We start from the raw sequence: 144,179 nt of genomic DNA on the forward strand, positions 1-144,179 counted from the left end.
ACAGCTGCAAAACCTGTTTTCCCAGCACGGAGACCTTGAGTTCTATAAGATAAAGCCATAAATATGTTTGTTTGAGTCTTCTATCAAAAGTTACAGCTATTTCTATGAAGTTGTACAAAAACGCTTTCTTTCGCCAAGACAGTGCGTTTCTCACTGTTACATGCATTTTGAATGGGGAACTCAACCGAAACAAAGTATAGGTTTTCATTATGTGAATAACTTGGAAATCTTAGCTCAAACAGCTGCAAAACCTGTTTGCCCAGCACGGAGACCTTGAGTTCTATAAGATAAAGCCATAAACATGTGTATCCGAGTCTTCTATCAAAAGTTACAGCTATTTCTATGAAGTTGTACAAAAACGCTTTCTTTCGCCAAGACAGTGCGTTTCTCACTGTTACATGCATTTGAATGGGGAACTCGACCGAAACAAAGTATAAGTTTTCATTATGTGAATAACTTGGAAATCTTAGCTCAAACAGCTGCAAAACCTGTTTTCCCAGCACGGGAACTTTGAGTTCTATAAGATAAAGCCATAAACATGTGTATCCGAGTCTTCTATCAAAAGTTACAGCTATTCATATGAAGTTGTACAAAAACGCTTTCTTTCGCCAAGACAGTGCGTTTCTCACTGTTACATGCATTTGAATGGGGAACTCGACCGAAACAAAGTATAAGTTTTCATTATGTGAATAACTTGGAAATCTTAGCTCAAACAGCTGCAAAACCTGTTTTCCCAGCACGGAGACCTTGAGTTCTATAAGATAAAGCCATAAACATGTTTGTTTGAGTCTTCTATCAAAAGTTACAGCTATTTCTATGAAGTTGTACAAAAACGCTTTCTTTCGCCAAGACAGTGCGTTTCTCACTGTTACATGCATTTTGAATGGGGAACTCGACCGAAACAAAGTATAGGTTTTCATTATGTGAATAACTTGGAAATCTTAGCTCAAACAGCTGCAAAACCTGTTTGCCCAGCACGGAGACCTTGAGTTCTATAAGATAAAGCCATAAACATGTGTATCCGAGTCTTCTATCAAAAGTTACAGCTATTTCTATGAAGTTGTACAAAAACGCTTTCTTTCGCCAAGACAGTGCGTTTCTCACTGTTACATGCATTTGAATGGGGAACTCGACCGAAACAAAGTATAAGTTTTCATTATGTGAATAACTTGGAAATCTTAGCTCAAACAGCTGCAAAACCTGTTTGCCCAGCACGGAGACCTTGAGTTCTATAAGATAAAGCCATAAACATGTGTATCCAAGTCTTCTATCAAAAGTTACAGCTATTTATATGAAGTTGTACAAAAACGCTTTCTTTCGCCAAGACAGTGCGTTTCTCACTGTTACATGCATTTGAATGGGGAACTCGACCGAAACAAAGTATAGGTTTTCATTATGTGAATAACTTGGAAATCTTAGCTCAAACAGCTGCAAAACCTGTTTGCCCAGCACGGAGACCTTGAGTTCTATAAGATAAAGCCATAAACATGTGTATCCTAGTCTTCTATCAAAAGTTACAGCTATTCATATGAAGTTGTACAAAAACGCTTTCTTTCGCCAAGACAGTGCGTTTCTCACTGTTACATGCATTTGAATGGGGAACTCGACCGAAACAAAGTATAAGTTTTCATTATGTGAATAACTTGGAAATCTTAGCTCAAACAGCTGCAAAACCTGTTTGCCCAGCACGGAGACCTTGAGTTCTATAAGATAAAGCCATAAACATGTGTATCCGAGTCTTCTATCAAAAGTTACAGCTATTTCTATGAAGTTGTACAAAAACGCTTTCTTTCGCCAAGACAGTGCGTTTCTCACTGTTACATGCATTTGAATGGGGAACTCGACCGAAACAAAGTATAAGTTTTCATTATGTGAATAACTTGGAAATCTTAGCTCAAACAGCTGCAAAACCTGTTTGCCCAGCACGGAGACCTTGAGTTCTATAAGATAAAGCCATAAACATGTGTATCCGAGTCTTCTATCAAAAGTTACAGCTATTCATATGAAGTTGTACAAAAACGCTTTCTTTCGCCATGACAGTGCGTTTCTCACTGTTACATGCATTTGAATGGGGAACTCGACCGAAACAAAGTATAGGTTTTCATTATGTGAATAACTTGGAAATCTTAGCTCAAACAGCTGCAAAACCTGTTTGCCCAGCACGGAGACCTTGAGTTCTATAAGATAAAGCCATAAACATGTGTATCCTAGTCTTCTATCAAAAGTTACAGCTATTCATATGAAGTTGTACAAAAACGCTTTCTTTCGCCAAGACAGTGCGTTTCTCACTGTTACATGCATTTGAATGGGGAACTCGACCGAAACAAAGTATAAGTTTTCATTATGTGAATAACTTGGAAATCTTAGCTCAAACAGCTGCAAAACCTGTTTGCCCAGCACGGAGACCTTGAGTTCTATAAGATAAAGCCATAAACATGTGTATCCGAGTCTTCTATCAAAAGTTACAGCTATTTCTATGAAGTTGTACAAAAACGCTTTCTTTCGCCAAGACAGTGCGTTTCTCACTGTTACATGCATTTGAATGGGGAACTCGACCGAAACAAAGTATAAGTTTTCATTATGTGAATAACTTGGAAATCTTAGCTCAAACAGCTGCAAAACCTGTTTGCCCAGCACGGAGACCTTGAGTTCTATAAGATAAAGCCATAAACATGTGTATCCGAGTCTTCTATCAAAAGTTACAGCTATTCATATGAAGTTGTACAAAAACGCTTTCTTTCGCCAAGACAGTGCGTTTCTCACTGTTACATGCATTTGAATGGGGAACTCGACCGAAACAAAGTATAGGTTTTCATTATGTGAATAACTTGGAAATCTTAGCTCAAACAGCTGCAAAACCTGTTTGCCCAGCACGGAGACCTTGAGTTCTATAAGATAAAGCCATAAACATGTGTATCCGAGTCTTCTATCAAAAGTTACAGCTATTTCTATGAAGTTGTACAAAAACGCTTTCTTTCGCCAAGACAGTGCGTTTCTCACTGTTACATGCATTTGAATGGGGAACTCGACCGAAACAAAGTATAGGTTTTCATTATGTGAATAACTTGGAAATCTTAGCTCAAACAGCTGCAAAACCTGTTTGCCCAGCACGGAGACCTTGAGTTCTATAAGATAAAGCCATAAACATGTGTATCCGAGTCTTCTATCAAAAGTTACAGCTATTTCTATGAAGTTGTACAAAAACGCTTTCTTTCGCCAAGACAGTGCGTTTCTCACTGTTACATGCATTTGAATGGGGAACTCGACCGAAACAAAGTATAAGTTTTCATTATGTGAATAACTTGGAAATCTTAGCTCAAACAGCTGCAAAACCTGTTTGCCCAGCACGGAGACCTTGAGTTCTATAAGATAAAGCCATAAACATGTTTGTTTGAGTCTTCTATCAAAAGTTACAGCTATTTATATGAAGTTGTACAAAAACGCTTTCTTTCGCCAAGACAGTGCGTTTCTCACTGTTACATGCATTTGAATGGGGAACTCGACCGAAACAAAGTATAGGTTTTCATTATGTGAATAACTTGGAAATCTTAGCTCAAACAGCTGCAAAACCTGTTTGCCCAGCACGGAGACCTTGAGTTCTATAAGATAAAGCCATAAACATGTGTATCCGAGTCTTCTATCAAAAGTTACAGCTATTTCTATGAAGTTGTACAAAAACGCTTTCTTTCGCCAAGACAGTGCGTTTCTCACTGTTACATGCATTTTGAATGGGGAACTCGACCGAAACAAAGTATAGGTTTTCATTATGTGAATAACTTGGAAATCTTAGCTCAAACAGCTGCAAAACCTGTTTGCCCAGCACGGAGACCTTGAGTTCTATAAGATAAAGCCATAAACATGTTTGTTTGAGTCTTCTATCAAAAGTTACAGCTATTTATATGAAGTTGTACAAAAACGCTTTCTTTCGCCAAGACAGTGCGTTTCTCACTGTTACATGCATTTGAATGGGGAACTCGACCGAAACAAAGTATAGGTTTTCATTATGTGAATAACTTGGAAATCTTAGCTCAAACAGCTGCAAAACCTGTTTGCCCAGCACGGAGACCTTGAGTTCTATAAGATAAAGCCATAAACATGTGTATCCGAGTCTTCTATCAAAAGTTACAGCTATTTCTATGAAGTTGTACAAAAACGCTTTCTTTCGCCAAGACAGTGCGTTTCTCACTGTTACATGCATTTTGAATGGGGAACTCGACCGAAACAAAGTATAGGTTTTCATTATGTGAATAACTTGGAAATCTTAGCTCAAACAGCTGCAAAACCTGTTTGCCCAGCACGGAGACCTTGAGTTCTATAAGATAAAGCCATAAACATGTTTGTTTGAGTCTTCTATCAAAAGTTACAGCTATTTCTATGAAGTTGTACAAAAACGCTTTCTTTCGCCAAGACAGTGCGTTTCTCACTGTTACATGCATTTTGAATGGGGAACTCGACCGAAACAAAGTATAGGTTTTCATTATGTGAATAACTTGGAAATCTTAGCTCAAACAGCTGCAAAACCTGTTTTCCCAGCACGGGAACTTTGAGTTCTATAAGATAAAGCCATAAACATGTGTATCCGAGTCTTCTATCAAAAGTTACAGCTATTCATATGAAGTTGTACAAAAACGCTTTCTTTCGCCAAGACAGTGCGTTTCTCACTGTTACATGCATTTGAATGGGGAACTCGACCGAAACAAAGTATAAGTTTTCATTATGTGAATAACTTGGAAATCTTAGCTCAAACAGCTGCAAAACCTGTTTGCCCAGTACGGAGACCTTGAGTTCTATAAGATAAAGCCATAAACGTGTATCCGAGTCTTCTATCAAAAGTTACAGCTATTTCTATGAAGTTGTACAAAAACGCTTTCTTTCGCCAAGACAGTGCGTTTCTCACTGTTACATGCATTTGAATGGGGAACTCGACCGAAACAAAGTATAAGTTTTCATTATGTGAATAACTTGGAAATCTTAGCTCAAACAGCTGCAAAACCTGTTTGCCCAGCACGGAGACCTTGAGTTCTATAAGATAAAGCCATAAACATGTTTGTTTGAGTCTTCTATCAAAAGTTACAGCTATTTATATGAAGTTGTACAAAAACGCTTTCTTTCGCCAAGACAGTGCGTTTCTCACTGTTACATGCATTTGAATGGGGAACTCGACCGAAACAAAGTATAGGTTTTCATTATGTGAATAACTTGGAAATCTTAGCTCAAACAGCTGCAAAACCTGTTTGCCCAGCACGGAGACCTTGAGTTCTATAAGATAAAGCCATAAACATGTGTATCCGAGTCTTCTATCAAAAGTTACAGCTATTTCTATGAAGTTGTACAAAAACGCTTTCTTTCGCCAAGACAGTGCGTTTCTCACTGTTACATGCATTTTGAATGGGGAACTCGACCGAAACAAAGTATAGGTTTTCATTATGTGAATAACTTGGAAATCTTAGCTCAAACAGCTGCAAAACCTGTTTGCCCAGCACGGAGACCTTGAGTTCTATAAGATAAAGCCATAAACATGTTTGTTTGAGTCTTCTATCAAAAGTTACAGCTATTTATATGAAGTTGTACAAAAACGCTTTCTTTCGCCAAGACAGTGCGTTTCTCACTGTTACATGCATTTGAATGGGGAACTCGACCGAAACAAAGTATAGGTTTTCATTATGTGAATAACTTGGAAATCTTAGCTCAAACAGCTGCAAAACCTGTTTGCCCAGCACGGAGACCTTGAGTTCTATAAGATAAAGCCATAAACATGTGTATCCGAGTCTTCTATCAAAAGTTACAGCTATTTCTATGAAGTTGTACAAAAACGCTTTCTTTCGCCAAGACAGTGCGTTTCTCACTGTTACATGCATTTTGAATGGGGAACTCGACCGAAACAAAGTATAGGTTTTCATTATGTGAATAACTTGGAAATCTTAGCTCAAACAGCTGCAAAACCTGTTTGCCCAGCACGGAGACCTTGAGTTCTATAAGATAAAGCCATAAACATGTGTATCCGAGTCTTCTATCAAAAGTTACAGCTATTTCTATGAAGTTGTACAAAAACGCTTTCTTTCGCCAAGACAGTGCGTTTCTCACTGTTACATGCATTTGAATGGGGAACTCGACCGAAACAAAGTATAAGTTTTCATTATGTGAATAACTTGGAAATCTTAGCTCAAACAGCTGCAAAACCTGTTTTCCCAGCACGGGAACTTTGAGTTCTATAAGATAAAGCCATAAACATGTGTATCCGAGTCTTCTATCAAAAGTTACAGCTATTCATATGAAGTTGTACAAAAACGCTTTCTTTCGCCAAGACAGTGCGTTTCTCACTGTTACATGCATTTGAATGGGGAACTCGACCGAAACAAAGTATAAGTTTTCATTATGTGAATAACTTGGAAATCTTAGCTCAAACAGCTGCAAAACCTGTTTTCCCAGCACGGAGACCTTGAGTTCTATAAGATAAAGCCATAAACATGTTTGTTTGAGTCTTCTATCAAAAGTTACAGCTATTTCTATGAAGTTGTACAAAAACGCTTTCTTTCGCCAAGACAGTGCGTTTCTCACTGTTACATGCATTTTGAATGGGGAACTCGACCGAAACAAAGTATAGGTTTTCATTATGTGAATAACTTGGAAATCTTAGCTCAAACAGCTGCAAAACCTGTTTGCCCAGCACGGAGACCTTGAGTTCTATAAGATAAAGCCATAAACATGTGTATCCGAGTCTTCTATCAAAAGTTACAGCTATTTCTATGAAGTTGTACAAAAACGCTTTCTTTCGCCAAGACAGTGCGTTTCTCACTGTTACATGCATTTGAATGGGGAACTCGACCGAAACAAAGTATAAGTTTTCATTATGTGAATAACTTGGAAATCTTAGCTCAAACAGCTGCAAAACCTGTTTGCCCAGCACGGAGACCTTGAGTTCTATAAGATAAAGCCATAAACATGTGTATCCAAGTCTTCTATCAAAAGTTACAGCTATTTATATGAAGTTGTACAAAAACGCTTTCTTTCGCCAAGACAGTGCGTTTCTCACTGTTACATGCATTTGAATGGGGAACTCGACCGAAACAAAGTATAGGTTTTCATTATGTGAATAACTTGGAAATCTTAGCTCAAACAGCTGCAAAACCTGTTTGCCCAGCACGGAGACCTTGAGTTCTATAAGATAAAGCCATAAACATGTGTATCCTAGTCTTCTATCAAAAGTTACAGCTATTCATATGAAGTTGTACAAAAACGCTTTCTTTCGCCAAGACAGTGCGTTTCTCACTGTTACATGCATTTGAATGGGGAACTCGACCGAAACAAAGTATAAGTTTTCATTATGTGAATAACTTGGAAATCTTAGCTCAAACAGCTGCAAAACCTGTTTGCCCAGCACGGAGACCTTGAGTTCTATAAGATAAAGCCATAAACATGTGTATCCGAGTCTTCTATCAAAAGTTACAGCTATTTCTATGAAGTTGTACAAAAACGCTTTCTTTCGCCAAGACAGTGCGTTTCTCACTGTTACATGCATTTGAATGGGGAACTCGACCGAAACAAAGTATAAGTTTTCATTATGTGAATAACTTGGAAATCTTAGCTCAAACAGCTGCAAAACCTGTTTGCCCAGCACGGAGACCTTGAGTTCTATAAGATAAAGCCATAAACATGTGTATCCGAGTCTTCTATCAAAAGTTACAGCTATTCATATGAAGTTGTACAAAAACGCTTTCTTTCGCCATGACAGTGCGTTTCTCACTGTTACATGCATTTGAATGGGGAACTCGACCGAAACAAAGTATAGGTTTTCATTATGTGAATAACTTGGAAATCTTAGCTCAAACAGCTGCAAAACCTGTTTGCCCAGCACGGAGACCTTGAGTTCTATAAGATAAAGCCATAAACATGTGTATCCTAGTCTTCTATCAAAAGTTACAGCTATTCATATGAAGTTGTACAAAAACGCTTTCTTTCGCCAAGACAGTGCGTTTCTCACTGTTACATGCATTTGAATGGGGAACTCGACCGAAACAAAGTATAAGTTTTCATTATGTGAATAACTTGGAAATCTTAGCTCAAACAGCTGCAAAACCTGTTTGCCCAGCACGGAGACCTTGAGTTCTATAAGATAAAGCCATAAACATGTGTATCCGAGTCTTCTATCAAAAGTTACAGCTATTTCTATGAAGTTGTACAAAAACGCTTTCTTTCGCCAAGACAGTGCGTTTCTCACTGTTACATGCATTTGAATGGGGAACTCGACCGAAACAAAGTATAAGTTTTCATTATGTGAATAACTTGGAAATCTTAGCTCAAACAGCTGCAAAACCTGTTTGCCCAGCACGGAGACCTTGAGTTCTATAAGATAAAGCCATAAACATGTGTATCCGAGTCTTCTATCAAAAGTTACAGCTATTCATATGAAGTTGTACAAAAACGCTTTCTTTCGCCAAGACAGTGCGTTTCTCACTGTTACATGCATTTGAATGGGGAACTCGACCGAAACAAAGTATAGGTTTTCATTATGTGAATAACTTGGAAATCTTAGCTCAAACAGCTGCAAAACCTGTTTGCCCAGCACGGAGACCTTGAGTTCTATAAGATAAAGCCATAAACATGTGTATCCGAGTCTTCTATCAAAAGTTACAGCTATTTCTATGAAGTTGTACAAAAACGCTTTCTTTCGCCAAGACAGTGCGTTTCTCACTGTTACATGCATTTGAATGGGGAACTCGACCGAAACAAAGTATAGGTTTTCATTATGTGAATAACTTGGAAATCTTAGCTCAAACAGCTGCAAAACCTGTTTGCCCAGCACGGAGACCTTGAGTTCTATAAGATAAAGCCATAAACATGTGTATCCGAGTCTTCTATCAAAAGTTACAGCTATTTCTATGAAGTTGTACAAAAACGCTTTCTTTCGCCAAGACAGTGCGTTTCTCACTGTTACATGCATTTGAATGGGGAACTCGACCGAAACAAAGTATAAGTTTTCATTATGTGAATAACTTGGAAATCTTAGCTCAAACAGCTGCAAAACCTGTTTGCCCAGCACGGAGACCTTGAGTTCTATAAGATAAAGCCATAAACATGTTTGTTTGAGTCTTCTATCAAAAGTTACAGCTATTTATATGAAGTTGTACAAAAACGCTTTCTTTCGCCAAGACAGTGCGTTTCTCACTGTTACATGCATTTGAATGGGGAACTCGACCGAAACAAAGTATAGGTTTTCATTATGTGAATAACTTGGAAATCTTAGCTCAAACAGCTGCAAAACCTGTTTGCCCAGCACGGAGACCTTGAGTTCTATAAGATAAAGCCATAAACATGTGTATCCGAGTCTTCTATCAAAAGTTACAGCTATTTCTATGAAGTTGTACAAAAACGCTTTCTTTCGCCAAGACAGTGCGTTTCTCACTGTTACATGCATTTTGAATGGGGAACTCGACCGAAACAAAGTATAGGTTTTCATTATGTGAATAACTTGGAAATCTTAGCTCAAACAGCTGCAAAACCTGTTTGCCCAGCACGGAGACCTTGAGTTCTATAAGATAAAGCCATAAACATGTTTGTTTGAGTCTTCTATCAAAAGTTACAGCTATTTATATGAAGTTGTACAAAAACGCTTTCTTTCGCCAAGACAGTGCGTTTCTCACTGTTACATGCATTTGAATGGGGAACTCGACCGAAACAAAGTATAGGTTTTCATTATGTGAATAACTTGGAAATCTTAGCTCAAACAGCTGCAAAACCTGTTTGCCCAGCACGGAGACCTTGAGTTCTATAAGATAAAGCCATAAACATGTGTATCCGAGTCTTCTATCAAAAGTTACAGCTATTTCTATGAAGTTGTACAAAAACGCTTTCTTTCGCCAAGACAGTGCGTTTCTCACTGTTACATGCATTTTGAATGGGGAACTCGACCGAAACAAAGTATAGGTTTTCATTATGTGAATAACTTGGAAATCTTAGCTCAAACAGCTGCAAAACCTGTTTGCCCAGCACGGAGACCTTGAGTTCTATAAGATAAAGCCATAAACATGTTTGTTTGAGTCTTCTATCAAAAGTTACAGCTATTTCTATGAAGTTGTACAAAAACGCTTTCTTTCGCCAAGACAGTGCGTTTCTCACTGTTACATGCATTTTGAATGGGGAACTCGACCGAAACAAAGTATAGGTTTTCATTATGTGAATAACTTGGAAATCTTAGCTCAAACAGCTGCAAAACCTGTTTTCCCAGCACGGGAACTTTGAGTTCTATAAGATAAAGCCATAAACATGTGTATCCGAGTCTTCTATCAAAAGTTACAGCTATTCATATGAAGTTGTACAAAAACGCTTTCTTTCGCCAAGACAGTGCGTTTCTCACTGTTACATGCATTTGAATGGGGAACTCGACCGAAACAAAGTATAAGTTTTCATTATGTGAATAACTTGGAAATCTTAGCTCAAACAGCTGCAAAACCTGTTTGCCCAGTACGGAGACCTTGAGTTCTATAAGATAAAGCCATAAACGTGTATCCGAGTCTTCTATCAAAAGTTACAGCTATTTCTATGAAGTTGTACAAAAACGCTTTCTTTCGCCAAGACAGTGCGTTTCTCACTGTTACATGCATTTGAATGGGGAACTCGACCGAAACAAAGTATAGGTTTTCATTATGTGAATAACTTGGAAATCTTAGCTCAAACAGCTGCAAAACCTGTTTGCCCAGCACGGAGACCTTGAGTTCTATAAGATAAAGCCATAAACATGTGTATCCGAGTCTTCTATCAAAAGTTACAGCTATTTCTATGAAGTTGTACAAAAACGCTTTCTTTCGCCAAGACAGTGCGTTTCTCACTGTTACATGCATTTTGAATGGGGAACTCGACCGAAACAAAGTATAGGTTTTCATTATGTGAATAACTTGGAAATCTTAGCTCAAACAGCTGCAAAACCTGTTTGCCCAGCACGGAGACCTTGAGTTCTATAAGATAAAGCCATAAACATGTTTGTTTGAGTCTTCTATCAAAAGTTACAGCTATTTATATGAAGTTGTACAAAAACGCTTTCTTTCGCCAAGACAGTGCGTTTCTCACTGTTACATGCATTTGAATGGGGAACTCGACCGAAACAAAGTATAGGTTTTCATTATGTGAATAACTTGGAAATCTTAGCTCAAACAGCTGCAAAACCTGTTTGCCCAGCACGGAGACCTTGAGTTCTATAAGATAAAGCCATAAACATGTGTATCCGAGTCTTCTATCAAAAGTTACAGCTATTTCTATGAAGTTGTACAAAAACGCTTTCTTTCGCCAAGACAGTGCGTTTCTCACTGTTACATGCATTTTGAATGGGGAACTCGACCGAAACAAAGTATAGGTTTTCATTATGTGAATAACTTGGAAATCTTAGCTCAAACAGCTGCAAAACCTGTTTGCCCAGCACGGAGACCTTGAGTTCTATAAGATAAAGCCATAAACATGTGTATCCGAGTCTTCTATCAAAAGTTACAGCTATTTCTATGAAGTTGTACAAAAACGCTTTCTTTCGCCAAGACAGTGCGTTTCTCACTGTTACATGCATTTGAATGGGGAACTCGACCGAAACAAAGTATAAGTTTTCATTATGTGAATAACTTGGAAATCTTAGCTCAAACAGCTGCAAAACCTGTTTTCCCAGCACGGGAACTTTGAGTTCTATAAGATAAAGCCATAAACATGTGTATCCGAGTCTTCTATCAAAAGTTACAGCTATTTCTATGAAGTTGTACAAAAACGCTTTCTTTCGCCAAGACAGTGCGTTTCTCACTGTTACATGCATTTGAATGGGGAACTCGACCGAAACAAAGTATAGGTTTTCATTATGTGAATAACTTGGAAATCTTAGCTCAAACAGCTGCAAAACCTGTTTGCCCAGCACGGAGACCTTGAGTTCTATAAGATAAAGCCATAAACATGTGTATCCGAGTCTTCTATCAAAAGTTACAGCTATTTCTATGAAGTTGTACAAAAACGCTTTCTTTCGCCAAGACAGTGCGTTTCTCACTGTTACATGCATTTTGAATGGGGAACTCGACCGAAACAAAGTATAGGTTTTCATTATGTGAATAACTTGGAAATCTTAGCTCAAACAGCTGCAAAACCTGTTTGCCCAGCACGGAGACCTTGAGTTCTATAAGATAAAGCCATAAACATGTTTGTTTGAGTCTTCTATCAAAAGTTACAGCTATTTATATGAAGTTGTACAAAAACGCTTTCTTTCGCCAAGACAGTGCGTTTCTCACTGTTACATGCATTTGAATGGGGAACTCGACCGAAACAAAGTATAGGTTTTCATTATGTGAATAACTTGGAAATCTTAGCTCAAACAGCTGCAAAACCTGTTTGCCCAGCACGGAGACCTTGAGTTCTATAAGATAAAGCCATAAACATGTGTATCCGAGTCTTCTATCAAAAGTTACAGCTATTTCTATGAAGTTGTACAAAAACGCTTTCTTTCGCCAAGACAGTGCGTTTCTCACTGTTACATGCATTTTGAATGGGGAACTCGACCGAAACAAAGTATAGGTTTTCATTATGTGAATAACTTGGAAATCTTAGCTCAAACAGCTGCAAAACCTGTTTGCCCAGCACGGAGACCTTGAGTTCTATAAGATAAAGCCATAAACATGTGTATCCGAGTCTTCTATCAAAAGTTACAGCTATTTCTATGAAGTTGTACAAAAACGCTTTCTTTCGCCAAGACAGTGCGTTTCTCACTGTTACATGCATTTTGAATGGGGAACTCGACCGAAACAAAGTATAGGTTTTCATTATGTGAATAACTTGGAAATCTTAGCTCAAACAGCTGCAAAACCTGTTTGCCCAGCACGGAGACCTTGAGTTCTATAAGATAAAGCCATAAACATGTGTATCCGAGTCTTCTATCAAAAGTTACAGCTATTTCTATGAAGTTGTACAAAAACGCTTTCTTTCGCCAAGACAGTGCGTTTCTCACTGTTACATGCATTTTGAATGGGGAACTCGACCGAAACAAAGTATAGGTTTTCATTATGTGAATAACTTGGAAATCTTAGCTCAAACAGCTGCAAAACCTGTTTGCCCAGCACGGAGACCTTGAGTTCTATAAGATAAAGCCATAAACATGTTTGTTTGAGTCTTCTATCAAAAGTTACAGCTATTTCTATGAAGTTGTACAAAAACGCTTTCTTTCGCCAAGACAGTGCGTTTCTCACTGTTACATGCATTTTGAATGGGGAACTCGACCGAAACAAAGTATAGGTTTTCATTATGTGAATAACTTGGAAATCTTAGCTCAAACAGCTGCAAAACCTGTTTGCCCAGCACGGAGACCTTGAGTTCTATAAGATAAAGCCATAAACATGTTTGTTTGAGTCTTCTATCAAAAGTTACAGCTATTTATATGAAGTTGTACAAAAACGCTTTCTTTCGCCAAGACAGTGCGTTTCTCACTGTTACATGCATTTGAATGGGGAACTCGACCGAAACAAAGTATAGGTTTTCATTATGTGAATAACTTGGAAATCTTAGCTCAAACAGCTGCAAAACCTGTTTGCCCAGCACGGAGACCTTGAGTTCTATAAGATAAAGCCATAAACATGTGTATCCGAGTCTTCTATCAAAAGTTACAGCTATTTCTATGAAGTTGTACAAAAACGCTTTCTTTCGCCAAGACAGTGCGTTTCTCACTGTTACATGCATTTTGAATGGGGAACTCGACCGAAACAAAGTATAGGTTTTCATTATGTGAATAACTTGGAAATCTTAGCTCAAACAGCTGCAAAACCTGTTTGCCCAGCACGGAGACCTTGAGTTCTATAAGATAAAGCCATAAACATGTTTGTTTGAGTCTTCTATCAAAAGTTACAGCTATTTCTATGAAGTTGTACAAAAACGCTTTCTTTCGCCAAGACAGTGCGTTTCTCACTGTTACATGCATTTTGAATGGGGAACTCGACCGAAACAAAGTATAGGTTTTCATTATGTGAATAACTTGGAAATCTTAGCTCAAACAGCTGCAAAACCTGTTTTCCCAGCACGGAGACCTTGAGTTCTATAAGATAAAGCCATAAACATGTGTATCCGAGTCTTCTATCAAAAGTTACAGCTATTTCTATGAAGTTGTACAAAAACGCTTTCTTTCGCCAAGACAGTGCGTTTCTCACTGTTACATGCATTTGAATGGGGAACTCGACCGAAACAAAGTATAAGTTTTCATTATGTGAATAACTTGGAAATCTTAGCTCAAACAGCTGCAAAACCTGTTTGCCCAGCACGGAGACCTTGAGTTCTATAAGATAAAGCCATAAACATGTTTGTTTGAGTCTTCTATCAAAAGTTACAGCTATTTATATGAAGTTGTACAAAAACGCTTTCTTTCGCCAAGACAGTGCGTTTCTCACTGTTACATGCATTTGAATGGGGAACTCGACCGAAACAAAGTATAGGTTTTCATTATGTGAATAACTTGGAAATCTTAGCTCAAACAGCTGCAAAACCTGTTTGCCCAGCACGGAGACCTTGAGTTCTATAAGATAAAGCCATAAACATGTGTATCCGAGTCTTCTATCAAAAGTTACAGCTATTTCTATGAAGTTGTACAAAAACGCTTTCTTTCGCCAAGACAGTGCGTTTCTCACTGTTACATGCATTTTGAATGGGGAACTCGACCGAAACAAAGTATAGGTTTTCATTATGTGAATAACTTGGAAATCTTAGCTCAAACAGCTGCAAAACCTGTTTGCCCAGCACGGAGACCTTGAGTTCTATAAGATAAAGCCATAAACATGTTTGTTTGAGTCTTCTATCAAAAGTTACAGCTATTTATATGAAGTTGTACAAAAACGCTTTCTTTCGCCAAGACAGTGCGTTTCTCACTGTTACATGCATTTGAATGGGGAACTCGACCGAAACAAAGTATAGGTTTTCATTATGTGAATAACTTGGAAATCTTAGCTCAAACAGCTGCAAAACCTGTTTGCCCAGCACGGAGACCTTGAGTTCTATAAGATAAAGCCATAAACATGTGTATCCGAGTCTTCTATCAAAAGTTACAGCTATTTCTATGAAGTTGTACAAAAACGCTTTCTTTCGCCAAGACAGTGCGTTTCTCACTGTTACATGCATTTTGAATGGGGAACTCGACCGAAACAAAGTATAGGTTTTCATTATGTGAATAACTTGGAAATCTTAGCTCAAACAGCTGCAAAACCTGTTTGCCCAGCACGGAGACCTTGAGTTCTATAAGATAAAGCCATAAACATGTGTATCCGAGTCTTCTATCAAAAGTTACAGCTATTTCTATGAAGTTGTACAAAAACGCTTTCTTTCGCCAAGACAGTGCGTTTCTCACTGTTACATGCATTTTGAATGGGGAACTCGACCGAAACAAAGTATAGGTTTTCATTATGTGAATAACTTGGAAATCTTAGCTCAAACAGCTGCAAAACCTGTTTGCCCAGCACGGAGACCTTGAGTTCTATAAGATAAAGCCATAAACATGTGTATCCGAGTCTTCTATCAAAAGTTACAGCTATTTCTATGAAGTTGTACAAAAACGCTTTCTTTCGCCAAGACAGTGCGTTTCTCACTGTTACATGCATTTGAATGGGGAACTCGACCGAAACAAAGTATAAGTTTTCATTATGTGAATAACTTGGAAATCTTAGCTCAAACAGCTGCAAAACCTGTTTTCCCAGCACGGGAACTTTGAGTTCTATAAGATAAAGCCATAAACATGTGTATCCGAGTCTTCTATCAAAAGTTACAGCTATTTCTATGAAGTTGTACAAAAACGCTTTCTTTCGCCAAGACAGTGCGTTTCTCACTGTTACATGCATTTTGAATGGGGAACTCGACCGAAACAAAGTATAGGTTTTCATTATGTGAATAACTTGGAAATCTTAGCTCAAACAGCTGCAAAACCTGTTTGCCCAGCACGGAGACCTTGAGTTCTATAAGATAAAGCCATAAACATGTGTATCCGAGTCTTCTATCAAAAGTTACAGCTATTTCTATGAAGTTGTACAAAAACGCTTTCTTTCGCCAAGACAGTGCGTTTCTCACTGTTACATGCATTTTGAATGGGGAACTCGACCGAAACAAAGTATAGGTTTTCATTATGTGAATAACTTGGAAATCTTAGCTCAAACAGCTGCAAAACCTGTTTGCCCAGCACGGAGACCTTGAGTTCTATAAGATAAAGCCATAAACATGTGTATCCGAGTCTTCTATCAAAAGTTACAGCTATTTCTATGAAGTTGTACAAAAACGCTTTCTTTCGCCAAGACAGTGCGTTTCTCACTGTTACATGCATTTGAATGGGGAACTCGACCGAAACAAAGTATAAGTTTTCATTATGTGAATAACTTGGAAATCTTAGCTCAAACAGCTGCAAAACCTGTTTTCCCAGCACGGGAACTTTGAGTTCTATAAGATAAAGCCATAAACATGTGTATCCGAGTCTTCTATCAAAAGTTACAGCTATTTCTATGAAGTTGTACAAAAACGCTTTCTTTCGCCAAGACAGTGCGTTTCTCACTGTTACATGCATTTGAATGGGGAACTCGACCGAAACAAAGTATAGGTTTTCATTATGTGAATAACTTGGAAATCTTAGCTCAAACAGCTGCAAAACCTGTTTGCCCAGCACGGAGACCTTGAGTTCTATAAGATAAAGCCATAAACATGTGTATCCGAGTCTTCTATCAAAAGTTACAGCTATTTCTATGAAGTTGTACAAAAACGCTTTCTTTCGCCAAGACAGTGCGTTTCTCACTGTTACATGCATTTTGAATGGGGAACTCGACCGAAACAAAGTATAGGTTTTCATTATGTGAATAACTTGGAAATCTTAGCTCAAACAGCTGCAAAACCTGTTTGCCCAGCACGGAGACCTTGAGTTCTATAAGATAAAGCCATAAACATGTTTGTTTGAGTCTTCTATCAAAAGTTACAGCTATTTATATGAAGTTGTACAAAAACGCTTTCTTTCGCCAAGACAGTGCGTTTCTCACTGTTACATGCATTTGAATGGGGAACTCGACCGAAACAAAGTATAGGTTTTCATTATGTGAATAACTTGGAAATCTTAGCTCAAACAGCTGCAAAACCTGTTTGCCCAGCACGGAGACCTTGAGTTCTATAAGATAAAGCCATAAACATGTGTATCCGAGTCTTCTATCAAAAGTTACAGCTATTTCTATGAAGTTGTACAAAAACGCTTTCTTTCGCCAAGACAGTGCGTTTCTCACTGTTACATGCATTTTGAATGGGGAACTCGACCGAAACAAAGTATAGGTTTTCATTATGTGAATAACTTGGAAATCTTAGCTCAAACAGCTGCAAAACCTGTTTGCCCAGCACGGAGACCTTGAGTTCTATAAGATAAAGCCATAAACATGTGTATCCGAGTCTTCTATCAAAAGTTACAGCTATTTCTATGAAGTTGTACAAAAACGCTTTCTTTCGCCAAGACAGTGCGTTTCTCACTGTTACATGCATTTGAATGGGGAACTCGACCGAAACAAAGTATAAGTTTTCATTATGTGAATAACTTGGAAATCTTAGCTCAAACAGCTGCAAAACCTGTTTTCCCAGCACGGGAACTTTGAGTTCTATAAGATAAAGCCATAAACATGTGTATCCGAGTCTTCTATCAAAAGTTACAGCTATTTCTATGAAGTTGTACAAAAACGCTTTCTTTCGCCAAGACAGTGCGTTTCTCACTGTTACATGCATTTGAATGGGGAACTCGACCGAAACAAAGTATAGGTTTTCATTATGTGAATAACTTGGAAATCTTAGCTCAAACAGCTGCAAAACCTGTTTGCCCAGCACGGAGACCTTGAGTTCTATAAGATAAAGCCATAAACATGTGTATCCGAGTCTTCTATCAAAAGTTACAGCTATTTCTATGAAGTTGTACAAAAACGCTTTCTTTCGCCAAGACAGTGCGTTTCTCACTGTTACATGCATTTTGAATGGGGAACTCGACCGAAACAAAGTATAGGTTTTCATTATGTGAATAACTTGGAAATCTTAGCTCAAACAGCTGCAAAACCTGTTTGCCCAGCACGGAGACCTTGAGTTCTATAAGATAAAGCCATAAACATGTTTGTTTGAGTCTTCTATCAAAAGTTACAGCTATTTCTATGAAGTTGTACAAAAACGCTTTCTTTCGCCAAGACAGTGCGTTTCTCACTGTTACATGCATTTGAATGGGGAACTCGACCGAAACAAAGTATAGGTTTTCATTATGTGAATAACTTGGAAATCTTAGCTCAAACAGCTGCAAAACCTGTTTGCCCAGCACGGAGACCTTGAGTTCTATAAGATAAAGCCATAAACATGTGTATCCGAGTCTTCTATCAAAAGTTACAGCTATTTCTATGAAGTTGTACAAAAACGCTTTCTTTCGCCAAGACAGTGCGTTTCTCACTGTTACATGCATTTTGAATGGGGAACTCGACCGAAACAAAGTATAGGTTTTCATTATGTGAATAACTTGGAAATCTTAGCTCAAACAGCTGCAAAACCTGTTTGCCCAGCACGGAGACCTTGAGTTCTATAAGATAAAGCCATAAACATGTGTATCCGAGTCTTCTATCAAAAGTTACAGCTATTTCTATGAAGTTGTACAAAAACGCTTTCTTTCGCCAAGACAGTGCGTTTCTCACTGTTACATGCATTTGAATGGGGAACTCGACCGAAACAAAGTATAGGTTTTCATTATGTGAATAACTTGGAAATCTTAGCTCAAACAGCTGCAAAACCTGTTTGCCCAGCACGGAGACCTTGAGTTCTATAAGATAAAGCCATAAACATGTGTATCCGAGTCTTCTATCAAAAGTTACAGCTATTTCTATGAAGTTGTACAAAAACGCTTTCTTTCGCCAAGACAGTGCGTTTCTCACTGTTACATGCATTTTGAATGGGGAACTCGACCGAAACAAAGTATAGGTTTTCATTATGTGAATAACTTGGAAATCTTAGCTCAAACAGCTGCAAAACCTGTTTGCCCAGCACGGAGACCTTGAGTTCTATAAGATAAAGCCATAAACATGTGTATCCGAGTCTTCTATCAAAAGTTACAGCTATTTCTATGAAGTTGTACAAAAACGCTTTCTTTCGCCAAGACAGTGCGTTTCTCACTGTTACATGCATTTGAATGGGGAACTCGACCGAAACAAAGTATAAGTTTTCATTATGTGAATAACTTGGAAATCTTAGCTCAAACAGCTGCAAAACCTGTTTTCCCAGCACGGGAACTTTGAGTTCTATAAGATAAAGCCATAAACATGTGTATCCGAGTCTTCTATCAAAAGTTACAGCTATTTCTATGAAGTTGTACAAAAACGCTTTCTTTCGCCAAGACAGTGCGTTTCTCACTGTTACATGCATTTGAATGGGGAACTCGACCGAAACAAAGTATAGGTTTTCATTATGTGAATAACTTGGAAATCTTAGCTCAAACAGCTGCAAAACCTGTTTGCCCAGCACGGAGACCTTGAGTTCTATAAGATAAAGCCATAAACATGTTTGTTTGAGTCTTCTATCAAAAGTTACAGCTATTTATATGAAGTTGTACAAAAACGCTTTCTTTCGCCAAGACAGTGCGTTTCTCACTGTTACATGCATTTGAATGGGGAACTCGACCGAAACAAAGTATAGGTTTTCATTATGTGAATAACTTGGAAATCTTAGCTCAAACAGCTGCAAAACCTGTTTGCCCAGCACGGAGACCTTGAGTTCTATAAGATAAAGCCATAAACATGTGTATCCGAGTCTTCTATCAAAAGTTACAGCTATTTCTATGAAGTTGTACAAAAACGCTTTCTTTCGCCAAGACAGTGCGTTTCTCACTGTTACATGCATTTTGAATGGGGAACTCGACCGAAACAAAGTATAGGTTTTCATTATGTGAATAACTTGGAAATCTTAGCTCAAACAGCTGCAAAACCTGTTTGCCCAGCACGGAGACCTTGAGTTCTATAAGATAAAGCCATAAACATGTTTGTTTGAGTCTTCTATCAAAAGTTACAGCTATTTATATGAAGTTGTACAAAAACGCTTTCTTTCGCCAAGACAGTGCGTTTCTCACTGTTACATGCATTTGAATGGGGAACTCGACCGAAACAAAGTATAGGTTTTCATTATGTGAATAACTTGGAAATCTTAGCTCAAACAGCTGCAAAACCTGTTTGCCCAGCACGGAGACCTTGAGTTCTATAAGATAAAGCCATAAACATGTGTATCCGAGTCTTCTATCAAAAGTTACAGCTATTTCTATGAAGTTGTACAAAAACGCTTTCTTTCGCCAAGACAGTGCGTTTCTCACTGTTACATGCATTTTGAATGGGGAACTCGACCGAAACAAAGTATAGGTTTTCATTATGTGAATAACTTGGAAATCTTAGCTCAAACAGCTGCAAAACCTGTTTGCCCAGCACGGAGACCTTGAGTTCTATAAGATAAAGCCATAAACATGTGTATCTGAGTCTTCTATCAAAAGTTACAGCTATTTCTATGAAGTTGTACAAAAACGCTTTCTTTCGCCAAGACAGTGCGTTTCTCACTGTTACATGCATTTTGAATGGGGAACTCGACCGAAACAAAGTATAGGTTTTCATTATGTGAATAACTTGGAAATCTTAGCTCAAACAGCTGCAAAACCTGTTTGCCCAGCACGGAGACCTTGAGTTCTATAAGATAAAGCCATAAACATGTGTATCCGAGTCTTCTATCAAAAGTTACAGCTATTTCTATGAAGTTGTACAAAAACGCTTTCTTTCGCCAAGACAGTGCGTTTCTCACTGTTACATGCATTTGAATGGGGAACTCGACCGAAACAAAGTATAAGTTTTCATTATGTGAATAACTTGGAAATCTTAGCTCAAACAGCTGCAAAACCTGTTTTCCCGGCACGGGAACTTTGAGTTCTATAAGATAAAGCCATAAACATGTGTATCCGAGTCTTCTATCAAAAGTTACAGCTATTCATATGAAGTTGTACAAAAACGCTTTCTTTCGCCAAGACAGTGCGTTTCTCACTGTTACATGCATTTGAATGGGGAACTCGACCGAAACAAAGTATAAGTTTTCATTATGTGAATAACTTGGAAATCTTAGCTCAAACAGCTGCAAAACCTGTTTTCCCAGCACGGAGACCTTGAGTTCTATAAGATAAAGCCATAAACATGTTTGTTTGAGTCTTCTATCAAAAGTTACAGCTATTTCTATGAAGTTGTACAAAAACGCTTTCTTTCGCCAAGACAGTGCGTTTCTCACTGTTACATGCATTTTGAATGGGGAACTCGACCGAAACAAAGTATAGGTTTTCATTATGTGAATAACTTGGAAATCTTAGCTCAAACAGCTGCAAAACCTGTTTGCCCAGCACGGAGACCTTGAGTTCTATAAGATAAAGCCATAAACATGTGTATCCGAGTCTTCTATCAAAAGTTACAGCTATTTCTATGAAGTTGTACAAAAACGCTTTCTTTCGCCAAGACAGTGCGTTTCTCACTGTTACATGCATTTGAATGGGGAACTCGACCGAAACAAAGTATAAGTTTTCATTATGTGAATAACTTGGAAATCTTAGCTCAAACAGCTGCAAAACCTGTTTGCCCAGCACGGAGACCTTGAGTTCTATAAGATAAAGCCATAAACATGTGTATCCGAGTCTTCTATCAAAAGTTACAGCTATTTCTATGAAGTTGTACAAAAACGCTTTCTTTCGCCAAGACAGTGCGTTTCTCACTGTTACATGCATTTGAATGGGGAACTCGACCGAAACAAAGTATAGGTTTTCATTATGTGAATAACTTGGAAATCTTAGCTCAAACAGCTGCAAAACCTGTTTGCCCAGCACGGAGACCTTGAGTTCTATAAGATAAAGCCATAAACATGTGTATCCGAGTCTTCTATCAAAAGTTACAGCTATTTCTATGAAGTTGTACAAAAACGCTTTCTTTCGCCAAGACAGTGCGTTTCTCACTGTTACATGCATTTGAATGGGGAACTCGACCGAAACAAAGTATAAGTTTTCATTATGTGAATAACTTGGAAATCTTAGCTCAAACAGCTGCAAAACCTGTTTTCCCAGCACGGGAACCTTGAGTTCTATAAGATAAAGCCATAAACATGTGTATCCGAGTCTTCTATCAAAAGTTACAGCTATTTCTATGAAGTTGTACAAAAACGCTTTCTTTCGCCAAGACAGTGCGTTTCTCACTGTTACATGCATTTGAATGGGGAACTCGACCGAAACAAAGTATAAGTTTTCATTATGTGAATAACTTGGAAATCTTAGCTCAAACAGCTGCAAAACCTGTTTGCCCAGCACGGAGACCTTGAGTTCTATAAGATAAAGCCATAAACATGTGTATCCGAGTCTTCTATCAAAAGTTACAGCTATTCATATGAAGTTGTACAAAAACGCTTTCTTTCGCCAAGACAGTGCGTTTCTCACTGTTACATGCATTTGAATGGGGAACTCGACCGAAACAAAGTATAAGTTTTCATTATGTGAATAACTTGGAAATCTTAGCTCAAACAGCTGCAAAACCTGTTTGCCCAGTACGGAGACCTTGAGTTCTATAAGATAAAGCCATAAACATGTGTATCCGAGTCTTCTATCAAAAGTTACAGCTATTTCTATGAAGTTGTACAAAAACGCTTTCTTTCGCCAAGACAGTGCGTTTCTCACTGTTACATGCATTTGAATGGGGAACTCGACCGAAACAAAGTATAAGTTTTCATTATGTGAATAACTTGGAAATCTTAGCTCAAACAGCTGCAAAACCTGTTTGCCCAGCACGGAGACCTTGAGTTCTATAAGATAAAGCCATAAACATGTTTGTTTGAGTCTTCTATCAAAAGTTACAGCTATTTATATGAAGTTGTACAAAAACGCTTTCTTTCGCCAAGACAGTGCGTTTCTCACTGTTACATGCATTTGAATGGGGAACTCGACCGAAACAAAGTATAGGTTTTCATTATGTGAATAACTTGGAAATCTTAGCTCAAACAGCTGCAAAACCTGTTTGCCCAGCACGGAGACCTTGAGTTCTATAAGATAAAGCCATAAACATGTGTATCCGAGTCTTCTATCAAAAGTTACAGCTATTTCTATGAAGTTGTACAAAAACGCTTTCTTTCGCCAAGACAGTGCGTTTCTCACTGTTACATGCATTTTGAATGGGGAACTCGACCGAAACAAAGTATAGGTTTTCATTATGTGAATAACTTGGAAATCTTAGCTCAAACAGCTGCAAAACCTGTTTGCCCAGCACGGAGACCTTGAGTTCTATAAGATAAAGCCATAAACATGTGTATCCGAGTCTTCTATCAAAAGTTACAGCTATTTCTATGAAGTTGTACAAAAACGCTTTCTTTCGCCAAGACAGTGCGTTTCTCACTGTTACATGCATTTTGAATGGGGAACTCGACCGAAACAAAGTATAGGTTTTCATTATGTGAATAACTTGGAAATCTTAGCTCAAACAGCTGCAAAACCTGTTTGCCCAGCACGGAGACCTTGAGTTCTATAAGATAAAGCCATAAACATGTGTATCCGAGTCTTCTATCAAAAGTTACAGCTATTTCTATGAAGTTGTACAAAAACGCTTTCTTTCGCCAAGACAGTGCGTTTCTCACTGTTACATGCATTTTGAATGGGGAACTCGACCGAAACAAAGTATAGGTTTTCATTATGTGAATAACTTGGAAATCTTAGCTCAAACAGCTGCAAAACCTGTTTGCCCAGCACGGAGACCTTGAGTTCTATAAGATAAAGCCATAAACATGTGTATCCGAGTCTTCTATCAAAAGTTACAGCTATTCATATGAAGTTGTACAAAAACGCTTTCTTTCGCCAAGACAGTGCGTTTCTCACTGTTACATGCATTTGAATGGGGAACTCGACCGAAACAAAGTATAGGTTTTCATTATGTGAATAACTTGGAAATCTTAGCTCAAACAGCTGCAAAACCTGTTTGCCCAGCACGGAGACCTTGAGTTCTATAAGATAAAGCCATAAACATGTGTATCCGAGTCTTCTATCAAAAGTTACAGCTATTTCTATGAAGTTGTACAAAAACGCTTTCTTTCGCCAAGACAGTGCGTTTCTCACTGTTACATGCATTTTGAATGGGGAACTCGACCGAAACAAAGTATAGGTTTTCATTATGTGAATAACTTGGAAATCTTAGCTCAAACAGCTGCAAAACCTGTTTTCCCAGCACGGAGACCTTGAGTTCTATAAGATAAAGCCATAAACATGTTTGTTTGAGTCTTCTATCAAAAGTTACAGCTATTTATATGAAGTTGTACAAAAACGCTTTCTTTCGCCAAGACAGTGCGTTTCTCACTGTTACATGCATTTGAATGGGGAACTCGACCGAAACAAAGTATAGGTTTTCATTATGTGAATAACTTGGAAATCTTAGCTCAAACAGCTGCAAAACCTGTTTGCCCAGCACGGAGACCTTGAGTTCTATAAGATAAAGCCATAAACATGTGTATCCGAGACTTCTATCAAAAGTTACAGCTATTTCTATGAAGTTGTACAAAAACGCTTTCTTTCGCCAAGACAGTGCGTTTCTCACTGTTACATGCATTTGAATGGGGAACTCGACCGAAACAAAGTATAAGTTTTCATTATGTGAATAACTTGGAAATCTTAGCTCAAACAGCTGCAAAACCTGTTTGCCCAGCACGGAGACCTTGAGTTCTATAAGATAAAGCCATAAACATGTTTGTTTGAGTCTTCTATCAAAAGTTACAGCTATTTATATGAAGTTGTACAAAAACGCTTTCTTTCGCCAAGACAGTGCGTTTCTCACTGTTACATGCATTTGAATGGGGAACTCGACCGAAACAAAGTATAGGTTTTCATTATGTGAATAACTTGGAAATCTTAGCTCAAACAGCTGCAAAACCTGTTTGCCCAGCACGGAGACCTTGAGTTCTATAAGATAAAGCCATAAACATGTGTATCCGAGTCTTCTATCAAAAGTTACAGCTATTTCTATGAAGTTGTACAAAAACGCTTTCTTTCGCCAAGACAGTGCGTTTCTCACTGTTACATGCATTTTGAATGGGGAACTCGACCGAAACAAAGTATAGGTTTTCATTATGTGAATAACTTGGAAATCTTAGCTCAAACAGCTGCAAAACCTGTTTGCCCAGCACGGAGACCTTGAGTTCTATAAGATAAAGCCATAAACATGTTTGTTTGAGTCTTCTATCAAAAGTTACAGCTATTTATATGAAGTTGTACAAAAACGCTTTCTTTCGCCAAGACAGTGCGTTTCTCACTGTTACATGCATTTGAATGGGGAACTCGACCGAAACAAAGTATAGGTTTTCATTATGTGAATAACTTGGAAATCTTAGCTCAAACAGCTGCAAAACCTGTTTGCCCAGCACGGAGACCTTGAGTTCTATAAGATAAAGCCATAAACATGTGTATCCGAGTCTTCTATCAAAAGTTACAGCTATTTCTATGAAGTTGTACAAAAACGCTTTCTTTCGCCAAGACAGTGCGTTTCTCACTGTTACATGCATTTGAATGGGGAACTCGACCGAAACAAAGTATAGGTTTTCATTATGTGAATAACTTGGAAATCTTAGCTCAAACAGCTGCAAAACCTGTTTGCCCAGCACGGAGACCTTGAGTTCTATAAGATAAAGCCATAAACATGTGTATCCGAGTCTTCTATCAAAAGTTACAGCTATTTCTATGAAGTTGTACAAAAACGCTTTCTTTCGCCAAGACAGTGCGTTTCTCACTGTTACATGCATTTGAATGGGGAACTCGACCGAAACAAAGTATAAGTTTTCATTATGTGAATAACTTGGAAATCTTAGCTCAAACAGCTGCAAAACCTGTTTTCCCAGCACGGGAACCTTGAGTTCTATAAGATAAAGCCATAAACATGTGTATCCGAGTCTTCTATCAAAAGTTACAGCTATTTCTATGAAGTTGTACAAAAACGCTTTCTTTCGCCAAGACAGTGCGTTTCTCACTGTTACATGCATTTGAATGGGGAACTCGACCGAAACAAAGTATAAGTTTTCATTATGTGAATAACTTGGAAATCTTAGCTCAAACAGCTGCAAAACCTGTTTGCCCAGCACGGAGACCTTGAGTTCTATAAGATAAAGCCATAAACATGTGTATCCGAGTCTTCTATCAAAAGTTACAGCTATTCATATGAAGTTGTACAAAAACGCTTTCTTTCGCCAAGACAGTGCGTTTCTCACTGTTACATGCATTTGAATGGGGAACTCGACCGAAACAAAGTATAAGTTTTCATTATGTGAATAACTTGGAAATCTTAGCTCAAACAGCTGCAAAACCTGTTTGCCCAGTACGGAGACCTTGAGTTCTATAAGATAAAGCCATAAACATGTGTATCCGAGTCTTCTATCAAAAGTTACAGCTATTTCTATGAAGTTGTACAAAAACGCTTTCTTTCGCCAAGACAGTGCGTTTCTCACTGTTACATGCATTTGAATGGGGAACTCGACCGAAACAAAGTATAAGTTTTCATTATGTGAATAACTTGGAAATCTTAGCTCAAACAGCTGCAAAACCTGTTTGCCCAGCACGGAGACCTTGAGTTCTATAAGATAAAGCCATAAACATGTTTGTTTGAGTCTTCTATCAAAAGTTACAGCTATTTATATGAAGTTGTACAAAAACGCTTTCTTTCGCCAAGACAGTGCGTTTCTCACTGTTACATGCATTTGAATGGGGAACTCGACCGAAACAAAGTATAGGTTTTCATTATGTGAATAACTTGGAAATCTTAGCTCAAACAGCTGCAAAACCTGTTTGCCCAGCACGGAGACCTTGAGTTCTATAAGATAAAGCCATAAACATGTGTATCCGAGTCTTCTATCAAAAGTTACAGCTATTTCTATGAAGTTGTACAAAAACGCTTTCTTTCGCCAAGACAGTGCGTTTCTCACTGTTACATGCATTTTGAATGGGGAACTCGACCGAAACAAAGTATAGGTTTTCATTATGTGAATAACTTGGAAATCTTAGCTCAAACAGCTGCAAAACCTGTTTGCCCAGCACGGAGACCTTGAGTTCTATAAGATAAAGCCATAAACATGTTTGTTTGAGTCTTCTATCAAAAGTTACAGCTATTTATATGAAGTTGTACAAAAACGCTTTCTTTCGCCAAGACAGTGCGTTTCTCACTGTTACATGCATTTGAATGGGGAACTCGACCGAAACAAAGTATAGGTTTTCATTATGTGAATAACTTGGAAATCTTAGCTCAAACAGCTGCAAAACCTGTTTGCCCAGCACGGAGACCTTGAGTTCTATAAGATAAAGCCATAAACATGTGTATCCGAGTCTTCTATCAAAAGTTACAGCTATTTCTATGAAGTTGTACAAAAACGCTTTCTTTCGCCAAGACAGTGCGTTTCTCACTGTTACATGCATTTTGAATGGGGAACTCGACCGAAACAAAGTATAGGTTTTCATTATGTGAATAACTTGGAAATCTTAGCTCAAACAGCTGCAAAACCTGTTTGCCCAGCACGGAGACCTTGAGTTCTATAAGATAAAGCCATAAACATGTTTGTTTGAGTCTTCTATCAAAAGTTACAGCTATTTCTATGAAGTTGTACAAAAACGCTTTCTTTCGCCAAGACAGTGCGTTTCTCACTGTTACATGCATTTTGAATGGGGAACTCGACCGAAACAAAGTATAGGTTTTCATTATGTGAATAACTTGGAAATCTTAGCTCAAACAGCTGCAAAACCTGTTTGCCCAGCACGGAGACCTTGAGTTCTATAAGATAAAGCCATAAACATGTGTATCCGAGTCTTCTATCAAAAGTTACAGCTATTTCTATGAAGTTGTACAAAAACGCTTTCTTTCGCCAAGACAGTGCGTTTCTCACTGTTACATGCATTTGAATGGGGAACTCGACCGAAACAAAGTATAAGTTTTCATTATGTGAATAACTTGGAAATCTTAGCTCAAACAGCTGCAAAACCTGTTTTCCCAGCACGGGAACTTTGAGTTCTATAAGATAAAGCCATAAACATGTGTATCCGAGTCTTCTATCAAAAGTTACAGCTATTCATATGAAGTTGTACAAAAACGCTTTCTTTCGCCAAGACAGTGCGTTTCTCACTGTTACATGCATTTGAATGGGGAACTCGACCGAAACAAAGTATAAGTTTTCATTATGTGAATAACTTGGAAATCTTAGCTCAAACAGCTGCAAAACCTGTTTGCCCAGTACGGAGACCTTGAGTTCTATAAGATAAAGCCATAAACATGTGTATCCGAGTCTTCTATCAAAAGTTACAGCTATTTCTATGAAGTTGTACAAAAACGCTTTCTTTCGCCAAGACAGTGCGTTTCTCACTGTTACATGCATTTGAATGGGGAACTCGACCGAAACAAAGTATAAGTTTTCATTATGTGAATAACTTGGAAATCTTAGCTCAAACAGCTGCAAAACCTGTTTGCCCAGCACGGAGACCTTGAGTTCTATAAGATAAAGCCATAAACATGTTTGTTTGAGTCTTCTATCAAAAGTTACAGCTATTTATATGAAGTTGTACAAAAACGCTTTCTTTCGCCAAGACAGTGCGTTTCTCACTGTTACATGCATTTGAATGGGGAACTCGACCGAAACAAAGTATAGGTTTTCATTATGTGAATAACTTGGAAATCTTAGCTCAAACAGCTGCAAAACCTGTTTGCCCAGCACGGAGACCTTGAGTTCTATAAGATAAAGCCATAAACATGTGTATCCGAGTCTTCTATCAAAAGTTACAGCTATTTCTATGAAGTTGTACAAAAACGCTTTCTTTCGCCAAGACAGTGCGTTTCTCACTGTTACATGCATTTTGAATGGGGAACTCGACCGAAACAAAGTATAGGTTTTCATTATGTGAATAACTTGGAAATCTTAGCTCAAACAGCTGCAAAACCTGTTTGCCCAGCACGGAGACCTTGAGTTCTATAAGATAAAGCCATAAACATGTTTGTTTGAGTCTTCTATCAAAAGTTACAGCTATTTATATGAAGTTGTACAAAAACGCTTTCTTTCGCCAAGACAGTGCGTTTCTCACTGTTACATGCATTTTGAATGGGGAACTCGACCGAAACAAAGTATAGGTTTTCATTATGTGAATAACTTGGAAATCTTAGCTCAAACAGCTGCAAAACCTGTTTGCCCAGCACGGAGACCTTGAGTTCTATAAGATAAAGCCATAAACATGTTTGTTTGAGTCTTCTATCAAAAGTTACAGCTATTTATATGAAGTTGTACAAAAACGCTTTCTTTCGCCAAGACAGTGCGTTTCTCACTGTTACATGCATTTGAATGGGGAACTCGACCGAAACAAAGTATAGGTTTTCATTATGTGAATAACTTGGAAATCTTAGCTCAAACAGCTGCAAAACCTGTTTGCCCAGCACGGAGACCTTGAGTTCTATAAGATAAAGCCATAAACATGTGTATCCGAGTCTTCTATCAAAAGTTACAGCTATTTCTATGAAGTTGTACAAAAACGCTTTCTTTCGCCAAGACAGTGCGTTTCTCACTGTTACATGCATTTTGAATGGGGAACTCGACCGAAACAAAGTATAGGTTTTCATTATGTGAATAACTTGGAAATCTTAGCTCAAACAGCTGCAAAACCTGTTTGCCCAGCACGGAGACCTTGAGTTCTATAAGATAAAGCCATAAACATGTTTGTTTGAGTCTTCTATCAAAAGTTACAGCTATTTCTATGAAGTTGTACAAAAACGCTTTCTTTCGCCAAGACAGTGCGTTTCTCACTGTTACATGCATTTTGAATGGGGAACTCGACCGAAACAAAGTATAGGTTTTCATTATGTGAATAACTTGGAAATCTTAGCTCAAACAGCTGCAAAACCTGTTTGCCCAGCACGGAGACCTTGAGTTCTATAAGATAAAGCCATAAACATGTGTATCCGAGTCTTCTATCAAAAGTTACAGCTATTTCTATGAAGTTGTACAAAAACGCTTTCTTTCGCCAAGACAGTGCGTTTCTCACTGTTACATGCATTTGAATGGGGAACTCGACCGAAACAAAGTATAAGTTTTCATTATGTGAATAACTTGGAAATCTTAGCTCAAACAGCTGCAAAACCTGTTTTCCCAGCACGGGAACTTTGAGTTCTATAAGATAAAGCCATAAACATGTGTATCCGAGTCTTCTATCAAAAGTTACAGCTATTCATATGAAGTTGTACAAAAACGCTTTCTTTCGCCAAGACAGTGCGTTTCTCACTGTTACATGCATTTGAATGGGGAACTCGACCGAAACAAAGTATAAGTTTTCATTATGTGAATAACTTGGAAATCTTAGCTCAAACAGCTGCAAAACCTGTTTGCCCAGCACGGAGACCTTGAGTTCTATAAGATAAAGCCATAAACATGTGTATCCGAGTCTTCTATCAAAAGTTACAGCTATTTCTATGAAGTTGTACAAAAACGCTTTCTTTCGCCAAGACAGTGCGTTTCTCACTGTTACATGCATTTGAATGGGGAACTCGACCGAAACAAAGTATAAGTTTTCATTATGTGAATAACTTGGAAATCTTAGCTCAAACAGCTGCAAAACCTGTTTGCCCAGCACGGAGACCTTGAGTTCTATAAGATAAAGCCATAAACATGTTTGTTTGAGTCTTCTATCAAAAGTTACAGCTATTTCTATGAAGTTGTACAAAAACGCTTTCTTTCGCCAAGACAGTGCGTTTCTCACTGTTACATGCATTTGAATGGGGAACTCGACCGAAACAAAGTATAGGTTTTCATTATGTGAATAACTTGGAAATCTTAGCTCAAACAGCTGCAAAACCTGTTTGCCCAGCACGGAGACCTTGAGTTCTATAAGATAAAGCCATAAACATGTGTATCCGAGTCTTCTATCAAAAGTTACAGCTATTTCTATGAAGTTGTACAAAAACGCTTTCTTTCGCCAAGACAGTGCGTTTCTCACTGTTACATGCATTTTGAATGGGGAACTCGACCGAAACAAAGTATAGGTTTTCATTATGTGAATAACTTGGAAATCTTAGCTCAAACAGCTGCAAAACCTGTTTGCCCAGCACGGAGACCTTGAGTTCTATAAGATAAAGCCATAAACATGTTTGTTTGAGTCTTCTATCAAAAGTTACAGCTATTTATATGAAGTTGTACAAAAACGCTTTCTTTCGCCAAGACAGTGCGTTTCTCACTGTTACATGCATTTTGAATGGGGAACTCGACCGAAACAAAGTATAGGTTTTCATTATGTGAATAACTTGGAAATCTTAGCTCAAACAGCTGCAAAACCTGTTTGCCCAGCACGGAGACCTTGAGTTCTATAAGATAAAGCCATAAACATGTGTATCCGAGTCTTCTATCAAAAGTTACAGCTATTTCTATGAAGTTGTACAAAAACGCTTTCTTTCGCCAAGACAGTGCGTTTCTCACTGTTACATGCATTTGAATGGGGAACTCGACCGAAACAAAGTATAAGTTTTCATTATGTGAATAACTTGGAAATCTTAGCTCAAACAGCTGCAAAACCTGTTTTCCCAGCACGGGAACTTTGAGTTCTATAAGATAAAGCCATAAACATGTGTATCCGAGTCTTCTATCAAAAGTTACAGCTATTTCTATGAAGTTGTACAAAAACGCTTTCTTTCGCCAAGACAGTGCGTTTCTCACTGTTACATGCATTTGAATGGGGAACTCGACCGAAACAAAGTATAGGTTTTCATTATGTGAATAACTTGGAAATCTTAGCTCAAACAGCTGCAAAACCTGTTTGCCCAGCACGGAGACCTTGAGTTCTATAAGATAAAGCCATAAACATGTGTATCCGAGTCTTCTATCAAAAGTTACAGCTATTTCTATGAAGTTGTACAAAAACGCTTTCTTTCGCCAAGACAGTGCGTTTCTCACTGTTACATGCATTTTGAATGGGGAACTCGACCGAAACAAAGTATAGGTTTTCATTATGTGAATAACTTGGAAATCTTAGCTCAAACAGCTGCAAAACCTGTTTGCCCAGCACGGAGACCTTGAGTTCTATAAGATAAAGCCATAAACATGTTTGTTTGAGTCTTCTATCAAAAGTTACAGCTATTTATATGAAGTTGTACAAAAACGCTTTCTTTCGCCAAGACAGTGCGTTTCTCACTGTTACATGCATTTGAATGGGGAACTCGACCGAAACAAAGTATAGGTTTTCATTATGTGAATAACTTGGAAATCTTAGCTCAAACAGCTGCAAAACCTGTTTGCCCAGCACGGAGACCTTGAGTTCTATAAGATAAAGCCATAAACATGTTTGTTTGAGTCTTCTATCAAAAGTTACAGCTATTTCTATGAAGTTGTACAAAAACGCTTTCTTTCGCCAAGACAGTGCGTTTCTCACTGTTACATGCATTTTGAATGGGGAACTCGACCGAAACAAAGTATAGGTTTTCATTATGTGAATAACTTGGAAATCTTAGCTCAAACAGCTGCAAAACCTGTTTGCCCAGCACGGAGACCTTGAGTTCTATAAGATAAAGCCATAAACATGTTTGTTTGAGTCTTCTATCAAAAGTTACAGCTATTTATATGAAGTTGTACAAAAACGCTTTCTTTCGCCAAGACAGTGCGTTTCTCACTGTTACATGCATTTGAATGGGGAACTCGACCGAAACAAAGTATAGGTTTTCATTATGTGAATAACTTGGAAATCTTAGCTCAAACAGCTGCAAAACCTGTTTGCCCAGCACGGAGACCTTGAGTTCTATAAGATAAAGCCATAAACATGTGTATCCGAGTCTTCTATCAAAAGTTACAGCTATTTATATGAAGTTGTACAAAAACGCTTTCTTTCGCCAAGACAGTGCGTTTCTCACTGTTACATGCATTTGAATGGGGAACTCGACCGAAACAAAGTATAGGTTTTCATTATGTGAATAACTTGGAAATCTTAGCTCAAACAGCTGCAAAACCTGTTTGCCCAGCACGGAGACCTTGAGTTCTATAAGATAAAGCCATAAACATGTGTATCCGAGTCTTCTATCAAAAGTTACAGCTATTTCTATGAAGTTGTACAAAAACGCTTTCTTTCGCCAAGACAGTGCGTTTCTCACTGTTACATGCATTTGAATGGGGAACTCGACCGAAACAAAGTATAGGTTTTCATTATGTGAATAACTTGGAAATCTTAGCTCAAACAGCTGCAAAACCTGTTTGCCCAGCACGGAGACCTTGAGTTCTATAAGATAAAGCCATAAACGTGTATCCGAGTCTTCTATCAAAAGTTACAGCTATTTCTATGAAGTTGTACAAAAACGCTTTCTTTCGCCAAGACAGTGCGTTTCTCACTGTTACATGCATTTGAATGGGGAACTCGACCGAAACAAAGTATAAGTTTTCATTATGTGAATAACTTGGAAATCTTAGCTCAAACAGCTGCAAAACCTGTTTTCCCAGCACGGGAACCTTGAGTTCTATAAGATAAAGCCATAAACATGTGTATCCGAGTCTTCTATCAAAAGTTACAGCTATTTCTATGAAGTTGTACAAAAACGCTTTCTTTCGCCAAGACAGTGCGTTTCTCACTGTTACATGCATTTGAATGGGGAACTCGACCGAAACAAAGTATAAGTTTTCATTATGTGAATAACTTGGAAATCTTAGCTCAAACAGCTGCAAAACCTGTTTTCCCAGCACGGGAACTTTGAGTTCTATAAGATAAAGCCATAAACATGTGTATCCGAGTCTTCTATCAAAAGTTACAGCTATTCATATGAAGTTGTACAAAAACGCTTTCTTTCGCCAAGACAGTGCGTTTCTCACTGTTACATGCATTTGAATGGGGAACTCGACCGAAACAAAGTATAGGTTTTCATTATGTGAATAACTTGGAAATCTTAGCTCAAACAGCTGCAAAACCTGTTTGCCCAGCACGGAGACCTTGAGTTCTATAAGATAAAGCCATAAACATGTGTATCCGAGTCTTCTATCAAAAGTTACAGCTATTTCTATGAAGTTGTACAAAAACGCTTTCTTTCGCCAAGACAGTGCGTTTCTCACTGTTACATGCATTTGAATGGGGAACTCGACCGAAACAAAGTATAGGTTTTCATTATGTGAATAACTTGGAAATCTTAGCTCAAACAGCTGCAAAACCTGTTTGCCCAGCACGGAGACCTTGAGTTCTATAAGATAAAGCCATAAACATGTGTATCCGAGTCTTCTATCAAAAGTTACAGCTATTTCTATGAAGTTGTACAAAAACGCTTTCTTTCGCCAAGACAGTGCGTTTCTCACTGTTACATGCATTTTGAATGGGGAACTCGACCGAAACAAAGTATAGGTTTTCATTATGTGAATAACTTGGAAATCTTAGCTCAAACAGCTGCAAAACCTGTTTGCCCAGCACGGAGACCTTGAGTTCTATAAGATAAAGCCATAAACATGTGTATCCGAGTCTTCTATCAAAAGTTACAGCTATTTCTATGAAGTTGTACAAAAACGCTTTCTTTCGCCAAGACAGTGCGTTTCTCACTGTTACATGCATTTTGAATGGGGAACTCGACCGAAACAAAGTATAGGTTTTCATTATGTGAATAACTTGGAAATCTTAGCTCAAACAGCTGCAAAACCTGTTTGCCCAGCACGGAGACCTTGAGTTCTATAAGATAAAGCCATAAACATGTGTATCCGAGTCTTCTATCAAAAGTTACAGCTATTTCTATGAAGTTGTACAAAAACGCTTTCTTTCGCCAAGACAGTGCGTTTCTCACTGTTACATGCATTTGAATGGGGAACTCGACCGAAACAAAGTATAAGTTTTCATTATGTGAATAACTTGGAAATCTTAGCTCAAACAGCTGCAAAACCTGTTTTCCCAGCACGGGAACTTTGAGTTCTATAAGATAAAGCCATAAACATGTGTATCCGAGTCTTCTATCAAAAGTTACAGCTATTTATATGAAGTTGTACAAAAACGCTTTCTTTCGCCAAGACAGTGCGTTTCTCACTGTTACATGCATTTGAATGGGGAACTCGACCGAAACAAAGTATAGGTTTTCATTATGTGAATAACTTGGAAATCTTAGCTCAAACAGCTGCAAAACCTGTTTGCCCAGCACGGAGACCTTGAGTTCTATAAGATAAAGCCATAAACATGTGTATCCGAGTCTTCTATCAAAAGTTACAGCTATTTCTATGAAGTTGTACAAAAACGCTTTCTTTCGCCAAGACAGTGCGTTTCTCACTGTTACATGCATTTGAATGGGGAACTCGACCGAAACAAAGTATAGGTTTTCATTATGTGAATAACTTGGAAATCTTAGCTCAAACAGCTGCAAAACCTGTTTGCCCAGCACGGAGACCTTGAGTTCTATAAGATAAAGCCATAAACATGTGTATCCGAGTCTTCTATCAAAAGTTACAGCTATTTCTATGAAGTTGTACAAAAACGCTTTCTTTCGCCAAGACAGTGCGTTTCTCACTGTTACATGCATTTGAATGGGGAACTCGACCGAAACAAAGTATAGGTTTTCATTATGTGAATAACTTGGAAATCTTAGCTCAAACAGCTGCAAAACCTGTTTGCCCAGCACGGAGACCTTGAGTTCTATAAGATAAAGCCATAAACATGTGTATCCGAGTCTTCTATCAAAAGTTACAGCTATTTCTATGAAGTTGTACAAAAACGCTTTCTTTCGCCAAGACAGTGCGTTTCTCACTGTTACATGCATTTGAATGGGGAACTCGACCGAAACAAAGTATAAGTTTTCATTATGTGAATAACTTGGAAATCTTAGCTCAAACAGCTGCAAAACCTGTTTTCCCAGCACGGGAACCTTGAGTTCTATAAGATAAAGCCATAAACATGTGTATCCGAGTCTTCTATCAAAAGTTACAGCTATTTCTATGAAGTTGTACAAAAACGCTTTCTTTCGCCAAGACAGTGCGTTTCTCACTGTTACATGCATTTGAATGGGGAACTCGACCGAAACAAAGTATAAGTTTTCATTATGTGAATAACTTGGAAATCTTAGCTCAAACAGCTGCAAAACCTGTTTTCCCAGCACGGGAACTTTGAGTTCTATAAGATAAAGCCATAAACATGTGTATCCGAGTCTTCTATCAAAAGTTACAGCTATTCATATGAAGTTGTACAAAAACGCTTTCTTTCGCCAAGACAGTGCGTTTCTCACTGTTACATGCATTTGAATGGGGAACTCGACCGAAACAAAGTATAGGTTTTCATTATGTGAATAACTTGGAAATCTTAGCTCAAACAGCTGCAAAACCTGTTTGCCCAGCACGGAGACCTTGAGTTCTATAAGATAAAGCCATAAACATGTGTATCCGAGTCTTCTATCAAAAGTTACAGCTATTTCTATGAAGTTGTACAAAAACGCTTTCTTTCGCCAAGACAGTGCGTTTCTCACTGTTACATGCATTTGAATGGGGAACTCGACCGAAACAAAGTATAGGTTTTCATTATGTGAATAACTTGGAAATCTTAGCTCAAACAGCTGCAAAACCTGTTTGCCCAGCACGGAGACCTTGAGTTCTATAAGATAAAGCCATAAACATGTGTATCCGAGTCTTCTATCAAAAGTTACAGCTATTTATATGAAGTTGTACAAAAACGCTTTCTTTCGCCAAGACAGTGCGTTTCTCACTGTTACATGCATTTGAATGGGGAACTCGACCGAAACAAAGTATAGGTTTTCATTATGTGAATAACTTGGAAATCTTAGCTCAAACAGCTGCAAAACCTGTTTGCCCAGCACGGAGACCTTGAGTTCTATAAGATAAAGCCATAAACATGTGTATCCGAGTCTTCTATCAAAAGTTACAGCTATTTCTATGAAGTTGTACAAAAACGCTTTCTTTCGCCAAGACAGTGCGTTTCTCACTGTTACATGCATTTTGAATGGGGAACTCGACCGAAACAAAGTATAGGTTTTCATTATGTGAATAACTTGGAAATCTTAGCTCAAACAGCTGCAAAACCTGTTTGCCCAGCACGGAGACCTTGAGTTCTATAAGATAAAGCCATAAACATGTGTATCCGAGTCTTCTATCAAAAGTTACAGCTATTTCTATGAAGTTGTACAAAAACGCTTTCTTTCGCCAAGACAGTGCGTTTCTCACTGTTACATGCATTTGAATGGGGAACTCGACCGAAACAAAGTATAGGTTTTCATTATGTGAATAACTTGGAAATCTTAGCTCAAACAGCTGCAAAACCTGTTTTCCCAGCACGGGAACTTTGAGTTCTATAAGATAAAGCCATAAACATGTGTATCCGAGTCTTCTATCAAAAGTTACAGCTATTTATATGAAGTTGTACAAAAACGCTTTCTTTCGCCAAGACAGTGCGTTTCTCACTGTTACATGCATTTGAATGGGGAACTCGACCGAAACAAAGTATAGGTTTTCATTATGTGAATAACTTGGAAATCTTAGCTCAAACAGCTGCAAAACCTGTTTGCCCAGCACGGAGACCTTGAGTTCTATAAGATAAAGCCATAAACATGTGTATCCGAGTCTTCTATCAAAAGTTACAGCTATTTCTATGAAGTTGTACAAAAACGCTTTCTTTCGCCAAGACAGTGCGTTTCTCACTGTTACATGCATTTTGAATGGGGAACTCGACCGAAACAAAGTATAGGTTTTCATTATGTGAATAACTTGGAAATCTTAGCTCAAACAGCTGCAAAACCTGTTTGCCCAGCACGGAGACCTTGAGTTCTATAAGATAAAGCCATAAACATGTGTATCCGAGTCTTCTATCAAAAGTTACAGCTATTTCTATGAAGTTGTACAAAAACGCTTTCTTTCGCCAAGACAGTGCGTTTCTCACTGTTACATGCATTTTGAATGGGGAACTCGACCGAAACAAAGTATAGGTTTTCATTATGTGAATAACTTGGAAATCTTAGCTCAAACAGCTGCAAAACCTGTTTGCCCAGCACGGAGACCTTGAGTTCTATAAGATAAAGCCATAAACATGTGTATCCGAGTCTTCTATCAAAAGTTACAGCTATTTCTATGAAGTTGTACAAAAACGCTTTCTTTCGCCAAGACAGTGCGTTTCTCACTGTTACATGCATTTGAATGGGGAACTCGACCGAAACAAAGTATAAGTTTTCATTATGTGAATAACTTGGAAATCTTAGCTCAAACAGCTGCAAAACCTGTTTGCCCAGCACGGAGACCTTGAGTTCTATAAGATAAAGCCATAAACATGTGTATCCGAGTCTTCTATCAAAAGTTACAGCTATTTCTATGAAGTTGTACAAAAACGCTTTCTTTCGCCAAGACAGTGCGTTTCTCACTGTTACATGCATTTGAATGGGGAACTCGACCGAAACAAAGTATAAGTTTTCATTATGTGAATAACTTGGAAATCTTAGCTCAAACAGCTGCAAAACCTGTTTTCCCAGCACGGGAACTTTGAGTTCTATAAGATAAAGCCATAAACATGTGTATCCGAGTCTTCTATCAAAAGTTACAGCTATTTCTATGAAGTTGTACAAAAACGCTTTCTTTCGCCAAGACAGTGCGTTTCTCACTGTTACATGCATTTGAATGGGGAACTCGACCGAAACAAAGTATAGGTTTTCATTATGTGAATAACTTGGAAATCTTAGCTCAAACAGCTGCAAAACCTGTTTGCCCAGCACGGAGACCTTGAGTTCTATAAGATAAAGCCATAAACATGTGTATCCGAGTCTTCTATCAAAAGTTACAGCTATTTCTATGAAGTTGTACAAAAACGCTTTCTTTCGCCAAGACAGTGCGTTTCTCACTGTTACATGCATTTTGAATGGGGAACTCGACCGAAACAAAGTATAGGTTTTCATTATGTGAATAACTTGGAAATCTTAGCTCAAACAGCTGCAAAACCTGTTTGCCCAGCACGGAGACCTTGAGTTCTATAAGATAAAGCCATAAACATGTTTGTTTGAGTCTTCTATCAAAAGTTACAGCTATTTATATGAAGTTGTACAAAAACGCTTTCTTTCGCCAAGACAGTGCGTTTCTCACTGTTACATGCATTTGAATGGGGAACTCGACCGAAACAAAGTATAGGTTTTCATTATGTGAATAACTTGGAAATCTTAGCTCAAACAGCTGCAAAACCTGTTTGCCCAGCACGGAGACCTTGAGTTCTATAAGATAAAGCCATAAACATGTGTATCCGAGTCTTCTATCAAAAGTTACAGCTATTTCTATGAAGTTGTACAAAAACGCTTTCTTTCGCCAAGACAGTGCGTTTCTCACTGTTACATGCATTTTGAATGGGGAACTCGACCGAAACAAAGTATAGGTTTTCATTATGTGAATAACTTGGAAATCTTAGCTCAAACAGCTGCAAAACCTGTTTGCCCAGTACGGAGACCTTGAGTTCTATAAGATAAAGCCATAAACATGTGTATCCGAGTCTTCTATCAAAAGTTACAGCTATTTCTATGAAGTTGTACAAAAACGCTTTCTTTCGCCAAGACAGTGCGTTTCTCACTGTTACATGCATTTGAATGGGGAACTCGACCGAAACAAAGTATAGGTTTTCATTATGTGAATAACTTGGAAATCTTAGCTCAAACAGCTGCAAAACCTGTTTGCCCAGCACGGAGACCTTGAGTTCTATAAGATAAAGCCATAAACATGTTTGTTTGAGTCTTCTATCAAAAGTTACAGCTATTTATATGAAGTTGTACAAAAACGCTTTCTTTCGCCAAGACAGTGCGTTTCTCACTGTTACATGCATTTGAATGGGGAACTCGACCGAAACAAAGTATAGGTTTTCATTATGTGAATAACTTGGAAATCTTAGCTCAAACAGCTGCAAAACCTGTTTGCCCAGCACGGAGACCTTGAGTTCTATAAGATAAAGCCATAAACATGTGTATCCGAGTCTTCTATCAAAAGTTACAGCTATTTCTATGAAGTTGTACAAAAACGCTTTCTTTCGCCAAGACAGTGCGTTTCTCACTGTTACATGCATTTTGAATGGGGAACTCGACCGAAACAAAGTATAGGTTTTCATTATGTGAATAACTTGGAAATCTTAGCTCAAACAGCTGCAAAACCTGTTTGCCCAGCACGGAGACCTTGAGTTCTATAAGATAAAGCCATAAACATGTGTATCCGAGTCTTCTATCAAAAGTTACAGCTATTTCTATGAAGTTGTACAAAAACGCTTTCTTCCGCCAAGACAGTGCGTTTCTCACTGTTACATGCATTTTGAATGGGGAACTCGACCGAAACAAAGTATAGGTTTTCATTATGTGAATAACTTGGAAATCTTAGCTCAAACAGCTGCAAAACCTGTTTGCCCAGCACGGAGACCTTGAGTTCTATAAGATAAAGCCATAAACATGTGTATCCGAGTCTTCTATCAAAAGTTACAGCTATTTCTATGAAGTTGTACAAAAACGCTTTCTTTCGCCAAGACAGTGCGTTTCTCACTGTTACATGCATTTGAATGGGGAACTCGACCGAAACAAAGTATAGGTTTTCATTATGTGAATAACTTGGAAATCTTAGCTCAAACAGCTGCAAAACCTGTTTGCCCAGCACGGAGACCTTGAGTTCTATAAGATAAAGCCATAAACATGTGTATCCGAGTCTTCTATCAAAAGTTACAGCTATTTCTATGAAGTTGTACAAAAACGCTTTCTTTCGCCAAGACAGTGCGTTTCTCACTGTTACATGCATTTTGAATGGGGAACTCGACCGAAACAAAGTATAGGTTTTCATTATGTGAATAACTTGGAAATCTTAGCTCAAACAGCTGCAAAACCTGTTTGCCCAGCACGGAGACCTTGAGTTCTATAAGATAAAGCCATAAACATGTTTGTTTGAGTCTTCTATCAAAAGTTACAGCTATTTATATGAAGTTGTACAAAAACGCTTTCTTTCGCCAAGACAGTGCGTTTCTCACTGTTACATGCATTTGAATGGGGAACTCGACCGAAACAAAGTATAGGTTTTCATTATGTGAATAACTTGGAAATCTTAGCTCAAACAGCTGCAAAACCTGTTTGCCCAGCACGGAGACCTTGAGTTCTATAAGATAAAGCCATAAACATGTGTATCCGAGTCTTCTATCAAAAGTTACAGCTATTTCTATGAAGTTGTACAAAAACGCTTTCTTTCGCCAAGACAGTGCGTTTCTCACTGTTACATGCATTTTGAATGGGGAACTCGACCGAAACAAAGTATAGGTTTTCATTATGTGAATAACTTGGAAATCTTAGCTCAAACAGCTGCAAAACCTGTTTGCCCAGCACGGAGACCTTGAGTTCTATAAGATAAAGCCATAAACATGTTTGTTTGAGTCTTCTATCAAAAGTTACAGCTATTTCTATGAAGTTGTACAAAAACGCTTTCTTTCGCCAAGACAGTGCGTTTCTCACTGTTACATGCATTTTGAATGGGGAACTCGACCGAAACAAAGTATAGGTTTTCATTATGTGAATAACTTGGAAATCTTAGCTCAAACAGCTGCAAAACCTGTTTTCCCAGCACGGAGACCTTGAGTTCTATAAGATAAAGCCATAAACATGTGTATCCGAGTCTTCTATCAAAAGTTACAGCTATTTCTATGAAGTTGTACAAAAACGCTTTCTTTCGCCAAGACAGTGCGTTTCTCACTGTTACATGCATTTGAATGGGGAACTCGACCGAAACAAAGTATAAGTTTTCATTATGTGAATAACTTGGAAATCTTAGCTCAAACAGCTGCAAAACCTGTTTGCCCAGCACGGAGACCTTGAGTTCTATAAGATAAAGCCATAAACATGTTTGTTTGAGTCTTCTATCAAAAGTTACAGCTATTTATATGAAGTTGTACAAAAACGCTTTCTTTCGCCAAGACAGTGCGTTTCTCACTGTTACATGCATTTGAATGGGGAACTCGACCGAAACAAAGTATAGGTTTTCATTATGTGAATAACTTGGAAATCTTAGCTCAAACAGCTGCAAAACCTGTTTGCCCAGCACGGAGACCTTGAGTTCTATAAGATAAAGCCATAAACATGTGTATCCGAGTCTTCTATCAAAAGTTACAGCTATTTATATGAAGTTGTACAAAAACGCTTTCTTTCGCCAAGACAGTGCGTTTCTCACTGTTACATGCATTTTGAATGGGGAACTCGACCGAAACAAAGTATAGGTTTTCATTATGTGAATAACTTGGAAATCTTAGCTCAAACAGCTGCAAAACCTGTTTGCCCAGCACGGAGACCTTGAGTTCTATAAGATAAAGCCATAAACATGTTTGTTTGAGTCTTCTATCAAAAGTTACAGCTATTTATATGAAGTTGTACAAAAACGCTTTCTTTCGCCAAGACAGTGCGTTTCTCACTGTTACATGCATTTGAATGGGGAACTCGACCGAAACAAAGTATAGGTTTTCATTATGTGAATAACTTGGAAATCTTAGCTCAAACAGCTGCAAAACCTGTTTGCCCAGCACGGAGACCTTGAGTTCTATAAGATAAAGCCATAAACATGTGTATCCGAGTCTTCTATCAAAAGTTACAGCTATTTCTATGAAGTTGTACAAAAACGCTTTCTTTCGCCAAGACAGTGCGTTTCTCACTGTTACATGCATTTTGAATGGGGAACTCGACCGAAACAAAGTATAGGTTTTCATTATGTGAATAACTTGGAAATCTTAGCTCAAACAGCTGCAAAACCTGTTTGCCCAGCACGGAGACCTTGAGTTCTATAAGATAAAGCCATAAACATGTGTATCCGAGTCTTCTATCAAAAGTTACAGCTATTTCTATGAAGTTGTACAAAAACGCTTTCTTTCGCCAAGACAGTGCGTTTCTCACTGTTACATGCATTTTGAATGGGGAACTCGACCGAAACAAAGTATAGCTTTTCATTATGTGAATAACTTGGAAATCTTAGCTCAAACAGCTGCAAAACCTGTTTGCCCAGCACGGAGACCTTGAGTTCTATAAGATAAAGCCATAAACATGTGTATCCGAGTCTTCTATCAAAAGTTACAGCTATTTCTATGAAGTTGTACAAAAACGCTTTCTTTCGCCAAGACAGTGCGTTTCTCACTGTTACATGCATTTGAATGGGGAACTCGACCGAAACAAAGTATAAGTTTTCATTATGTGAATAACTTGGAAATCTTAGCTCAAACAGCTGCAAAACCTGTTTTCCCGGCACGGGAACTTTGAGTTCTATAAGATAAAGCCATAAACATGTGTATCCGAGTCTTCTATCAAAAGTTACAGCTATTCATATGAAGTTGTACAAAAACGCTTTCTTTCGCCAAGACAGTGCGTTTCTCACTGTTACATGCATTTGAATGGGGAACTCGACCGAAACAAAGTATAGGTTTTCATTATGTGAATAACTTGGAAATCTTAGCTCAAACAGCTGCAAAACCTGTTTGCCCAGCACGGAGACCTTGAGTTCTATAAGATAAAGCCATAAACATGTTTGTTTGAGTCTTCTATCAAAAGTTACAGCTATTTCTATGAAGTTGTACAAAAACGCTTTCTTTCGCCAAGACAGTGCGTTTCTCACTGTTACATGCATTTGAATGGGGAACTCGACCGAAACAAAGTATAAGTTTTCATTATGTGAATAACTTGGAAATCTTAGCTCAAACAGCTGCAAAACCTGTTTTCCCAGCACGGGAACTTTGAGTTCTATAAGATAAAGCCATAAACATGTGTATCCGAGTCTTCTATCAAAAGTTACAGCTATTCATATGAAGTTGTACAAAAACGCTTTCTTTCGCCAAGACAGTGCGTTTCTCACTGTTACATGCATTTGAATGGGGAACTCGACCGAAACAAAGTATAAGTTTTCATTATGTGAATAACTTGGAAATCTTAGCTCAAACAGCTGCAAAACCTGTTTGCCCAGTACGGAGACCTTGAGTTCTATAAGATAAAGCCATAAACATGTGTATCCGAGTCTTCTATCAAAAGTTACAGCTATTTCTATGAAGTTGTACAAAAACGCTTTCTTTCGCCAAGACAGTGCGTTTCTCACTGTTACATGCATTTGAATGGGGAACTCGACCGAAACAAAGTATAGGTTTTCATTATGTGAATAACTTGGAAATCTTAGCTCAAACAGCTGCAAAACCTGTTTGCCCAGCACGGAGACCTTGAGTTCTATAAGATAAAGCCATAAACATGTTTGTTTGAGTCTTCTATCAAAAGTTACAGCTATTTATATGAAGTTGTACAAAAACGCTTTCTTTCGCCAAGACAGTGCGTTTCTCACTGTTACATGCATTTGAATGGGGAACTCGACCGAAACAAAGTATAGGTTTTCATTATGTGAATAACTTGGAAATCTTAGCTCAAACAGCTGCAAAACCTGTTTGCCCAGCACGGAGACCTTGAGTTCTATAAGATAAAGCCATAAACATGTGTATCCGAGTCTTCTATCAAAAGTTACAGCTATTTCTATGAAGTTGTACAAAAACGCTTTCTTTCGCCAAGACAGTGCGTTTCTCACTGTTACATGCATTTTGAATGGGGAACTCGACCGAAACAAAGTATAGGTTTTCATTATGTGAATAACTTGGAAATCTTAGCTCAAACAGCTGCAAAACCTGTTTGCCCAGCACGGAGACCTTGAGTTCTATAAGATAAAGCCATAAACATGTGTATCCGAGTCTTCTATCAAAAGTTACAGCTATTTCTATGAAGTTGTACAAAAACGCTTTCTTTCGCCAAGACAGTGCGTTTCTCACTGTTACATGCATTTTGAATGGGGAACTCGACCGAAACAAAGTATAGGTTTTCATTATGTGAATAACTTGGAAATCTTAGCTCAAACAGCTGCAAAACCTGTTTGCCCAGCACGGAGACCTTGAGTTCTATAAGATAAAGCCATAAACATGTGTATCCGAGTCTTCTATCAAAAGTTACAGCTATTTCTATGAAGTTGTACAAAAACGCTTTCTTTCGCCAAGACAGTGCGTTTCTCACTGTTACATGCATTTGAATGGGGAACTCGACCGAAACAAAGTATAGGTTTTCATTATGTGAATAACTTGGAAATCTTAGCTCAAACAGCTGCAAAACCTGTTTGCCCAGCACGGAGACCTTGAGTTCTATAAGATAAAGCCATAAACATGTGTATCCGAGTCTTCTATCAAAAGTTACAGCTATTTCTATGAAGTTGTACAAAAACGCTTTCTTTCGCCAAGACAGTGCGTTTCTCACTGTTACATGCATTTTGAATGGGGAACTCGACCGAAACAAAGTATAGGTTTTCATTATGTGAATAACTTGGAAATCTTAGCTCAAACAGCTGCAAAACCTGTTTGCCCAGCACGGAGACCTTGAGTTCTATAAGATAAAGCCATAAACATGTTTGTTTGAGTCTTCTATCAAAAGTTACAGCTATTTATATGAAGTTGTACAAAAACGCTTTCTTTCGCCAAGACAGTGCGTTTCTCACTGTTACATGCATTTGAATGGGGAACTCGACCGAAACAAAGTATAGGTTTTCATTATGTGAATAACTTGGAAATCTTAGCTCAAACAGCTGCAAAACCTGTTTGCCCAGCACGGAGACCTTGAGTTCTATAAGATAAAGCCATAAACATGTGTATCCGAGTCTTCTATCAAAAGTTACAGCTATTTCTATGAAGTTGTACAAAAACGCTTTCTTTCGCCAAGACAGTGCGTTTCTCACTGTTACATGCATTTTGAATGGGGAACTCGACCGAAACAAAGTATAGGTTTTCATTATGTGAATAACTTGGAAATCTTAGCTCAAACAGCTGCAAAACCTGTTTGCCCAGCACGGAGACCTTGAGTTCTATAAGATAAAGCCATAAACATGTTTGTTTGAGTCTTCTATCAAAAGTTACAGCTATTTCTATGAAGTTGTACAAAAACGCTTTCTTTCGCCAAGACAGTGCGTTTCTCACTGTTACATGCATTTTGAATGGGGAACTCGACCGAAACAAAGTATAGGTTTTCATTATGTGAATAACTTGGAAATCTTAGCTCAAACAGCTGCAAAACCTGTTTTCCCAGCACGGAGACCTTGAGTTCTATAAGATAAAGCCATAAACATGTGTATCCGAGTCTTCTATCAAAAGTTACAGCTATTTCTATGAAGTTGTACAAAAACGCTTTCTTTCGCCAAGACAGTGCGTTTCTCACTGTTACATGCATTTTGAATGGGGAACTCGACCGAAACAAAGTATAGGTTTTCATTATGTGAATAACTTGGAAATCTTAGCTCAAACAGCTGCAAAACCTGTTTGCCCAGCACGGAGACCTTGAGTTCTATAAGATAAAGCCATAAACATGTGTATCCGAGTCTTCTATCAAAAGTTACAGCTATTTCTATGAAGTTGTACAAAAACGCTTTCTTTCGCCAAGACAGTGCGTTTCTCACTGTTACATGCATTTGAATGGGGAACTCGACCGAAACAAAGTATAAGTTTTCATTATGTGAATAACTTGGAAATCTTAGCTCAAACAGCTGCAAAACCTGTTTGCCCAGCACGGAGACCTTGAGTTCTATAAGATAAAGCCATAAACATGTGTATCCGAGTCTTCTATCAAAAGTTACAGCTATTTCTATGAAGTTGTACAAAAACGCTTTCTTTCGCCAAGACAGTGCGTTTCTCACTGTTACATGCATTTGAATGGGGAACTCGACCGAAACAAAGTATAGGTTTTCATTATGTGAATAACTTGGAAATCTTAGCTCAAACAGCTGCAAAACCTGTTTGCCCAGCACGGAGACCTTGAGTTCTATAAGATAAAGCCATAAACATGTGTATCCGAGTCTTCTATCAAAAGTTACAGCTATTTCTATGAAGTTGTACAAAAACGCTTTCTTTCGCCAAGACAGTGCGTTTCTCACTGTTACATGCATTTTGAATGGGGAACTCGACCGAAACAAAGTATAGGTTTTCATTATGTGAATAACTTGGAAATCTTAGCTCAAACAGCTGCAAAACCTGTTTGCCCAGCACGGAGACCTTGAGTTCTATAAGATAAAGCCATAAACATGTTTGTTTGAGTCTTCTATCAAAAGTTACAGCTATTTATATGAAGTTGTACAAAAACGCTTTCTTTCGCCAAGACAGTGCGTTTCTCACTGTTACATGCATTTGAATGGGGAACTCGACCGAAACAAAGTATAGGTTTTCATTATGTGAATAACTTGGAAATCTTAGCTCAAACAGCTGCAAAACCTGTTTGCCCAGCACGGAGACCTTGAGTTCTATAAGATAAAGCCATAAACATGTGTATCCGAGTCTTCTATCAAAAGTTACAGCTATTTCTATGAAGTTGTACAAAAACGCTTTCTTTCGCCAAGACAGTGCGTTTCTCACTGTTACATGCATTTTGAATGGGGAACTCGACCGAAACAAAGTATAGGTTTTCATTATGTGAATAACTTGGAAATCTTAGCTCAAACAGCTGCAAAACCTGTTTGCCCAGCACGGAGACCTTGAGTTCTATAAGATAAAGCCATAAACATGTGTATCCGAGTCTTCTATCAAAAGTTACAGCTATTTCTATGAAGTTGTACAAAAACGCTTTCTTTCGCCAAGACAGTGCGTTTCTCACTGTTACATGCATTTGAATGGGGAACTCGACCGAAACAAAGTATAAGTTTTCATTATGTGAATAACTTGGAAATCTTAGCTCAAACAGCTGCAAAACCTGTTTTCCCAGCACGGAGACCTTGAGTTCTATAAGATAAAGCCATAAACATGTTTGTTTGAGTCTTCTATCAAAAGTTACAGCTATTTCTATGAAGTTGTACAAAAACGCTTTCTTTCGCCAAGACAGTGCGTTTCTCACTGTTACATGCATTTTGAATGGGGAACTCGACCGAAACAAAGTATAGGTTTTCATTATGTGAATAACTTGGAAATCTTAGCTCAAACAGCTGCAAAACCTGTTTGCCCAGCACGGAGACCTTGAGTTCTATAAGATAAAGCCATAAACATGTGTATCCGAGTCTTCTATCAAAAGTTACAGCTATTTCTATGAAGTTGTACAAAAACGCTTTCTTTCGCCAAGACAGTGCGTTTCTCACTGTTACATGCATTTGAATGGGGAACTCGACCGAAACAAAGTATAAGTTTTCATTATGTGAATAACTTGGAAATCTTAGCTCAAACAGCTGCAAAACCTGTTTGCCCAGCACGGAGACCTTGAGTTCTATAAGATAAAGCCATAAACATGTGTATCCGAGTCTTCTATCAAAAGTTACAGCTATTTCTATGAAGTTGTACAAAAACGCTTTCTTTCGCCAAGACAGTGCGTTTCTCACTGTTACATGCATTTGAATGGGGAACTCGACCGAAACAAAGTATAGGTTTTCATTATGTGAATAACTTGGAAATCTTAGCTCAAACAGCTGCAAAACCTGTTTGCCCAGCACGGAGACCTTGAGTTCTATAAGATAAAGCCATAAACATGTGTATCCGAGTCTTCTATCAAAAGTTACAGCTATTTCTATGAAGTTGTACAAAAACGCTTTCTTTCGCCAAGACAGTGCGTTTCTCACTGTTACATGCATTTGAATGGGGAACTCGACCGAAACAAAGTATAAGTTTTCATTATGTGAATAACTTGGAAATCTTAGCTCAAACAGCTGCAAAACCTGTTTTCCCAGCACGGGAACCTTGAGTTCTATAAGATAAAGCCATAAACATGTGTATCCGAGTCTTCTATCAAAAGTTACAGCTATTTCTATGAAGTTGTACAAAAACGCTTTCTTTCGCCAAGACAGTGCGTTTCTCACTGTTACATGCATTTGAATGGGGAACTCGACCGAAACAAAGTATAAGTTTTCATTATGTGAATAACTTGGAAATCTTAGCTCAAACAGCTGCAAAACCTGTTTTCCCAGCACGGAGACCTTGAGTTCTATAAGATAAAGCCATAAACATGTTTGTTTGAGTCTTCTATCAAAAGTTACAGCTATTTCTATGAAGTTGTACAAAAACGCTTTCTTTCGCCAAGACAGTGCGTTTCTCACTGTTACATGCATTTTGAATGGGGAACTCGACCGAAACAAAGTATAGGTTTTCATTATGTGAATAACTTGGAAATCTTAGCTCAAACAGCTGCAAAACCTGTTTGCCCAGCACGGAGACCTTGAGTTCTATAAGATAAAGCCATAAACATGTGTATCCGAGTCTTCTATCAAAAGTTACAGCTATTTCTATGAAGTTGTACAAAAACGCTTTCTTTCGCCAAGACAGTGCGTTTCTCACTGTTACATGCATTTTGAATGGGGAACTCGACCGAAACAAAGTATAGGTTTTCATTATGTGAATAACTTGGAAATCTTAGCTCAAACAGCTGCAAAACCTGTTTTCCCAGCACGGAGACCTTGAGTTCTATAAGATAAAGCCATAAACATGTTTGTTTGAGTCTTCTATCAAAAGTTACAGCTATTTCTATGAAGTTGTACAAAAACGCTTTCTTTCGCCAAGACAGTGCGTTTCTCACTGTTACATGCATTTGAATGGGGAACTCGACCGAAACAAAGTATAGGTTTTCATTATGTGAATAACTTGGAAATCTTAGCTCAAACAGCTGCAAAACCTGTTTGCTCAGCACGGAGACCTTGAGTTCTATAAGATAAAGCCATAAACATGTGTATCCGAGTCTTCTATCAAAAGTTACAGCTATTTCTATGAAGTTGTACAAAAACGCTTTCTTTCGCCAAGACAGTGCGTTTCTCACTGTTACATGCATTTGAATGGGGAACTCGACCGAAACAAAGTATAAGTTTTCATTATGTGAATAACTTGGAAATCTTAGCTCAAACAGCTGCAAAACCTGTTTGCCCAGCACGGAGACCTTGAGTTCTATAAGATGAAGCCATAAACATGTTTGTTTGAGTCTTCTATCAAAAGTTACAGCTATTTCTATGAAGTTGTACAAAAACGCTTTCTTTCGCCAAGACAGTGCGTTTCTCACTGTTACATGCATTTTGAATGGGGAACTCGACCGAAACAAAGTATAGGTTTTCATTATGTGAATAACTTGGAAATCTTAGCTCAAACAGCTGCAAAACCTGTTTGCCCAGCACGGAGACCTTGAGTTCTATAAGATAAAGCCATAAACATGTGTATCCGAGTCTTCTATCAAAAGTTACAGCTATTTCTATGAAGTTGTACAAAAACGCTTTCTTTCGCCAAGACAGTGCGTTTCTCACTGTTACATGCATTTTGAATGGGGAACTCGACCGAAACAAAGTATAGGTTTTCATTATGTGAATAACTTGGAAATCTTAGCTCAAACAGCTGCAAAACCTGTTTTCCCAGCACGGAGACCTTGAGTTCTATAAGATAAAGCCATAAACATGTTTGTTTGAGTCTTCTATCAAAAGTTACAGCTATTTCTATGAAGTTGTACAAAAACGCTTTCTTTCGCCAAGACAGTGCGTTTCTCACTGTTACATGCATTTGAATGGGGAACTCGACCGAAACAAAGTATAGGTTTTCATTATGTGAATAACTTGGAAATCTTAGCTCAAACAGCTGCAAAACCTGTTTGCCCAGCACGGAGACCTTGAGTTCTATAAGATAAAGCCATAAACATGTGTATCCGAGTCTTCTATCAAAAGTTACAGCTATTTCTATGAAGTTGTACAAAAACGCTTTCTTTCGCCAAGACAGTGCGTTTCTCACTGTTACATGCATTTGAATGGGGAACTCGACCGAAACAAAGTATAAGTTTTCATTATGTGAATAACTTGGAAATCTTAGCTCAAACAGCTGCAAAACCTGTTTGCCCAGCACGGAGACCTTGAGTTCTATAAGATGAAGCCATAAACATGTTTGTTTGAGTCTTCTATCAAAAGTTACAGCTATTTCTATGAAGTTGTACAAAAACGCTTTCTTTCGCCAAGACAGTGCGTTTCTCACTGTTACATGCATTTTGAATGGGGAACTCGACCGAAACAAAGTATAGGTTTTCATTATGTGAATAACTTGGAAATCTTAGCTCAAACAGCTGCAAAACCTGTTTTCCCAGCACGGAGACCTTGAGTTCTATAAGATAAAGCCATAAACATGTTTGTTTGAGTCTTCTATCAAAAGTTACAGCTATTTCTATGAAGTTGTACAAAAACGCTTTCTTTCGCCAAGACAGTGCGTTTCTCACTGTTACATGCATTTTGAATGGGGAACTCGACCGAAACAAAGTATAGGTTTTCATTATGTGAATAACTTGGAAATCTTAGCTCAAACAGCTGCAAAACCTGTTTTCCCAGCACGGAGACCTTGAGTTCTATAAGATAAAGCCATAAACATGTTTGTTTGAGTCTTCTATCAAAAGTTACAGCTATTTCTATGAAGTTGTACAAAAACGCTTTCTTTCGCCAAGACAGTGCGTTTCTCACTGTTACATGCATTTGAATGGGGAACTCGACCGAAACAAAGTATAGGTTTTCATTATGTGAATAACTTGGAAATCTTAGCTCAAACAGCTGCAAAACCTGTTTTCCCAGCACGGAGACCTTGAGTTCTATAAGATAAAGCCATAAACATGTGTATCCGAGTCTTCTATCAAAAGTTACAGCTATTCATATGAAGTTGTACAAAAACGCTTTCTTTCGCCAAGACAGTGCGTTTCTCACTGTTACATGCATTTGAATGGGGAACTCGACCGAAACAAAGTATAAGTTTTCATTATGTGAATAACTTGGAAATCTTAGCTCAAACAGCTGCAAAACCTGTTTGCCCAGCACGGAGACCTTGAGTTCTATAAGATAAAGCCATAAACATGTGTATCCGAGTCTTCTATCAAAAGTTACAGCTATTTCTATGAAGTTGTACAAAAACGCTTTCTTTCGCCAAGACAGTGCGTTTCTCACTGTTACATGCATTTGAATGGGGAACTCGACCGAAACAAAGTATAGGTTTTCATTATGTGAATAACTTGGAAATCTTAGCTCAAACAGCTGCAAAACCTGTTTTCCCAGCACGGAGACCTTGAGTTCTATAAGATAAAGCCATAAACATGTTTGTTTGAGTCTTCTATCAAAAGTTACAGCTATTTCTATGAAGTTGTACAAAAACGCTTTCTTTCGCCAAGACAGTGCGTTTCTCACTGTTACATGCATTTGAATGGGGAACTCGACCGAAACAAAGTATAGGTTTTCATTATGTGAATAACTTGGAAATCTTAGCTCAAACAGCTGCAAAACCTGTTTGCCCAGCACGGAGACCTTGAGTTCTATAAGATAAAGCCATAAACATGTGTATCCGAGTCTTCTATCAAAAGTTACAGCTATTTCTATGAAGTTGTACAAAAACGCTTTCTTTCGCCAAGACAGTGCGTTTCTCACTGTTACATGCATTTGAATGGGGAACTCGACCGAAACAAAGTATAAGTTTTCATTATGTGAATAACTTGGAAATCTTAGCTCAAACAGCTGCAAAACCTGTTTGCCCAGCACGGAGACCTTGAGTTCTATAAGATAAAGCCATAAACATGTTTGTTTGAGTCTTCTATCAAAAGTTACAGCTATTTCTATGAAGTTGTACAAAAACGCTTTCTTTCGCCAAGACAGTGCGTTTCTCACTGTTACATGCATTTTGAATGGGGAACTCGACCGAAACAAAGTATAGGTTTTCATTATGTGAATAACTTGGAAATCTTAGCTCAAACAGCTGCAAAACCTGTTTTCCCAGCACAGAGACCTTGAGTTCTATAAGATAAAGCCATAAACATGTTTGTTTGAGTCTTCTATCAAAAGTTACAGCTATTTCTATGAAGTTGTACAAAAACGCTTTCTTTCGCCAAGACAGTGCGTTTCTCACTGTTACATGCATTTTGAATGGGGAACTCGACCGAAACAAAGTATAGGTTTTCATTATGTGAATAACTTGGAAATCTTAGCTCAAACAGCTGCAAAACCTGTTTGCCCAGCACGGAGATCTTGAGTTCTATAAGATAAAGCCATAAACATGTGTATCCGAGTCTTCTATCAAAAGTTACAGCTATTTCTATGAAGTTGTACAAAAACGCTTTCTTTCGCCAAGACAGTGCGTTTCTCACTGTTACATGCATTTGAATGGGGAACTCGACCGAAACAAAGTATAAGTTTTCATTATGTGAATAACTTGGAAATCTTAGCTCAAACAGCTGCAAAACCTGTTTTCCCAGCACGGGAACTTTGAGTTCTATAAGATAAAGCCATAAACATGTGTATCCGAGTCTTCTATCAAAAGTTACAGCTATTCATATGAAGTTGTACAAAAACGCTTTCTTTCGCCAAGACAGTGCGTTTCTCACTGTTACATGCATTTGAATGGGGAACTCGACCGAAACAAAGTATAAGTTTTCATTATGTGAATAACTTGGAAATCTTAGCTCAAACAGCTGCAAAACCTGTTTGCCCAGCACGGAGACCTTGAGTTCTATAAGATAAAGCCATAAACATGTGTATCCGAGTCTTCTATCAAAAGTTACAGCTATTTCTATGAAGTTGTACAAAAACGCTTTCTTTCGCCAAGACAGTGCGTTTCTCACTGTTACATGCATTTGAATGGGGAACTCGACCGAAACAAAGTATAAGTTTTCATTATGTGAATAACTTGGAAATCTTAGCTCAAACAGCTGCAAAACCTGTTTGCCCAGCACGGAGACCTTGAGTTCTATAAGATAAAGCCATAAACATGTGTATCCGAGTCTTCTATCAAAAGTTACAGCTATTTCTATGAAGTTGTACAAAAACGCTTTCTTTCGCCAAGACAGTGCGTTTCTCACTGTTACATGCATTTGAATGGGGAACTCGACCGAAACAAAGTATAAGTTTTCATTATGTGAATAACTTGGAAATCTTAGCTCAAACAGCTGCAAAACCTGTTTTCCCAGCACGGAGACCTTGAGTTCTATAAGATAAAGCCATAAACATGTTTGTTTGAGTCTTCTATCAAAAGTTACAGCTATTTCTATGAAGTTGTACAAAAACGCTTTCTTTCGCCAAGACAGTGCGTTTCTCACTGTTACATGCATTTGAATGGGGAACTCGACCGAAACAAAGTATAGGTTTTCATTATGTGAATAACTTGGAAATCTTAGCTCAAACAGCTGCAAAACCTGTTTGCCCAGCACGGAGACCTTGAGTTCTATAAGATAAAGCCATAAACATGTGTATCCTAGTCTTCTATCAAAAGTTACAGCTATTCATATGAAGTTGTACAAAAACGCTTTCTTTCGCCAAGACAGTGCGTTTCTCACTGTTACATGCATTTGAATGGGGAACTCGACCGAAACAAAGTATAAGTTTTCATTATGTGAATAACTTGGAAATCTTAGCTCAAACAGCTGCAAAACCTGTTTGCCCAGCACGGAGACCTTGAGTTCTATAAGATAAAGCCATAAACATGTGTATCCGAGTCTTCTATCAAAAGTTACAGCTATTTCTATGAAGTTGTACAAAAACGCTTTCTTTCGCCAAGACAGTGCGTTTCTCACTGTTACATGCATTTGAATGGGGAACTCGACCGAAACAAAGTATAAGTTTTCATTATGTGAATAACTTGGAAATCTTAGCTCAAACAGCTGCAAAACCTGTTTTCCCAGCACGGAGACCTTGAGTTCTATAAGATAAAGCCATAAACATGTTTGTTTGAGTCTTCTATCAAAAGTTACAGCTATTTCTATGAAGTTGTACAAAAACGCTTTCTTTCGCCAAGACAGTGCGTTTCTCACTGTTACATGCATTTGAATGGGGAACTCGACCGAAACAAAGTATAGGTTTTCATTATGTGAATAACTTGGAAATCTTAGCTCAAACAGCTGCAAAACCTGTTTGCCCAGCACGGAGACCTTGAGTTCTATAAGATAAAGCCATAAACATGTGTATCCTAGTCTTCTATCAAAAGTTACAGCTATTCATATGAAGTTGTACAAAAACGCTTTCTTTCGCCAAGACAGTGCGTTTCTCACTGTTACATGCATTTGAATGGGGAACTCGACCGAAACAAAGTATAGGTTTTCATTATGTGAATAACTTGGAAATCTTAGCTCAAACAGCTGCAAAACCTGTTTGCCCAGCACGGAGAGCTTGAGTTCTATAAGATAAAGCCATAAACATGTGTATCCTAGTCTTCTATCAAAAGTTACAGCTATTCATATGAAGTTGTACAAAAACGCTTTCTTTCGCCAAGACAGTGCGTTTCTCACTGTTACATGCATTTGAATGGGGAACTCGACCGAAACAAAGTATAGGTTTTCATTATGTGAATAACTTGGAAATCTTAGCTCAAACAGCTGCAAAACCTGTTTGCCCAGCACGGAGACCTTGAGTTCTATAAGATAAAGCCATAAACATGTGTATCCGAGTCTTCTATCAAAAGTTACAGCTATTTCTATGAAGTTGTACAAAAACGCTTTCTTTCGCCAAGACAGTGCGTTTCTCACTGTTACATGCATTTGAATGGGGAACTCGACCGAAACAAAGTATAAGTTTTCATTATGTGAATAACTTGGAAATCTTAGCTCAAACAGCTGCAAAACCTGTTTGCCCAGCACGGAGACCTTGAGTTCTATAAGATAAAGCCATAAACATGTGTATCCGAGTCTTCTATCAAAAGTTACAGCTATTTCTATGAAGTTGTACAAAAACGCTTTCTTTCGCCAAGACAGTGCGTTTCTCACTGTTACATGCATTTGAATGGGGAACTCGACCGAAACAAAGTATAAGTTTTCATTATGTGAATAACTTGGAAATCTTAGCTCAAACAGCTGCAAAACCTGTTTGCCCAGCACGGAGACCTTGAGTTCTATAAGATAAAGCCATAAACATGTGTATCCGAGTCTTCTATCAAAAGTTACAGCTATTCATATGAAGTTGTACAAAAACGCTTTCTTTCGCCAAGACAGTGCGTTTCTCACTGTTACATGCATTTGAATGGGGAACTCGACCGAAACAAAGTATAGGTTTTCATTATGTGAATAACTTGGAAATCTTAGCTCAAACAGCTGCAAAACCTGTTTGCCCAGCACGGAGACCTTGAGTTCTATAAGATAAAGCCATAAACATGTGTATCCGAGTCTTCTATCAAAAGTTACAGCTATTTCTATGAAGTTGTACAAAAACGCTTTCTTTCGCCAAGACAGTGCGTTTCTCACTGTTACATGCATTTTGAATGGGGAACTCGACCGAAACAAAGTATAGGTTTTCATTATGTGAATAACTTGGAAATCTTAGCTCAAACAGCTGCAAAACCTGTTTTCCCAGCACGGAGACCTTGAGTTCTATAAGATAAAGCCATAAACATGTTTGTTTGAGTCTTCTATCAAAAGTTACAGCTATTTATATGAAGTTGTACAAAAACGCTTTCTTTCGCCAAGACAGTGCGTTTCTCACTGTTACATGCATTTGAATGGGGAACTCGACCGAAACAAAGTATAGGTTTTCATTATGTGAATAACTTGGAAATCTTAGCTCAAACAGCTGCAAAACCTGTTTGCCCAGCACGGAGACCTTGAGTTCTATAAGATAAAGCCATAAACATGTGTATCCGAGTCTTCTATCAAAAGTTACAGCTATTTCTATGAAGTTGTACAAAAACGCTTTCTTTCGCCAAGACAGTGCGTTTCTCACTGTTACATGCATTTGAATGGGGAACTCGACCGAAACAAAGTATAAGTTTTCATTATGTGAATAACTTGGAAATCTTAGCTCAAACAGCTGCAAAACCTGTTTGCCCAGCACGGAGACCTTGAGTTCTATAAGATAAAGCCATAAACATGTTTGTTTGAGTCTTCTATCAAAAGTTACAGCTATTTATATGAAGTTGTACAAAAACGCTTTCTTTCGCCAAGACAGTGCGTTTCTCACTGTTACATGCATTTGAATGGGGAACTCGACCGAAACAAAGTATAGGTTTTCATTATGTGAATAACTTGGAAATCTTAGCTCAAACAGCTGCAAAACCTGTTTGCCCAGCACGGAGACCTTGAGTTCTATAAGATAAAGCCATAAACATGTGTATCCGAGTCTTCTATCAAAAGTTACAGCTATTTCTATGAAGTTGTACAAAAACGCTTTCTTTCGCCAAGACAGTGCGTTTCTCACTGTTACATGCATTTTGAATGGGGAACTCGACCGAAACAAAGTATAAGTTTTCATTATGTGAATAACTTGGAAATCTTAGCTCAAACAGCTGCAAAACCTGTTTGCCCAGCACGGAGACCTTGAGTTCTATAAGATAAAGCCATAAACATGTTTGTTTGAGTCTTCTATCAAAAGTTACAGCTATTTCTATGAAGTTGTACAAAAACGCTTTCTTTCGCCAAGACAGTGCGTTTCTCACTGTTACATGCATTTTGAATGGGGAACTCGACCGAAACAAAGTATAGGTTTTCATTATGTGAATAACTTGGAAATCTTAGCTCAAACAGCTGCAAAACCTGTTTGCCCAGCACGGAGACCTTGAGTTCTATAAGATAAAGCCATAAACATGTGTATCCGAGTCTTCTATCAAAAGTTACAGCTATTTCTATGAAGTTGTACAAAAACGCTTTCTTTCGCCAAGACAGTGCGTTTCTCACTGTTACATGCATTTGAATGGGGAACTCGACCGAAACAAAGTATAAGTTTTCATTATGTGAATAACTTGGAAATCTTAGCTCAAACAGCTGCAAAACCTGTTTGCCCAGCACGGAGACCTTGAGTTCTATAAGATAAAGCCATAAACATGTGTATCCGAGTCTTCTATCAAAAGTTACAGCTATTTCTATGAAGTTGTACAAAAACGCTTTCTTTCGCCAAGACAGTGCGTTTCTCACTGTTACATGCATTTGAATGGGGAACTCGACCGAAACAAAGTATAGGTTTTCATTATGTGAATAACTTGGAAATCTTAGCTCAAACAGCTGCAAAACCTGTTTGCCCAGCACGGAGACCTTGAGTTCTATAAGATAAAGCCATAAACATGTGTATCCGAGTCTTCTATCAAAAGTTACAGCTATTTCTATGAAGTTGTACAAAAACGCTTTCTTTCGCCAAGACAGTGCGTTTCTCACTGTTACATGCATTTTGAATGGGGAACTCGACCGAAACAAAGTATAGGTTTTCATTATGTGAATAACTTGGAAATCTTAGCTCAAACAGCTGCAAAACCTGTTTGCCCAGCACGGAGACCTTGAGTTCTATAAGATAAAGCCATAAACATGTTTGTTTGAGTCTTCTATCAAAAGTTACAGCTATTTATATGAAGTTGTACAAAAACGCTTTCTTTCGCCAAGACAGTGCGTTTCTCACTGTTACATGCATTTGAATGGGGAACTCGACCGAAACAAAGTATAGGTTTTCATTATGTGAATAACTTGGAAATCTTAGCTCAAACAGCTGCAAAACCTGTTTGCCCAGCACGGAGACCTTGAGTTCTATAAGATAAAGCCATAAACATGTGTATCCGAGTCTTCTATCAAAAGTTACAGCTATTTCTATGAAGTTGTACAAAAACGCTTTCTTTCGCCAAGACAGTGCGTTTCTCACTGTTACATGCATTTTGAATGGGGAACTCGACCGAAACAAAGTATAGGTTTTCATTATGTGAATAACTTGGAAATCTTAGCTCAAACAGCTGCAAAACCTGTTTGCCCAGCACGGAGACCTTGAGTTCTATAAGATAAAGCCATAAACATGTGTATCCGAGTCTTCTATCAAAAGTTACAGCTATTTCTATGAAGTTGTACAAAAACGCTTTCTTTCGCCAAGACAGTGCGTTTCTCACTGTTACATGCATTTGAATGGGGAACTCGACCGAAACAAAGTATAAGTTTTCATTATGTGAATAACTTGGAAATCTTAGCTCAAACAGCTGCAAAACCTGTTTTCCCAGCACGGAGACCTTGAGTTCTATAAGATAAAGCCATAAACATGTTTGTTTGAGTCTTCTATCAAAAGTTACAGCTATTTCTATGAAGTTGTACAAAAACGCTTTCTTTCGCCAAGACAGTGCGTTTCTCACTGTTACATGCATTTTGAATGGGGAACTCGACCGAAACAAAGTATAGGTTTTCATTATGTGAATAACTTGGAAATCTTAGCTCAAACAGCTGCAAAACCTGTTTGCCCAGCACGGAGACCTTGAGTTCTATAAGATAAAGCCATAAACATGTGTATCCGAGTCTTCTATCAAAAGTTACAGCTATTTCTATGAAGTTGTACAAAAACGCTTTCTTTCGCCAAGACAGTGCGTTTCTCACTGTTACATGCATTTGAATGGGGAACTCGACCGAAACAAAGTATAAGTTTTCATTATGTGAATAACTTGGAAATCTTAGCTCAAACAGCTGCAAAACCTGTTTGCCCAGCACGGAGACCTTGAGTTCTATAAGATAAAGCCATAAACATGTGTATCCGAGTCTTCTATCAAAAGTTACAGCTATTTCTATGAAGTTGTACAAAAACGCTTTCTTTCGCCAAGACAGTGCGTTTCTCACTGTTACATGCATTTGAATGGGGAACTCGACCGAAACAAAGTATAGGTTTTCATTATGTGAATAACTTGGAAATCTTAGCTCAAACAGCTGCAAAACCTGTTTGCCCAGCACGGAGACCTTGAGTTCTATAAGATAAAGCCATAAACATGTGTATCCGAGTCTTCTATCAAAAGTTACAGCTATTTCTATGAAGTTGTACAAAAACGCTTTCTTTCGCCAAGACAGTGCGTTTCTCACTGTTACATGCATTTGAATGGGGAACTCGACCGAAACAAAGTATAAGTTTTCATTATGTGAATAACTTGGAAATCTTAGCTCAAACAGCTGCAAAACCTGTTTTCCCAGCACGGGAACCTTGAGTTCTATAAGATAAAGCCATAAACATGTGTATCCGAGTCTTCTATCAAAAGTTACAGCTATTTCTATGAAGTTGTACAAAAACGCTTTCTTTCGCCAAGACAGTGCGTTTCTCACTGTTACATGCATTTGAATGGGGAACTCGACCGAAACAAAGTATAAGTTTTCATTATGTGAATAACTTGGAAATCTTAGCTCAAACAGCTGCAAAACCTGTTTTCCCAGCACGGAGACCTTGAGTTCTATAAGATAAAGCCATAAACATGTTTGTTTGAGTCTTCTATCAAAAGTTACAGCTATTTCTATGAAGTTGTACAAAAACGCTTTCTTTCGCCAAGACAGTGCGTTTCTCACTGTTACATGCATTTTGAATGGGGAACTCGACCGAAACAAAGTATAGGTTTTCATTATGTGAATAACTTGGAAATCTTAGCTCAAACAGCTGCAAAACCTGTTTGCCCAGCACGGAGACCTTGAGTTCTATAAGATAAAGCCATAAACATGTGTATCCGAGTCTTCTATCAAAAGTTACAGCTATTTCTATGAAGTTGTACAAAAACGCTTTCTTTCGCCAAGACAGTGCGTTTCTCACTGTTACATGCATTTTGAATGGGGAACTCGACCGAAACAAAGTATAGGTTTTCATTATGTGAATAACTTGGAAATCTTAGCTCAAACAGCTGCAAAACCTGTTTTCCCAGCACGGAGACCTTGAGTTCTATAAGATAAAGCCATAAACATGTTTGTTTGAGTCTTCTATCAAAAGTTACAGCTATTTCTATGAAGTTGTACAAAAACGCTTTCTTTCGCCAAGACAGTGCGTTTCTCACTGTTACATGCATTTGAATGGGGAACTCGACCGAAACAAAGTATAGGTTTTCATTATGTGAATAACTTGGAAATCTTAGCTCAAACAGCTGCAAAACCTGTTTGCTCAGCACGGAGACCTTGAGTTCTATAAGATAAAGCCATAAACATGTGTATCCGAGTCTTCTATCAAAAGTTACAGCTATTTCTATGAAGTTGTACAAAAACGCTTTCTTTCGCCAAGACAGTGCGTTTCTCACTGTTACATGCATTTGAATGGGGAACTCGACCGAAACAAAGTATAAGTTTTCATTATGTGAATAACTTGGAAATCTTAGCTCAAACAGCTGCAAAACCTGTTTGCCCAGCACGGAGACCTTGAGTTCTATAAGATGAAGCCATAAACATGTTTGTTTGAGTCTTCTATCAAAAGTTACAGCTATTTCTATGAAGTTGTACAAAAACGCTTTCTTTCGCCAAGACAGTGCGTTTCTCACTGTTACATGCATTTTGAATGGGGAACTCGACCGAAACAAAGTATAGGTTTTCATTATGTGAATAACTTGGAAATCTTAGCTCAAACAGCTGCAAAACCTGTTTTCCCAGCACGGAGACCTTGAGTTCTATAAGATAAAGCCATAAACATGTTTGTTTGAGTCTTCTATCAAAAGTTACAGCTATTTCTATGAAGTTGTACAAAAACGCTTTCTTTCGCCAAGACAGTGCGTTTCTCACTGTTACATGCATTTTGAATGGGGAACTCGACCGAAACAAAGTATAGGTTTTCATTATGTGAATAACTTGGAAATCTTAGCTCAAACAGCTGCAAAACCTGTTTGCCCAGCACGGAGACCTTGAGTTCTATAAGATAAAGCCATAAACATGTGTATCCGAGTCTTCTATCAAAAGTTACAGCTATTTCTATGAAGTTGTACAAAAACGCTTTCTTTCGCCAAGACAGTGCGTTTCTCACTGTTACATGCATTTTGAATGGGGAACTCGACCGAAACAAAGTATAGGTTTTCATTATGTGAATAACTTGGAAATCTTAGCTCAAACAGCTGCAAAACCTGTTTTCCCAGCACGGAGACCTTGAGTTCTATAAGATAAAGCCATAAACATGTTTGTTTGAGTCTTCTATCAAAAGTTACAGCTATTTCTATGAAGTTGTACAAAAACGCTTTCTTTCGCCAAGACAGTGCGTTTCTCACTGTTACATGCATTTGAATGGGGAACTCGACCGAAACAAAGTATAGGTTTTCATTATGTGAATAACTTGGAAATCTTAGCTCAAACAGCTGCAAAACCTGTTTGCCCAGCACGGAGACCTTGAGTTCTATAAGATAAAGCCATAAACATGTGTATCCGAGTCTTCTATCAAAAGTTACAGCTATTTCTATGAAGTTGTACAAAAACGCTTTCTTTCGCCAAGACAGTGCGTTTCTCACTGTTACATGCATTTGAATGGGGAACTCGACCGAAACAAAGTATAAGTTTTCATTATGTGAATAACTTGGAAATCTTAGCTCAAACAGCTGCAAAACCTGTTTGCCCAGCACGGAGACCTTGAGTTCTATAAGATGAAGCCATAAACATGTTTGTTTGAGTCTTCTATCAAAAGTTACAGCTATTTCTATGAAGTTGTACAAAAACGCTTTCTTTCGCCAAGACAGTGCGTTTCTCACTGTTACATGCATTTTGAATGGGGAACTCGACCGAAACAAAGTATAGGTTTTCATTATGTGAATAACTTGGAAATCTTAGCTCAAACAGCTGCAAAACCTGTTTTCCCAGCACGGAGACCTTGAGTTCTATAAGATAAAGCCATAAACATGTTTGTTTGAGTCTTCTATCAAAAGTTACAGCTATTTCTATGAAGTTGTACAAAAACGCTTTCTTTCGCCAAGACAGTGCGTTTCTCACTGTTACATGCATTTTGAATGGGGAACTCGACCGAAACAAAGTATAGGTTTTCATTATGTGAATAACTTGGAAATCTTAGCTCAAACAGCTGCAAAACCTGTTTTCCCAGCACGGAGACCTTGAGTTCTATAAGATAAAGCCATAAACATGTTTGTTTGAGTCTTCTATCAAAAGTTACAGCTATTTCTATGAAGTTGTACAAAAACGCTTTCTTTCGCCAAGACAGTGCGTTTCTCACTGTTACATGCATTTGAATGGGGAACTCGACCGAAACAAAGTATAGGTTTTCATTATGTGAATAACTTGGAAATCTTAGCTCAAACAGCTGCAAAACCTGTTTTCCCAGCACGGAGACCTTGAGTTCTATAAGATAAAGCCATAAACATGTGTATCCGAGTCTTCTATCAAAAGTTACAGCTATTCATATGAAGTTGTACAAAAATGCTTTCTTTCGCCAAGACAGTGCGTTTCTCACTGTTACATGCATTTGAATGGGGAACTCGACCGAAACAAAGTATAAGTTTTCATTATGTGAATAACTTGGAAATCTTAGCTCAAACAGCTGCAAAACCTGTTTGCCCAGCACGGAGACCTTGAGTTCTATAAGATAAAGCCATAAACATGTGTATCCGAGTCTTCTATCAAAAGTTACAGCTATTTCTATGAAGTTGTACAAAAACGCTTTCTTTCGCCAAGACAGTGCGTTTCTCACTGTTACATGCATTTGAATGGGGAACTCGACCGAAACAAAGTATAGGTTTTCATTATGTGAATAACTTGGAAATCTTAGCTCAAACAGCTGCAAAACCTGTTTTCCCAGCACGGAGACCTTGAGTTCTATAAGATAAAGCCATAAACATGTTTGTTTGAGTCTTCTATCAAAAGTTACAGCTATTTCTATGAAGTTGTACAAAAACGCTTTCTTTCGCCAAGACAGTGCGTTTCTCACTGTTACATGCATTTGAATGGGGAACTCGACCGAAACAAAGTATAGGTTTTCATTATGTGAATAACTTGGAAATCTTAGCTCAAACAGCTGCAAAACCTGTTTGCCCAGCACGGAGACCTTGAGTTCTATAAGATAAAGCCATAAACATGTGTATCCGAGTCTTCTATCAAAAGTTACAGCTATTTCTATGAAGTTGTACAAAAACGCTTTCTTTCGCCAAGACAGTGCGTTTCTCACTGTTACATGCATTTGAATGGGGAACTCGACCGAAACAAAGTATAAGTTTTCATTATGTGAATAACTTGGAAATCTTAGCTCAAACAGCTGCAAAACCTGTTTGCCCAGCACGGAGACCTTGAGTTCTATAAGATAAAGCCATAAACATGTTTGTTTGAGTCTTCTATCAAAAGTTACAGCTATTTCTATGAAGTTGTACAAAAACGCTTTCTTTCGCCAAGACAGTGCGTTTCTCACTGTTACATGCATTTTGAATGGGGAACTCGACCGAAACAAAGTATAGGTTTTCATTATGTGAATAACTTGGAAATCTTAGCTCAAACAGCTGCAAAACCTGTTTTCCCAGCACAGAGACCTTGAGTTCTATAAGATAAAGCCATAAACATGTTTGTTTGAGTCTTCTATCAAAAGTTACAGCTATTTCTATGAAGTTGTACAAAAACGCTTTCTTTCGCCAAGACAGTGCGTTTCTCACTGTTACATGCATTTTGAATGGGGAACTCGACCGAAACAAAGTATAGGTTTTCATTATGTGAATAACTTGGAAATCTTAGCTCAAACAGCTGCAAAACCTGTTTGCCCAGCACGGAGATCTTGAGTTCTATAAGATAAAGCCATAAACATGTGTATCCGAGTCTTCTATCAAAAGTTACAGCTATTTCTATGAAGTTGTACAAAAACGCTTTCTTTCGCCAAGACAGTGCGTTTCTCACTGTTACATGCATTTGAATGGGGAACTCGACCGAAACAAAGTATAAGTTTTCATTATGTGAATAACTTGGAAATCTTAGCTCAAACAGCTGCAAAACCTGTTTTCCCAGCACGGGAACTTTGAGTTCTATAAGATAAAGCCATAAACATGTGTATCCGAGTCTTCTATCAAAAGTTACAGCTATTCATATGAAGTTGTACAAAAACGCTTTCTTTCGCCAAGACAGTGCGTTTCTCACTGTTACATGCATTTGAATGGGGAACTCGACCGAAACAAAGTATAAGTTTTCATTATGTGAATAACTTGGAAATCTTAGCTCAAACAGCTGCAAAACCTGTTTGCCCAGCACGGAGACCTTGAGTTCTATAAGATAAAGCCATAAACATGTGTATCCGAGTCTTCTATCAAAAGTTACAGCTATTTCTATGAAGTTGTACAAAAACGCTTTCTTTCGCCAAGACAGTGCGTTTCTCACTGTTACATGCATTTGAATGGGGAACTCGACCGAAACAAAGTATAAGTTTTCATTATGTGAATAACTTGGAAATCTTAGCTCAAACAGCTGCAAAACCTGTTTGCCCAGCACGGAGACCTTGAGTTCTATAAGATAAAGCCATAAACATGTGTATCCGAGTCTTCTATCAAAAGTTACAGCTATTTCTATGAAGTTGTACAAAAACGCTTTCTTTCGCCAAGACAGTGCGTTTCTCACTGTTACATGCATTTGAATGGGGAACTCGACCGAAACAAAGTATAAGTTTTCATTATGTGAATAACTTGGAAATCTTAGCTCAAACAGCTGCAAAACCTGTTTTCCCAGCACGGAGACCTTGAGTTCTATAAGATAAAGCCATAAACATGTTTGTTTGAGTCTTCTATCAAAAGTTACAGCTATTTCTATGAAGTTGTACAAAAACGCTTTCTTTCGCCAAGACAGTGCGTTTCTCACTGTTACATGCATTTGAATGGGGAACTCGACCGAAACAAAGTATAGGTTTTCATTATGTGAATAACTTGGAAATCTTAGCTCAAACAGCTGCAAAACCTGTTTGCCCAGCACGGAGACCTTGAGTTCTATAAGATAAAGCCATAAACATGTGTATCCTAGTCTTCTATCAAAAGTTACAGCTATTCATATGAAGTTGTACAAAAACGCTTTCTTTCGCCAAGACAGTGCGTTTCTCACTGTTACATGCATTTGAATGGGGAACTCGACCGAAACAAAGTATAAGTTTTCATTATGTGAATAACTTGGAAATCTTAGCTCAAACAGCTGCAAAACCTGTTTGCCCAGCACGGAGACCTTGAGTTCTATAAGATAAAGCCATAAACATGTGTATCCGAGTCTTCTATCAAAAGTTACAGCTATTTCTATGAAGTTGTACAAAAACGCTTTCTTTCGCCAAGACAGTGCGTTTCTCACTGTTACATGCATTTGAATGGGGAACTCGACCGAAACAAAGTATAAGTTTTCATTATGTGAATAACTTGGAAATCTTAGCTCAAACAGCTGCAAAACCTGTTTTCCCAGCACGGAGACCTTGAGTTCTATAAGATAAAGCCATAAACATGTTTGTTTGAGTCTTCTATCAAAAGTTACAGCTATTTCTATGAAGTTGTACAAAAACGCTTTCTTTCGCCAAGACAGTGCGTTTCTCACTGTTACATGCATTTGAATGGGGAACTCGACCGAAACAAAGTATAGGTTTTCATTATGTGAATAACTTGGAAATCTTAGCTCAAACAGCTGCAAAACCTGTTTGCCCAGCACGGAGACCTTGAGTTCTATAAGATAAAGCCATAAACATGTGTATCCTAGTCTTCTATCAAAAGTTACAGCTATTCATATGAAGTTGTACAAAAACGCTTTCTTTCGCCAAGACAGTGCGTTTCTCACTGTTACATGCATTTGAATGGGGAACTCGACCGAAACAAAGTATAGGTTTTCATTATGTGAATAACTTGGAAATCTTAGCTCAAACAGCTGCAAAACCTGTTTGCCCAGCACGGAGAGCTTGAGTTCTATAAGATAAAGCCATAAACATGTGTATCCTAGTCTTCTATCAAAAGTTACAGCTATTCATATGAAGTTGTACAAAAACGCTTTCTTTCGCCAAGACAGTGCGTTTCTCACTGTTACATGCATTTGAATGGGGAACTCGACCGAAACAAAGTATAGGTTTTCATTATGTGAATAACTTGGAAATCTTAGCTCAAACAGCTGCAAAACCTGTTTGCCCAGCACGGAGACCTTGAGTTCTATAAGATAAAGCCATAAACATGTGTATCCGAGTCTTCTATCAAAAGTTACAGCTATTTCTATGAAGTTGTACAAAAACGCTTTCTTTCGCCAAGACAGTGCGTTTCTCACTGTTACATGCATTTGAATGGGGAACTCGACCGAAACAAAGTATAAGTTTTCATTATGTGAATAACTTGGAAATCTTAGCTCAAACAGCTGCAAAACCTGTTTGCCCAGCACGGAGACCTTGAGTTCTATAAGATAAAGCCATAAACATGTGTATCCGAGTCTTCTATCAAAAGTTACAGCTATTTCTATGAAGTTGTACAAAAACGCTTTCTTTCGCCAAGACAGTGCGTTTCTCACTGTTACATGCATTTGAATGGGGAACTCGACCGAAACAAAGTATAAGTTTTCATTATGTGAATAACTTGGAAATCTTAGCTCAAACAGCTGCAAAACCTGTTTGCCCAGCACGGAGACCTTGAGTTCTATAAGATAAAGCCATAAACATGTGTATCCGAGTCTTCTATCAAAAGTTACAGCTATTCATATGAAGTTGTACAAAAACGCTTTCTTTCGCCAAGACAGTGCGTTTCTCACTGTTACATGCATTTGAATGGGGAACTCGACCGAAACAAAGTATAGGTTTTCATTATGTGAATAACTTGGAAATCTTAGCTCAAACAGCTGCAAAACCTGTTTGCCCAGCACGGAGACCTTGAGTTCTATAAGATAAAGCCATAAACATGTGTATCCGAGTCTTCTATCAAAAGTTACAGCTATTTCTATGAAGTTGTACAAAAACGCTTTCTTTCGCCAAGACAGTGCGTTTCTCACTGTTACATGCATTTTGAATGGGGAACTCGACCGAAACAAAGTATAGGTTTTCATTATGTGAATAACTTGGAAATCTTAGCTCAAACAGCTGCAAAACCTGTTTTCCCAGCACGGAGACCTTGAGTTCTATAAGATAAAGCCATAAACATGTTTGTTTGAGTCTTCTATCAAAAGTTACAGCTATTTATATGAAGTTGTACAAAAACGCTTTCTTTCGCCAAGACAGTGCGTTTCTCACTGTTACATGCATTTGAATGGGGAACTCGACCGAAACAAAGTATAGGTTTTCATTATGTGAATAACTTGGAAATCTTAGCTCAAACAGCTGCAAAACCTGTTTGCCCAGCACGGAGACCTTGAGTTCTATAAGATAAAGCCATAAACATGTGTATCCGAGTCTTCTATCAAAAGTTACAGCTATTTCTATGAAGTTGTACAAAAACGCTTTCTTTCGCCAAGACAGTGCGTTTCTCACTGTTACATGCATTTGAATGGGGAACTCGACCGAAACAAAGTATAAGTTTTCATTATGTGAATAACTTGGAAATCTTAGCTCAAACAGCTGCAAAACCTGTTTGCCCAGCACGGAGACCTTGAGTTCTATAAGATAAAGCCATAAACATGTTTGTTTGAGTCTTCTATCAAAAGTTACAGCTATTTATATGAAGTTGTACAAAAACGCTTTCTTTCGCCAAGACAGTGCGTTTCTCACTGTTACATGCATTTGAATGGGGAACTCGACCGAAACAAAGTATAGGTTTTCATTATGTGAATAACTTGGAAATCTTAGCTCAAACAGCTGCAAAACCTGTTTGCCCAGCACGGAGACCTTGAGTTCTATAAGATAAAGCCATAAACATGTGTATCCGAGTCTTCTATCAAAAGTTACAGCTATTTCTATGAAGTTGTACAAAAACGCTTTCTTTCGCCAAGACAGTGCGTTTCTCACTGTTACATGCATTTTGAATGGGGAACTCGACCGAAACAAAGTATAAGTTTTCATTATGTGAATAACTTGGAAATCTTAGCTCAAACAGCTGCAAAACCTGTTTGCCCAGCACGGAGACCTTGAGTTCTATAAGATAAAGCCATAAACATGTTTGTTTGAGTCTTCTATCAAAAGTTACAGCTATTTCTATGAAGTTGTACAAAAACGCTTTCTTTCGCCAAGACAGTGCGTTTCTCACTGTTACATGCATTTTGAATGGGGAACTCGACCGAAACAAAGTATAGGTTTTCATTATGTGAATAACTTGGAAATCTTAGCTCAAACAGCTGCAAAACCTGTTTGCCCAGCACGGAGACCTTGAGTTCTATAAGATAAAGCCATAAACATGTGTATCCGAGTCTTCTATCAAAAGTTACAGCTATTTCTATGAAGTTGTACAAAAACGCTTTCTTTCGCCAAGACAGTGCGTTTCTCACTGTTACATGCATTTGAATGGGGAACTCGACCGAAACAAAGTATAAGTTTTCATTATGTGAATAACTTGGAAATCTTAGCTCAAACAGCTGCAAAACCTGTTTGCCCAGCACGGAGACCTTGAGTTCTATAAGATAAAGCCATAAACATGTGTATCCGAGTCTTCTATCAAAAGTTACAGCTATTTCTATGAAGTTGTACAAAAACGCTTTCTTTCGCCAAGACAGTGCGTTTCTCACTGTTACATGCATTTGAATGGGGAACTCGACCGAAACAAAGTATAGGTTTTCATTATGTGAATAACTTGGAAATCTTAGCTCAAACAGCTGCAAAACCTGTTTGCCCAGCACGGAGACCTTGAGTTCTATAAGATAAAGCCATAAACATGTGTATCCGAGTCTTCTATCAAAAGTTACAGCTATTTCTATGAAGTTGTACAAAAACGCTTTCTTTCGCCAAGACAGTGCGTTTCTCACTGTTACATGCATTTTGAATGGGGAACTCGACCGAAACAAAGTATAGGTTTTCATTATGTGAATAACTTGGAAATCTTAGCTCAAACAGCTGCAAAACCTGTTTGCCCAGCACGGAGACCTTGAGTTCTATAAGATAAAGCCATAAACATGTTTGTTTGAGTCTTCTATCAAAAGTTACAGCTATTTATATGAAGTTGTACAAAAACGCTTTCTTTCGCCAAGACAGTGCGTTTCTCACTGTTACATGCATTTGAATGGGGAACTCGACCGAAACAAAGTATAGGTTTTCATTATGTGAATAACTTGGAAATCTTAGCTCAAACAGCTGCAAAACCTGTTTGCCCAGCACGGAGACCTTGAGTTCTATAAGATAAAGCCATAAACATGTGTATCCGAGTCTTCTATCAAAAGTTACAGCTATTTCTATGAAGTTGTACAAAAACGCTTTCTTTCGCCAAGACAGTGCGTTTCTCACTGTTACATGCATTTTGAATGGGGAACTCGACCGAAACAAAGTATAGGTTTTCATTATGTGAATAACTTGGAAATCTTAGCTCAAACAGCTGCAAAACCTGTTTGCCCAGCACGGAGACCTTGAGTTCTATAAGATAAAGCCATAAACATGTGTATCCGAGTCTTCTATCAAAAGTTACAGCTATTTCTATGAAGTTGTACAAAAACGCTTTCTTTCGCCAAGACAGTGCGTTTCTCACTGTTACATGCATTTGAATGGGGAACTCGACCGAAACAAAGTATAAGTTTTCATTATGTGAATAACTTGGAAATCTTAGCTCAAACAGCTGCAAAACCTGTTTTCCCAGCACGGAGACCTTGAGTTCTATAAGATAAAGCCATAAACATGTTTGTTTGAGTCTTCTATCAAAAGTTACAGCTATTTCTATGAAGTTGTACAAAAACGCTTTCTTTCGCCAAGACAGTGCGTTTCTCACTGTTACATGCATTTTGAATGGGGAACTCGACCGAAACAAAGTATAGGTTTTCATTATGTGAATAACTTGGAAATCTTAGCTCAAACAGCTGCAAAACCTGTTTGCCCAGCACGGAGACCTTGAGTTCTATAAGATAAAGCCATAAACATGTGTATCCGAGTCTTCTATCAAAAGTTACAGCTATTTCTATGAAGTTGTACAAAAACGCTTTCTTTCGCCAAGACAGTGCGTTTCTCACTGTTACATGCATTTGAATGGGGAACTCGACCGAAACAAAGTATAAGTTTTCATTATGTGAATAACTTGGAAATCTTAGCTCAAACAGCTGCAAAACCTGTTTGCCCAGCACGGAGACCTTGAGTTCTATAAGATAAAGCCATAAACATGTGTATCCGAGTCTTCTATCAAAAGTTACAGCTATTTCTATGAAGTTGTACAAAAACGCTTTCTTTCGCCAAGACAGTGCGTTTCTCACTGTTACATGCATTTGAATGGGGAACTCGACCGAAACAAAGTATAGGTTTTCATTATGTGAATAACTTGGAAATCTTAGCTCAAACAGCTGCAAAACCTGTTTGCCCAGCACGGAGACCTTGAGTTCTATAAGATAAAGCCATAAACATGTGTATCCGAGTCTTCTATCAAAAGTTACAGCTATTTCTATGAAGTTGTACAAAAACGCTTTCTTTCGCCAAGACAGTGCGTTTCTCACTGTTACATGCATTTGAATGGGGAACTCGACCGAAACAAAGTATAAGTTTTCATTATGTGAATAACTTGGAAATCTTAGCTCAAACAGCTGCAAAACCTGTTTTCCCAGCACGGGAACCTTGAGTTCTATAAGATAAAGCCATAAACATGTGTATCCGAGTCTTCTATCAAAAGTTACAGCTATTTCTATGAAGTTGTACAAAAACGCTTTCTTTCGCCAAGACAGTGCGTTTCTCACTGTTACATGCATTTGAATGGGGAACTCGACCGAAACAAAGTATAAGTTTTCATTATGTGAATAACTTGGAAATCTTAGCTCAAACAGCTGCAAAACCTGTTTTCCCAGCACGGAGACCTTGAGTTCTATAAGATAAAGCCATAAACATGTTTGTTTGAGTCTTCTATCAAAAGTTACAGCTATTTCTATGAAGTTGTACAAAAACGCTTTCTTTCGCCAAGACAGTGCGTTTCTCACTGTTACATGCATTTTGAATGGGGAACTCGACCGAAACAAAGTATAGGTTTTCATTATGTGAATAACTTGGAAATCTTAGCTCAAACAGCTGCAAAACCTGTTTGCCCAGCACGGAGACCTTGAGTTCTATAAGATAAAGCCATAAACATGTGTATCCGAGTCTTCTATCAAAAGTTACAGCTATTTCTATGAAGTTGTACAAAAACGCTTTCTTTCGCCAAGACAGTGCGTTTCTCACTGTTACATGCATTTTGAATGGGGAACTCGACCGAAACAAAGTATAGGTTTTCATTATGTGAATAACTTGGAAATCTTAGCTCAAACAGCTGCAAAACCTGTTTTCCCAGCACGGAGACCTTGAGTTCTATAAGATAAAGCCATAAACATGTTTGTTTGAGTCTTCTATCAAAAGTTACAGCTATTTCTATGAAGTTGTACAAAAACGCTTTCTTTCGCCAAGACAGTGCGTTTCTCACTGTTACATGCATTTGAATGGGGAACTCGACCGAAACAAAGTATAGGTTTTCATTATGTGAATAACTTGGAAATCTTAGCTCAAACAGCTGCAAAACCTGTTTGCTCAGCACGGAGACCTTGAGTTCTATAAGATAAAGCCATAAACATGTGTATCCGAGTCTTCTATCAAAAGTTACAGCTATTTCTATGAAGTTGTACAAAAACGCTTTCTTTCGCCAAGACAGTGCGTTTCTCACTGTTACATGCATTTGAATGGGGAACTCGACCGAAACAAAGTATAAGTTTTCATTATGTGAATAACTTGGAAATCTTAGCTCAAACAGCTGCAAAACCTGTTTGCCCAGCACGGAGACCTTGAGTTCTATAAGATGAAGCCATAAACATGTTTGTTTGAGTCTTCTATCAAAAGTTACAGCTATTTCTATGAAGTTGTACAAAAACGCTTTCTTTCGCCAAGACAGTGCGTTTCTCACTGTTACATGCATTTTGAATGGGGAACTCGACCGAAACAAAGTATAGGTTTTCATTATGTGAATAACTTGGAAATCTTAGCTCAAACAGCTGCAAAACCTGTTTGCCCAGCACGGAGACCTTGAGTTCTATAAGATAAAGCCATAAACATGTGTATCCGAGTCTTCTATCAAAAGTTACAGCTATTTCTATGAAGTTGTACAAAAACGCTTTCTTTCGCCAAGACAGTGCGTTTCTCACTGTTACATGCATTTGAATGGGGAACTCGACCGAAACAAAGTATAAGTTTTCATTATGTGAATAACTTGGAAATCTTAGCTCAAACAGCTGCAAAACCTGTTTTCCCAGCACGGAGACCTTGAGTTCTATAAGATAAAGCCATAAACATGTTTGTTTGAGTCTTCTATCAAAAGTTACAGCTATTTCTATGAAGTTGTACAAAAACGCTTTCTTTCGCCAAGACAGTGCGTTTCTCACTGTTACATGCATTTTGAATGGGGAACTCGACCGAAACAAAGTATAGGTTTTCATTATGTGAATAACTTGGAAATCTTAGCTCAAACAGCTGCAAAACCTGTTTGCCCAGCACGGAGACCTTGAGTTCTATAAGATAAAGCCATAAACATGTGTATCCGAGTCTTCTATCAAAAGTTACAGCTATTTCTATGAAGTTGTACAAAAACGCTTTCTTTCGCCAAGACAGTGCGTTTCTCACTGTTACATGCATTTGAATGGGGAACTCGACCGAAACAAAGTATAAGTTTTCATTATGTGAATAACTTGGAAATCTTAGCTCAAACAGCTGCAAAACCTGTTTGCCCAGCACGGAGACCTTGAGTTCTATAAGATAAAGCCATAAACATGTGTATCCGAGTCTTCTATCAAAAGTTACAGCTATTTCTATGAAGTTGTACAAAAACGCTTTCTTTCGCCAAGACAGTGCGTTTCTCACTGTTACATGCATTTGAATGGGGAACTCGACCGAAACAAAGTATAGGTTTTCATTATGTGAATAACTTGGAAATCTTAGCTCAAACAGCTGCAAAACCTGTTTGCCCAGCACGGAGACCTTGAGTTCTATAAGATAAAGCCATAAACATGTGTATCCGAGTCTTCTATCAAAAGTTACAGCTATTTCTATGAAGTTGTACAAAAACGCTTTCTTTCGCCAAGACAGTGCGTTTCTCACTGTTACATGCATTTGAATGGGGAACTCGACCGAAACAAAGTATAAGTTTTCATTATGTGAATAACTTGGAAATCTTAGCTCAAACAGCTGCAAAACCTGTTTTCCCAGCACGGAGACCTTGAGTTCTATAAGATAAAGCCATAAACATGTTTGTTTGAGTCTTCTATCAAAAGTTACAGCTATTTCTATGAAGTTGTACAAAAACGCTTTCTTTCGCCAAGACAGTGCGTTTCTCACTGTTACATGCATTTTGAATGGGGAACTCGACCGAAACAAAGTATAGGTTTTCATTATGTGAATAACTTGGAAATCTTAGCTCAAACAGCTGCAAAACCTGTTTTCCCAGCACGGAGACCTTGAGTTCTATAAGATAAAGCCATAAACATGTTTGTTTGAGTCTTCTATCAAAAGTTACAGCTATTTCTATGAAGTTGTACAAAAACGCTTTCTTTCGCCAAGACAGTGCGTTTCTCACTGTTACATGCATTTGAATGGGGAACTCGACCGAAACAAAGTATAGGTTTTCATTATGTGAATAACTTGGAAATCTTAGCTCAAACAGCTGCAAAACCTGTTTGCTCAGCACGGAGACCTTGAGTTCTATAAGATAAAGCCATAAACATGTGTATCCGAGTCTTCTATCAAAAGTTACAGCTATTTCTATGAAGTTGTACAAAAACGCTTTCTTTCGCCAAGACAGTGCGTTTCTCACTGTTACATGCATTTGAATGGGGAACTCGACCGAAACAAAGTATAAGTTTTCATTATGTGAATAACTTGGAAATCTTAGCTCAAACAGCTGCAAAACCTGTTTGCCCAGCACGGAGACCTTGAGTTCTATAAGATGAAGCCATAAACATGTTTGTTTGAGTCTTCTATCAAAAGTTACAGCTATTTCTATGAAGTTGTACAAAAACGCTTTCTTTCGCCAAGACAGTGCGTTTCTCACTGTTACATGCATTTTGAATGGGGAACTCGACCGAAACAAAGTATAGGTTTTCATTATGTGAATAACTTGGAAATCTTAGCTCAAACAGCTGCAAAACCTGTTTTCCCAGCACGGAGACCTTGAGTTCTATAAGATAAAGCCATAAACATGTTTGTTTGAGTCTTCTATCAAAAGTTACAGCTATTTCTATGAAGTTGTACAAAAACGCTTTCTTTCGCCAAGACAGTGCGTTTCTCACTGTTACATGCATTTTGAATGGGGAACTCGACCGAAACAAAGTATAGGTTTTCATTATGTGAATAACTTGGAAATCTTAGCTCAAACAGCTGCAAAACCTGTTTGCCCAGCACGGAGACCTTGAGTTCTATAAGATAAAGCCATAAACATGTGTATCCGAGTCTTCTATCAAAAGTTACAGCTATTTCTATGAAGTTGTACAAAAACGCTTTCTTTCGCCAAGACAGTGCGTTTCTCACTGTTACATGCATTTTGAATGGGGAACTCGACCGAAACAAAGTATAGGTTTTCATTATGTGAATAACTTGGAAATCTTAGCTCAAACAGCTGCAAAACCTGTTTTCCCAGCACGGAGACCTTGAGTTCTATAAGATAAAGCCATAAACATGTTTGTTTGAGTCTTCTATCAAAAGTTACAGCTATTTCTATGAAGTTGTACAAAAACGCTTTCTTTCGCCAAGACAGTGCGTTTCTCACTGTTACATGCATTTGAATGGGGAACTCGACCGAAACAAAGTATAGGTTTTCATTATGTGAATAACTTGGAAATCTTAGCTCAAACAGCTGCAAAACCTGTTTGCCCAGCACGGAGACCTTGAGTTCTATAAGATAAAGCCATAAACATGTGTATCCGAGTCTTCTATCAAAAGTTACAGCTATTTCTATGAAGTTGTACAAAAACGCTTTCTTTCGCCAAGACAGTGCGTTTCTCACTGTTACATGCATTTGAATGGGGAACTCGACCGAAACAAAGTATAAGTTTTCATTATGTGAATAACTTGGAAATCTTAGCTCAAACAGCTGCAAAACCTGTTTGCCCAGCACGGAGACCTTGAGTTCTATAAGATGAAGCCATAAACATGTTTGTTTGAGTCTTCTATCAAAAGTTACAGCTATTTCTATGAAGTTGTACAAAAACGCTTTCTTTCGCCAAGACAGTGCGTTTCTCACTGTTACATGCATTTTGAATGGGGAACTCGACCGAAACAAAGTATAGGTTTTCATTATGTGAATAACTTGGAAATCTTAGCTCAAACAGCTGCAAAACCTGTTTTCCCAGCACGGAGACCTTGAGTTCTATAAGATAAAGCCATAAACATGTTTGTTTGAGTCTTCTATCAAAAGTTACAGCTATTTCTATGAAGTTGTACAAAAACGCTTTCTTTCGCCAAGACAGTGCGTTTCTCACTGTTACATGCATTTTGAATGGGGAACTCGACCGAAACAAAGTATAGGTTTTCATTATGTGAATAACTTGGAAATCTTAGCTCAAACAGCTGCAAAACCTGTTTTCCCAGCACGGAGACCTTGAGTTCTATAAGATAAAGCCATAAACATGTTTGTTTGAGTCTTCTATCAAAAGTTACAGCTATTTCTATGAAGTTGTACAAAAACGCTTTCTTTCGCCAAGACAGTGCGTTTCTCACTGTTACATGCATTTGAATGGGGAACTCGACCGAAACAAAGTATAGGTTTTCATTATGTGAATAACTTGGAAATCTTAGCTCAAACAGCTGCAAAACCTGTTTTCCCAGCACGGAGACCTTGAGTTCTATAAGATAAAGCCATAAACATGTGTATCCGAGTCTTCTATCAAAAGTTACAGCTATTCATATGAAGTTGTACAAAAACGCTTTCTTTCGCCAAGACAGTGCGTTTCTCACTGTTACATGCATTTGAATGGGGAACTCGACCGAAACAAAGTATAAGTTTTCATTATGTGAATAACTTGGAAATCTTAGCTCAAACAGCTGCAAAACCTGTTTGCCCAGCACGGAGACCTTGAGTTCTATAAGATAAAGCCATAAACATGTGTATCCGAGTCTTCTATCAAAAGTTACAGCTATTTCTATGAAGTTGTACAAAAACGCTTTCTTTCGCCAAGACAGTGCGTTTCTCACTGTTACATGCATTTGAATGGGGAACTCGACCGAAACAAAGTATAGGTTTTCATTATGTGAATAACTTGGAAATCTTAGCTCAAACAGCTGCAAAACCTGTTTTCCCAGCACGGAGACCTTGAGTTCTATAAGATAAAGCCATAAACATGTTTGTTTGAGTCTTCTATCAAAAGTTACAGCTATTTCTATGAAGTTGTACAAAAACGCTTTCTTTCGCCAAGACAGTGCGTTTCTCACTGTTACATGCATTTGAATGGGGAACTCGACCGAAACAAAGTATAGGTTTTCATTATGTGAATAACTTGGAAATCTTAGCTCAAACAGCTGCAAAACCTGTTTGCCCAGCACGGAGACCTTGAGTTCTATAAGATAAAGCCATAAACATGTGTATCCGAGTCTTCTATCAAAAGTTACAGCTATTTCTATGAAGTTGTACAAAAACGCTTTCTTTCGCCAAGACAGTGCGTTTCTCACTGTTACATGCATTTGAATGGGGAACTCGACCGAAACAAAGTATAAGTTTTCATTATGTGAATAACTTGGAAATCTTAGCTCAAACAGCTGCAAAACCTGTTTGCCCAGCACGGAGACCTTGAGTTCTATAAGATAAAGCCATAAACATGTTTGTTTGAGTCTTCTATCAAAAGTTACAGCTATTTCTATGAAGTTGTACAAAAACGCTTTCTTTCGCCAAGACAGTGCGTTTCTCACTGTTACATGCATTTTGAATGGGGAACTCGACCGAAACAAAGTATAGGTTTTCATTATGTGAATAACTTGGAAATCTTAGCTCAAACAGCTGCAAAACCTGTTTTCCCAGCACGGAGACCTTGAGTTCTATAAGATAAAGCCATAAACATGTTTGTTTGAGTCTTCTATCAAAAGTTACAGCTATTTCTATGAAGTTGTACAAAAACGCTTTCTTTCGCCAAGACAGTGCGTTTCTCACTGTTACATGCATTTTGAATGGGGAACTCGACCGAAACAAAGTATAGGTTTTCATTATGTGAATAACTTGGAAATCTTAGCTCAAACAGCTGCAAAACCTGTTTGCCCAGCACGGAGATCTTGAGTTCTATAAGATAAAGCCATAAACATGTGTATCCGAGTCTTCTATCAAAAGTTACAGCTATTTCTATGAAGTTGTACAAAAACGCTTTCTTTCGCCAAGACAGTGCGTTTCTCACTGTTACATGCATTTGAATGGGGAACTCGACCGAAACAAAGTATAAGTTTTCATTATGTGAATAACTTGGAAATCTTAGCTCAAACAGCTGCAAAACCTGTTTTCCCAGCACGGGAACTTTGAGTTCTATAAGATAAAGCCATAAACATGTGTATCCGAGTCTTCTATCAAAAGTTACAGCTATTCATATGAAGTTGTACAAAAACGCTTTCTTTCGCCAAGACAGTGCGTTTCTCACTGTTACATGCATTTGAATGGGGAACTCGACCGAAACAAAGTATAAGTTTTCATTATGTGAATAACTTGGAAATCTTAGCTCAAACAGCTGCAAAACCTGTTTGCCCAGCACGGAGACCTTGAGTTCTATAAGATAAAGCCATAAACATGTGTATCCGAGTCTTCTATCAAAAGTTACAGCTATTTCTATGAAGTTGTACAAAAACGCTTTCTTTCGCCAAGACAGTGCGTTTCTCACTGTTACATGCATTTGAATGGGGAACTCGACCGAAACAAAGTATAAGTTTTCATTATGTGAATAACTTGGAAATCTTAGCTCAAACAGCTGCAAAACCTGTTTGCCCAGCACGGAGACCTTGAGTTCTATAAGATAAAGCCATAAACATGTGTATCCGAGTCTTCTATCAAAAGTTACAGCTATTTCTATGAAGTTGTACAAAAACGCTTTCTTTCGCCAAGACAGTGCGTTTCTCACTGTTACATGCATTTGAATGGGGAACTCGACCGAAACAAAGTATAAGTTTTCATTATGTGAATAACTTGGAAATCTTAGCTCAAACAGCTGCAAAACCTGTTTGCCCAGCACGGAGACCTTGAGTTCTATAAGATAAAGCCATAAACATGTGTATCCGAGTCTTCTATCAAAAGTTACAGTTATTTCTATGAAGTTGTACAAAAACGCTTTCTTTCGCCAAGACAGTGCGTTTCTCACTGTTACATGCATTTGAATGGGGAACTCGACCGAAACAAAGTATAAGTTTTCATTATGTGAATAACTTGGAAATCTTAGCTCAAACAGCTGCAAAACCTGTTTTCCCAGCACGGAGACCTTGAGTTCTATAAGATAAAGCCATAAACATGTTTGTTTGAGTCTTCTATCAAAAGTTACAGCTATTTCTATGAAGTTGTACAAAAACGCTTTCTTTCGCCAAGACAGTGCGTTTCTCACTGTTACATGCATTTGAATGGGGAACTCGACCGAAACAAAGTATAGGTTTTCATTATGTGAATAACTTGGAAATCTTAGCTCAAACAGCTGCAAAACCTGTTTGCCCAGCACGGAGACCTTGAGTTCTATAAGATAAAGCCATAAACATGTGTATCCTAGTCTTCTATCAAAAGTTACAGCTATTCATATGAAGTTGTACAAAAACGCTTTCTTTCGCCAAGACAGTGCGTTTCTCACTGTTACATGCATTTGAATGGGGAACTCGACCGAAACAAAGTATAGGTTTTCATTATGTGAATAACTTGGAAATCTTAGCTCAAACAGCTGCAAAACCTGTTTGCCCAGCACGGAGAGCTTGAGTTCTATAAGATAAAGCCATAAACATGTGTATCCTAGTCTTCTATCAAAAGTTACAGCTATTCATATGAAGTTGTACAAAAACGCTTTCTTTCGCCAAGACAGTGCGTTTCTCACTGTTACATGCATTTGAATGGGGAACTCGACCGAAACAAAGTATAGGTTTTCATTATGTGAATAACTTGGAAATCTTAGCTCAAACAGCTGCAAAACCTGTTTGCCCAGCACGGAGACCTTGAGTTCTATAAGATAAAGCCATAAACATGTGTATCCGAGTCTTCTATCAAAAGTTACAGCTATTTCTATGAAGTTGTACAAAAACGCTTTCTTTCGCCAAGACAGTGCGTTTCTCACTGTTACATGCATTTGAATGGGGAACTCGACCGAAACAAAGTATAAGTTTTCATTATGTGAATAACTTGGAAATCTTAGCTCAAACAGCTGCAAAACCTGTTTGCCCAGCACGGAGACCTTGAGTTCTATAAGATAAAGCCATAAACATGTGTATCCGAGTCTTCTATCAAAAGTTACAGCTATTTCTATGAAGTTGTACAAAAACGCTTTCTTTCGCCAAGACAGTGCGTTTCTCACTGTTACATGCATTTGAATGGGGAACTCGACCGAAACAAAGTATAAGTTTTCATTATGTGAATAACTTGGAAATCTTAGCTCAAACAGCTGCAAAACCTGTTTGCCCAGCACGGAGACCTTGAGTTCTATAAGATAAAGCCATAAACATGTGTATCCGAGTCTTCTATCAAAAGTTACAGCTATTCATATGAAGTTGTACAAAAACGCTTTCTTTCGCCAAGACAGTGCGTTTCTCACTGTTACATGCATTTGAATGGGGAACTCGACCGAAACAAAGTATAGGTTTTCATTATGTGAATAACTTGGAAATCTTAGCTCAAACAGCTGCAAAACCTGTTTGCCCAGCACGGAGACCTTGAGTTCTATAAGATAAAGCCATAAACATGTGTATCCGAGTCTTCTATCAAAAGTTACAGCTATTTCTATGAAGTTGTACAAAAACGCTTTCTTTCGCCAAGACAGTGCGTTTCTCACTGTTACATGCATTTTGAATGGGGAACTCGACCGAAACAAAGTATAGGTTTTCATTATGTGAATAACTTGGAAATCTTAGCTCAAACAGCTGCAAAACCTGTTTTCCCAGCACGGAGACCTTGAGTTCTATAAGATAAAGCCATAAACATGTTTGTTTGAGTCTTCTATCAAAAGTTACAGCTATTTATATGAAGTTGTACAAAAACGCTTTCTTTCGCCAAGACAGTGCGTTTCTCACTGTTACATGCATTTGAATGGGGAACTCGACCGAAACAAAGTATAGGTTTTCATTATGTGAATAACTTGGAAATCTTAGCTCAAACAGCTGCAAAACCTGTTTTCCCAGCACGGAGACCTTGAGTTCTATAAGATAAAGCCATAAACATGTTTGTTTGAGTCTTCTATCAAAAGTTACAGCTATTTCTATGAAGTTGTACAAAAACGCTTTCTTTCGCCAAGACAGTGCGTTTCTCACTGTTACATGCATTTGAATGGGGAACTCGACCGAAACAAAGTATAGGTTTTCATTATGTGAATAACTTGGAAATCTTAGCTCAAACAGCTGCAAAACCTGTTTTCCCAGCACGGAGACCTTGAGTTCTATAAGATAAAGCCATAAACATGTGTATCCGAGTCTTCTATCAAAAGTTACAGCTATTCATATGAAGTTGTACAAAAACGCTTTCTTTCGCCAAGACAGTGCGTTTCTCACTGTTACATGCATTTGAATGGGGAACTCGACCGAAACAAAGTATAAGTTTTCATTATGTGAATAACTTGGAAATCTTAGCTCAAACAGCTGCAAAACCTGTTTGCCCAGCACGGAGACCTTGAGTTCTATAAGATAAAGCCATAAACATGTGTATCCGAGTCTTCTATCAAAAGTTACAGCTATTTCTATGAAGTTGTACAAAAACGCTTTCTTTCGCCAAGACAGTGCGTTTCTCACTGTTACATGCATTTGAATGGGGAACTCGACCGAAACAAAGTATAGGTTTTCATTATGTGAATAACTTGGAAATCTTAGCTCAAACAGCTGCAAAACCTGTTTTCCCAGCACGGAGACCTTGAGTTCTATAAGATAAAGCCATAAACATGTTTGTTTGAGTCTTCTATCAAAAGTTACAGCTATTTCTATGAAGTTGTACAAAAACGCTTTCTTTCGCCAAGACAGTGCGTTTCTCACTGTTACATGCATTTGAATGGGGAACTCGACCGAAACAAAGTATAGGTTTTCATTATGTGAATAACTTGGAAATCTTAGCTCAAACAGCTGCAAAACCTGTTTGCCCAGCACGGAGACCTTGAGTTCTATAAGATAAAGCCATAAACATGTGTATCCGAGTCTTCTATCAAAAGTTACAGCTATTTCTATGAAGTTGTACAAAAACGCTTTCTTTCGCCAAGACAGTGCGTTTCTCACTGTTACATGCATTTGAATGGGGAACTCGACCGAAACAAAGTATAAGTTTTCATTATGTGAATAACTTGGAAATCTTAGCTCAAACAGCTGCAAAACCTGTTTGCCCAGCACGGAGACCTTGAGTTCTATAAGATAAAGCCATAAACATGTTTGTTTGAGTCTTCTATCAAAAGTTACAGCTATTTCTATGAAGTTGTACAAAAACGCTTTCTTTCGCCAAGACAGTGCGTTTCTCACTGTTACATGCATTTTGAATGGGGAACTCGACCGAAACAAAGTATAGGTTTTCATTATGTGAATAACTTGGAAATCTTAGCTCAAACAGCTGCAAAACCTGTTTTCCCAGCACGGAGACCTTGAGTTCTATAAGATAAAGCCATAAACATGTTTGTTTGAGTCTTCTATCAAAAGTTACAGCTATTTCTATGAAGTTGTACAAAAACGCTTTCTTTCGCCAAGACAGTGCGTTTCTCACTGTTACATGCATTTTGAATGGGGAACTCGACCGAAACAAAGTATAGGTTTTCATTATGTGAATAACTTGGAAATCTTAGCTCAAACAGCTGCAAAACCTGTTTGCCCAGCACGGAGATCTTGAGTTCTATAAGATAAAGCCATAAACATGTGTATCCGAGTCTTCTATCAAAAGTTACAGCTATTTCTATGAAGTTGTACAAAAACGCTTTCTTTCGCCAAGACAGTGCGTTTCTCACTGTTACATGCATTTGAATGGGGAACTCGACCGAAACAAAGTATAAGTTTTCATTATGTGAATAACTTGGAAATCTTAGCTCAAACAGCTGCAAAACCTGTTTTCCCAGCACGGGAACTTTGAGTTCTATAAGATAAAGCCATAAACATGTGTATCCGAGTCTTCTATCAAAAGTTACAGCTATTCATATGAAGTTGTACAAAAACGCTTTCTTTCGCCAAGACAGTGCGTTTCTCACTGTTACATGCATTTGAATGGGGAACTCGACCGAAACAAAGTATAAGTTTTCATTATGTGAATAACTTGGAAATCTTAGCTCAAACAGCTGCAAAACCTGTTTGCCCAGCACGGAGACCTTGAGTTCTATAAGATAAAGCCATAAACATGTGTATCCGAGTCTTCTATCAAAAGTTACAGCTATTTCTATGAAGTTGTACAAAAACGCTTTCTTTCGCCAAGACAGTGCGTTTCTCACTGTTACATGCATTTGAATGGGGAACTCGACCGAAACAAAGTATAAGTTTTCATTATGTGAATAACTTGGAAATCTTAGCTCAAACAGCTGCAAAACCTGTTTGCCCAGCACGGAGACCTTGAGTTCTATAAGATAAAGCCATAAACATGTGTATCCGAGTCTTCTATCAAAAGTTACAGCTATTTCTATGAAGTTGTACAAAAACGCTTTCTTTCGCCAAGACAGTGCGTTTCTCACTGTTACATGCATTTGAATGGGGAACTCGACCGAAACAAAGTATAAGTTTTCATTATGTGAATAACTTGGAAATCTTAGCTCAAACAGCTGCAAAACCTGTTTGCCCAGCACGGAGACCTTGAGTTCTATAAGATAAAGCCATAAACATGTGTATCCGAGTCTTCTATCAAAAGTTACAGCTATTTCTATGAAGTTGTACAAAAACGCTTTCTTTCGCCAAGACAGTGCGTTTCTCACTGTTACATGCATTTGAATGGGGAACTCGACCGAAACAAAGTATAAGTTTTCATTATGTGAATAACTTGGAAATCTTAGCTCAAACAGCTGCAAAACCTGTTTTCCCAGCACGGAGACCTTGAGTTCTATAAGATAAAGCCATAAACATGTTTGTTTGAGTCTTCTATCAAAAGTTACAGCTATTTCTATGAAGTTGTACAAAAACGCTTTCTTTCGCCAAGACAGTGCGTTTCTCACTGTTACATGCATTTGAATGGGGAACTCGACCGAAACAAAGTATAGGTTTTCATTATGTGAATAACTTGGAAATCTTAGCTCAAACAGCTGCAAAACCTGTTTGCCCAGCACGGAGACCTTGAGTTCTATAAGATAAAGCCATAAACATGTGTATCCTAGTCTTCTATCAAAAGTTACAGCTATTCATATGAAGTTGTACAAAAACGCTTTCTTTCGCCAAGACAGTGCGTTTCTCACTGTTACATGCATTTGAATGGGGAACTCGACCGAAACAAAGTATAGGTTTTCATTATGTGAATAACTTGGAAATCTTAGCTCAAACAGCTGCAAAACCTGTTTGCCCAGCACGGAGAGCTTGAGTTCTATAAGATAAAGCCATAAACATGTGTATCCTAGTCTTCTATCAAAAGTTACAGCTATTCATATGAAGTTGTACAAAAACGCTTTCTTTCGCCAAGACAGTGCGTTTCTCACTGTTACATGCATTTGAATGGGGAACTCGACCGAAACAAAGTATAGGTTTTCATTATGTGAATAACTTGGAAATCTTAGCTCAAACAGCTGCAAAACCTGTTTGCCCAGCACGGAGACCTTGAGTTCTATAAGATAAAGCCATAAACATGTGTATCCGAGTCTTCTATCAAAAGTTACAGCTATTTCTATGAAGTTGTACAAAAACGCTTTCTTTCGCCAAGACAGTGCGTTTCTCACTGTTACATGCATTTGAATGGGGAACTCGACCGAAACAAAGTATAAGTTTTCATTATGTGAATAACTTGGAAATCTTAGCTCAAACAGCTGCAAAACCTGTTTGCCCAGCACGGAGACCTTGAGTTCTATAAGATAAAGCCATAAACATGTGTATCCGAGTCTTCTATCAAAAGTTACAGCTATTTCTATGAAGTTGTACAAAAACGCTTTCTTTCGCCAAGACAGTGCGTTTCTCACTGTTACATGCATTTGAATGGGGAACTCGACCGAAACAAAGTATAAGTTTTCATTATGTGAATAACTTGGAAATCTTAGCTCAAACAGCTGCAAAACCTGTTTGCCCAGCACGGAGACCTTGAGTTCTATAAGATAAAGCCATAAACATGTGTATCCGAGTCTTCTATCAAAAGTTACAGCTATTCATATGAAGTTGTACAAAAACGCTTTCTTTCGCCAAGACAGTGCGTTTCTCACTGTTACATGCATTTGAATGGGGAACTCGACCGAAACAAAGTATAGGTTTTCATTATGTGAATAACTTGGAAATCTTAGCTCAAACAGCTGCAAAACCTGTTTGCCCAGCACGGAGACCTTGAGTTCTATAAGATAAAGCCATAAACATGTGTATCCGAGTCTTCTATCAAAAGTTACAGCTATTTCTATGAAGTTGTACAAAAACGCTTTCTTTCGCCAAGACAGTGCGTTTCTCACTGTTACATGCATTTTGAATGGGGAACTCGACCGAAACAAAGTATAGGTTTTCATTATGTGAATAACTTGGAAATCTTAGCTCAAACAGCTGCAAAACCTGTTTTCCCAGCACGGAGACCTTGAGTTCTATAAGATAAAGCCATAAACATGTTTGTTTGAGTCTTCTATCAAAAGTTACAGCTATTTATATGAAGTTGTACAAAAACGCTTTCTTTCGCCAAGACAGTGCGTTTCTCACTGTTACATGCATTTGAATGGGGAACTCGACCGAAACAAAGTATAGGTTTTCATTATGTGAATAACTTGGAAATCTTAGCTCAAACAGCTGCAAAACCTGTTTGCCCAGCACGGAGACCTTGAGTTCTATAAGATAAAGCCATAAACATGTGTATCCGAGTCTTCTATCAAAAGTTACAGCTATTTCTATGAAGTTGTACAAAAACGCTTTCTTTCGCCAAGACAGTGCGTTTCTCACTGTTACATGCATTTGAATGGGGAACTCGACCGAAACAAAGTATAAGTTTTCATTATGTGAATAACTTGGAAATCTTAGCTCAAACAGCTGCAAAACCTGTTTGCCCAGCACGGAGACCTTGAGTTCTATAAGATAAAGCCATAAACATGTTTGTTTGAGTCTTCTATCAAAAGTTACAGCTATTTATATGAAGTTGTACAAAAACGCTTTCTTTCGCCAAGACAGTGCGTTTCTCACTGTTACATGCATTTGAATGGGGAACTCGACCGAAACAAAGTATAGGTTTTCATTATGTGAATAACTTGGAAATCTTAGCTCAAACAGCTGCAAAACCTGTTTGCCCAGCACGGAGACCTTGAGTTCTATAAGATAAAGCCATAAACATGTGTATCCGAGTCTTCTATCAAAAGTTACAGCTATTTCTATGAAGTTGTACAAAAACGCTTTCTTTCGCCAAGACAGTGCGTTTCTCACTGTTACATGCATTTTGAATGGGGAACTCGACCGAAACAAAGTATAAGTTTTCATTATGTGAATAACTTGGAAATCTTAGCTCAAACAGCTGCAAAACCTGTTTGCCCAGCACGGAGACCTTGAGTTCTATAAGATAAAGCCATAAACATGTTTGTTTGAGTCTTCTATCAAAAGTTACAGCTATTTATATGAAGTTGTACAAAAACGCTTTCTTTCGCCAAGACAGTGCGTTTCTCACTGTTACATGCATTTGAATGGGGAACTCGACCGAAACAAAGTATAGGTTTTCATTATGTGAATAACTTGGAAATCTTAGCTCAAACAGCTGCAAAACCTGTTTGCCCAGCACGGAGACCTTGAGTTCTATAAGATAAAGCCATAAACATGTGTATCCGAGTCTTCTATCAAAAGTTACAGCTATTTCTATGAAGTTGTACAAAAACGCTTTCTTTCGCCAAGACAGTGCGTTTCTCACTGTTACATGCATTTGAATGGGGAACTCGACCGAAACAAAGTATAAGTTTTCATTATGTGAATAACTTGGAAATCTTAGCTCAAACAGCTGCAAAACCTGTTTTCCCAGCACGGAGACCTTGAGTTCTATAAGATAAAGCCATAAACATGTTTGTTTGAGTCTTCTATCAAAAGTTACAGCTATTTCTATGAAGTTGTACAAAAACGCTTTCTTTCGCCAAGACAGTGCGTTTCTCACTGTTACATGCATTTTGAATGGGGAACTCGACCGAAACAAAGTATAGGTTTTCATTATGTGAATAACTTGGAAATCTTAGCTCAAACAGCTGCAAAACCTGTTTGCCCAGCACGGAGACCTTGAGTTCTATAAGATAAAGCCATAAACATGTGTATCCGAGTCTTCTATCAAAAGTTACAGCTATTTCTATGAAGTTGTACAAAAACGCTTTCTTTCGCCAAGACAGTGCGTTTCTCACTGTTACATGCATTTGAATGGGGAACTCGACCGAAACAAAGTATAAGTTTTCATTATGTGAATAACTTGGAAATCTTAGCTCAAACAGCTGCAAAACCTGTTTGCCCAGCACGGAGACCTTGAGTTCTATAAGATAAAGCCATAAACATGTGTATCCGAGTCTTCTATCAAAAGTTACAGCTATTTCTATGAAGTTGTACAAAAACGCTTTCTTTCGCCAAGACAGTGCGTTTCTCACTGTTACATGCATTTGAATGGGGAACTCGACCGAAACAAAGTATAGGTTTTCATTATGTGAATAACTTGGAAATCTTAGCTCAAACAGCTGCAAAACCTGTTTGCCCAGCACGGAGACCTTGAGTTCTATAAGATAAAGCCATAAACATGTGTATCCGAGTCTTCTATCAAAAGTTACAGCTATTTCTATGAAGTTGTACAAAAACGCTTTCTTTCGCCAAGACAGTGCGTTTCTCACTGTTACATGCATTTGAATGGGGAACTCGACCGAAACAAAGTATAAGTTTTCATTATGTGAATAACTTGGAAATCTTAGCTCAAACAGCTGCAAAACCTGTTTTCCCAGCACGGGAACCTTGAGTTCTATAAGATAAAGCCATAAACATGTGTATCCGAGTCTTCTATCAAAAGTTACAGCTATTTCTATGAAGTTGTACAAAAACGCTTTCTTTCGCCAAGACAGTGCGTTTCTCACTGTTACATGCATTTTGAATGGGGAACTCGACCGAAACAAAGTATAGGTTTTCATTATGTGAATAACTTGGAAATCTTAGCTCAAACAGCTGCAAAACCTGTTTTCCCAGCACGGAGACCTTGAGTTCTATAAGATAAAGCCATAAACATGTTTGTTTGAGTCTTCTATCAAAAGTTACAGCTATTTCTATGAAGTTGTACAAAAACGCTTTCTTTCGCCAAGACAGTGCGTTTCTCACTGTTACATGCATTTGAATGGGGAACTCGACCGAAACAAAGTATAGGTTTTCATTATGTGAATAACTTGGAAATCTTAGCTCAAACAGCTGCAAAACCTGTTTGCCCAGCACGGAGACCTTGAGTTCTATAAGATAAAGCCATAAACATGTGTATCCGAGTCTTCTATCAAAAGTTACAGCTATTTCTATGAAGTTGTACAAAAACGCTTTCTTTCGCCAAGACAGTGCGTTTCTCACTGTTACATGCATTTGAATGGGGAACTCGACCGAAACAAAGTATAGGTTTTCATTATGTGAATAACTTGGAAATCTTAGCTCAAACAGCTGCAAAACCTGTTTTCCCAGCACGGAGACCTTGAGTTCTATAAGATAAAGCCATAAACATGTTTGTTTGAGTCTTCTATCAAAAGTTACAGCTATTTCTATGAAGTTGTACAAAAACGCTTTCTTTCGCCAAGACAGTGCGTTTCTCACTGTTACATGCATTTGAATGGGGAACTCGACCGAAACAAAGTATAGGTTTTCATTATGTGAATAACTTGGAAATCTTAGCTCAAACAGCTGCAAAACCTGTTTGCCCAGCACGGAGACCTTGAGTTCTATAAGATAAAGCCATAAACATGTGTATCCGAGTCTTCTATCAAAAGTTACAGCTATTTCTATGAAGTTGTACAAAAACGCTTTCTTTCGCCAAGACAGTGCGTTTCTCACTGTTACATGCATTTGAATGGGGAACTCGACCGAAACAAAGTATAAGTTTTCATTATGTGAATAACTTGGAAATCTTAGCTCAAACAGCTGCAAAACCTGTTTGCCCAGCACGGAGACCTTGAGTTCTATAAGATGAAGCCATAAACATGTTTGTTTGAGTCTTCTATCAAAAGTTACAGCTATTTCTATGAAGTTGTACAAAAACGCTTTCTTTCGCCAAGACAGTGCGTTTCTCACTGTTACATGCATTTTGAATGGGGAACTCGACCGAAACAAAGTATAGGTTTTCATTATGTGAATAACTTGGAAATCTTAGCTCAAACAGCTGCAAAACCTGTTTTCCCAGCACGGAGACCTTGAGTTCTATAAGATAAAGCCATAAACATGTTTGTTTGAGTCTTCTATCAAAAGTTACAGCTATTTCTATGAAGTTGTACAAAAACGCTTTCTTTCGCCAAGACAGTGCGTTTCTCACTGTTACATGCATTTTGAATGGGGAACTCGACCGAAACAAAGTATAGGTTTTCATTATGTGAATAACTTGGAAATCTTAGCTCAAACAGCTGCAAAACCTGTTTTCCCAGCACGGAGACCTTGAGTTCTATAAGATAAAGCCATAAACATGTTTGTTTGAGTCTTCTATCAAAAGTTACAGCTATTTCTATGAAGTTGTACAAAAACGCTTTCTTTCGCCAAGACAGTGCGTTTCTCACTGTTACATGCATTTTGAATGGGGAACTCGACCGAAACAAAGTATAGGTTTTCATTATGTGAATAACTTGGAAATCTTAGCTCAAACAGCTGCAAAACCTGTTTGCCCAGCACGGAGACCTTGAGTTCTATAAGATAAAGCCATAAACATGTGTATCCGAGTCTTCTATCAAAAGTTACAGCTATTTCTATGAAGTTGTACAAAAACGCTTTCTTTCGCCAAGACAGTGCGTTTCTCACTGTTACATGCATTTGAATGGGGAACTCGACCGAAACAAAGTATAAGTTTTCATTATGTGAATAACTTGGAAATCTTAGCTCAAACAGCTGCAAAACCTGTTTTCCCAGCACGGGAACTTTGAGTTCTATAAGATAAAGCCATAAACATGTGTATCCGAGTCTTCTATCAAAAGTTACAGCTATTCATATGAAGTTGTACAAAAACGCTTTCTTTCGCCAAGACAGTGCGTTTCTCACTGTTACATGCATTTGAATGGGGAACTCGACCGAAACAAAGTATAAGTTTTCATTATGTGAATAACTTGGAAATCTTAGCTCAAACAGCTGCAAAACCTGTTTGCCCAGTACGGAGACCTTGAGTTCTATAAGATAAAGCCATAAACATGTGTATCCGAGTCTTCTATCAAAAGTTACAGCTATTTCTATGAAGTTGTACAAAAACGCTTTCTTTCGCCAAGACAGTGCGTTTCTCACTGTTACATGCATTTGAATGGGGAACTCGACCGAAACAAAGTATAAGTTTTCATTATGTGAATAACTTGGAAATCTTAGCTCAAACAGCTGCAAAACCTGTTTGCCCAGCACGGAGACCTTGAGTTCTATAAGATAAAGCCATAAACATGTTTGTTTGAGTCTTCTATCAAAAGTTACAGCTATTTATATGAAGTTGTACAAAAACGCTTTCTTTCGCCAAGACAGTGCGTTTCTCACTGTTACATGCATTTGAATGGGGAACTCGACCGAAACAAAGTATAGGTTTTCATTATGTGAATAACTTGGAAATCTTAGCTCAAACAGCTGCAAAACCTGTTTTCCCAGCACGGAGACCTTGAGTTCTATAAGATAAAGCCATAAACATGTGTATCCGAGTCTTCTATCAAAAGTTACAGCTATTTCTATGAAGTTGTACAAAAACGCTTTCTTTCGCCAAGACAGTGCGTTTCTCACTGTTACATGCATTTTGAATGGGGAACTCGACCGAAACAAAGTATAGGTTTTCATTATGTGAATAACTTGGAAATCTTAGCTCAAACAGCTGCAAAACCTGTTTTCCCAGCACGGAGACCTTGAGTTCTATAAGATAAAGCCATAAACATGTTTGTTTGAGTCTTCTATCAAAAGTTACAGCTATTTCTATGAAGTTGTACAAAAACGCTTTCTTTCGCCAAGACAGTGCGTTTCTCACTGTTACATGCATTTGAATGGGGAACTCGACCGAAACAAAGTATAGGTTTTCATTATGTGAATAACTTGGAAATCTTAGCTCAAACAGCTGCAAAACCTGTTTGCTCAGCACGGAGACCTTGAGTTCTATAAGATAAAGCCATAAACATGTGTATCCGAGTCTTCTATCAAAAGTTACAGCTATTTCTATGAAGTTGTACAAAAACGCTTTCTTTCGCCAAGACAGTGCGTTTCTCACTGTTACATGCATTTGAATGGGGAACTCGACCGAAACAAAGTATAAGTTTTCATTATGTGAATAACTTGGAAATCTTAGCTCAAACAGCTGCAAAACCTGTTTGCCCAGCACGGAGACCTTGAGTTCTATAAGATGAAGCCATAAACATGTTTGTTTGAGTCTTCTATCAAAAGTTACAGCTATTTCTATGAAGTTGTACAAAAACGCTTTCTTTCGCCAAGACAGTGCGTTTCTCACTGTTACATGCATTTTGAATGGGGAACTCGACCGAAACAAAGTATAGGTTTTCATTATGTGAATAACTTGGAAATCTTAGCTCAAACAGCTGCAAAACCTGTTTTCCCAGCACGGAGACCTTGAGTTCTATAAGATAAAGCCATAAACATGTTTGTTTGAGTCTTCTATCAAAAGTTACAGCTATTTCTATGAAGTTGTACAAAAACGCTTTCTTTCGCCAAGACAGTGCGTTTCTCACTGTTACATGCATTTTGAATGGGGAACTCGACCGAAACAAAGTATAAGTTTTCATTATGTGAATAACTTGGAAATCTTAGCTCAAACAGCTGCAAAACCTGTTTTCCCAGCACGGAGACCTTGAGTTCTATAAGATAAAGCCATAAACATGTTTGTTTGAGTCTTCTATCAAAAGTTACAGCTATTTCTATGAAGTTGTACAAAAACGCTTTCTTTCGCCAAGACAGTGCGTTTCTCACTGTTACATGCATTTTGAATGGGGAACTCGACCGAAACAAAGTATAGGTTTTCATTATGTGAATAACTTGGAAATCTTAGCTCAAACAGCTGCAAAACCTGTTTGCCCAGCACGGAGACCTTGAGTTCTATAAGATAAAGCCATAAACATGTGTATCCGAGTCTTCTATCAAAAGTTACAGCTATTTCTATGAAGTTGTACAAAAACGCTTTCTTTCGCCAAGACAGTGCGTTTCTCACTGTTACATGCATTTTGAATGGGGAACTCGACCGAAACAAAGTATAGGTTTTCATTATGTGAATAACTTGGAAATCTTAGCTCAAACAGCTGCAAAACCTGTTTTCCCAGCACGGAGACCTTGAGTTCTATAAGATAAAGCCATAAACATGTTTGTTTGAGTCTTCTATCAAAAGTTACAGCTATTTCTATGAAGTTGTACAAAAACGCTTTCTTTCGCCAAGACAGTGCGTTTCTCACTGTTACATGCATTTGAATGGGGAACTCGACCGAAACAAAGTATAGGTTTTCATTATGTGAATAACTTGGAAATCTTAGCTCAAACAGCTGCAAAACCTGTTTGCCCAGCACGGAGACCTTGAGTTCTATAAGATAAAGCCATAAACATGTGTATCCGAGTCTTCTATCAAAAGTTACAGCTATTTCTATGAAGTTGTACAAAAACGCTTTCTTTCGCCAAGACAGTGCGTTTCTCACTGTTACATGCATTTGAATGGGGAACTCGACCGAAACAAAGTATAAGTTTTCATTATGTGAATAACTTGGAAATCTTAGCTCAAACAGCTGCAAAACCTGTTTGCCCAGCACGGAGACCTTGAGTTCTATAAGATGAAGCCATAAACATGTTTGTTTGAGTCTTCTATCAAAAGTTACAGCTATTTCTATGAAGTTGTACAAAAACGCTTTCTTTCGCCAAGACAGTGCGTTTCTCACTGTTACATGCATTTTGAATGGGGAACTCGACCGAAACAAAGTATAGGTTTTCATTATGTGAATAACTTGGAAATCTTAGCTCAAACAGCTGCAAAACCTGTTTTCCCAGCACGGAGACCTTGAGTTCTATAAGATAAAGCCATAAACATGTTTGTTTGAGTCTTCTATCAAAAGTTACAGCTATTTCTATGAAGTTGTACAAAAACGCTTTCTTTCGCCAAGACAGTGCGTTTCTCACTGTTACATGCATTTTGAATGGGGAACTCGACCGAAACAAAGTATAGGTTTTCATTATGTGAATAACTTGGAAATCTTAGCTCAAACAGCTGCAAAACCTGTTTTCCCAGCACGGAGACCTTGAGTTCTATAAGATAAAGCCATAAACATGTTTGTTTGAGTCTTCTATCAAAAGTTACAGCTATTTCTATGAAGTTGTACAAAAACGCTTTCTTTCGCCAAGACAGTGCGTTTCTCACTGTTACATGCATTTGAATGGGGAACTCGACCGAAACAAAGTATAGGTTTTCATTATGTGAATAACTTGGAAATCTTAGCTCAAACAGCTGCAAAACCTGTTTTCCCAGCACGGAGACCTTGAGTTCTATAAGATAAAGCCATAAACATGTGTATCCGAGTCTTCTATCAAAAGTTACAGCTATTCATATGAAGTTGTACAAAAACGCTTTCTTTCGCCAAGACAGTGCGTTTCTCACTGTTACATGCATTTGAATGGGGAACTCGACCGAAACAAAGTATAAGTTTTCATTATGTGAATAACTTGGAAATCTTAGCTCAAACAGCTGCAAAACCTGTTTGCCCAGCACGGAGACCTTGAGTTCTATAAGATAAAGCCATAAACATGTGTATCCGAGTCTTCTATCAAAAGTTACAGCTATTTCTATGAAGTTGTACAAAAACGCTTTCTTTCGCCAAGACAGTGCGTTTCTCACTGTTACATGCATTTGAATGGGGAACTCGACCGAAACAAAGTATAGGTTTTCATTATGTGAATAACTTGGAAATCTTAGCTCAAACAGCTGCAAAACCTGTTTTCCCAGCACGGAGACCTTGAGTTCTATAAGATAAAGCCATAAACATGTTTGTTTGAGTCTTCTATCAAAAGTTACAGCTATTTCTATGAAGTTGTACAAAAACGCTTTCTTTCGCCAAGACAGTGCGTTTCTCACTGTTACATGCATTTGAATGGGGAACTCGACCGAAACAAAGTATAGGTTTTCATTATGTGAATAACTTGGAAATCTTAGCTCAAACAGCTGCAAAACCTGTTTGCCCAGCACGGAGACCTTGAGTTCTATAAGATAAAGCCATAAACATGTGTATCCGAGTCTTCTATCAAAAGTTACAGCTATTTCTATGAAGTTGTACAAAAACGCTTTCTTTCGCCAAGACAGTGCGTTTCTCACTGTTACATGCATTTGAATGGGGAACTCGACCGAAACAAAGTATAAGTTTTCATTATGTGAATAACTTGGAAATCTTAGCTCAAACAGCTGCAAAACCTGTTTGCCCAGCACGGAGACCTTGAGTTCTATAAGATAAAGCCATAAACATGTTTGTTTGAGTCTTCTATCAAAAGTTACAGCTATTTCTATGAAGTTGTACAAAAACGCTTTCTTTCGCCAAGACAGTGCGTTTCTCACTGTTACATGCATTTTGAATGGGGAACTCGACCGAAACAAAGTATAGGTTTTCATTATGTGAATAACTTGGAAATCTTAGCTCAAACAGCTGCAAAACCTGTTTTCCCAGCACGGAGACCTTGAGTTCTATAAGATAAAGCCATAAACATGTTTGTTTGAGTCTTCTATCAAAAGTTACAGCTATTTCTATGAAGTTGTACAAAAACGCTTTCTTTCGCCAAGACAGTGCGTTTCTCACTGTTACATGCATTTTGAATGGGGAACTCGACCGAAACAAAGTATAGGTTTTCATTATGTGAATAACTTGGAAATCTTAGCTCAAACAGCTGCAAAACCTGTTTGCCCAGCACGGAGATCTTGAGTTCTATAAGATAAAGCCATAAACATGTGTATCCGAGTCTTCTATCAAAAGTTACAGCTATTTCTATGAAGTTGTACAAAAACGCTTTCTTTCGCCAAGACAGTGCGTTTCTCACTGTTACATGCATTTGAATGGGGAACTCGACCGAAACAAAGTATAAGTTTTCATTATGTGAATAACTTGGAAATCTTAGCTCAAACAGCTGCAAAACCTGTTTTCCCAGCACGGGAACTTTGAGTTCTATAAGATAAAGCCATAAACATGTGTATCCGAGTCTTCTATCAAAAGTTACAGCTATTCATATGAAGTTGTACAAAAACGCTTTCTTTCGCCAAGACAGTGCGTTTCTCACTGTTACATGCATTTGAATGGGGAACTCGACCGAAACAAAGTATAAGTTTTCATTATGTGAATAACTTGGAAATCTTAGCTCAAACAGCTGCAAAACCTGTTTGCCCAGCACGGAGACCTTGAGTTCTATAAGATAAAGCCATAAACATGTGTATCCGAGTCTTCTATCAAAAGTTACAGCTATTTCTATGAAGTTGTACAAAAACGCTTTCTTTCGCCAAGACAGTGCGTTTCTCACTGTTACATGCATTTGAATGGGGAACTCGACCGAAACAAAGTATAAGTTTTCATTATGTGAATAACTTGGAAATCTTAGCTCAAACAGCTGCAAAACCTGTTTGCCCAGCACGGAGACCTTGAGTTCTATAAGATAAAGCCATAAACATGTGTATCCGAGTCTTCTATCAAAAGTTACAGCTATTTCTATGAAGTTGTACAAAAACGCTTTCTTTCGCCAAGACAGTGCGTTTCTCACTGTTACATGCATTTGAATGGGGAACTCGACCGAAACAAAGTATAAGTTTTCATTATGTGAATAACTTGGAAATCTTAGCTCAAACAGCTGCAAAACCTGTTTGCCCAGCACGGAGACCTTGAGTTCTATAAGATAAAGCCATAAACATGTGTATCCGAGTCTTCTATCAAAAGTTACAGCTATTTCTATGAAGTTGTACAAAAACGCTTTCTTTCGCCAAGACAGTGCGTTTCTCACTGTTACATGCATTTGAATGGGGAACTCGACCGAAACAAAGTATAAGTTTTCATTATGTGAATAACTTGGAAATCTTAGCTCAAACAGCTGCAAAACCTGTTTTCCCAGCACGGAGACCTTGAGTTCTATAAGATAAAGCCATAAACATGTTTGTTTGAGTCTTCTATCAAAAGTTACAGCTATTTCTATGAAGTTGTACAAAAACGCTTTCTTTCGCCAAGACAGTGCGTTTCTCACTGTTACATGCATTTGAATGGGGAACTCGACCGAAACAAAGTATAGGTTTTCATTATGTGAATAACTTGGAAATCTTAGCTCAAACAGCTGCAAAACCTGTTTGCCCAGCACGGAGACCTTGAGTTCTATAAGATAAAGCCATAAACATGTGTATCCTAGTCTTCTATCAAAAGTTACAGCTATTCATATGAAGTTGTACAAAAACGCTTTCTTTCGCCAAGACAGTGCGTTTCTCACTGTTACATGCATTTGAATGGGGAACTCGACCGAAACAAAGTATAGGTTTTCATTATGTGAATAACTTGGAAATCTTAGCTCAAACAGCTGCAAAACCTGTTTGCCCAGCACGGAGAGCTTGAGTTCTATAAGATAAAGCCATAAACATGTGTATCCTAGTCTTCTATCAAAAGTTACAGCTATTCATATGAAGTTGTACAAAAACGCTTTCTTTCGCCAAGACAGTGCGTTTCTCACTGTTACATGCATTTGAATGGGGAACTCGACCGAAACAAAGTATAGGTTTTCATTATGTGAATAACTTGGAAATCTTAGCTCAAACAGCTGCAAAACCTGTTTGCCCAGCACGGAGACCTTGAGTTCTATAAGATAAAGCCATAAACATGTGTATCCGAGTCTTCTATCAAAAGTTACAGCTATTTCTATGAAGTTGTACAAAAACGCTTTCTTTCGCCAAGACAGTGCGTTTCTCACTGTTACATGCATTTGAATGGGGAACTCGACCGAAACAAAGTATAAGTTTTCATTATGTGAATAACTTGGAAATCTTAGCTCAAACAGCTGCAAAACCTGTTTGCCCAGCACGGAGACCTTGAGTTCTATAAGATAAAGCCATAAACATGTGTATCCGAGTCTTCTATCAAAAGTTACAGCTATTTCTATGAAGTTGTACAAAAACGCTTTCTTTCGCCAAGACAGTGCGTTTCTCACTGTTACATGCATTTGAATGGGGAACTCGACCGAAACAAAGTATAAGTTTTCATTATGTGAATAACTTGGAAATCTTAGCTCAAACAGCTGCAAAACCTGTTTGCCCAGCACGGAGACCTTGAGTTCTATAAGATAAAGCCATAAACATGTGTATCCGAGTCTTCTATCAAAAGTTACAGCTATTCATATGAAGTTGTACAAAAACGCTTTCTTTCGCCAAGACAGTGCGTTTCTCACTGTTACATGCATTTGAATGGGGAACTCGACCGAAACAAAGTATAGGTTTTCATTATGTGAATAACTTGGAAATCTTAGCTCAAACAGCTGCAAAACCTGTTTGCCCAGCACGGAGACCTTGAGTTCTATAAGATAAAGCCATAAACATGTGTATCCGAGTCTTCTATCAAAAGTTACAGCTATTTCTATGAAGTTGTACAAAAACGCTTTCTTTCGCCAAGACAGTGCGTTTCTCACTGTTACATGCATTTTGAATGGGGAACTCGACCGAAACAAAGTATAGGTTTTCATTATGTGAATAACTTGGAAATCTTAGCTCAAACAGCTGCAAAACCTGTTTTCCCAGCACGGAGACCTTGAGTTCTATAAGATAAAGCCATAAACATGTTTGTTTGAGTCTTCTATCAAAAGTTACAGCTATTTATATGAAGTTGTACAAAAACGCTTTCTTTCGCCAAGACAGTGCGTTTCTCACTGTTACATGCATTTGAATGGGAAACTCGACCGAAACAAAGTATAGGTTTTCATTATGTGAATAACTTGGAAATCTTAGCTCAAACAGCTGCAAAACCTGTTTGCCCAGCACGGAGACCTTGAGTTCTATAAGATAAAGCCATAAACATGTGTATCCGAGTCTTCTATCAAAAGTTACAGCTATTTCTATGAAGTTGTACAAAAACGCTTTCTTTCGCCAAGACAGTGCGTTTCTCACTGTTACATGCATTTGAATGGGGAACTCGACCGAAACAAAGTATAAGTTTTCATTATGTGAATAACTTGGAAATCTTAGCTCAAACAGCTGCAAAACCTGTTTGCCCAGCACGGAGACCTTGAGTTCTATAAGATAAAGCCATAAACATGTTTGTTTGAGTCTTCTATCAAAAGTTACAGCTATTTATATGAAGTTGTACAAAAACGCTTTCTTTCGCCAAGACAGTGCGTTTCTCACTGTTACATGCATTTGAATGGGGAACTCGACCGAAACAAAGTATAGGTTTTCATTATGTGAATAACTTGGAAATCTTAGCTCAAACAGCTGCAAAACCTGTTTGCCCAGCACGGAGACCTTGAGTTCTATAAGATAAAGCCATAAACATGTGTATCCGAGTCTTCTATCAAAAGTTACAGCTATTTCTATGAAGTTGTACAAAAACGCTTTCTTTCGCCAAGACAGTGCGTTTCTCACTGTTACATGCATTTTGAATGGGGAACTCGACCGAAACAAAGTATAAGTTTTCATTATGTGAATAACTTGGAAATCTTAGCTCAAACAGCTGCAAAACCTGTTTGCCCAGCACGGAGACCTTGAGTTCTATAAGATAAAGCCATAAACATGTTTGTTTGAGTCTTCTATCAAAAGTTACAGCTATTTATATGAAGTTGTACAAAAACGCTTTCTTTCGCCAAGACAGTGCGTTTCTCACTGTTACATGCATTTGAATGGGGAACTCGACCGAAACAAAGTATAGGTTTTCATTATGTGAATAACTTGGAAATCTTAGCTCAAACAGCTGCAAAACCTGTTTGCCCAGCACGGAGACCTTGAGTTCTATAAGATAAAGCCATAAACATGTGTATCCGAGTCTTCTATCAAAAGTTACAGCTATTTCTATGAAGTTGTACAAAAACGCTTTCTTTCGCCAAGACAGTGCGTTTCTCACTGTTACATGCATTTGAATGGGGAACTCGACCGAAACAAAGTATAAGTTTTCATTATGTGAATAACTTGGAAATCTTAGCTCAAACAGCTGCAAAACCTGTTTTCCCAGCACGGAGACCTTGAGTTCTATAAGATAAAGCCATAAACATGTTTGTTTGAGTCTTCTATCAAAAGTTACAGCTATTTCTATGAAGTTGTACAAAAACGCTTTCTTTCGCCAAGACAGTGCGTTTCTCACTGTTACATGCATTTTGAATGGGGAACTCGACCGAAACAAAGTATAGGTTTTCATTATGTGAATAACTTGGAAATCTTAGCTCAAACAGCTGCAAAACCTGTTTGCCCAGCACGGAGACCTTGAGTTCTATAAGATAAAGCCATAAACATGTGTATCCGAGTCTTCTATCAAAAGTTACAGCTATTTCTATGAAGTTGTACAAAAACGCTTTCTTTCGCCAAGACAGTGCGTTTCTCACTGTTACATGCATTTGAATGGGGAACTCGACCGAAACAAAGTATAAGTTTTCATTATGTGAATAACTTGGAAATCTTAGCTCAAACAGCTGCAAAACCTGTTTGCCCAGCACGGAGACCTTGAGTTCTATAAGATAAAGCCATAAACATGTGTATCCGAGTCTTCTATCAAAAGTTACAGCTATTTCTATGAAGTTGTACAAAAACGCTTTCTTTCGCCAAGACAGTGCGTTTCTCACTGTTACATGCATTTGAATGGGGAACTCGACCGAAACAAAGTATAGGTTTTCATTATGTGAATAACTTGGAAATCTTAGCTCAAACAGCTGCAAAACCTGTTTGCCCAGCACGGAGACCTTGAGTTCTATAAGATAAAGCCATAAACATGTGTATCCGAGTCTTCTATCAAAAGTTACAGCTATTTCTATGAAGTTGTACAAAAACGCTTTCTTTCGCCAAGACAGTGCGTTTCTCACTGTTACATGCATTTGAATGGGGAACTCGACCGAAACAAAGTATAAGTTTTCATTATGTGAATAACTTGGAAATCTTAGCTCAAACAGCTGCAAAACCTGTTTTCCCAGCACGGGAACCTTGAGTTCTATAAGATAAAGCCATAAACATGTGTATCCGAGTCTTCTATCAAAAGTTACAGCTATTTCTATGAAGTTGTACAAAAACGCTTTCTTTCGCCAAGACAGTGCGTTTCTCACTGTTACATGCATTTTGAATGGGGAACTCGACCGAAACAAAGTATAGGTTTTCATTATGTGAATAACTTGGAAATCTTAGCTCAAACAGCTGCAAAACCTGTTTTCCCAGCACGGAGACCTTGAGTTCTATAAGATAAAGCCATAAACATGTTTGTTTGAGTCTTCTATCAAAAGTTACAGCTATTTCTATGAAGTTGTACAAAAACGCTTTCTTTCGCCAAGACAGTGCGTTTCTCACTGTTACATGCATTTGAATGGGGAACTCGACCGAAACAAAGTATAGGTTTTCATTATGTGAATAACTTGGAAATCTTAGCTCAAACAGCTGCAAAACCTGTTTGCCCAGCACGGAGACCTTGAGTTCTATAAGATAAAGCCATAAACATGTGTATCCGAGTCTTCTATCAAAAGTTACAGCTATTTCTATGAAGTTGTACAAAAACGCTTTCTTTCGCCAAGACAGTGCGTTTCTCACTGTTACATGCATTTGAATGGGGAACTCGACCGAAACAAAGTATAGGTTTTCATTATGTGAATAACTTGGAAATCTTAGCTCAAACAGCTGCAAAACCTGTTTTCCCAGCACGGAGACCTTGAGTTCTATAAGATAAAGCCATAAACATGTTTGTTTGAGTCTTCTATCAAAAGTTACAGCTATTTCTATGAAGTTGTACAAAAACGCTTTCTTTCGCCAAGACAGTGCGTTTCTCACTGTTACATGCATTTGAATGGGGAACTCGACCGAAACAAAGTATAGGTTTTCATTATGTGAATAACTTGGAAATCTTAGCTCAAACAGCTGCAAAACCTGTTTGCCCAGCACGGAGACCTTGAGTTCTATAAGATAAAGCCATAAACATGTGTATCCGAGTCTTCTATCAAAAGTTACAGCTATTTCTATGAAGTTGTACAAAAACGCTTTCTTTCGCCAAGACAGTGCGTTTCTCACTGTTACATGCATTTGAATGGGGAACTCGACCGAAACAAAGTATAAGTTTTCATTATGTGAATAACTTGGAAATCTTAGCTCAAACAGCTGCAAAACCTGTTTGCCCAGCACGGAGACCTTGAGTTCTATAAGATGAAGCCATAAACATGTTTGTTTGAGTCTTCTATCAAAAGTTACAGCTATTTCTATGAAGTTGTACAAAAACGCTTTCTTTCGCCAAGACAGTGCGTTTCTCACTGTTACATGCATTTTGAATGGGGAACTCGACCGAAACAAAGTATAGGTTTTCATTATGTGAATAACTTGGAAATCTTAGCTCAAACAGCTGCAAAACCTGTTTTCCCAGCACGGAGACCTTGAGTTCTATAAGATAAAGCCATAAACATGTTTGTTTGAGTCTTCTATCAAAAGTTACAGCTATTTCTATGAAGTTGTACAAAAACGCTTTCTTTCGCCAAGACAGTGCGTTTCTCACTGTTACATGCATTTTGAATGGGGAACTCGACCGAAACAAAGTATAGGTTTTCATTATGTGAATAACTTGGAAATCTTAGCTCAAACAGCTGCAAAACCTGTTTTCCCAGCACGGAGACCTTGAGTTCTATAAGATAAAGCCATAAACATGTTTGTTTGAGTCTTCTATCAAAAGTTACAGCTATTTCTATGAAGTTGTACAAAAACGCTTTCTTTCGCCAAGACAGTGCGTTTCTCACTGTTACATGCATTTTGAATGGGGAACTCGACCGAAACAAAGTATAGGTTTTCATTATGTGAATAACTTGGAAATCTTAGCTCAAACAGCTGCAAAACCTGTTTGCCCAGCACGGAGACCTTGAGTTCTATAAGATAAAGCCATAAACATGTGTATCCGAGTCTTCTATCAAAAGTTACAGCTATTTCTATGAAGTTGTACAAAAACGCTTTCTTTCGCCAAGACAGTGCGTTTCTCACTGTTACATGCATTTGAATGGGGAACTCGACCGAAACAAAGTATAAGTTTTCATTATGTGAATAACTTGGAAATCTTAGCTCAAACAGCTGCAAAACCTGTTTTCCCAGCACGGGAACTTTGAGTTCTATAAGATAAAGCCATAAACATGTGTATCCGAGTCTTCTATCAAAAGTTACAGCTATTCATATGAAGTTGTACAAAAACGCTTTCTTTCGCCAAGACAGTGCGTTTCTCACTGTTACATGCATTTGAATGGGGAACTCGACCGAAACAAAGTATAAGTTTTCATTATGTGAATAACTTGGAAATCTTAGCTCAAACAGCTGCAAAACCTGTTTGCCCAGTACGGAGACCTTGAGTTCTATAAGATAAAGCCATAAACATGTGTATCCGAGTCTTCTATCAAAAGTTACAGCTATTTCTATGAAGTTGTACAAAAACGCTTTCTTTCGCCAAGACAGTGCGTTTCTCACTGTTACATGCATTTGAATGGGGAACTCGACCGAAACAAAGTATAAGTTTTCATTATGTGAATAACTTGGAAATCTTAGCTCAAACAGCTGCAAAACCTGTTTGCCCAGCACGGAGACCTTGAGTTCTATAAGATAAAGCCATAAACATGTTTGTTTGAGTCTTCTATCAAAAGTTACAGCTATTTATATGAAGTTGTACAAAAACGCTTTCTTTCGCCAAGACAGTGCGTTTCTCACTGTTACATGCATTTGAATGGGGAACTCGACCGAAACAAAGTATAGGTTTTCATTATGTGAATAACTTGGAAATCTTAGCTCAAACAGCTGCAAAACCTGTTTTCCCAGCACGGAGACCTTGAGTTCTATAAGATAAAGCCATAAACATGTGTATCCGAGTCTTCTATCAAAAGTTACAGCTATTTCTATGAAGTTGTACAAAAACGCTTTCTTTCGCCAAGACAGTGCGTTTCTCACTGTTACATGCATTTTGAATGGGGAACTCGACCGAAACAAAGTATAGGTTTTCATTATGTGAATAACTTGGAAATCTTAGCTCAAACAGCTGCAAAACCTGTTTGCCCAGCACGGAGACCTTGAGTTCTATAAGATAAAGCCATAAACATGTTTGTTTGAGTCTTCTATCAAAAGTTACAGCTATTTATATGAAGTTGTACAAAAACGCTTTCTTTCGCCAAGACAGTGCGTTTCTCACTGTTACATGCATTTGAATGGGGAACTCGACCGAAACAAAGTATAGGTTTTCATTATGTGAATAACTTGGAAATCTTAGCTCAAACAGCTGCAAAACCTGTTTGCCCAGCACGGAGACCTTGAGTTCTATAAGATAAAGCCATAAACATGTGTATCCGAGTCTTCTATCAAAAGTTACAGCTATTTCTATGAAGTTGTACAAAAACGCTTTCTTTCGCCAAGACAGTGCGTTTCTCACTGTTACATGCATTTGAATGGGGAACTCGACCGAAACAAAGTATAAGTTTTCATTATGTGAATAACTTGGAAATCTTAGCTCAAACAGCTGCAAAACCTGTTTGCCCAGCACGGAGACCTTGAGTTCTATAAGATGAAGCCATAAACATGTTTGTTTGAGTCTTCTATCAAAAGTTACAGCTATTTCTATGAAGTTGTACAAAAACGCTTTCTTTCGCCAAGACAGTGCGTTTCTCACTGTTACATGCATTTTGAATGGGGAACTCGACCGAAACAAAGTATAGGTTTTCATTATGTGAATAACTTGGAAATCTTAGCTCAAACAGCTGCAAAACCTGTTTTCCCAGCACGGAGACCTTGAGTTCTATAAGATAAAGCCATAAACATGTTTGTTTGAGTCTTCTATCAAAAGTTACAGCTATTTCTATGAAGTTGTACAAAAACGCTTTCTTTCGCCAAGACAGTGCGTTTCTCACTGTTACATGCATTTTGAATGGGGAACTCGACCGAAACAAAGTATAGGTTTTCATTATGTGAATAACTTGGAAATCTTAGCTCAAACAGCTGCAAAACCTGTTTTCCCAGCACGGAGACCTTGAGTTCTATAAGATAAAGCCATAAACATGTTTGTTTGAGTCTTCTATCAAAAGTTACAGCTATTTCTATGAAGTTGTACAAAAACGCTTTCTTTCGCCAAGACAGTGCGTTTCTCACTGTTACATGCATTTTGAATGGGGAACTCGACCGAAACAAAGTATAGGTTTTCATTATGTGAATAACTTGGAAATCTTAGCTCAAACAGCTGCAAAACCTGTTTGCCCAGCACGGAGACCTTGAGTTCTATAAGATAAAGCCATAAACATGTGTATCCGAGTCTTCTATCAAAAGTTACAGCTATTTCTATGAAGTTGTACAAAAACGCTTTCTTTCGCCAAGACAGTGCGTTTCTCACTGTTACATGCATTTGAATGGGGAACTCGACCGAAACAAAGTATAAGTTTTCATTATGTGAATAACTTGGAAATCTTAGCTCAAACAGCTGCAAAACCTGTTTTCCCAGCACGGGAACTTTGAGTTCTATAAGATAAAGCCATAAACATGTGTATCCGAGTCTTCTATCAAAAGTTACAGCTATTCATATGAAGTTGTACAAAAACGCTTTCTTTCGCCAAGACAGTGCGTTTCTCACTGTTACATGCATTTGAATGGGGAACTCGACCGAAACAAAGTATAAGTTTTCATTATGTGAATAACTTGGAAATCTTAGCTCAAACAGCTGCAAAACCTGTTTGCCCAGTACGGAGACCTTGAGTTCTATAAGATAAAGCCATAAACATGTGTATCCGAGTCTTCTATCAAAAGTTACAGCTATTTCTATGAAGTTGTACAAAAACGCTTTCTTTCGCCAAGACAGTGCGTTTCTCACTGTTACATGCATTTGAATGGGGAACTCGACCGAAACAAAGTATAAGTTTTCATTATGTGAATAACTTGGAAATCTTAGCTCAAACAGCTGCAAAACCTGTTTGCCCAGCACGGAGACCTTGAGTTCTATAAGATAAAGCCATAAACATGTTTGTTTGAGTCTTCTATCAAAAGTTACAGCTATTTATATGAAGTTGTACAAAAACGCTTTCTTTCGCCAAGACAGTGCGTTTCTCACTGTTACATGCATTTGAATGGGGAACTCGACCGAAACAAAGTATAGGTTTTCATTATGTGAATAACTTGGAAATCTTAGCTCAAACAGCTGCAAAACCTGTTTTCCCAGCACGGAGACCTTGAGTTCTATAAGATAAAGCCATAAACATGTGTATCCGAGTCTTCTATCAAAAGTTACAGCTATTTCTATGAAGTTGTACAAAAACGCTTTCTTTCGCCAAGACAGTGCGTTTCTCACTGTTACATGCATTTTGAATGGGGAACTCGACCGAAACAAAGTATAGGTTTTCATTATGTGAATAACTTGGAAATCTTAGCTCAAACAGCTGCAAAACCTGTTTGCCCAGCACGGAGACCTTGAGTTCTATAAGATAAAGCCATAAACATGTTTGTTTGAGTCTTCTATCAAAAGTTACAGCTATTTATATGAAGTTGTACAAAAACGCTTTCTTTCGCCAAGACAGTGCGTTTCTCACTGTTACATGCATTTGAATGGGGAACTCGACCGAAACAAAGTATAGGTTTTCATTATGTGAATAACTTGGAAATCTTAGCTCAAACAGCTGCAAAACCTGTTTGCCCAGCACGGAGACCTTGAGTTCTATAAGATAAAGCCATAAACATGTGTATCCGAGTCTTCTATCAAAAGTTACAGCTATTTCTATGAAGTTGTACAAAAACGCTTTCTTTCGCCAAGACAGTGCGTTTCTCACTGTTACATGCATTTTGAATGGGGAACTCGACCGAAACAAAGTATAGGTTTTCATTATGTGAATAACTTGGAAATCTTAGCTCAAACAGCTGCAAAACCTGTTTGCCCAGCACGGAGACCTTGAGTTCTATAAGATAAAGCCATAAACATGTGTATCCGAGTCTTCTATCAAAAGTTACAGCTATTTCTATGAAGTTGTACAAAAACGCTTTCTTTCGCCAAGACAGTGCGTTTCTCACTGTTACATGCATTTGAATGGGGAACTCGACCGAAACAAAGTATAAGTTTTCATTATGTGAATAACTTGGAAATCTTAGCTCAAACAGCTGCAAAACCTGTTTTCCCAGCACGGAGACCTTGAGTTCTATAAGATAAAGCCATAAACATGTTTGTTTGAGTCTTCTATCAAAAGTTACAGCTATTTCTATGAAGTTGTACAAAAACGCTTTCTTTCGCCAAGACAGTGCGTTTCTCACTGTTACATGCATTTTGAATGGGGAACTCGACCGAAACAAAGTATAGGTTTTCATTATGTGAATAACTTGGAAATCTTAGCTCAAACAGCTGCAAAACCTGTTTGCCCAGCACGGAGACCTTGAGTTCTATAAGATAAAGCCATAAACATGTGTATCCGAGTCTTCTATCAAAAGTTACAGCTATTTCTATGAAGTTGTACAAAAACGCTTTCTTTCGCCAAGACAGTGCGTTTCTCACTGTTACATGCATTTGAATGGGGAACTCGACCGAAACAAAGTATAAGTTTTCATTATGTGAATAACTTGGAAATCTTAGCTCAAACAGCTGCAAAACCTGTTTGCCCAGCACGGAGACCTTGAGTTCTATAAGATAAAGCCATAAACATGTGTATCCGAGTCTTCTATCAAAAGTTACAGCTATTTCTATGAAGTTGTACAAAAACGCTTTCTTTCGCCAAGACAGTGCGTTTCTCACTGTTACATGCATTTGAATGGGGAACTCGACCGAAACAAAGTATAGGTTTTCATTATGTGAATAACTTGGAAATCTTAGCTCAAACAGCTGCAAAACCTGTTTGCCCAGCACGGAGACCTTGAGTTCTATAAGATAAAGCCATAAACATGTGTATCCGAGTCTTCTATCAAAAGTTACAGCTATTTCTATGAAGTTGTACAAAAACGCTTTCTTTCGCCAAGACAGTGCGTTTCTCACTGTTACATGCATTTGAATGGGGAACTCGACCGAAACAAAGTATAAGTTTTCATTATGTGAATAACTTGGAAATCTTAGCTCAAACAGCTGCAAAACCTGTTTTCCCAGCACGGGAACCTTGAGTTCTATAAGATAAAGCCATAAACATGTGTATCCGAGTCTTCTATCAAAAGTTACAGCTATTTCTATGAAGTTGTACAAAAACGCTTTCTTTCGCCAAGACAGTGCGTTTCTCACTGTTACATGCATTTGAATGGGGAACTCGACCGAAACAAAGTATAAGTTTTCATTATGTGAATAACTTGGAAATCTTAGCTCAAACAGCTGCAAAACCTGTTTTCCCAGCACGGAGACCTTGAGTTCTATAAGATAAAGCCATAAACATGTTTGTTTGAGTCTTCTATCAAAAGTTACAGCTATTTCTATGAAGTTGTACAAAAACGCTTTCTTTCGCCAAGACAGTGCGTTTCTCACTGTTACATGCATTTTGAATGGGGAACTCGACCGAAACAAAGTATAGGTTTTCATTATGTGAATAACTTGGAAATCTTAGCTCAAACAGCTGCAAAACCTGTTTGCCCAGCACGGAGACCTTGAGTTCTATAAGATAAAGCCATAAACATGTGTATCCGAGTCTTCTATCAAAAGTTACAGCTATTTCTATGAAGTTGTACAAAAACGCTTTCTTTCGCCAAGACAGTGCGTTTCTCACTGTTACATGCATTTTGAATGGGGAACTCGACCGAAACAAAGTATAGGTTTTCATTATGTGAATAACTTGGAAATCTTAGCTCAAACAGCTGCAAAACCTGTTTTCCCAGCACGGAGACCTTGAGTTCTATAAGATAAAGCCATAAACATGTTTGTTTGAGTCTTCTATCAAAAGTTACAGCTATTTCTATGAAGTTGTACAAAAACGCTTTCTTTCGCCAAGACAGTGCGTTTCTCACTGTTACATGCATTTGAATGGGGAACTCGACCGAAACAAAGTATAGGTTTTCATTATGTGAATAACTTGGAAATCTTAGCTCAAACAGCTGCAAAACCTGTTTGCCCAGCACGGAGACCTTGAGTTCTATAAGATAAAGCCATAAACATGTGTATCCGAGTCTTCTATCAAAAGTTACAGCTATTTCTATGAAGTTGTACAAAAACGCTTTCTTTCGCCAAGACAGTGCGTTTCTCACTGTTACATGCATTTGAATGGGGAACTCGACCGAAACAAAGTATAAGTTTTCATTATGTGAATAACTTGGAAATCTTAGCTCAAACAGCTGCAAAACCTGTTTGCCCAGCACGGAGACCTTGAGTTCTATAAGATGAAGCCATAAACATGTTTGTTTGAGTCTTCTATCAAAAGTTACAGCTATTTCTATGAAGTTGTACAAAAACGCTTTCTTTCGCCAAGACAGTGCGTTTCTCACTGTTACATGCATTTTGAATGGGGAACTCGACCGAAACAAAGTATAGGTTTTCATTATGTGAATAACTTGGAAATCTTAGCTCAAACAGCTGCAAAACCTGTTTTCCCAGCACGGAGACCTTGAGTTCTATAAGATAAAGCCATAAACATGTTTGTTTGAGTCTTCTATCAAAAGTTACAGCTATTTCTATGAAGTTGTACAAAAACGCTTTCTTTCGCCAAGACAGTGCGTTTCTCACTGTTACATGCATTTTGAATGGGGAACTCGACCGAAACAAAGTATAGGTTTTCATTATGTGAATAACTTGGAAATCTTAGCTCAAACAGCTGCAAAACCTGTTTGCCCGGCACGGAGACCTTGAGTTCTATAAGATAAAGCCATAAACATGTGTATCCGAGTCTTCTATCAAAAGTTACAGCTATTTCTATGAAGTTGTACAAAAACGCTTTCTTTCGCCAAGACAGTGCGTTTCTCACTGTTACATGCATTTTGAATGGGGAACTCGACCGAAACAAAGTATAGGTTTTCATTATGTGAATAACTTGGAAATCTTAGCTCAAACAGCTGCAAAACCTGTTTTCCCAGCACGGAGACCTTGAGTTCTATAAGATAAAGCCATAAACATGTTTGTTTGAGTCTTCTATCAAAAGTTACAGCTATTTCTATGAAGTTGTACAAAAACGCTTTCTTTCGCCAAGACAGTGCGTTTCTCACTGTTACATGCATTTGAATGGGGAACTCGACCGAAACAAAGTATAGGTTTTCATTATGTGAATAACTTGGAAATCTTAGCTCAAACAGCTGCAAAACCTGTTTGCCCAGCACGGAGACCTTGAGTTCTATAAGATAAAGCCATAAACATGTGTATCCGAGTCTTCTATCAAAAGTTACAGCTATTTCTATGAAGTTGTACAAAAACGCTTTCTTTCGCCAAGACAGTGCGTTTCTCACTGTTACATGCATTTGAATGGGGAACTCGACCGAAACAAAGTATAAGTTTTCATTATGTGAATAACTTGGAAATCTTAGCTCAAACAGCTGCAAAACCTGTTTGCCCAGCACGGAGACCTTGAGTTCTATAAGATGAAGCCATAAACATGTTTGTTTGAGTCTTCTATCAAAAGTTACAGCTATTTCTATGAAGTTGTACAAAAACGCTTTCTTTCGCCAAGACAGTGCGTTTCTCACTGTTACATGCATTTTGAATGGGGAACTCGACCGAAACAAAGTATAGGTTTTCATTATGTGAATAACTTGGAAATCTTAGCTCAAACAGCTGCAAAACCTGTTTTCCCAGCACGGAGACCTTGAGTTCTATAAGATAAAGCCATAAACATGTTTGTTTGAGTCTTCTATCAAAAGTTACAGCTATTTCTATGAAGTTGTACAAAAACGCTTTCTTTCGCCAAGACAGTGCGTTTCTCACTGTTACATGCATTTTGAATGGGGAACTCGACCGAAACAAAGTATAGGTTTTCATTATGTGAATAACTTGGAAATCTTAGCTCAAACAGCTGCAAAACCTGTTTTCCCAGCACGGAGACCTTGAGTTCTATAAGATAAAGCCATAAACATGTTTGTTTGAGTCTTCTATCAAAAGTTACAGCTATTTCTATGAAGTTGTACAAAAACGCTTTCTTTCGCCAAGACAGTGCGTTTCTCACTGTTACATGCATTTGAATGGGGAACTCGACCGAAACAAAGTATAGGTTTTCATTATGTGAATAACTTGGAAATCTTAGCTCAAACAGCTGCAAAACCTGTTTTCCCAGCACGGAGACCTTGAGTTCTATAAGATAAAGCCATAAACATGTGTATCCGAGTCTTCTATCAAAAGTTACAGCTATTCATATGAAGTTGTACAAAAACGCTTTCTTTCGCCAAGACAGTGCGTTTCTCACTGTTACATGCATTTTGAATGGGGAACTCGACCGAAACAAAGTATAGGTTTTCATTATGTGAATAACTTGGAAATCTTAGCTCAAACAGCTGCAAAACCTGTTTTCCCAGCACGGAGACCTTGAGTTCTATAAGATAAAGCCATAAACATGTTTGTTTGAGTCTTCTATCAAAAGTTACAGCTATTTCTATGAAGTTGTACAAAAACGCTTTCTTTCGCCAAGACAGTGCGTTTCTCACTGTTACATGCATTTGAATGGGGAACTCGACCGAAACAAAGTATAGGTTTTCATTATGTGAATAACTTGGAAATCTTAGCTCAAACAGCTGCAAAACCTGTTTTCCCAGCACGGAGACCTTGAGTTCTATAAGATAAAGCCATAAACATGTGTATCCGAGTCTTCTATCAAAAGTTACAGCTATTCATATGAAGTTGTACAAAAACGCTTTCTTTCGCCAAGACAGTGCGTTTCTCACTGTTACATGCATTTGAATGGGGAACTCGACCGAAACAAAGTATAAGTTTTCATTATGTGAATAACTTGGAAATCTTAGCTCAAACAGCTGCAAAACCTGTTTGCCCAGCACGGAGACCTTGAGTTCTATAAGATAAAGCCATAAACATGTGTATCCGAGTCTTCTATCAAAAGTTACAGCTATTTCTATGAAGTTGTACAAAAACGCTTTCTTTCGCCAAGACAGTGCGTTTCTCACTGTTACATGCATTTGAATGGGGAACTCGACCGAAACAAAGTATAGGTTTTCATTATGTGAATAACTTGGAAATCTTAGCTCAAACAGCTGCAAAACCTGTTTGCCCAGCACGGAGACCTTGAGTTCTATAAGATAAAGCCATAAACATGTGTATCCGAGTCTTCTATCAAAAGTTACAGCTATTTCTATGAAGTTGTACAAAAACGCTTTCTTTCGCCAAGACAGTGCGTTTCTCACTGTTACATGCATTTGAATGGGGAACTCGACCGAAACAAAGTATAAGTTTTCATTATGTGAATAACTTGGAAATCTTAGCTCAAACAGCTGCAAAACCTGTTTGCCCAGCACGGAGACCTTGAGTTCTATAAGATAAAGCCATAAACATGTTTGTTTGAGTCTTCTATCAAAAGTTACAGCTATTTCTATGAAGTTGTACAAAAACGCTTTCTTTCGCCAAGACAGTGCGTTTCTCACTGTTACATGCATTTTGAATGGGGAACTCGACCGAAACAAAGTATAGGTTTTCATTATGTGAATAACTTGGAAATCTTAGCTCAAACAGCTGCAAAACCTGTTTTCCCAGCACGGAGACCTTGAGTTCTATAAGATAAAGCCATAAACATGTTTGTTTGAGTCTTCTATCAAAAGTTACAGCTATTTCTATGAAGTTGTACAAAAACGCTTTCTTTCGCCAAGACAGTGCGTTTCTCACTGTTACATGCATTTTGAATGGGGAACTCGACCGAAACAAAGTATAGGTTTTCATTATGTGAATAACTTGGAAATCTTAGCTCAAACAGCTGCAAAACCTGTTTGCCCAGCACGGAGATCTTGAGTTCTATAAGATAAAGCCATAAACATGTGTATCCGAGTCTTCTATCAAAAGTTACAGCTATTTCTATGAAGTTGTACAAAAACGCTTTCTTTCGCCAAGACAGTGCGTTTCTCACTGTTACATGCATTTGAATGGGGAACTCGACCGAAACAAAGTATAAGTTTTCATTATGTGAATAACTTGGAAATCTTAGCTCAAACAGCTGCAAAACCTGTTTTCCCAGCACGGGAACTTTGAGTTCTATAAGATAAAGCCATAAACATGTGTATCCGAGTCTTCTATCAAAAGTTACAGCTATTCATATGAAGTTGTACAAAAACGCTTTCTTTCGCCAAGACAGTGCGTTTCTCACTGTTACATGCATTTGAATGGGGAACTCGACCGAAACAAAGTATAAGTTTTCATTATGTGAATAACTTGGAAATCTTAGCTCAAACAGCTGCAAAACCTGTTTGCCCAGCACGGAGACCTTGAGTTCTATAAGATAAAGCCATAAACATGTGTATCCGAGTCTTCTATCAAAAGTTACAGCTATTTCTATGAAGTTGTACAAAAACGCTTTCTTTCGCCAAGACAGTGCGTTTCTCACTGTTACATGCATTTGAATGGGGAACTCGACCGAAACAAAGTATAAGTTTTCATTATGTGAATAACTTGGAAATCTTAGCTCAAACAGCTGCAAAACCTGTTTGCCCAGCACGGAGACCTTGAGTTCTATAAGATAAAGCCATAAACATGTGTATCCGAGTCTTCTATCAAAAGTTACAGCTATTTCTATGAAGTTGTACAAAAACGCTTTCTTTCGCCAAGACAGTGCGTTTCTCACTGTTACATGCATTTGAATGGGGAACTCGACCGAAACAAAGTATAAGTTTTCATTATGTGAATAACTTGGAAATCTTAGCTCAAACAGCTGCAAAACCTGTTTTCCCAGCACGGAGACCTTGAGTTCTATAAGATAAAGCCATAAACATGTTTGTTTGAGTCTTCTATCAAAAGTTACAGCTATTTCTATGAAGTTGTACAAAAACGCTTTCTTTCGCCAAGACAGTGCGTTTCTCACTGTTACATGCATTTTGAATGGGGAACTCGACCGAAACAAAGTATAGGTTTTCATTATGTGAATAACTTGGAAATCTTAGCTCAAACAGCTGCAAAACCTGTTTGCCCAGCACGGAGATCTTGAGTTCTATAAGATAAAGCCATAAACATGTGTATCCGAGTCTTCTATCAAAAGTTACAGCTATTTCTATGAAGTTGTACAAAAACGCTTTCTTTCGCCAAGACAGTGCGTTTCTCACTGTTACATGCATTTGAATGGGGAACTCGACCGAAACAAAGTATAAGTTTTCATTATGTGAATAACTTGGAAATCTTAGCTCAAACAGCTGCAAAACCTGTTTTCCCAGCACGGGAACTTTGAGTTCTATAAGATAAAGCCATAAACATGTGTATCCGAGTCTTCTATCAAAAGTTACAGCTATTCATATGAAGTTGTACAAAAACGCTTTCTTTCGCCAAGACAGTGCGTTTCTCACTGTTACATGCATTTGAATGGGGAACTCGACCGAAACAAAGTATAAGTTTTCATTATGTGAATAACTTGGAAATCTTAGCTCAAACAGCTGCAAAACCTGTTTGCCCAGCACGGAGACCTTGAGTTCTATAAGATAAAGCCATAAACATGTGTATCCGAGTCTTCTATCAAAAGTTACAGCTATTTCTATGAAGTTGTACAAAAACGCTTTCTTTCGCCAAGACAGTGCGTTTCTCACTGTTACATGCATTTGAATGGGGAACTCGACCGAAACAAAGTATAAGTTTTCATTATGTGAATAACTTGGAAATCTTAGCTCAAACAGCTGCAAAACCTGTTTGCCCAGCACGGAGACCTTGAGTTCTATAAGATAAAGCCATAAACATGTGTATCCGAGTCTTCTATCAAAAGTTACAGCTATTTCTATGAAGTTGTACAAAAACGCTTTCTTTCGCCAAGACAGTGCGTTTCTCACTGTTACATGCATTTGAATGGGGAACTCGACCGAAACAAAGTATAAGTTTTCATTATGTGAATAACTTGGAAATCTTAGCTCAAACAGCTGCAAAACCTGTTTGCCCAGCACGGAGACCTTGAGTTCTATAAGATAAAGCCATAAACATGTGTATCCGAGTCTTCTATCAAAAGTTACAGCTATTTCTATGAAGTTGTACAAAAACGCTTTCTTTCGCCAAGACAGTGCGTTTCTCACTGTTACATGCATTTTGAATGGGGAACTCGACCGAAACAAAGTATAGGTTTTCATTATGTGAATAACTTGGAAATCTTAGCTCAAACAGCTGCAAAACCTGTTTTCCCAGCACGGAGACCTTGAGTTCTATAAGATAAAGCCATAAACATGTTTGTTTGAGTCTTCTATCAAAAGTTACAGCTATTTATATGAAGTTGTACAAAAACGCTTTCTTTCGCCAAGACAGTGCGTTTCTCACTGTTACATGCATTTGAATGGGGAACTCGACCGAAACAAAGTATAGGTTTTCATTATGTGAATAACTTGGAAATCTTAGCTCAAACAGCTGCAAAACCTGTTTGCCCAGCACGGAGACCTTGAGTTCTATAAGATAAAGCCATAAACATGTGTATCCGAGTCTTCTATCAAAAGTTACAGCTATTTCTATGAAGTTGTACAAAAACGCTTTCTTTCGCCAAGACAGTGCGTTTCTCACTGTTACATGCATTTGAATGGGGAACTCGACCGAAACAAAGTATAAGTTTTCATTATGTGAATAACTTGGAAATCTTAGCTCAAACAGCTGCAAAACCTGTTTTCCCAGCACGGAGACCTTGAGTTCTATAAGATAAAGCCATAAACATGTTTGTTTGAGTCTTCTATCAAAAGTTACAGCTATTTCTATGAAGTTGTACAAAAACGCTTTCTTTCGCCAAGACAGTGCGTTTCTCACTGTTACATGCATTTGAATGGGGAACTCGACCGAAACAAAGTATAGGTTTTCATTATGTGAATAACTTGGAAATCTTAGCTCAAACAGCTGCAAAACCTGTTTGCCCAGCACGGAGACCTTGAGTTCTATAAGATAAAGCCATAAACATGTGTATCCGAGTCTTCTATCAAAAGTTACAGCTATTTCTATGAAGTTGTACAAAAACGCTTTCTTTCGCCAAGACAGTGCGTTTCTCACTGTTACATGCATTTTGAATGGGGAACTCGACCGAAACAAAGTATAGGTTTTCATTATGTGAATAACTTGGAAATCTTAGCTCAAACAGCTGCAAAACCTGTTTGCCCAGCACGGAGACCTTGAGTTCTATAAGATAAAGCCATAAACATGTTTGTTTGAGTCTTCTATCAAAAGTTACAGCTATTTCTATGAAGTTGTACAAAAACGCTTTCTTTCGCCAAGACAGTGCGTTTCTCACTGTTACATGCATTTTGAATGGGGAACTCGACCGAAACAAAGTATAGGTTTTCATTATGTGAATAACTTGGAAATCTTAGCTCAAACAGCTGCAAAACCTGTTTGCCCAGCACGGAGACCTTGAGTTCTATAAGATAAAGCCATAAACATGTGTATCCGAGTCTTCTATCAAAAGTTACAGCTATTTCTATGAAGTTGTACAAAAACGCTTTCTTTCGCCAAGACAGTGCGTTTCTCACTGTTACATGCATTTGAATGGGGAACTCGACCGAAACAAAGTATAAGTTTTCATTATGTGAATAACTTGGAAATCTTAGCTCAAACAGCTGCAAAACCTGTTTGCCCAGCACGGAGACCTTGAGTTCTATAAGATAAAGCCATAAACATGTTTGTTTGAGTCTTCTATCAAAAGTTACAGCTATTTCTATGAAGTTGTACAAAAATGCTTTCTTTCGCCAAGACAGTGCGTTTCTCACTGTTACATGCATTTGAATGGGGAACTCGACCGAAACAAAGTATAGGTTTTCATTATGTGAATAACTTGGAAATCTTAGCTCAAACAGCTGCAAAACCTGTTTGCCCAGCACGGAGACCTTGAGTTCTATAAGATAAAGCCATAAACATGTGTATCCGAGTCTTCTATCAAAAGTTACAGCTATTTCTATGAAGTTGTACAAAAACGCTTTCTTTCGCCAAGACAGTGCGTTTCTCACTGTTACATGCATTTGAATGGGGAACTCGACCGAAACAAAGTATAAGTTTTCATTATGTGAATAACTTGGAAATCTTAGCTCAAACAGCTGCAAAACCTGTTTGCCCAGCACGGAGACCTTGAGTTCTATAAGATAAAGCCATAAACATGTTTGTTTGAGTCTTCTATCAAAAGTTACAGCTATTTCTATGAAGTTGTACAAAAACGCTTTCTTTCGCCAAGACAGTGCGTTTCTCACTGTTACATGCATTTGAATGGGGAACTCGACCGAAACAAAGTATAGGTTTTCATTATGTGAATAACTTGGAAATCTTAGCTCAAACAGCTGCAAAACCTGTTTTCCCAGCACGGAGACCTTGAGTTCTATAAGATAAAGCCATAAACATGTTTGTTTGAGTCTTCTATCAAAAGTTACAGCTATTTATATGAAGTTGTACAAAAACGCTTTCTTTCGCCAAGACAGTGCGTTTCTCACTGTTACATGCATTTGAATGGGGAACTCGACCGAAACAAAGTATAGGTTTTCATTATGTGAATAACTTGGAAATCTTAGCTCAAACAGCTGCAAAACCTGTTTGCCCAGCACGGAGACCTTGAGTTCTATAAGATAAAGCCATAAACATGTGTATCCGAGTCTTCTATCAAAAGTTACAGCTATTTCTATGAAGTTGTACAAAAACGCTTTCTTTCGCCAAGACAGTGCGTTTCTCACTGTTACATGCATTTGAATGGGGAACTCGACCGAAACAAAGTATAAGTTTTCATTATGTGAATAACTTGGAAATCTTAGCTCAAACAGCTGCAAAACCTGTTTTCCCAGCACGGAGACCTTGAGTTCTATAAGATAAAGCCATAAACATGTTTGTTTGAGTCTTCTATCAAAAGTTACAGCTATTTCTATGAAGTTGTACAAAAACGCTTTCTTTCGCCAAGACAGTGCGTTTCTCACTGTTACATGCATTTGAATGGGGAACTCGACCGAAACAAAGTATAGGTTTTCATTATGTGAATAACTTGGAAATCTTAGCTCAAACAGCTGCAAAACCTGTTTGCCCAGCACGGAGACCTTGAGTTCTATAAGATAAAGCCATAAACATGTGTATCCTAGTCTTCTATCAAAAGTTACAGCTATTCATATGAAGTTGTACAAAAACGCTTTCTTTCGCCAAGACAGTGCGTTTCTCACTGTTACATGCATTTGAATGGGGAACTCGACCGAAACAAAGTATAGGTTTTCATTATGTGAATAACTTGGAAATCTTAGCTCAAACAGCTGCAAAACCTGTTTGCCCAGCACGGAGAGCTTGAGTTCTATAAGATAAAGCCATAAACATGTGTATCCTAGTCTTCTATCAAAAGTTACAGCTATTCATATGAAGTTGTACAAAAACGCTTTCTTTCGCCAAGACAGTGCGTTTCTCACTGTTACATGCATTTGAATGGGGAACTCGACCGAAACAAAGTATAGGTTTTCATTATGTGAATAACTTGGAAATCTTAGCTCAAACAGCTGCAAAACCTGTTTGCCCAGCACGGAGACCTTGAGTTCTATAAGATAAAGCCATAAACATGTGTATCCGAGTCTTCTATCAAAAGTTACAGCTATTTCTATGAAGTTGTACAAAAACGCTTTCTTTCGCCAAGACAGTGCGTTTCTCACTGTTACATGCATTTTGAATGGGGAACTCGACCGAAACAAAGTATAGGTTTTCATTATGTGAATAACTTGGAAATCTTAGCTCAAACAGCTGCAAAACCTGTTTTCCCAGCACGGAGACCTTGAGTTCTATAAGATAAAGCCATAAACATGTTTGTTTGAGTCTTCTATCAAAAGTTACAGCTATTTATATGAAGTTGTACAAAAACGCTTTCTTTCGCCAAGACAGTGCGTTTCTCACTGTTACATGCATTTGAATGGGGAACTCGACCGAAACAAAGTATAGGTTTTCATTATGTGAATAACTTGGAAATCTTAGCTCAAACAGCTGCAAAACCTGTTTGCCCAGCACGGAGACCTTGAGTTCTATAAGATAAAGCCATAAACATGTGTATCCGAGTCTTCTATCAAAAGTTACAGCTATTTCTATGAAGTTGTACAAAAACGCTTTCTTTCGCCAAGACAGTGCGTTTCTCACTGTTACATGCATTTGAATGGGGAACTCGACCGAAACAAAGTATAAGTTTTCATTATGTGAATAACTTGGAAATCTTAGCTCAAACAGCTGCAAAACCTGTTTTCCCAGCACGGAGACCTTGAGTTCTATAAGATAAAGCCATAAACATGTTTGTTTGAGTCTTCTATCAAAAGTTACAGCTATTTCTATGAAGTTGTACAAAAACGCTTTCTTTCGCCAAGACAGTGCGTTTCTCACTGTTACATGCATTTGAATGGGGAACTCGACCGAAACAAAGTATAGGTTTTCATTATGTGAATAACTTGGAAATCTTAGCTCAAACAGCTGCAAAACCTGTTTGCCCAGCACGGAGACCTTGAGTTCTATAAGATAAAGCCATAAACATGTGTATCCGAGTCTTCTATCAAAAGTTACAGCTATTTCTATGAAGTTGTACAAAAACGCTTTCTTTCGCCAAGACAGTGCGTTTCTCACTGTTACATGCATTTTGAATGGGGAACTCGACCGAAACAAAGTATAGGTTTTCATTATGTGAATAACTTGGAAATCTTAGCTCAAACAGCTGCAAAACCTGTTTGCCCAGCACGGAGACCTTGAGTTCTATAAGATAAAGCCATAAACATGTTTGTTTGAGTCTTCTATCAAAAGTTACAGCTATTTCTATGAAGTTGTACAAAAACGCTTTCTTTCGCCAAGACAGTGCGTTTCTCACTGTTACATGCATTTTGAATGGGGAACTCGACCGAAACAAAGTATAGGTTTTCATTATGTGAATAACTTGGAAATCTTAGCTCAAACAGCTGCAAAACCTGTTTGCCCAGCACGGAGATCTTGAGTTCTATAAGATAAAGCCATAAACATGTGTATCCGAGTCTTCTATCAAAAGTTACAGCTATTTCTATGAAGTTGTACAAAAACGCTTTCTTTCGCCAAGACAGTGCGTTTCTCACTGTTACATGCATTTGAATGGGGAACTCGACCGAAACAAAGTATAAGTTTTCATTATGTGAATAACTTGGAAATCTTAGCTCAAACAGCTGCAAAACCTGTTTTCCCAGCACGGGAACTTTGAGTTCTATAAGATAAAGCCATAAACATGTGTATCCGAGTCTTCTATCAAAAGTTACAGCTATTCATATGAAGTTGTACAAAAACGCTTTCTTTCGCCAAGACAGTGCGTTTCTCACTGTTACATGCATTTGAATGGGGAACTCGACCGAAACAAAGTATAAGTTTTCATTATGTGAATAACTTGGAAATCTTAGCTCAAACAGCTGCAAAACCTGTTTGCCCAGCACGGAGACCTTGAGTTCTATAAGATAAAGCCATAAACATGTGTATCCGAGTCTTCTATCAAAAGTTACAGCTATTTCTATGAAGTTGTACAAAAACGCTTTCTTTCGCCAAGACAGTGCGTTTCTCACTGTTACATGCATTTGAATGGGGAACTCGACCGAAACAAAGTATAAGTTTTCATTATGTGAATAACTTGGAAATCTTAGCTCAAACAGCTGCAAAACCTGTTTGCCCAGCACGGAGACCTTGAGTTCTATAAGATAAAGCCATAAACATGTGTATCCGAGTCTTCTATCAAAAGTTACAGCTATTTCTATGAAGTTGTACAAAAACGCTTTCTTTCGCCAAGACAGTGCGTTTCTCACTGTTACATGCATTTGAATGGGGAACTCGACCGAAACAAAGTATAAGTTTTCATTATGTGAATAACTTGGAAATCTTAGCTCAAACAGCTGCAAAACCTGTTTGCCCAGCACGGAGACCTTGAGTTCTATAAGATAAAGCCATAAACATGTGTATCCGAGTCTTCTATCAAAAGTTACAGCTATTTCTATGAAGTTGTACAAAAACGCTTTCTTTCGCCAAGACAGTGCGTTTCTCACTGTTACATGCATTTGAATGGGGAACTCGACCGAAACAAAGTATAAGTTTTCATTATGTGAATAACTTGGAAATCTTAGCTCAAACAGCTGCAAAACCTGTTTTCCCAGCACGGAGACCTTGAGTTCTATAAGATAAAGCCATAAACATGTTTGTTTGAGTCTTCTATCAAAAGTTACAGCTATTTCTATGAAGTTGTACAAAAACGCTTTCTTTCGCCAAGACAGTGCGTTTCTCACTGTTACATGCATTTGAATGGGGAACTCGACCGAAACAAAGTATAGGTTTTCATTATGTGAATAACTTGGAAATCTTAGCTCAAACAGCTGCAAAACCTGTTTGCCCAGCACGGAGACCTTGAGTTCTATAAGATAAAGCCATAAACATGTGTATCCTAGTCTTCTATCAAAAGTTACAGCTATTCATATGAAGTTGTACAAAAACGCTTTCTTTCGCCAAGACAGTGCGTTTCTCACTGTTACATGCATTTGAATGGGGAACTCGACCGAAACAAAGTATAGGTTTTCATTATGTGAATAACTTGGAAATCTTAGCTCAAACAGCTGCAAAACCTGTTTGCCCAGCACGGAGAGCTTGAGTTCTATAAGATAAAGCCATAAACATGTGTATCCTAGTCTTCTATCAAAAGTTACAGCTATTCATATGAAGTTGTACAAAAACGCTTTCTTTCGCCAAGACAGTGCGTTTCTCACTGTTACATGCATTTGAATGGGGAACTCGACCGAAACAAAGTATAGGTTTTCATTATGTGAATAACTTGGAAATCTTAGCTCAAACAGCTGCAAAACCTGTTTGCCCAGCACGGAGACCTTGAGTTCTATAAGATAAAGCCATAAACATGTGTATCCGAGTCTTCTATCAAAAGTTACAGCTATTTCTATGAAGTTGTACAAAAACGCTTTCTTTCGCCAAGACAGTGCGTTTCTCACTGTTACATGCATTTTGAATGGGGAACTCGACCGAAACAAAGTATAGGTTTTCATTATGTGAATAACTTGGAAATCTTAGCTCAAACAGCTGCAAAACCTGTTTTCCCAGCACGGAGACCTTGAGTTCTATAAGATAAAGCCATAAACATGTTTGTTTGAGTCTTCTATCAAAAGTTACAGCTATTTATATGAAGTTGTACAAAAACGCTTTCTTTCGCCAAGACAGTGCGTTTCTCACTGTTACATGCATTTGAATGGGGAACTCGACCGAAACAAAGTATAGGTTTTCATTATGTGAATAACTTGGAAATCTTAGCTCAAACAGCTGCAAAACCTGTTTGCCCAGCACGGAGACCTTGAGTTCTATAAGATAAAGCCATAAACATGTGTATCCGAGTCTTCTATCAAAAGTTACAGCTATTTCTATGAAGTTGTACAAAAACGCTTTCTTTCGCCAAGACAGTGCGTTTCTCACTGTTACATGCATTTGAATGGGGAACTCGACCGAAACAAAGTATAAGTTTTCATTATGTGAATAACTTGGAAATCTTAGCTCAAACAGCTGCAAAACCTGTTTTCCCAGCACGGAGACCTTGAGTTCTATAAGATAAAGCCATAAACATGTTTGTTTGAGTCTTCTATCAAAAGTTACAGCTATTTCTATGAAGTTGTACAAAAACGCTTTCTTTCGCCAAGACAGTGCGTTTCTCACTGTTACATGCATTTGAATGGGGAACTCGACCGAAACAAAGTATAGGTTTTCATTATGTGAATAACTTGGAAATCTTAGCTCAAACAGCTGCAAAACCTGTTTGCCCAGCACGGAGACCTTGAGTTCTATAAGATAAAGCCATAAACATGTGTATCCGAGTCTTCTATCAAAAGTTACAGCTATTTCTATGAAGTTGTACAAAAACGCTTTCTTTCGCCAAGACAGTGCGTTTCTCACTGTTACATGCATTTTGAATGGGGAACTCGACCGAAACAAAGTATAGGTTTTCATTATGTGAATAACTTGGAAATCTTAGCTCAAACAGCTGCAAAACCTGTTTGCCCAGCACGGAGACCTTGAGTTCTATAAGATAAAGCCATAAACATGTTTGTTTGAGTCTTCTATCAAAAGTTACAGCTATTTCTATGAAGTTGTACAAAAACGCTTTCTTTCGCCAAGACAGTGCGTTTCTCACTGTTACATGCATTTTGAATGGGGAACTCGACCGAAACAAAGTATAGGTTTTCATTATGTGAATAACTTGGAAATCTTAGCTCAAACAGCTGCAAAACCTGTTTGCCCAGCACGGAGACCTTGAGTTCTATAAGATAAAGCCATAAACATGTGTATCCGAGTCTTCTATCAAAAGTTACAGCTATTTCTATGAAGTTGTACAAAAACGCTTTCTTTCGCCAAGACAGTGCGTTTCTCACTGTTACATGCATTTGAATGGGGAACTCGACCGAAACAAAGTATAAGTTTTCATTATGTGAATAACTTGGAAATCTTAGCTCAAACAGCTGCAAAACCTGTTTGCCCAGCACGGAGACCTTGAGTTCTATAAGATAAAGCCATAAACATGTTTGTTTGAGTCTTCTATCAAAAGTTACAGCTATTTCTATGAAGTTGTACAAAAATGCTTTCTTTCGCCAAGACAGTGCGTTTCTCACTGTTACATGCATTTGAATGGGGAACTCGACCGAAACAAAGTATAGGTTTTCATTATGTGAATAACTTGGAAATCTTAGCTCAAACAGCTGCAAAACCTGTTTGCCCAGCACGGAGACCTTGAGTTCTATAAGATAAAGCCATAAACATGTGTATCCGAGTCTTCTATCAAAAGTTACAGCTATTTCTATGAAGTTGTACAAAAACGCTTTCTTTCGCCAAGACAGTGCGTTTCTCACTGTTACATGCATTTGAATGGGGAACTCGACCGAAACAAAGTATAAGTTTTCATTATGTGAATAACTTGGAAATCTTAGCTCAAACAGCTGCAAAACCTGTTTGCCCAGCACGGAGACCTTGAGTTCTATAAGATAAAGCCATAAACATGTTTGTTTGAGTCTTCTATCAAAAGTTACAGCTATTTCTATGAAGTTGTACAAAAACGCTTTCTTTCGCCAAGACAGTGCGTTTCTCACTGTTACATGCATTTGAATGGGGAACTCGACCGAAACAAAGTATAGGTTTTCATTATGTGAATAACTTGGAAATCTTAGCTCAAACAGCTGCAAAACCTGTTTTCCCAGCACGGAGACCTTGAGTTCTATAAGATAAAGCCATAAACATGTTTGTTTGAGTCTTCTATCAAAAGTTACAGCTATTTATATGAAGTTGTACAAAAACGCTTTCTTTCGCCAAGACAGTGCGTTTCTCACTGTTACATGCATTTGAATGGGGAACTCGACCGAAACAAAGTATAGGTTTTCATTATGTGAATAACTTGGAAATCTTAGCTCAAACAGCTGCAAAACCTGTTTGCCCAGCACGGAGACCTTGAGTTCTATAAGATAAAGCCATAAACATGTGTATCCGAGTCTTCTATCAAAAGTTACAGCTATTTCTATGAAGTTGTACAAAAACGCTTTCTTTCGCCAAGACAGTGCGTTTCTCACTGTTACATGCATTTGAATGGGGAACTCGACCGAAACAAAGTATAAGTTTTCATTATGTGAATAACTTGGAAATCTTAGCTCAAACAGCTGCAAAACCTGTTTTCCCAGCACGGAGACCTTGAGTTCTATAAGATAAAGCCATAAACATGTTTGTTTGAGTCTTCTATCAAAAGTTACAGCTATTTCTATGAAGTTGTACAAAAACGCTTTCTTTCGCCAAGACAGTGCGTTTCTCACTGTTACATGCATTTGAATGGGGAACTCGACCGAAACAAAGTATAGGTTTTCATTATGTGAATAACTTGGAAATCTTAGCTCAAACAGCTGCAAAACCTGTTTGCCCAGCACGGAGACCTTGAGTTCTATAAGATAAAGCCATAAACATGTGTATCCTAGTCTTCTATCAAAAGTTACAGCTATTCATATGAAGTTGTACAAAAACGCTTTCTTTCGCCAAGACAGTGCGTTTCTCACTGTTACATGCATTTGAATGGGGAACTCGACCGAAACAAAGTATAGGTTTTCATTATGTGAATAACTTGGAAATCTTAGCTCAAACAGCTGCAAAACCTGTTTGCCCAGCACGGAGAGCTTGAGTTCTATAAGATAAAGCCATAAACATGTGTATCCTAGTCTTCTATCAAAAGTTACAGCTATTCATATGAAGTTGTACAAAAACGCTTTCTTTCGCCAAGACAGTGCGTTTCTCACTGTTACATGCATTTGAATGGGGAACTCGACCGAAACAAAGTATAGGTTTTCATTATGTGAATAACTTGGAAATCTTAGCTCAAACAGCTGCAAAACCTGTTTGCCCAGCACGGAGACCTTGAGTTCTATAAGATAAAGCCATAAACATGTGTATCCGAGTCTTCTATCAAAAGTTACAGCTATTTCTATGAAGTTGTACAAAAACGCTTTCTTTCGCCAAGACAGTGCGTTTCTCACTGTTACATGCATTTTGAATGGGGAACTCGACCGAAACAAAGTATAGGTTTTCATTATGTGAATAACTTGGAAATCTTAGCTCAAACAGCTGCAAAACCTGTTTTCCCAGCACGGAGACCTTGAGTTCTATAAGATAAAGCCATAAACATGTTTGTTTGAGTCTTCTATCAAAAGTTACAGCTATTTATATGAAGTTGTACAAAAACGCTTTCTTTCGCCAAGACAGTGCGTTTCTCACTGTTACATGCATTTGAATGGGGAACTCGACCGAAACAAAGTATAGGTTTTCATTATGTGAATAACTTGGAAATCTTAGCTCAAACAGCTGCAAAACCTGTTTGCCCAGCACGGAGACCTTGAGTTCTATAAGATAAAGCCATAAACATGTGTATCCGAGTCTTCTATCAAAAGTTACAGCTATTTCTATGAAGTTGTACAAAAACGCTTTCTTTCGCCAAGACAGTGCGTTTCTCACTGTTACATGCATTTGAATGGGGAACTCGACCGAAACAAAGTATAAGTTTTCATTATGTGAATAACTTGGAAATCTTAGCTCAAACAGCTGCAAAACCTGTTTTCCCAGCACGGAGACCTTGAGTTCTATAAGATAAAGCCATAAACATGTTTGTTTGAGTCTTCTATCAAAAGTTACAGCTATTTCTATGAAGTTGTACAAAAACGCTTTCTTTCGCCAAGACAGTGCGTTTCTCACTGTTACATGCATTTGAATGGGGAACTCGACCGAAACAAAGTATAGGTTTTCATTATGTGAATAACTTGGAAATCTTAGCTCAAACAGCTGCAAAACCTGTTTGCCCAGCACGGAGACCTTGAGTTCTATAAGATAAAGCCATAAACATGTGTATCCGAGTCTTCTATCAAAAGTTACAGCTATTTCTATGAAGTTGTACAAAAACGCTTTCTTTCGCCAAGACAGTGCGTTTCTCACTGTTACATGCATTTTGAATGGGGAACTCGACCGAAACAAAGTATAGGTTTTCATTATGTGAATAACTTGGAAATCTTAGCTCAAACAGCTGCAAAACCTGTTTGCCCAGCACGGAGACCTTGAGTTCTATAAGATAAAGCCATAAACATGTTTGTTTGAGTCTTCTATCAAAAGTTACAGCTATTTCTATGAAGTTGTACAAAAACGCTTTCTTTCGCCAAGACAGTGCGTTTCTCACTGTTACATGCATTTTGAATGGGGAACTCGACCGAAACAAAGTATAGGTTTTCATTATGTGAATAACTTGGAAATCTTAGCTCAAACAGCTGCAAAACCTGTTTGCCCAGCACGGAGACCTTGAGTTCTATAAGATAAAGCCATAAACATGTGTATCCGAGTCTTCTATCAAAAGTTACAGCTATTTCTATGAAGTTGTACAAAAACGCTTTCTTTCGCCAAGACAGTGCGTTTCTCACTGTTACATGCATTTGAATGGGGAACTCGACCGAAACAAAGTATAAGTTTTCATTATGTGAATAACTTGGAAATCTTAGCTCAAACAGCTGCAAAACCTGTTTGCCCAGCACGGAGACCTTGAGTTCTATAAGATAAAGCCATAAACATGTTTGTTTGAGTCTTCTATCAAAAGTTACAGCTATTTCTATGAAGTTGTACAAAAATGCTTTCTTTCGCCAAGACAGTGCGTTTCTCACTGTTACATGCATTTGAATGGGGAACTCGACCGAAACAAAGTATAGGTTTTCATTATGTGAATAACTTGGAAATCTTAGCTCAAACAGCTGCAAAACCTGTTTGCCCAGCACGGAGACCTTGAGTTCTATAAGATAAAGCCATAAACATGTGTATCCGAGTCTTCTATCAAAAGTTACAGCTATTTCTATGAAGTTGTACAAAAACGCTTTCTTTCGCCAAGACAGTGCGTTTCTCACTGTTACATGCATTTGAATGGGGAACTCGACCGAAACAAAGTATAAGTTTTCATTATGTGAATAACTTGGAAATCTTAGCTCAAACAGCTGCAAAACCTGTTTGCCCAGCACGGAGACCTTGAGTTCTATAAGATAAAGCCATAAACATGTTTGTTTGAGTCTTCTATCAAAAGTTACAGCTATTTCTATGAAGTTGTACAAAAACGCTTTCTTTCGCCAAGACAGTGCGTTTCTCACTGTTACATGCATTTGAATGGGGAACTCGACCGAAACAAAGTATAGGTTTTCATTATGTGAATAACTTGGAAATCTTAGCTCAAACAGCTGCAAAACCTGTTTTCCCAGCACGGAGACCTTGAGTTCTATAAGATAAAGCCATAAACATGTTTGTTTGAGTCTTCTATCAAAAGTTACAGCTATTTATATGAAGTTGTACAAAAACGCTTTCTTTCGCCAAGACAGTGCGTTTCTCACTGTTACATGCATTTGAATGGGGAACTCGACCGAAACAAAGTATAGGTTTTCATTATGTGAATAACTTGGAAATCTTAGCTCAAACAGCTGCAAAACCTGTTTGCCCAGCACGGAGACCTTGAGTTCTATAAGATAAAGCCATAAACATGTGTATCCGAGTCTTCTATCAAAAGTTACAGCTATTTCTATGAAGTTGTACAAAAACGCTTTCTTTCGCCAAGACAGTGCGTTTCTCACTGTTACATGCATTTGAATGGGGAACTCGACCGAAACAAAGTATAAGTTTTCATTATGTGAATAACTTGGAAATCTTAGCTCAAACAGCTGCAAAACCTGTTTTCCCAGCACGGAGACCTTGAGTTCTATAAGATAAAGCCATAAACATGTTTGTTTGAGTCTTCTATCAAAAGTTACAGCTATTTCTATGAAGTTGTACAAAAACGCTTTCTTTCGCCAAGACAGTGCGTTTCTCACTGTTACATGCATTTGAATGGGGAACTCGACCGAAACAAAGTATAGGTTTTCATTATGTGAATAACTTGGAAATCTTAGCTCAAACAGCTGCAAAACCTGTTTGCCCAGCACGGAGACCTTGAGTTCTATAAGATAAAGCCATAAACATGTGTATCCTAGTCTTCTATCAAAAGTTACAGCTATTCATATGAAGTTGTACAAAAACGCTTTCTTTCGCCAAGACAGTGCGTTTCTCACTGTTACATGCATTTGAATGGGGAACTCGACCGAAACAAAGTATAGGTTTTCATTATGTGAATAACTTGGAAATCTTAGCTCAAACAGCTGCAAAACCTGTTTGCCCAGCACGGAGAGCTTGAGTTCTATAAGATAAAGCCATAAACATGTGTATCCTAGTCTTCTATCAAAAGTTACAGCTATTCATATGAAGTTGTACAAAAACGCTTTCTTTCGCCAAGACAGTGCGTTTCTCACTGTTACATGCATTTGAATGGGGAACTCGACCGAAACAAAGTATAGGTTTTCATTATGTGAATAACTTGGAAATCTTAGCTCAAACAGCTGCAAAACCTGTTTGCCCAGCACGGAGACCTTGAGTTCTATAAGATAAAGCCATAAACATGTGTATCCGAGTCTTCTATCAAAAGTTACAGCTATTTCTATGAAGTTGTACAAAAACGCTTTCTTTCGCCAAGACAGTGCGTTTCTCACTGTTACATGCATTTTGAATGGGGAACTCGACCGAAACAAAGTATAGGTTTTCATTATGTGAATAACTTGGAAATCTTAGCTCAAACAGCTGCAAAACCTGTTTTCCCAGCACGGAGACCTTGAGTTCTATAAGATAAAGCCATAAACATGTTTGTTTGAGTCTTCTATCAAAAGTTACAGCTATTTATATGAAGTTGTACAAAAACGCTTTCTTTCGCCAAGACAGTGCGTTTCTCACTGTTACATGCATTTGAATGGGGAACTCGACCGAAACAAAGTATAGGTTTTCATTATGTGAATAACTTGGAAATCTTAGCTCAAACAGCTGCAAAACCTGTTTGCCCAGCACGGAGACCTTGAGTTCTATAAGATAAAGCCATAAACATGTGTATCCGAGTCTTCTATCAAAAGTTACAGCTATTTCTATGAAGTTGTACAAAAACGCTTTCTTTCGCCAAGACAGTGCGTTTCTCACTGTTACATGCATTTGAATGGGGAACTCGACCGAAACAAAGTATAAGTTTTCATTATGTGAATAACTTGGAAATCTTAGCTCAAACAGCTGCAAAACCTGTTTTCCCAGCACGGAGACCTTGAGTTCTATAAGATAAAGCCATAAACATGTTTGTTTGAGTCTTCTATCAAAAGTTACAGCTATTTCTATGAAGTTGTACAAAAACGCTTTCTTTCGCCAAGACAGTGCGTTTCTCACTGTTACATGCATTTGAATGGGGAACTCGACCGAAACAAAGTATAGGTTTTCATTATGTGAATAACTTGGAAATCTTAGCTCAAACAGCTGCAAAACCTGTTTGCCCAGCACGGAGACCTTGAGTTCTATAAGATAAAGCCATAAACATGTGTATCCGAGTCTTCTATCAAAAGTTACAGCTATTTCTATGAAGTTGTACAAAAACGCTTTCTTTCGCCAAGACAGTGCGTTTCTCACTGTTACATGCATTTTGAATGGGGAACTCGACCGAAACAAAGTATAGGTTTTCATTATGTGAATAACTTGGAAATCTTAGCTCAAACAGCTGCAAAACCTGTTTGCCCAGCACGGAGACCTTGAGTTCTATAAGATAAAGCCATAAACATGTTTGTTTGAGTCTTCTATCAAAAGTTACAGCTATTTCTATGAAGTTGTACAAAAACGCTTTCTTTCGCCAAGACAGTGCGTTTCTCACTGTTACATGCATTTTGAATGGGGAACTCGACCGAAACAAAGTATAGGTTTTCATTATGTGAATAACTTGGAAATCTTAGCTCAAACAGCTGCAAAACCTGTTTGCCCAGCACGGAGACCTTGAGTTCTATAAGATAAAGCCATAAACATGTGTATCCGAGTCTTCTATCAAAAGTTACAGCTATTTCTATGAAGTTGTACAAAAACGCTTTCTTTCGCCAAGACAGTGCGTTTCTCACTGTTACATGCATTTGAATGGGGAACTCGACCGAAACAAAGTATAAGTTTTCATTATGTGAATAACTTGGAAATCTTAGCTCAAACAGCTGCAAAACCTGTTTGCCCAGCACGGAGACCTTGAGTTCTATAAGATAAAGCCATAAACATGTTTGTTTGAGTCTTCTATCAAAAGTTACAGCTATTTCTATGAAGTTGTACAAAAATGCTTTCTTTCGCCAAGACAGTGCGTTTCTCACTGTTACATGCATTTGAATGGGGAACTCGACCGAAACAAAGTATAGGTTTTCATTATGTGAATAACTTGGAAATCTTAGCTCAAACAGCTGCAAAACCTGTTTGCCCAGCACGGAGACCTTGAGTTCTATAAGATAAAGCCATAAACATGTGTATCCGAGTCTTCTATCAAAAGTTACAGCTATTTCTATGAAGTTGTACAAAAACGCTTTCTTTCGCCAAGACAGTGCGTTTCTCACTGTTACATGCATTTGAATGGGGAACTCGACCGAAACAAAGTATAAGTTTTCATTATGTGAATAACTTGGAAATCTTAGCTCAAACAGCTGCAAAACCTGTTTGCCCAGCACGGAGACCTTGAGTTCTATAAGATAAAGCCATAAACATGTTTGTTTGAGTCTTCTATCAAAAGTTACAGCTATTTCTATGAAGTTGTACAAAAACGCTTTCTTTCGCCAAGACAGTGCGTTTCTCACTGTTACATGCATTTGAATGGGGAACTCGACCGAAACAAAGTATAGGTTTTCATTATGTGAATAACTTGGAAATCTTAGCTCAAACAGCTGCAAAACCTGTTTTCCCAGCACGGAGACCTTGAGTTCTATAAGATAAAGCCATAAACATGTTTGTTTGAGTCTTCTATCAAAAGTTACAGCTATTTATATGAAGTTGTACAAAAACGCTTTCTTTCGCCAAGACAGTGCGTTTCTCACTGTTACATGCATTTGAATGGGGAACTCGACCGAAACAAAGTATAGGTTTTCATTATGTGAATAACTTGGAAATCTTAGCTCAAACAGCTGCAAAACCTGTTTGCCCAGCACGGAGACCTTGAGTTCTATAAGATAAAGCCATAAACATGTGTATCCGAGTCTTCTATCAAAAGTTACAGCTATTTCTATGAAGTTGTACAAAAACGCTTTCTTTCGCCAAGACAGTGCGTTTCTCACTGTTACATGCATTTGAATGGGGAACTCGACCGAAACAAAGTATAAGTTTTCATTATGTGAATAACTTGGAAATCTTAGCTCAAACAGCTGCAAAACCTGTTTTCCCAGCACGGAGACCTTGAGTTCTATAAGATAAAGCCATAAACATGTGTGTTTGAGTCTTCTATCAAAAGTTACAGCTATTTCTATGAAGTTGTACAAAAACGCTTTCTTTCGCCAAGACAGTGCGTTTCTCACTGTTACATGCATTTTGAATGGGGAACTCGACCGAAACAAAGTATAGGTTTTCATTATGTGAATAACTTGGAAATCTTAGCTCAAACAGCTGCAAAACCTGATTTCCCAGCACGGAGACCTTGAGTTCTATAAGATAAAGCCATAAACATGTTTGTTTGAGTCTTCTATCAAAAGTTACAGCTATTTCTATGAAGTTGTACAAAAACGCTTTCTTTCGCCAAGACAGTGCGTTTCTCACTGTTACATGCATTTTGAATGGGGAACTCGACCGAAACAAAGTATAGGTTTTCATTATGTGAATAACTTGGAAATCTTAGCTCAAACAGCTGCAAAACCTGTTTGCCCAGCACGGAGACCTTGAGTTCTATAAGATAAAGCCATAAACATGTGTATCCGAGTCTTCTATCAAAAGTTACAGCTATTTCTATGAAGTTGTACAAAAACGCTTTCTTTCGCCAAGACAGTGCGTTTCTCACTGTTACATGCATTTGAATGGGGAACTCGACCGAAACAAAGTATAAGTTTTCATTATGTGAATAACTTGGAAATCTTAGCTCAAACAGCTGCAAAACCTGTTTTCCCAGCACGGGAACTTTGAGTTCTATAAGATAAAGCCATAAACATGTGTATCCGAGTCTTCTATCAAAAGTTACAGCTATTCATATGAAGTTGTACAAAAACGCTTTCTTTCGCCAAGACAGTGCGTTTCTCACTGTTACATGCATTTGAATGGGGAACTCGACCGAAACAAAGTATAGGTTTTCATTATGTGAATAACTTGGAAATCTTAGCTCAAACAGCTGCAAAACCTGTTTTCCCAGCACGGAGACCTTGAGTTCTATAAGATAAAGCCATAAACATGTTTGTTTGAGTCTTCTATCAAAAGTTACAGCTATTTCTATGAAGTTGTACAAAAACGCTTTCTTTCGCCAAGACAGTGCGTTTCTCACTGTTACATGCATTTTGAATGGGGAACTCGACCGAAACAAAGTATAGGTTTTCATTATGTGAATAACTTGGAAATCTTAGCTCAAACAGCTGCAAAACCTGTTTGCCCAGCACGGAGACCTTGAGTTCTATAAGATAAAGCCATAAACATGTGTATCCGAGTCTTCTATCAAAAGTTACAGCTATTTCTATGAAGTTGTACAAAAACGCTTTCTTTCGCCAAGACAGTGCGTTTCTCACTGTTACATGCATTTGAATGGGGAACTCGACCGAAACAAAGTATAAGTTTTCATTATGTGAATAACTTGGAAATCTTAGCTCAAACAGCTGCAAAACCTGTTTGCCCAGCACGGAGACCTTGAGTTCTATAAGATAAAGCCATAAACATGTTTGTTTGAGTCTTCTATCAAAAGTTACAGCTATTTCTATGAAGTTGTACAAAAACGCTTTCTTTCGCCAAGACAGTGCGTTTCTCACTGTTACATGCATTTTGAATGGGGAACTCGACCGAAACAAAGTATAGGTTTTCATTATGTGAATAACTTGGAAATCTTAGCTCAAACAGCTGCAAAACCTGTTTTCCCAGCACGGAGACCTTGAGTTCTATAAGATAAAGCCATAAACATGTTTGTTTGAGTCTTCTATCAAAAGTTACAGCTATTTCTATGAAGTTGTACAAAAACGCTTTCTTTCGCCAAGACAGTGCGTTTCTCACTGTTACATGCATTTTGAATGGGGAACTCGACCGAAACAAAGTATAGGTTTTCATTATGTGAATAACTTGGAAATCTTAGCTCAAACAGCTGCAAAACCTGTTTTCCCAGCACGGAGACCTTGAGTTCTATAAGATAAAGCCATAAACATGTTTGTTTGAGTCTTCTATCAAAAGTTACAGCTATTTATATGAAGTTGTACAAAAACGCTTTCTTTCGCCAAGACAGTGCGTTTCTCACTGTTACATGCATTTGAATGGGGAACTCGACCGAAACAAAGTATAAGTTTTCATTATGTGAATAACTTGGAAATCTTAGCTCAAACAGCTGCAAAACCTGTTTGCCCAGCACGGAGACCTTGAGTTCTATAAGATAAAGCCATAAACATGTTTGTTTGAGTCTTCTATCAAAAGTTACAGCTATTTCTATGAAGTTGTACAAAAACGCTTTCTTTCGCCAAGACAGTGCGTTTCTCACTGTTACATGCATTTTGAATGGGGAACTCGACCGAAACAAAGTATAGGTTTTCATTATGTGAATAACTTGGAAATCTTAGCTCAAACAGCTGCAAAACCTGTTTGCCCAGCACGGAGATCTTGAGTTCTATAAGATAAAGCCATAAACATGTGTATCCGAGTCTTCTATCAAAAGTTACAGCTATTTCTATGAAGTTGTACAAAAACGCTTTCTTTCGCCAAGACAGTGCGTTTCTCACTGTTACATGCATTTGAATGGGGAACTCGACCGAAACAAAGTATAAGTTTTCATTATGTGAATAACTTGGAAATCTTAGCTCAAACAGCTGCAAAACCTGTTTGCCCAGCACGGAGACCTTGAGTTCTATAAGATAAAGCCATAAACATGTTTGTTTGAGTCTTCTATCAAAAGTTACAGCTATTTCTATGAAGTTGTACAAAAACGCTTTCTTTCGCCAAGACAGTGCGTTTCTCACTGTTACATGCATTTTGAATGGGGAACTCGACCGAAACAAAGTATAGGTTTTCATTATGTGAATAACTTGGAAATCTTAGCTCAAACAGCTGCAAAACCTGTTTTCCCAGCACGGAGACCTTGAGTTCTATAAGATAAAGCCATAAACATGTTTGTTTGAGTCTTCTATCAAAAGTTACAGCTATTTCTATGAAGTTGTACAAAAACGCTTTCTTTCGCCAAGACAGTGCGTTTCTCACTGTTACATGCATTTTGAATGGGGAACTCGACCGAAACAAAGTATAGGTTTTCATTATGTGAATAACTTGGAAATCTTAGCTCAAACAGCTGCAAAACCTGTTTGCCCAGCACGGAGATCTTGAGTTCTATAAGATAAAGCCATAAACATGTGTATCCGAGTCTTCTATCAAAAGTTACAGCTATTTCTATGAAGTTGTACAAAAACGCTTTCTTTCGCCAAGACAGTGCGTTTCTCACTGTTACATGCATTTGAATGGGGAACTCGACCGAAACAAAGTATAAGTTTTCATTATGTGAATAACTTGGAAATCTTAGCTCAAACAGCTGCAAAACCTGTTTTCCCAGCACGGGAACTTTGAGTTCTATAAGATAAAGCCATAAACATGTGTATCCGAGTCTTCTATCAAAAGTTACAGCTATTCATATGAAGTTGTACAAAAACGCTTTCTTTCGCCAAGACAGTGCGTTTCTCACTGTTACATGCATTTGAATGGGGAACTCGACCGAAACAAAGTATAAGTTTTCATTATGTGAATAACTTGGAAATCTTAGCTCAAACAGCTGCAAAACCTGTTTGCCCAGCACGGAGACCTTGAGTTCTATAAGATAAAGCCATAAACATGTGTATCCGAGTCTTCTATCAAAAGTTACAGCTATTTCTATGAAGTTGTACAAAAACGCTTTCTTTCGCCAAGACAGTGCGTTTCTCACTGTTACATGCATTTGAATGGGGAACTCGACCGAAACAAAGTATAAGTTTTCATTATGTGAATAACTTGGAAATCTTAGCTCAAACAGCTGCAAAACCTGTTTGCCCAGCACGGAGACCTTGAGTTCTATAAGATAAAGCCATAAACATGTGTATCCGAGTCTTCTATCAAAAGTTACAGCTATTTCTATGAAGTTGTACAAAAACGCTTTCTTTCGCCAAGACAGTGCGTTTCTCACTGTTACATGCATTTGAATGGGGAACTCGACCGAAACAAAGTATAAGTTTTCATTATGTGAATAACTTGGAAATCTTAGCTCAAACAGCTGCAAAACCTGTTTGCCCAGCACGGAGACCTTGAGTTCTATAAGATAAAGCCATAAACATGTGTATCCGAGTCTTCTATCAAAAGTTACAGCTATTTCTATGAAGTTGTACAAAAACGCTTTCTTTCGCCAAGACAGTGCGTTTCTCACTGTTACATGCATTTGAATGGGGAACTCGACCGAAACAAAGTATAAGTTTTCATTATGTGAATAACTTGGAAATCTTAGCTCAAACAGCTGCAAAACCTGTTTTCCCAGCACGGAGACCTTGAGTTCTATAAGATAAAGCCATAAACATGTTTGTTTGAGTCTTCTATCAAAAGTTACAGCTATTTCTATGAAGTTGTACAAAAACGCTTTCTTTCGCCAAGACAGTGCGTTTCTCACTGTTACATGCATTTGAATGGGGAACTCGACCGAAACAAAGTATAGGTTTTCATTATGTGAATAACTTGGAAATCTTAGCTCAAACAGCTGCAAAACCTGTTTGCCCAGCACGGAGACCTTGAGTTCTATAAGATAAAGCCATAAACATGTGTATCCTAGTCTTCTATCAAAAGTTACAGCTATTCATATGAAGTTGTACAAAAACGCTTTCTTTCGCCAAGACAGTGCGTTTCTCACTGTTACATGCATTTGAATGGGGAACTCGACCGAAACAAAGTATAGGTTTTCATTATGTGAATAACTTGGAAATCTTAGCTCAAACAGCTGCAAAACCTGTTTGCCCAGCACGGAGAGCTTGAGTTCTATAAGATAAAGCCATAAACATGTGTATCCTAGTCTTCTATCAAAAGTTACAGCTATTCATATGAAGTTGTACAAAAACGCTTTCTTTCGCCAAGACAGTGCGTTTCTCACTGTTACATGCATTTGAATGGGGAACTCGACCGAAACAAAGTATAGGTTTTCATTATGTGAATAACTTGGAAATCTTAGCTCAAACAGCTGCAAAACCTGTTTGCCCAGCACGGAGACCTTGAGTTCTATAAGATAAAGCCATAAACATGTGTATCCGAGTCTTCTATCAAAAGTTACAGCTATTTCTATGAAGTTGTACAAAAACGCTTTCTTTCGCCAAGACAGTGCGTTTCTCACTGTTACATGCATTTGAATGGGGAACTCGACCGAAACAAAGTATAAGTTTTCATTATGTGAATAACTTGGAAATCTTAGCTCAAACAGCTGCAAAACCTGTTTGCCCAGCACGGAGACCTTGAGTTCTATAAGATAAAGCCATAAACATGTGTATCCGAGTCTTCTATCAAAAGTTACAGCTATTTCTATGAAGTTGTACAAAAACGCTTTCTTTCGCCAAGACAGTGCGTTTCTCACTGTTACATGCATTTGAATGGGGAACTCGACCGAAACAAAGTATAAGTTTTCATTATGTGAATAACTTGGAAATCTTAGCTCAAACAGCTGCAAAACCTGTTTGCCCAGCACGGAGACCTTGAGTTCTATAAGATAAAGCCATAAACATGTGTATCCGAGTCTTCTATCAAAAGTTACAGCTATTCATATGAAGTTGTACAAAAACGCTTTCTTTCGCCAAGACAGTGCGTTTCTCACTGTTACATGCATTTGAATGGGGAACTCGACCGAAACAAAGTATAGGTTTTCATTATGTGAATAACTTGGAAATCTTAGCTCAAACAGCTGCAAAACCTGTTTGCCCAGCACGGAGACCTTGAGTTCTATAAGATAAAGCCATAAACATGTGTATCCGAGTCTTCTATCAAAAGTTACAGCTATTTCTATGAAGTTGTACAAAAACGCTTTCTTTCGCCAAGACAGTGCGTTTCTCACTGTTACATGCATTTTGAATGGGGAACTCGACCGAAACAAAGTATAGGTTTTCATTATGTGAATAACTTGGAAATCTTAGCTCAAACAGCTGCAAAACCTGTTTTCCCAGCACGAAGACCTTGAGTTCTATAAGATAAAGCCATAAACATGTTTGTTTGAGTCTTCTATCAAAAGTTACAGCTATTTATATGAAGTTGTACAAAAACGCTTTCTTTCGCCAAGACAGTGCGTTTCTCACTGTTACATGCATTTGAATGGGGAACTCGACCGAAACAAAGTATAGGTTTTCATTATGTGAATAACTTGGAAATCTTAGCTCAAACAGCTGCAAAACCTGTTTGCCCAGCACGGAGACCTTGAGTTCTATAAGATAAAGCCATAAACATGTGTATCCGAGTCTTCTATCAAAAGTTACAGCTATTTCTATGAAGTTGTACAAAAACGCTTTCTTTCGCCAAGACAGTGCGTTTCTCACTGTTACATGCATTTGAATGGGGAACTCGACCGAAACAAAGTATAAGTTTTCATTATGTGAATAACTTGGAAATCTTAGCTCAAACAGCTGCAAAACCTGTTTTCCCAGCACGGAGACCTTGAGTTCTATAAGATAAAGCCATAAACATGTTTGTTTGAGTCTTCTATCAAAAGTTACAGCTATTTCTATGAAGTTGTACAAAAACGCTTTCTTTCGCCAAGACAGTGCGTTTCTCACTGTTACATGCATTTGAATGGGGAACTCGACCGAAACAAAGTATAGGTTTTCATTATGTGAATAACTTGGAAATCTTAGCTCAAACAGCTGCAAAACCTGTTTGCCCAGCACGGAGACCTTGAGTTCTATAAGATAAAGCCATAAACATGTTTGTTTGAGTCTTCTATCAAAAGTTACAGCTATTTCTATGAAGTTGTACAAAAATGCTTTCTTTCGCCAAGACAGTGCGTTTCTCACTGTTACATGCATTTGAATGGGGAACTCGACCGAAACAAAGTATAGGTTTTCATTATGTGAATAACTTGGAAATCTTAGCTCAAACAGCTGCAAAACCTGTTTGCCCAGCACGGAGACCTTGAGTTCTATAAGATAAAGCCATAAACATGTGTATCCGAGTCTTCTATCAAAAGTTACAGCTATTTCTATGAAGTTGTACAAAAACGCTTTCTTTCGCCAAGACAGTGCGTTTCTCACTGTTACATGCATTTGAATGGGGAACTCGACCGAAACAAAGTATAAGTTTTCATTATGTGAATAACTTGGAAATCTTAGCTCAAACAGCTGCAAAACCTGTTTGCCCAGCACGGAGACCTTGAGTTCTATAAGATAAAGCCATAAACATGTTTGTTTGAGTCTTCTATCAAAAGTTACAGCTATTTCTATGAAGTTGTACAAAAACGCTTTCTTTCGCCAAGACAGTGCGTTTCTCACTGTTACATGCATTTGAATGGGGAACTCGACCGAAACAAAGTATAGGTTTTCATTATGTGAATAACTTGGAAATCTTAGCTCAAACAGCTGCAAAACCTGTTTTCCCAGCACGGAGACCTTGAGTTCTATAAGATAAAGCCATAAACATGTTTGTTTGAGTCTTCTATCAAAAGTTACAGCTATTTATATGAAGTTGTACAAAAACGCTTTCTTTCGCCAAGACAGTGCGTTTCTCACTGTTACATGCATTTGAATGGGGAACTCGACCGAAACAAAGTATAGGTTTTCATTATGTGAATAACTTGGAAATCTTAGCTCAAACAGCTGCAAAACCTGTTTGCCCAGCACGGAGACCTTGAGTTCTATAAGATAAAGCCATAAACATGTGTATCCGAGTCTTCTATCAAAAGTTACAGCTATTTCTATGAAGTTGTACAAAAACGCTTTCTTTCGCCAAGACAGTGCGTTTCTCACTGTTACATGCATTTGAATGGGGAACTCGACCGAAACAAAGTATAAGTTTTCATTATGTGAATAACTTGGAAATCTTAGCTCAAACAGCTGCAAAACCTGTTTTCCCAGCACGGAGACCTTGAGTTCTATAAGATAAAGCCATAAACATGTTTGTTTGAGTCTTCTATCAAAAGTTACAGCTATTTCTATGAAGTTGTACAAAAACGCTTTCTTTCGCCAAGACAGTGCGTTTCTCACTGTTACATGCATTTTGAATGGGGAACTCGACCGAAACAAAGTATAGGTTTTCATTATGTGAATAACTTGGAAATCTTAGCTCAAACAGCTGCAAAACCTGATTTCCCAGCACGGAGACCTTGAGTTCTATAAGATAAAGCCATAAACATGTTTGTTTGAGTCTTCTATCAAAAGTTACAGCTATTTCTATGAAGTTGTACAAAAACGCTTTCTTTCGCCAAGACAGTGCGTTTCTCACTGTTACATGCATTTTGAATGGGGAACTCGACCGAAACAAAGTATAGGTTTTCATTATGTGAATAACTTGGAAATCTTAGCTCAAACAGCTGCAAAACCTGTTTGCCCAGCACGGAGACCTTGAGTTCTATAAGATAAAGCCATAAACATGTGTATCCGAGTCTTCTATCAAAAGTTACAGCTATTTCTATGAAGTTGTACAAAAACGCTTTCTTTCGCCAAGACAGTGCGTTTCTCACTGTTACATGCATTTGAATGGGGAACTCGACCGAAACAAAGTATAAGTTTTCATTATGTGAATAACTTGGAAATCTTAGCTCAAACAGCTGCAAAACCTGTTTTCCCAGCACGGGAACTTTGAGTTCTATAAGATAAAGCCATAAACATGTGTATCCGAGTCTTCTATCAAAAGTTACAGCTATTCATATGAAGTTGTACAAAAACGCTTTCTTTCGCCAAGACAGTGCGTTTCTCACTGTTACATGCATTTGAATGGGGAACTCGACCGAAACAAAGTATAGGTTTTCATTATGTGAATAACTTGGAAATCTTAGCTCAAACAGCTGCAAAACCTGTTTTCCCAGCACGGAGACCTTGAGTTCTATAAGATAAAGCCATAAACATGTTTGTTTGAGTCTTCTATCAAAAGTTACAGCTATTTCTATGAAGTTGTACAAAAACGCTTTCTTTCGCCAAGACAGTGCGTTTCTCACTGTTACATGCATTTTGAATGGGGAACTCGACCGAAACAAAGTATAGGTTTTCATTATGTGAATAACTTGGAAATCTTAGCTCAAACAGCTGCAAAACCTGTTTGCCCAGCACGGAGACCTTGAGTTCTATAAGATAAAGCCATAAACATGTGTATCCGAGTCTTCTATCAAAAGTTACAGCTATTTCTATGAAGTTGTACAAAAACGCTTTCTTTCGCCAAGACAGTGCGTTTCTCACTGTTACATGCATTTGAATGGGGAACTCGACCGAAACAAAGTATAAGTTTTCATTATGTGAATAACTTGGAAATCTTAGCTCAAACAGCTGCAAAACCTGTTTTCCCAGCACGGAGACCTTGAGTTCTATAAGATAAAGCCATAAACATGTTTGTTTGAGTCTTCTATCAAAAGTTACAGCTATTTCTATGAAGTTGTACAAAAACGCTTTCTTTCGCCAAGACAGTGCGTTTCTCACTGTTACATGCATTTGAATGGGGAACTCGACCGAAACAAAGTATAGGTTTTCATTATGTGAATAACTTGGAAATCTTAGCTCAAACAGCTGCAAAACCTGTTTGCCCAGCACGGAGACCTTGAGTTCTATAAGATAAAGCCATAAACATGTTTGTTTGAGTCTTCTATCAAAAGTTACAGCTATTTCTATGAAGTTGTACAAAAACGCTTTCTTTCGCCAAGACAGTGCGTTTCTCACTGTTACATGCATTTTGAATGGGGAACTCGACCGAAACAAAGTATAGGTTTTCATTATGTGAATAACTTGGAAATCTTAGCTCAAACAGCTGCAAAACCTGTTTTCCCAGCACGGAGACCTTGAGTTCTATAAGATAAAGCCATAAACATGTTTGTTTGAGTCTTCTATCAAAAGTTACAGCTATTTATATGAAGTTGTACAAAAACGCTTTCTTTCGCCAAGACAGTGCGTTTCTCACTGTTACATGCATTTGAATGGGGAACTCGACCGAAACAAAGTATAGGTTTTCATTATGTGAATAACTTGGAAATCTTAGCTCAAACAGCTGCAAAACCTGTTTGCCCAGCACGGAGACCTTGAGTTCTATAAGATAAAGCCATAAACATGTGTATCCGAGTCTTCTATCAAAAGTTACAGCTATTTCTATGAAGTTGTACAAAAACGCTTTCTTTCGCCAAGACAGTGCGTTTCTCACTGTTACATGCATTTGAATGGGGAACTCGACCGAAACAAAGTATAAGTTTTCATTATGTGAATAACTTGGAAATCTTAGCTCAAACAGCTGCAAAACCTGTTTTCCCAGCACGGAGACCTTGAGTTCTATAAGATAAAGCCATAAACATGTTTGTTTGAGTCTTCTATCAAAAGTTACAGCTATTTCTATGAAGTTGTACAAAAACGCTTTCTTTCGCCAAGACAGTGCGTTTCTCACTGTTACATGCATTTTGAATGGGGAACTCGACCGAAACAAAGTATAGGTTTTCATTATGTGAATAACTTGGAAATCTTAGCTCAAACAGCTGCAAAACCTGTTTTCCCAGCACGGAGACCTTGAGTTCTATAAGATAAAGCCATAAACATATTTGTCTGAGTCTTCTATCAAAAGTTACAGCTATTTATATGAAGTTGTACAAAAACGCTTTCTTTCGCCAAGACAGTGCGTTTCTCACTGTTACATGCATTTGAATGGGGAACTCGACCGAAACAAAGTATAAGTTTTCATTATGTGAATAACTTGGAAATCTTAGCTCAAACAGCTGCAAAACCTGTTTGCCCAGCACGGAGACCTTGAGTTCTATAAGATAAAGCCATAAACATGTTTGTTTGAGTCTTCTATCAAAAGTTACAGCTATTTCTATGAAGTTGTACAAAAACGCTTTCTTTCGCCAAGACAGTGCGTTTCTCACTGTTACATGCATTTGAATGGGGAACTCGACCGAAACAAAGTATAGGTTTTCATTATGTGAATAACTTGGAAATCTTAGCTCAAACAGCTGCAAAACCTGTTTGCCCAGCACGGAGACCTTGAGTTCTATAAGATAAAGCCATAAACATGTGTATCCGAGTCTTCTATCAAAAGTTACAGCTATTTCTATGAAGTTGTACAAAAACGCTTTCTTTCGCCAAGACAGTGCGTTTCTCACTGTTACATGCATTTTGAATGGGGAACTCGACCGAAACAAAGTATAGGTTTTCATTATGTGAATAACTTGGAAATCTTAGCTCAAACAGCTGCAAAACCTGTTTGCCCAGCACGGAGACCTTGAGTTCTATAAGATAAAGCCATAAACATGTTTGTTTGAGTCTTCTATCAAAAGTTACAGCTATTTCTATGAAGTTGTACAAAAACGCTTTCTTTCGCCAAGACAGTGCGTTTCTCACTGTTACATGCATTTTGAATGGGGAACTCGACCGAAACAAAGTATAGGTTTTCATTATGTGAATAACTTGGAAATCTTAGCTCAAACAGCTGCAAAACCTGTTTGCCCAGCACGGAGACCTTGAGTTCTATAGGATAAAGCCATAAACATGTGTATCCGAGTCTTCTATCAAAAGTTACAGCTATTTCTATGAAGTTGTACAAAAACGCTTTCTTTCGCCAAGACAGTGCGTTTCTCACTGTTACATGCATTTGAATGGGGAACTCGACCGAAACAAAGTATAAGTTTTCATTATGTGAATAACTTGGAAATCTTAGCTCAAACAGCTGCAAAACCTGTTTTCCCAGCACGGAGACCTTGAGTTCTATAAGATAAAGCCATAAACATGTTTGTTTGAGTCTTCTATCAAAAGTTACAGCTATTTCTATGAAGTTGTACAAAAACGCTTTCTTTCGCCAAGACAGTGCGTTTCTCACTGTTACATGCATTTGAATGGGGAACTCGACCGAAACAAAGTATAGGTTTTCATTATGTGAATAACTTGGAAATCTTAGCTCAAACAGCTGCAAAACCTGTTTGCCCAGCACGGAGACCTTGAGTTCTATAAGATAAAGCCATAAACATGTTTGTTTGAGTCTTCTATCAAAAGTTACAGCTATTTCTATGAAGTTGTACAAAAACGCTTTCTTTCGCCAAGACAGTGCGTTTCTCACTGTTACATGCATTTTGAATGGGGAACTCGACCGAAACAAAGTATAGGTTTTCATTATGTGAATAACTTGGAAATCTTAGCTCAAACAGCTGCAAAACCTGTTTTCCCAGCACGGAGACCTTGAGTTCTATAAGATAAAGCCATAAACATGTTTGTTTGAGTCTTCTATCAAAAGTTACAGCTATTTATATGAAGTTGTACAAAAACGCTTTCTTTCGCCAAGACAGTGCGTTTCTCACTGTTACATGCATTTGAATGGGGAACTCGACCGAAACAAAGTATAGGTTTTCATTATGTGAATAACTTGGAAATCTTAGCTCAAACAGCTGCAAAACCTGTTTGCCCAGCACGGAGACCTTGAGTTCTATAAGATAAAGCCATAAACATGTGTATCCGAGTCTTCTATCAAAAGTTACAGCTATTTCTATGAAGTTGTACAAAAACGCTTTCTTTCGCCAAGACAGTGCGTTTCTCACTGTTACATGCATTTGAATGGGGAACTCGACCGAAACAAAGTATAAGTTTTCATTATGTGAATAACTTGGAAATCTTAGCTCAAACAGCTGCAAAACCTGTTTTCCCAGCACGGAGACCTTGAGTTCTATAAGATAAAGCCATAAACATGTTTGTTTGAGTCTTCTATCAAAAGTTACAGCTATTTCTATGAAGTTGTACAAAAACGCTTTCTTTCGCCAAGACAGTGCGTTTCTCACTGTTACATGCATTTTGAATGGGGAACTCGACCGAAACAAAGTATAGGTTTTCATTATGTGAATAACTTGGAAATCTTAGCTCAAACAGCTGCAAAACCTGTTTTCCCAGCACGGAGACCTTGAGTTCTATAAGATAAAGCCATAAACATATTTGTCTGAGTCTTCTATCAAAAGTTACAGCTATTTATATGAAGTTGTACAAAAACGCTTTCTTTCGCCAAGACAGTGCGTTTCTCACTGTTACATGCATTTGAATGGGGAACTCGACCGAAACAAAGTATAAGTTTTCATTATGTGAATAACTTGGAAATCTTAGCTCAAACAGCTGCAAAACCTGTTTGCCCAGCACGGAGACCTTGAGTTCTATAAGATAAAGCCATAAACATGTTTGTTTGAGTCTTCTATCAAAAGTTACAGCTATTTCTATGAAGTTGTACAAAAACGCTTTCTTTCGC

This window comes from Diplotaxodon limnothrissa, linkage group LG13 (assembly GCF_057381915.1).
Source record: "Diplotaxodon limnothrissa isolate DT_005_m linkage group LG13, D_limnothrissa_male_GT1.1, whole genome shotgun sequence".
NCBI classification, from domain to species: domain Eukaryota; kingdom Metazoa; phylum Chordata; class Actinopteri; order Cichliformes; family Cichlidae; genus Diplotaxodon; species Diplotaxodon limnothrissa.